The following is a 112,901-nucleotide window of genomic DNA, read 5'->3' as shown; positions in this document are numbered from 1 at the left end:
AGACGGGGCCGTCATAACCGTACGTGTACCGGAGCACGTTACAAAGCACAGCCAAATTCTCGTTTGGGAAAATTTCACTGTAGGACCGCACAAGACAATTAATCTCAAAGAGCCCCCAAAACTTTCTGAAATCTCTTGCAGGACCAAGGGGCCAATCTGATATTAATTCCACAAACGAAATGACGCCACTACCCTTAGCATCAGGTGAACCAGTCCACATGTGAACGGACTGATTCCACGTGTGAATATATGTATTTATTCTGCAAATTGGCTAGTTCCCCTTGCAAATGCGCTCTCCCGCACTTGTTTCCTCACGGACGCATGCATCAGGTGAACCAGTCCACATGTGAACGGACTGATTCCACGTGTGAATATATGTATTTATTCTGCAAATTGGCTATAGTTCCCCTTGCAAATGCGCTCCCGCACTTGTTCCCTCACGGACGCATGCATCAGGTGAACCAGTCCACATGTGAACGGACTGATTTCACGTGTGAATATATGTATTCATCTGCAATTAGCTAGTTTCCCTTGCAAATGCACTCTCCCGCACTTGTTCCCTCACGGACGCATTCATCAGGTGAACCAGTCCACATGTGAACGGACTGATTCCACGTGTGAACATATGTATTTATTCTGCAAATTGGCTAGTTCTCCTTGCAAACACTCTCCCGCACTTGTTCCCTCCTACTAGGGGCAGTGGCATCATTTCGTTTGTGGAATTAATATCAGATTGGCCTCTTGGTCCTGCAGTGAGGTTTCAGAAAGTTTTGGGGGCTCTTTGAGATTAATTGTCTTCTACAGTCCTATAGTGAAATTTTCCCTTCTCGTTTATGTCCCACATCGGCTAAGGAAAAGGACGAGGATACAAAAGAGAGCCTAGACGTTAGTGGAAGCTCGTCTTTGCGCTTGGGCCAAGGACGCACCACTGAGGTTCTGACCGAGGCGCGTCGATTGCTGGTTGAAAACTATTTCCAAACCCCCTCTTGGGCCTGGGTTTGGCCCAGGCCTTTGAGAATTTCTGGAAGGGCTCCCTTTGGGGTAAAGCCCTTCGATTCCTTACTTCAAATTGTCTAATTCGTTCTTTGTCTTTGTTTGGGCCTAGTTAAATGGGCTGTTCGGGCCCATAGAGGGGTGGTAAGTTCTGAATGTCCATTGTACTTAATGAGGCCCATTTATAAATCGGCTTAAAATTTCAGGTAGAATCTAAAGGTACGTTGAAGGGTTGGGAGGAAATCAACCCCGCATGCTATCACTATAAAATATAAATCTATAAAGAAAGGAAATATTTTAGTTACGGCGAATGGGACCAGAAAAATTTACAGGAGGCGAATACCTGTATTCCATGTTAATATTAATAAAAAGTTAAGATTAATTTTACTTGAACAATAATAATAAATAAAAAGAAGAAGTGTACCGTTGACAAATAAGTATAAATAATTTTAATCTTATATCACCAAGAAATAAATATCTTTACCTTGACATACGAACAAGTGTTTATATTAGTTGTTGGCACTGGTTGGACGTTATTTGTGTTTTGTAATAAACACTTGCTTGTTTATTAACTTTAAATTTATAAAGTATGGAATGATTTATCTGAATTAATTGAATGGTATTTTTCACATGCCAACTTGAGCTGGATAAATGTAATTAAAATTCACCTTATGAATGCGTTTAATTTCTCAGAAAACAAGAGGCCATTACAATACCCAAAAGAAGAAAAAGATAAAAGAAACGAAAACAACGTGAAATAAAAACAAAAAGAAAGAATTAAAGAAAAACGTAATATTATTGTTTGATCGGCGTTTCCAAATAAAATATTCGAATGATTAATTTTGACATTCGACAGTTGAGAAGTACGCTAAAGCTTCTTTTTTTCTAAAAAATTTTTTTGGATACAGGTGATCGATGCCATCACTAAACATTTTAATCACATATTGTGATTCTAATTGTGTGCGTGTGAATGAATATAAATGCCTAGCGGTCATGAATCGGAGACGAACCAGCGGAACCTTGGGGGACAGGTGGACTTGTTGGCAACCCACCCAGTTTCCTCATCTTCATACCTGCAAGCACATCACCACACACGTTAAACCTCGTGATTGGAGTAAATTTCCATTATACCTAACTCGGATGCCTAAAATTTATACAAATTTGATACTGCCTTCGATCCTTATATTAAGGCTTAGCTAGCTAATTTTAAAAAAAATTAAAAATAATTAATTATAATATATGTTATACGGTCTCTTTGAAATAATTATGTGTATTATTATATTGTATATCAGTTTACAAGCCAAGCAAATTAGTTTAAAGAAAAACAATAAATATAATATTTTAAATAATTTATTTCATTCTTTTAATCTCTCTAAATTAGTCAAATGAGTTTTATACGGACAACCGGAGATAGCACTGCATGTGTTTTTCCGGTTTCTAAATCCCAAAAACGCCCTTGAGTGTATCCAAATCAAAACAAAGAGTTAGTAACTACCCAGTATATATTCTGTGGTGGGACAAACAAAAGACAAACCTGAGGTAGCCTGGGCGGACTGAATGATAACAAGAATGGAGGCAGTGAACACAATCGATAATAGTATCACACATCGGTAAAGAGAAGACACAGCAGCCATGAATCTCGTCTTTATTAATTGGCAGGACGTTGTAATGCTTCTTGCTTCTTGGTGTTGCCTACCAATTTATAGAGCAATATCCGCCACATGATTGAAAGAGAATCTGGTTGGTTTAGTTGCGTATAATTTTCAACGTAATTAGCTGTGGAGGGACAAAACACGTAAAACGCAACATTAATTCAAAGGAAAATTAATTGATGATGAGGTGTGTTTAACGTCTGACTGCCTCAAAAATATGTATTTTACTTGGTCCAAATAACAACCACGGTCTTTTGCAGCTATCGAATTTGAATGTTACGAGTCAACCTAGAATTAAAATTACATATTTATGAGACGCATGGATATTGCCCAATCCAATTTTAATTTATACGCTCCAACGATGGCATAATGGATTTGGAGGGCATCTATTTGAGAGACTATCGAATATTAAATGTGAGCATCTTTCCTAACGAAGATTTGAATCTGGTGGGTTCGTCACATTGTGAGTAACTAGCTTCTTCTGCTAAACCCAACTCCTATTGGTGTGGTGTGATGATGATACGATAAAGTTTTTTTTTCTTGGACTACAAGAAAAAGGCAAAGCCCAATAAATCAATTAGCATGGCCTACAAATTAAAAATCTATTATTGGACAAATCTTGTTGCATAATATTTCTGCATTTGGTTATAGATTTCAACGTGATTTTTATTCTAGTGTGTGCTATATAAGCATAACGAGCAAGTCATTCAGTATGTTAATTTGTTATAAAAACATATACCCATATATAAGTTATCGCCCAATCTACGTCTTAAATGAGAGCTGAATGATTTCTGTCTTTAACTTTTAATATTTACAAATAGCAGCCTCCGTGAAATCAAAAAACAACCTAATCTCTCTGTAACCCAGCAAGGATCCAAACCTTTTTAGATACATTCCAAACACAGAGAGTGATTTTCCAATAATAAAATCAAAGAAAATGCCATGTTCATATTTGTATTGAGGGAAAATTAAAATATATATATTAAGCACTAGAGGTAGCATATTAAGATCAACGTTTATGAACAACCTGAGCACCTCTTATAATTTACCAGAGGGCAAGTTAGAAGGCTCGAGTCTTGGAAGCCAAAGGGGGGCTAATGACTAGAATGATTTCTTCAAGTATTGAGAATGGTTCAAACTTCAACTTATTTGTTATCAGAACTCATTTGATATGACTATATGAATCGCCTACAAAAGAATGTTGGCAAATAAAAAAAATCACTAGGAAAAATGATAAAAACAATATATGAGTGAGCTCGCACATCACACCAAAAAGAAGGGTGGGATCTGATTGATATTTAATTTCCTGCATTACATTAAATTACTAACAAGTAGAAGTTTATTAGCTATACCGAACCCTAGTTCGTACAAGTTGAAAAATAGTTTATTGCAATGTGGCTGTCTTTTACACATGTTTTCTTGGCGTACATACTATTTGTTCACATAGCTATCGGACCCATCGGAGGAGATCCCGCCGGTGGGGGTGGCGGACTTGGCAAGTCACCCAATTTCCTAATCCTCTTGGCCATCTCTGTGAAATGATCACCAAAACTCCCGTACACAATATTTAACGAGTTTACTTTCGGTGTCGCCTTTTCTGTGTAAAAGTTAAAAGAAGGAAAACAAAGTTATTCAACACAAAGATAGATTCGATCTGAACACAAACCGCCCTTGAGAATTTCTGGAAGGGCTCCCTTTTGGCTAAAAACCTACAATGTTTAGTTACCCTGTACTTGGTATAAGAAAATTGGAAACAAGAAAAGGGAGAAACAAATGCGATGAGTTTGATTTAAAAAATTAGAGAAGTTGGATTATAAAATTTTAATAAAGAGAATATCTAAGATAAAAGAATAAGAAAATCAATTAAAAGCTTTTAACCCCATTTTATCAAATTTTTAAATCAAGTTGGTTAAAATTTTTCCTCTCATCTCCTCCTCTCCATTTCCTTCATACCAAACGGATTAAAGACTACTCCCTCATGTTCTTAATATAGGAGAGCTAACTAGTCCCATTTATAAGTTTTAAATTTAGGGAGAGGTATGGCCTATTTTATAAGCTTCAATTTGAGTTCCAAAAAAAAGTTATAAATTTAAAGAAAAAGTGAATTAAAATCATGTATTTATGACCGAAATAAACTCTCAAACTAAATAGGAGTGGAGGGAGTATATCGTTTTACGTATAATAACATTGAATAAATTAGCACAAACCTGCGGTGACATGAATGGACTGCATGACAAGAAGAAGGGAGGCAATCATGAATACAAGCAGTATCAAAAAACGGTTCAGAGAGGCTACACCCATCGAACCTGCAATAAATAATGCTTTATCTAGTTTATATGCCTAGCCAGTGGCTTTGGATTTATATAGAGTTCGGATTTATTTTTTTAATAATTAATAGTTTTATAAAATAATAATTTTGAATTCGACAAGAATAGAATAATTAAGAGGAAGAAGAGAGGCGAAGAAAACGGGGGGAAATAATTCCAAATTATAGTCTTAGTTCAAACCCAATTGTTCATGCTTTCAAACAATGTTGGTCAAAAGAAAAAAAATTCAAACAAGCCAAGGAGTTTCTATTCATTTGCAGGTGGCGCCCTGAGGGAAACCAAAATATAAATAAATGAATTAGAATATTATAAGAAGAAAACTTGTTGTTGACATTGATTTCACTAGATCAAACCTTTATGCCCTAGGAAATTCTAATCTAAGATTTGAAGACCTAAGATACATATGCACAAGGAAATTATATATATATATATAGATATATATCAATATATGGTAAAATTAATCTAAGCCTTTTATTTTACCAGCTGAACACTTTTTTCTGCTCACCGTTTTTGATTTCGGTAATTTGTTTTAAATGACGGATTAAAGCTTTGAACATATCAAAACTATCTTAATTATACATTTCATATAAATCACCAAAAAAAATTGCATGTATTAATTTTTAAGTTTTTATGCGATTATTACCGTAAAATAAAAGGAACGCCGAAAGGGCATGCCAACTATATATGGAGCTTATTCAGATTAAAGTAAAAACTATATGTGGAACTTTTGCCCGATTTTATTGAAGACTTTAAATTTTTTGGGTCTGTCTTGTAAAATGAAATATTAATATTTGCGGAAACATTAAAGCAATTAACGTCAAGTCTATACATGTAGCGCACGTAACATTTGATCAACTTGACCAAAAAGACTGACTTTAGTTTTGATCCTCTAGATTTGAAAACTTCGTACAGAGGCCACCCTTTACCTCACTAAGTCATACACAACCGCGTTATATGAATTAGGATGTGCTTATACTCCTCCGATCATAAATATAAAATCATTATACTAGTATGTATAAGGGTCTTATATTTAAGACTAGAGTAGTACCACCCTAATTGTGTGTATGATGGTAAGTAGAGAACCCTAGCTAGACCTTCATCTCAACTCTCAAGTCCAGTCCATCCACCTCGATTTGTATTTTAATTCCATCTGTTCGTGTTCGTTTAGTTAACTTCGTTTTCGTCTTTCATCTGTATTGATCTTATTATATGTGTTCGATAAAATCAAGCAATTGAAATTCATCTTACATAAGTCTTTAAAATCTAGGAAGTTAAGGGTGAGTTCTATTAGGAACCCTAAACTGGAGGTAAATTAAAAAGGTGTTTGGATAAAATCAAACTATAATTTGGAGAATAGCTTTTAGAGAATAGATTCTTGGGAGAATAGATTTTGTGAAAAAGTAATTTTGATAAAGTGAGAGTGTTTGGATAATTATTATCAGAAGTGTTTTTTATATATGCTAATTACTAAAAAATACATAAATTAATATGATAATTACATAAAAGATGAATTTTATAATATATTTTAATTTGAAGGAATAAAATTGTTAATAATATATTTTTTACCAACATAATTAATAACATATAAGATAATATAATTAATAAATAATTAATATGTGTGTATATATTTATAAAATATAAGATTAAATATATTTATAAAAAATAATTGAGGAGTGTTAAAGTCATATTATGGTTGAGATCTATTCTAACAAGAACATTCATACTCTCCAATTTGAGCTAGAAGCAGAATGGATTCATTTTTTCTGAAACCATGGTTTTGACTCAAAACCATGGTTTGTTAATCTTGCCCCTTGTTTGGCAACTTTTTTACCCAAACCCCAAACTATGGTTTGGGATGTTACCCAAACAGGCCCTTAACTTAAGAAACTCGAAACTAAAGTCCTATTTGATTCGAAGTATTAAGAATAAGAGGTAAAGATTGGAATTGGGATTGTGATTGAAAAAGACCATTAAAAGAGTATTTAATATTAATAATTAGTTGTTACATAGGATTCAACAAACCCATAAAAATGAGATTGGAGAATATCACATATCTCCTTAGTATTCCGTAATGTCACTTATAAGAGGGAGTATTGCTTTTATGACTTAAAATTCAAATCCTAGTAATTACTTATACAGAAGACATGGGAGTATATATGTTTGAGGGAGTTGGCTTTGGAGATACAGATGAATAAATGTTTGACTTTTCTCTCGGTTGATTTGATGTCACTTATTGTATAACTCAGACTGTAGTATGATTCTACACAACATGTACATACTGAAAAATTTGTAGAATTCTAAGTATGCACTGAAATCCTTTAAACATGAAACACAATAATAAAGGAGAGGAATACAACTTTCTGAAGGTTCTATTGGCTAACACCCAACGCCTAGGAATATATTATTAATGAAGGTGTACGAGAGCAACGTTGATGATATTCCAATTTTTTCGGACAGATTTTGAGACCCTTCTCTCTCACCAATAGAATGTCAAATGCCATTACCCAGCGCCTTAAATCAGAATCCGGTGGACTGTTTAAGGGGTAAATTAGATGCTTTATTAAATAAAAAGAGGTACATCCGTACATGTGAAGACGTGGCCGTCATAACCGTACGTGTACTGGAGCACGTTACAGAGGACAGCCAAGTTCTCGTTTTATGTCCCACATCAGCTAATGACAGGGCGAGGGCTAGAGAATAGGTATAAAAGAGAGCCGAGAAGTACCTGGAAGCCCATCTTTGCGCTTGGGGCAATGACGCAGCTAGTGAGGTTCTAACCGAGGCGCGTCTATTGCTGGTTGAAAACTATTTCCAAACCCCCTCTTGGGCCTGGGTTAAACCCAGGCCTTGGAGAATTTCTGGAAGGGCTCCCTCTGGGGTAAAGTCCTACAATGTTCAGTTAAAGCTCCATGTGCTGTTTTTTCTAGGTGGTTAAATGGGGGCTCCTGTCATTTGGGTTTTTACCGGAATGGGTGTTTTTTTTGGGGGTTAAAGTAGAGGTATTCTTCTATTAGAAGCAATCATATTTGAGATATTATTGGACACTAAGTGTGAGCACCTCTTCCAACGGGGATTCGAATCTTAGTTCATCACGTTGTGGGAGACAAGTTTCTTTCGCTAAATCTAACCTCTATTGGTTATGGAATGAAATTTAATGTTCTTGTTGTCTCCCATTCCTGAGATTCCATGTTCTTTAGCCAAGGTCTTCTTTTGGGCCTCGGCAATTAGGCTGTTCGCCCCCATAGAATTACGTCCTGATGTCTATCTCCCTTCAGTTAATCGGGTCCATTTATGAATGAAATCATGTTCAGGTATTAAGGAAGTAAGATTAAGAAATTTAGATAAATTACTGATTTTCTCTGAACTAATTTGCTCAGGTAATACACATAAATATTTTAGAAAGATTAATACATATAAGTATTTTAGAGAGATTATATAATGTATGCTGTAATTAAGTATTACCTCTGGTTCTTAATTTAAGACTCAACTGACTGATTTTTAAAAAAATTAAGAAAGCTAATAAATTACTTCATTATAATTTATGTTACATGACTTCACTAGAACACCTATGTGCATCATTAGATTATATATCAGTTTATAAGTTAGGCAAATTAATTTTAAAAAAATAAATATAAATACTTTAAAATAATTTATTAACTTTTGTTAATCTTTCCAAATTAGTCAATTAGGTCTTATATTAGGAACCAAATGTAAAAAATTTTAATTTTTTTTAATTTTCTCAAATTAGTCAACTGATTTTTATACTAATAATGGGAATTAGTATGTTTTTTCTTCATTTATGTACTTAAAGTTTGTTTTCTGCTAGCAAAAAAAAAAAAGTTAATTTCCTTTTCCAATCAAATCTTACCATGTGATTTTAATTTTACCAAAATTTTAAAATTTTATTCACCACGTCAATTTTCTATTATTAAAAGAATTCATGTGCTAATATTTGATTGGATAAATTGAGTGAATACAAGCAAATGGATCCAAATTTTGTTTCTTATTTTATAAATATTATATATTCTGCTGGTGACGGTGAGCGCACACAATTATTTGGGTCTTATATGAAATTTTAATTTTTTTTAATTGAGCAGATTTTTCAGCATGTATAATTTCACACATAGAGGAGGAAAATGAAATTCTCTAATAACTGAAGATTTTTCAACATAGAATTGATGTGAGACAAGGTCGTTATTGTCACGGACACAAGATGTAACTTTCTCTTTTTTTATTTTTTGGTAGAATGAATATGATATCTATCTAGTGTGATGTATGGAATATATGACAAAGGTGGAGTGTTAGAGTATTTTTATTGATCGGTCATGTCATATAGGCCCGAGTCGGACATCCAATTGGTTCGATTTGAATTAGGGGAAGAGGGATCCACGGGCAATGAATGGGAAGATCGAAAAGTTGGAAGAAGAAAGAATTTTTTGGTTCGACGCATGGAATTAGCTAAGCATTTTATTCGAACAAATATAGAACCAGAATGGATGGTTTTATGTCTATTACCAGTTCTTCCTCCCGAATTGAGACCAATTATTCAAATAGGTGGGGGTACAGGAGATGTTGAGCACGGGACGCAACTGAAAACTGAGGGGCTTAACATTTGAATGGCCCAATATCCCTCCGTCCATACAATAAGGCTTTTGTGACTCAAATAAGACATGGGTCATGGAAAAGAAATGAGTACAACGGTGATGTCCAGTTTAGGTAACTTTGCCCAATTGGTGAGAGAGAAACTTTTGAGAAAAAGGTGGAAGCAATAAGGAGAAGAATCATCAGAAAACGGTAACGAAACAACACATAACTTCTGAAGGCTCCATTTGCTTTTCTTTACTAATGCATACCACCAGGAGAAGAATGAAGTTACAAGAGTAATTTTGATCATCTCCTAAGAGAACTTCAAATGCTATCAGCACCTCAAATCTGAATTTTATGTAGTAATTTTTAAAATGTAAATTGGATTAGACGCTGTGTTAGTTAAGACCATAATCACTAAGTTCGCGTTTTATGTCCCACATCGTCTAATAAATTGAACGAGAATGACGAGAATGCCTATAAAATGGAGATTCGTGGCAGAGTCATATTTATCTTTGCGCTTGGGGCAATGACGCAGCTAGTGAGGTTCTAACCGAGGCGCGTCTATTGCTGGTTGAAAACTATTTCCAAACCCCCTCTTGGGCCTGGGTTTGGCCCAGGCCTTTGAGAATTTCTGGAAGGGCTCCCTTTGGGGTAAAGCCCTACATTCCTCAGTTCAAGCTGTTTTTGATGCCTCTAAATCGTGATGGGGTCCATATAATGTTGGGCTTCATGTTCAAAAACCCTGGCCCAGTTAGTAGTAAACTATTGTAATTCCCACCCAAGACCTGCTTAGCGCCAGTGGATTAGCTTGCCGCCTGGCTGTCACGTTTAGAATTATGGTGAGCCTGATTTCTTCTTGCCTTCTCTTTTTTAAGAGCTGGAAACTTCGTTAATTCAATATGGAGCCATCGCCAAACTCAACATTTAATTGCATGCCTATTTGAAAATTTATTCATCTCCTCCATAAAATAACAAGATCTTGGCCCCGTTAATTTGGGACACATTTCCCAATAATACAAAGAGATTACTTGCGTGACAATGTAAGAGTAAATTTAATTCAGTTATATGTGTGTATGTGTGATGATAAATGTCTAGCGGCCATGGCGACGACCCGGAGACAAATGATGAGAGCCGATGGGTGCAGGAGGTGAATTTGGCAAATTACCCAGTTTCCTCATCTTCATATCTGCCCCGGGGGGGGGGGGGGAGGAATCACCACACACACAAAGTTAGGTGCCAAATTTGCAGATGGAGAGCATTGAGTGGTGTGGAAAACAGAACACAAACCTGAAGTAGCTTCAATGGACTGAACGATAACAAGAATGGAGGCAACGAACACTATCGATAATAGTATCACACATTGGTAAACAGGAGACATCCCCATTAATCTCCCCTTCTTAATTTCTCTGCTTTCTCAAATCATGGTCGCACATCCAGTTTATGTATATAAAATTTCGTTGATGTTTCTTCTTAATTTAGTGTAGCTGTGCTGAATTTTCAACATAATTTGGCCAAACACAATTGAGAGAGACAAGGTCCTTGTCATGGGCAAAACACGCAAGACCCAGTTGTCCCTTTGTCAACATACAATATGCAAACACTTTTCCATTAATAAAACTACACTTGTTTGTTTACTTTCAAACTAGGCATGGATCTTCTTCAAATAATCCAATTGGTTTTTTAAACGACGATGCTAGTGGACTTGGCAAAGCAGCCAGCACGTTTTCACACATACTGAGAATATAATAAAGCATGCTTCTAAAATATACATGCTAGAATGATGCATTATAAGGAGCTTATGTAACTGCACGTTGGACAAATTTGAAGACTGGGAGCGGACAATTAGGAGACATGATGACCTATAACACAAGAAATTAAACGGCTAGGATTCTCCAATTTCCATCACAATTATTTCATCAAATCAACATTTATAATAATAGTAATTATTATTATTATTATATTGATATGTAAATATTTCATAATAAATATTGTTTTATAAGTATATTAATGTGTGGATCTTGTTAACGAGTGAGTATTGACAGATGATTCACATAATATAATTATTATAATACCCACCGTACTTCTTTTGGTCAGAACCCACTGAATTTAATCACTATAAATATTAGGTACCTAATCCATCCAATCTAAAATTATGCCAAAGTTAAAAAGCCCCACTTCATTTAAAATGTAGGGCAAAAATATGATGCTACCATTATATTTCCAATCTTGCCCTTCATATATATATACACATATATTGCACTAGACAGTTGGTGTGGTATATATTAATTCTAGTTGAATACTTTATTATGGACGATTGGACATTAACTTAAACGAAGGACAAACTTAAATATACGTACATATTTGTACGAGGTTAAGGATACCAGCTAGCATTTCAGCATTTCTTATGAAATGTGAAGTAGTTAAACTTTATTCACAAGCAGGACACAATACTAATTTGCAGGTCCTGAATAATTACTTTTCATAATTAGCTTCTCCATTTTTTCTCATTACCGACCATAACTTGCCCTGTTAAACCCCAAGTCAACCAGCAAGTAATCGGGAAAAAAAAAAAGCCCAAGTCAACCAAATTTAGCAGGAAAATGTTGGCGGGTAGGTGAGTGCCCAAAATTTTGACTAGGTACAAGCCTCGGGTTGAACACTAAACGATATGATTTCATTTTGTTAAAGCCGAGCCAGCTCATAACATCAATGACTTTGTGGCCTCATGCCATAGAAGTTTCTTATTAGTAGAAGAGTTTCTGGGTTTAATCCCACAGTTTCTGGATTCAATCCCACTTAAGCCGTTAGAGTTAATCTTCTAATTCGGGAAAAAAAAGGGAAATTCAGCTCATAAACTCACAATGCTTTTGATTATTACCTTATTTTGGAGTTATAGTAGCTAGCAGCATGTCAATACATGATAATTATGGGTATAAAATGCAATCGTTACGTTAGTTAATTACCTTGACAAAACAAATCAATATAATACCACCTCTAGTCTTCAAATGTATTAATTAGAACTACTATTATTACAAGGACTATCTTAAAAAAATAAATAAATATCAGAGACAAAGTAGATCAAAATTTTATATATATGACCAAAATAAAAATCAAATGAAATTTTATATTAAAGACCAGATATGGTATCATAATTTTCACATTTGACGAAAATCCATCTTCAATGCATCCACTTTTAATTTAGTGAGCATCAGGGAAGAAATTAATGATTAATTGACGCACCTTTAGTATATAATTAATAATGTAGCAATTATTTAAAAAAAAATGTTACATGAATTGCGTATTGTTTCACATATGAGAGCCATCAATTTCCTACCATATGAGGCTCTTAACAATAATGAGAATGATCAGAAGATGAAAACTTAGAATTGGACTCATAATAAGTAACATCAAAATAAAAGAAACAGACATGCAAACATGTGTCACTGCTACAACAAAGGCTTCCAGAACTGACGTAAAAAGTGGCTGATGCGGCCCCAAAAATGGGTAGCTAGAGTGAAGGCGGAGGGGATCTGAAAGATGGAAGCCTATGAATAGAGCCATTGGGTGCAGGTGGTCGTCTTGGCAATGAACCAGCCAGCTTTACTCATGGTCGTCATCCCTGCACTAGCGTTGGGGCACTGCAACAATAAAATGGAGGCAATGATCAAAACAGCCATCACAAAACGGTACAGAGAAGGCACACCCATGTATAGATCTCTATTCTTAGTAGCTAACTAAATATACATAGCTATTTGCTTCTTGGTGTGTGTAAATTTATAGACTTCTCAAAGCATAAATATATACATATTTTCACAGACTTGGATTTAAATATTCAGTGGTGAACTTGTGCATAATTTCAACCATCCATAGGTAACTTGGCAGAAAAAGTTCTTTTAATTTGTCTGCTGCAACACGCTTTATTATATTATATTGATCGCTTGTTGCATTATTTTCCTTCCTTGCCAACACTGCGTGCTGTGTTTATCATAAAAATGAAGTCAGGTCAAACAATGTTGGCAGACAAGTGGGCATGTAGCTAGGCCTAACCTTTAATTAAGTCCCAGAGATTTACATATAACGCTACCTCGCTGAATATAGCATCTAAATAAAAGACTCATTTTGATCCTTCCAAGTATAAAATCTTAACATCTACTTTGCTTTCTAAATTTATAATTGTTTGTCCAGACTATCTCCATTGATTACACAAATTAAGGAGGGTCCTGATCAATAGGTAATTTCAACACACATGGTTAATAATTAATCTAACTATATATATTATCTGTAAATTAGTTGTCTAACTTTTACGTTAAGGATATGAGGTATTATAATACCTCATATCCTATGTAATTTATTTTCTTAAAATTTGAGACGGAATTTGCTACGGAAACAAATTCCGTCGCTAATTTCTGTCGCTAATTCATCAGAAAATCCGTCAATAAATATTTAGCGATGGAATTAGCGATGGAATCTTTTTTCGTCAGAAAATTCCGTTGCTAATCCGTCAAAAAAATTAACGACGGAAATTCTGTTGCAATTCTGTTAGAAATTAGTAACAGAATTTGTTTCTGTCGCAAATTCCGTCTCAAATTTTAAGAAAATAAATTACATAAGATATATATACAAGTAGGAAAATACTGTTTATCATAATCTATTTAAATTATTTAATTTTTTATATAGAATAATTTATTAGATTTTATTATAGTAGTTATTTTTTGAATAACAAGATTTTTTGACTAATTGTAAATGATTTTCTTTAAATATATAAAACACATATACATAATATAATATAATGTAATATAATATATATAATTAAATTGTATATCTTATCAATGTTAATTAAAAATAAATTTAAAAAATATTTATAAAAAATTATTTATGATTTAAAATTCAAAATTAGTGTCGTTAGAAATTAAAATTATATTAAAAATATTTTTTTAAAAATAAAACATTATAAAAATAGTAAAACAAATATTTAAAAATTATTTTTTCATTAAAATAGTTATGATTAAAATTATCATATAGTATATTTTTAGTTTTTAATAATATATGTATATATAATTGTTTGTGTAAAATAATATTATATATATATATATATATTTAATTTTACATAATAAGTCAACAGATTCATTGCAGCTCAACTGGTAAAGCCACACGTGTGCACGGAGGAGGTCCTAGGTTCAAGCCATAGAGAAGTTACTTTGAGGAGGGAATTATGTGGTGGTGACACGTGACAGGCGGAGGCGAGGTGGCAGGCACACGTGGCAATTGGTAGAGGTGCCACGTGGCATTTTATTTTATTTTTTAAAAAATCAAGTTAGCGACGGAATTTGTCCGTCGCTAATTTGCGACGGAAATTTCTATCAAGAATTAGCGACAGATTAGCGACGAAAAAATTCCGTCAGTAATTAGCGACGGAATTTTAATTCCATTGCTAATCAATGAGCGACAAAGGTATTAGTGACAGAACAAATTCTGTCGCTAATTCTGTTGCTAATCCGTTTCCGTCACTAATCCGTCACTAATTTTGTTGCTAAATAAAAAATTCAGTCGCTAAAAGTATGTTTTTTTGTAGTGACTCTCGTACACAATATTTAATGAGTTTACTTTCGGTGTGGCTTTTTCTGTGTAAAAGTTAAAAGAAAGAAAACAAAGTTATTCAACAGAAAGACAGATTCGATCTGAACACAAACTACCCTTGAAAATTTCTGGATGGGCTCCCTTTGGGATAAAAACCGACAATATTTAGTTACCCTGTATTTGGTATGAGAAAATTGGAAACAAGAAAAGGGAGGAAAAATTTTAATGAGTTTGATTTAAAAAGTTAGAGAAGTTGGACTATAAAATTTTAATAAAGAGAATATCTAAGATAAAAAAATACGAAAAATTAATTAAAAGCTTTTAACCCCATTTTATTAATTTTTTAAATCAAGTTCGTTAAAATTTTTTTCTTTCATCTCCTCCTCTCCATTTCCTTCATACCAAACGGATTAAGGACTACTCCCTTATGTTCTTAATATAGGAGAGTTAACTAGTCTTATTTATAAGTTTCAAATTTAGGAAAAGGTATGATCCATTTTATAAGCTTCAATTTGATTTTATCTTAACATTTAATTTAAAGTATTTTTTCTATTTCATCCTTAATTATTTATTCTATCTCTTTTGCCATATTCCGTCCTATCACATTTTCTAATATATCTCTTTCATCATTTTTTTTATTTATTACAAGGACATATTTGAAAACAAAAATATATTTTTAACTTATTTATTACTTTTAACTAATTTTAATTAAGAATTCGTTATATGTGAATTAGGTCTTTAAAATTTATAATAAAAAACCGAAGGAATAGTTAGTAAAAATTAAGAAAATAATTTGGTTAAGTTGATTATTTATAAAATGATGTGTGTAAATTTTTTTTTTTTGTAATACCATATTTCCTCATCGCTTGTATCGAACCATTTTGGAGATCCCCTTATTGTTCGTGTTCAATAGGAATAGTTCCAAAAAAAAAAAAGTTATAAAGTTGAAGAAAAAGTGAATTGAGGTCATAACATGATCGAAATAAACTCTCAAACTAAATAGGAGTGGAGGGAGTATATCGTTTTACGTATAATAACATTGAATAAATTAGCACAAACCTGCTATGACATGAATGGACTGCATGACAATAAGAAGGGAGGCAATGAATACAAGCAGTATCAAAAAACGGTTCGGGGAGGCTACACCCATCCAATCTGCAATAAATAATGCTTTATTATCTAGTTTATATGCCTCGCCAGTGGCTTTGGATTCATATAGAGTTCAGATTTTTTTTTTTAATAATTAATAGTTTTATAAAATAATAATTTTGAATTCGATAAGAAGAGAATAATTAAGAGGAAGAAGAGAAGGGAAGAAAACGGGGGGAAATAATTCCAAATTATAGTCTTAGTTCAAACCCAATTGTTCATGCTTTCAAACAATAATGTTGGTCAAAGAATAAAAAATTCAAACAAGCTAAGGAATTTCTATTCATTTGCAGGTGGCGCACTGGGGGAAACCAAAATACAAAGAAATGAATTAGATTATAAGAAGAAAACTTGTTGTTGACATTGATTTCACTAGATCAACCTCTATGCCCTAGGAAATTCTAATCTAAGATTTGAAGACCTAAGATATAGATATATATGCACAAGGAAATTATATATATATATATATCAATATATGGTAAAATTAATCTAAGATTTTTATTTTACCAGCTGAACACCTTTTTCTGCTTACCCTTTTTGATTTCGGTAATTTGTTTTAAATGATGGATTAAAGCTTTGAACATATCAAAGCTATCTTAATTATACATTTCATATAAATCACCCAAAAAAAATTGCATTTATTAATTTTATAGTTTTTATGCGATTATTATCGTAAAATAAAACGAACGCCGAAAGGGCATGACAACTATATATGGAGCTTATTCAGGTAAAAGAAAAAACTATATGTGGAACCTTTACCCGATTTTATTGAAGACTTTCCATTTTTTGGGTCTGTCTTGTAAAATGAAATATTAAGATTTGCAGAAACATTAAAGAAATTAACTTCAAGTCTATATATGTAGCGTACGTAACATTTGATCAACTTGACCAAAATGACAGGCTTTAGTTTTGATCCTCTAGATTTGAAAACGTCCTATAGAGGCCACCCTTTACCTCACTGAGTCAGACACAAAACCGCGTTATGAATTATGATGTGCTAATATTACCCTAACTGCGTGTATGACGGTAAGTAGAGAACCCTAGCTAGACCTTCATCTCAACTCTCAAGTCCAGTCCATCCACCTCGTTTTGTATATGTTCTGTTTTAATTCCATCTGTTCTGTTCGTTTAGTTGACTTCGTTTTCTTCTTTCATCCGTATTAATCTTATTATATGTGTTCAATAAAATCAAGCAATTGAAATTCATCTTACATAAGTCTTTAAAATCTAGGAAGTTAAGGGTGAGTTCTGATAGGAACCCTATATTTGAGGTAAATTAAGAAACTCAGAGTTAAGGTCCTGTTTGGTTCGAAGCATTGAGAATAAGAGATAAGGATTGAAATTGAGATTGAAAAAGACCATTAAAAGAGTATTTAATATAAATAATTAGTTGTTACATGGGATTCATCAAACCCATAAAGATGGGATTGGAGAATATCACATCTCCCCATAGCATTCCTTAATATCATTTATATGGATTTGTCCAATTCTATGTAATAAGCAATCTTTCATACTAAACACTCTTTTAATAAATTTTTTTAATCCCAATTGCAATCTTTATTCTCTATTTTCAATGTTTTGTATCGAATAAGACCTAAGTTATTGGTGAGATATGACGCTACTAAGAAAATATTTACTTATGGGTGGGGCAAGCTCTTCTATTGTGGTTCATGGTTTCTCTTGGCTATATGGTTCATCCAAGAGAGAGATGAGGTCCATTTCTTCTCTGCGTGAGCATTCCCTAAAAATATTCATTTTTTTGTTAGGCGTATTCCAGATGTATAGAAAGGAACTATAATAAAATAGAGCCACTTTTAGGTTCTGTACGAAATAGGACAGCATGAAAAGAGTAGAGGGAACAAGTGGAAGAATAATGAGAAACTAGTAAAAGACACTACTACCTCTAGTCCTAATTACAAGAGCTAGTTGACTAATTTAAAGAGATTAAGGAAGTAAGTTAAATTAGTTATTTGTCATAAATAGGTGTTGTTTTACCTAAAATATCCTTGTTAATTAAGTGTATTGGTTAGAACTACTATTGTTATAAGGACTACTTTGAAAAATATATATATAAATATGAGAGACAAAGTGGATAGAAGTGTCATATTTAGGACCAAAATAAAAGTCAAACAAGATTTTATATTAAGGGCTGGAGGTAGTATTGGATTATATCTAATTCACGCTTTGTGAATTAGGCTCAAATCCAATATAAATGGGACTACAACATGAATAACAAAATAATGAGTCCAGAGAGGGAGCATTGCCTTTATGACTTAAAATTCAAATCCTAGTAATTACTTATACAGAAGACATGGGAGTATATATGTTTGAGGGAGTTGGTTTTGGAGATACAGGTGAATAAATGTTTAACTTTTTTCTGAGTTGATTTGATGTCACTTATTGTATAACTCAGAGACTGTAGTATGATTCCACACAACATGTACATACTGGAAAATTTGTAGAATTCTAAACATGAAACACAATAATAAAGGAGAGGAATACAACTTCTGAAGGTTTTATTGGCCAACACTCAATACCTAGGAATATATTACTAATGAAGGTGTGCGAGAGCAATGTTGATGATCTTCCAACTTTTTGGGACAGATTTTGAGACCCTTCTCTCTCACAAATAGAATGTCAAATGCCATTACTTAACGCCCTAAATCAGAATCTTGTGGACTGTTTAAGGGGTAGATTAGATGCTTTATTAGGCAAAAACAGGTATACGTGAAGGCGTGGCCGTCATAACCGTACCTGTACTGGAGCACAGCCAAGTTCTCGTTTTACGTCCCACATCGGCTATTGAAAGGGCGAGGGCTACGAGGATGGGTATCAAAGAGAGACAAGAAGCACGTGGAAGCTCATCTTTGCGCTTGGGGCAATGACGCAGCTAGTGAGGTTCTAACCGAGGCGCGTCTATTGCTGGTTGAAAACTATTTCCAAACCCCCTCTTGGGCCTGGGTTTGGCCCAGGCCCTTGAGAATTTCTGGAAGGGCTCCCTTTGGGGTAAAGCCTTGCAATCCTTAGTTCAAGCTATTTTTGGCGCGTCTAAACTCTCAGGTGTCCATGTCATGTTGGGCTTCGTGCTCCAAAACCCCGGCCCAGTTAATAATAAACTCTCGTCGTTACCACCTTGGACCTGCTTCGCACCAGTGGATTAACTTGCCGCCTGACCATCAGGTTTAGAATTAAGGTGAGCGTGATTTCTTTTTAAGAGTTGGAAACTTTGTTAATTGAACATGGACAAGACTTATGGCGCCATCGCCAAACTTAACACTTAATTGCATGCATATGTGAAATTTTATTCAATCCATACCTTTCCTTCCTAAATTAACAAGATCTTGCCCCGTTAATTTGGGACACATTTCTCAATAGTACAAAGAGATTACTTGCGTGATAATGTAAGAGTAAATTTAATTCAGTTTATATGTATGTATGTATGTACGTACGTATGATGATAAATGACTAGCGGTCATGACCCGGACGCGGACTTGCAGAGGCGTGGGGTGCAGGAGGTGACTTTGGCAAAGGACCCAGTTTCCTCATCTTCATATCTGCTAAAAAAAAAATCACCACACACACAAACTTAGGCGCCAAATTTGCAGATTGAAAGCATTGAATGGTGTGGAAAACAGAACACAAACCTGAAGTGGCTCCAGTGGACTGAACGATAACAAGAATGGAGGCAGCGAAAACAATCGATAATACTATCACACATCGGTAAACACGAGACATACCCATTGATCTCCCCTTCTTAGTTTCTCTGCTTTATCAAATCATGGTCGCACCTCCAGTTTATGTATATAATTTCATTGATGCTTCTTCTTAATTTAGTATGGTTGTGTTGAATTTTCAACATAATTTGGCCAAAAACAATTGAGAGAGACAAGGTCATTGTCATGGACAAAAGACGCAAGACTCAATTATCCCTTTGTCAACCCCCAAGTCAACCAAATTTAGCAGGAAAATGTTGGCGGGTAGGTTAGTCCCCAAAATTGACTAAGTGCACAGCTGGGCTTGAACACTAAACACTATGATATCAGTTTGTCAAGGCCAAGCCAGCTCATAATATCAACGAAATTGTGACCTCATGCCATCGAAGTTCCTTGTAAGTAGAAGAGTTTGTGGGTTTAACCCCACTTATAATTTTAAGTCCTTAGTCTCTAATTGGGGAAGGGGAAAAAAAAAGAAAAAGAATCCAACTCATAACTCATGACTATTTTGGTTTGATTATTACCTTATTTTGCTGTTTGACTAGACAGCAGCATGTCAATACATGATAATTATGGGTATAAAATGCAAACGTTACGTTTGTTACCTTGACAAAACAAATCAATATAACATCATAATAACATCATTATTGATGATTAAATATCATTAATAATGTAGCAGTTATAAAAATCTGTCGCAAGAAATTGCTGTGTATTGTTTCACATATGAGAGCCATCAATTTCCGACAATATGAGTCTCTTAATAATAATAAGAATGATCAGGAGATGAAAAATTAGGATTGCACTCATAATAACATCAAAATAAAAGAAAGAGAGATTCAAACTTATGTCATTATTATAACAAGGTTTCCAGAACAGACGTAAAAGGTGGCTGATACGGCCCGAAAAATGGCCAGCAAGAGTCAAGGTGGAGAGGATCGGAAGGTGGAAGCCTATATATGAACGGAGCCATTCGGTGGAGGTGGTGGTGTTGGCAATGAACCAGCCAGCGTCCTCATCGTCGTCTTCCCTGCACCAGCGTCGGGGCACTGCAACAATAAAATGGAAGCAATTATCAAAACAACCAGCCATCACAAAGCGGTACAGAGAAGGCACACCCATGTATAGATCTCTATTCTTAGTAGCTAAATAATTATATATATATGGCTATTTGCTTCTCAATGTGTGCAAATTTATAGAGTTCTCAAAGCAGATATATAAATATATATATAGATATGCACAGACCTGGATTTAAATATTCAGTGGTGAACTTGTGCATATTTTCAACCATCCATATGTAACTTGTCTGCCACAACGCGCTTGCTCATATTCATAAAAATGTGTGCCGAGTTTATCATAAAAATAAAGTCAGATCAAACAATGCTAGCAGACAAGCGGGCATGTAGCTAGGCCTAACCTTTAATTAAGTCCCAGAGATCTATATATAACACTACCTCACTGAATATAGCATCTAAATAAAAGATTCATTTTGATCCTCCTATAAAATCTTAATATGTATTAATATGTATTTTGATTTGTAAATTTATAATTGTTTGTCCAGACTATTTCTATTGATTACAAAAATTAAAGAGGCTCCTGATCAATAAGAAATTCTTCTGTGCACCTAGACCTAGAGTACTACGTCATTTGGGGTCCAGCAAATCAGAACATGACACCTCAAACTATTTTAATCTTATGTGTCAGCTTTTAATGCTCATTTTAATGTTAATTATTTGAAAAATAAATAAGAAATTCCCAGGGTTTGTCCACTGCACCCCCCTCTCCCATCTGCATGGAAATTCCACCCATCACCTCGCACCTTCTTCGACTCTAGCATGCGGAAAAGTTAGAGAAAGATTAAAGTAAGAATGAAAGAGCTACAAGAAGAAATTTAAGAACCAGGATATTTATACAGATTTTGAAATCTGCAACTTCCAGTCTCCAGATCTGCAATTTCCAAAAATCCGACGATATCGCGGACGACGATGGAAACGATGATCTTGAAGACAAAAAGCATGATGACGGCTTGCAATTAAAGTCCACCTTAAAGAAAAGGCGTTGATGTTCTGTGCAAAAACTGAGCCTGAAAAAAGTTGATTTGGAGGAAGGAGGGTTCCATGAAGAACAGAGTGAAAGGGAGGGTCTATAAACAAATTTGTTAGGAAAATCTTAAAACAAATTTGTTATGCTTTTAAAAAAAAAAATTGAAGGAGAAGTGACATGAAAGGAAAAGCATTGTTCTACAGATAAGGAGAAGACAGGCAAATGCAAGAGTGATTAAACTCACACATAAAATGACATGCAATATAGCAATCAACTTGGCTGAAAAATATGCAAGGAACTGAACGTCCCTTCACACTGTTAAGTGTTAACCCTGTGGTTTTTCGAAGAAAGTCAGAGATGAAATTCTTGTCAATGCCAACGACGGTGGTTCTTGATGAATGAAGGAAGAGAGAAGCTAGTGGAGGCAGCGGTTGAGTGCACAAAACCCTAGGAATATTTTATTATTTTAATTTTTTTAAATAATCAAAATGTGAATTAAAACATGATACATAGGATTAAAATTGTTTGAGATGCTAAGTTTTGATTTGCTAGACAACACATGACGTGGTGCTTTAGGAGCATCCAAGAATTTCTCCTAATTTCAATACAGATGATTAATAATTAACTTAATTATATATATTACCTGCAAATTAGTTATCTAATTTTCATATTATAGTATGACTTGTTTCTTAAACTTTGTACAATGCACCAAACCCAGACGCAACTGAAAAGTCAATAAAATAGATTGATTTGTCGAGGTCAAAGGATGCTTAGATCTAAAGAGATGTTTGCGTAAATATAAAATCATAATTTTAAAAATATTTTTATAAGTAAATATGTGGACGAGTTTGTTTCAATTTACAAAAAAATGCTCTTCAAAAACACTTTTATAATTAGGCAAACACTTCTTAACTCTTTAATTCTGGCATTTTGCTTTTCTCCACTGCCTTTCCCATCCGGTGCCCTCGAATACCTTAAAACTACACCGTTTTCATAGTCAAACTCCTTTGCTTCCTCTTGACTTCCGCCTCAAGTAGATTCCTCAAAAACAAATATGAGAAAATGGTTGAGGGTGCTGTTAAAAAGTTCTTACTAGTAAGTGAGAGATTTTTTAAATTCAATTTCTTTTTCCTATCTAATTTTATTTTTTTTTCCTACCAAATCACTTTCCACTCATTTTTGTTTATTATTACTTCATAAATATTTTTTATTTCTTCACTAAAAATAATCATAATAAAATTTGCAGTACCTATGTAATATAATATGAAAAAAGAATAAATAATTACAAAATGTATTCAGAATTTAAAAATAATTATGAAATATAAGCATTAAAAAAAAGAATGGTTTTACAAATTTTTACTTAGAAATATAAAAATAAGGATAAATATTTATTTCATATAAAGAGGTTGAAATTATTTCATATTTACAAAGCCAATTTTTTAAATTCAATTTCCTCTTTCATTTGATTTTATTTTCTCTACAAAATGCCCCCAATTTTTTTTATGCTTAATATTTTATAATCATTTATAAATTCTGAATATTAATTTTATAATATTTTTACAAAAAATTGTGAAATAATAATCATAAAAAAACGGATGGTTTTAGAAATCTAAAAATAAGGAAAAATAGTTACTTAAAAAAAAGTGTTGAAATTTTTATTTATAAATATAAACAAACTTCATATTTCCAAAATCATTTTTCCTTTAATTCTATTTCTTCTTTCGTTTTATTTTATTTTCTCTACCAACTGCCTCTCATTGTTCTATGCTTAAAATTTTATAATTATTTAATAAATTCTGAATATTAACTTTATCATCTTTTAAATACATAATTATACTAAATATTTTGTTATTCTTATTTCTTTTATATTTTATAACATATGCACTGTAAATTTCATTATAATTAATTTTTGGTGGAGAAATAAAAATATTTATGAAAGAATACTAAATACAAATTAGTGGAAATGATTTGGCAGAAAAAATATAATACAATAAGAAAAAGAAATTAAATTTAAAAAGTCCCTCATTTTCTACCAACAACTTTCTGACAACACCCTCAACCATTTTCCCACCTCTCTCTGTGAGGAACCCACTTTAGGTGGAAGTCAAGGGGAAGCAGAGGAGTTTGACTTTAAAAATGGCGAAGTTTCAGGGTATCAGAGGGCAGCAAATGGGAGAGGCAGTGGAGAGAAGCCAAACACTTAATTCTGATAGCAATGACATTTGACGATCCACAAAGGTTTTAAGTCTCCTCCATTTCAAGGATTAAGAAAGATACTACTTCTGGTTCTAATTATAAAATTTTATTTATAATCTATAAATGAGATATTGTAATTACGACTAGAGGTAATACTAAGTAACGATACTTGGCACATTTGAGCTTTGACTATCAAAGGTGTTATTTTGACAAGGCACATGAGAAGTTCATCATCGATATTTAAATATGAATTAATAAAAGTCCTTATAATTTAAAATTTAAGGCGTTGATGAACAAAGGTGTTATTTTGACAAGGCAAATGAGGGCTCATCATCAATATTTAAATATAAATTAATAAAAGTGCTTATAATTTAAAATTTAAGGCGTTGAGTTTATAAACTTCTAATTATATATCTTATGAAACCCAAATCTTTCTAATATTTTTTTTGGGCCAGCCAAATCTTTCTTTTTCTTTTTATAATAAAAATTTTAAGTGGATTGGGTCCTAAAAACTTACCAGGGTCAGGATATGTCTCCAGTCTCAAAAAGCCAGCCAAATCTTTCTAATATGAAACACTATCCTTTTTTTGTTTTTTAAGTAAGACCAATCCACTCATATATGGCATCCCAACAGAAAGCAAGAATTGGACTATCAAATGCGGGGCATGGGCCCATTGTATACGGGTCAAGGAATTTGGGCCAACTAATCCGTGGCCCGTATACAATGGGCCTAAGGACCATTTAATAGGTACCCCTGCTATATTTTATTTTATAATTGCTGCCCAAATTATTAATGGGCCCGGCCCCCTTAAATTGTAAATTATTAAATGCTAAGACAGGTACGCTTGCTATTATTGTGTTAAGGAAAGCCCAAACAAGGATAGGGAACAGAAATGAAGTATCTTTGGCAGGGCAACGTAACGGGGAAACATGGGGAATATTTGAGGGTGATATATTTATTTTGTGGAGTAAGTAAAATCATGAGAAAGGAAAAGAGTAGGGTAATTAATAAGTTATTTTTTTTTCTGTTTTTAAAAACAAAGAATTGTTTTCAAAATAAGAAACCCAACAAGCTCTAAATAACATATGTTTAATACTCTCAGCTGGCAAGAATGGAAAAGCAAAGACATTGAGAAGTATGACGTCATGAGTTGTAAACTTGAACAATTTCAAGGCCTTAGTTTTTTGTTTTCTTCAGCTTTATCGCATGTTACACTGGACGGGGCTTTAAAATTGGCAGGATAACTAGGCCTAAGACTTGGGCTTGAGTCAAAATTAAAAGTACTACTAACAAGTATTAACATCTAGCAGAAATTGATATGTTTGAGAAAGCTAAGTGGGATTAAACCCCAAACAATCATTCTCCACTAAATTTCGCATGTCACTTGGACAAGTATCAAAATAGGAGGAAACGGAGATCCCTTGTATGGCTAGCGCATCAGCAACTTCATTAGCCTGCCTTCCAATAAAACACAGCTTGATCTCCCAGTTGTACTTCAGCAAATTATGAATCTGCATTAACAAAAGACTACAGCAGTAGCTGGGATTATTCTCAGCTAGATAATCAATCAAAGCCTTTGCATCAGATTCAAGTATAACCTTTTTGAATCGAAAATCCAGAGCCAACTTCAAGCCCTTACAAATAGCCGAAGCTTCTGCCTCAAGGACACTGCATGAACCAATTAGAAAAGAGAAACCAATAATCCAATTGCCAAAATGATATGTAATAACCCTCCACAACCAGCTTTCTTGGAGGATTTTGAAACAGCACCGTCAACATTTAATTTGAACCATCCTTCAGGTGGAGGAGACCAAGAAATAGAGCAAACCGTAGACTCCTTCACAGCATGTTTCACAGGTTCAGTCACAGCCGTAAAATTCTGCCAGCTATGGTTGATCACAGCAGTAGCATCCGGAGGCTTTGCAAAATTAGCGTCCAAAGTTGCTTCATTCCTCCAAAGCCAAAGCTTCCCTATTGCAAATCCCCAGACCAAATTCCAATCATCATTCCCATCAAGACCCATGTTTTCCTGAAGATTAAGGGCAATCCACTCTCTCAAAGATGCCCAAAAAAATCTGTTCACATACTTATGATTTACAAGAGAGTTCCACACAGATTTTGCATAGTCACAGGCTCTAAGAACATGTAAAATGCTTTCCACTTCGTTGAGGCAATATGAACACAAGGGAGAAGATTGAGACCAACTGCTTCTCCAAAGATTGGTAGGAAGTCTACCATGAAAGATTCTCCAAATGAAAACCCGAATCCCTTCTGCACCTCTCCAAATAAGTTTATACTGAACATGCCAGCCTTTGAAGCTTTCCACATTAAAACATCCTCCCCAGAAGAATCAAAAGGGGGCATAACACTAGTAAGTCTAGCCAAAACTTTGGCCTGAACCACATGGAGCAACTTCGAAAATCCCATGTACCATCAATAACCCAATCAGCACAACAGTATTTTGTTTCTTCAGCAGATAAATCTCTTAAGCAAAGGTCTTTTATATGTTGACAGAGTTCATTTTGACGACCTTAAATAAATCAAGCATTTGATTAATAAACTTAGGAAAAGTGCCTTGATTTGTTAATTATTTTTCTTGGTTCCTTCAAGCGCGTATCGCTACTTGTGAGAGAGGGTCCTCATCAATTTGTTTGTAGCTTCAAGCTAAGACTATTTCGATCGTCAAATTAATTCATATAATTTGTTGTCTTCTCTTTAAGAGTTGGAAACTTTATTAATTGAAAATGGAGAAGCCTTGAGATGCCATCCGTCGCCAAACCAAACTGAACATGTAATTAATTGCAGGACACACATTTTTTAATGATAAAAAAGAAATTATTACTTGCGTAATAATGTAACAGTAAATACTAATTTAATTCAGTTTTACTGGATGATAACAAGAATGGAGGCAATGAACACAATCAATAACATCACACATCGGCAAACAGAACACGTCCCCATTGATATCCCCTTCTTTCTTTGCTTTACCAATCATGGTCGCACTATATATATATATATTGATTGATATTTTTCTCTTAATTTAATATGGTCGTGTCGAATTTTCAACATAATTTGGCCAAAAACAATTGAGAGAGACAATGTCGTTGTCATGGACAAAACACGCAAGACACAATGTCCTTCTGTCAACGCACTATGCAAATTTCATATTTGAATTCTGGAATAAAGTCACACATTTGTGTTTTATTTTCAAACTTGGCATGGATCTTCTTCCAATAATCCAATTAATTTTTAAAACGAAGATGGTAGTGGAGTTGGCAAAGCACCCCGAGTGTTTTCACACATGAAAGCATGCTTCTAATTAAGGCATGCTAGGTATAATATAGTGCACAATAAGGAGCAGACTCGGCGTTCTAGGAGAAATAAAAACTGATTCTCTCTTTCTTAAACGACTACTTGCTAATTTGGCATCTAATACTATATTTATTACTCCTCCGGTCCTTAATATAAGACCCATTTAACTAATTTGATTAGATTAAGGAAGTTAGGTAAGTTAGTTAATTATAAGAAAAGTGACACATTTTTCCTAAAATACCATAGCCATCTTTCTTAATACCCCTCCTCTCTCTTATACTTAATTATGGTTGAAGGAGTATCCATAGGGGTAATTTAGAGAAAATTGATAAATATGAGAAATGGGTCTTATATTTAGGACCAAAACTAACTCAAGGATTGGGTCCTATATTAAGGACCGGAGGAGTAATATATAAATTTCAGAAGGTGCATGCTCCATATAGTAGTCGTCTAGTTTTGGGTTGCTGTATGTATTTGGTCGTTTTTAGTTGTTTCCTAATTTTACCTTTTTGGTTGGTGTGTTTTATTTTTCTCTTATGTATTTGGTCGTTTTTACTTGTTTCCTGGTTCTGCAAGCTCAGATATTGCAGTATAATAAGGTCCGTTGAAGTTTCTTCCTGGCTTTTTTGTCAGGTTTCAGACTGTGGATGAAGTTTTTCCCAGTTGTCTTTAATTTTCAATGTCCCTTCCTTAAGATGCCCTTTCATTCTGGTTTATGCTCCGCCCTTTTCTTGCTACAAAGGATGGTGTGATTATCTTGTCCTCCCCAAATGTATTTGACATGTGCAACTGGATGTGGACTGGCGAAATTGTTTGGTTCAAATTCCTAATGGGCCAGCCCATTTAAACTTATTCACACCATTTCAAAAGTATTGGGTTAACATTCAAGCGTTCTACTCTTAATTTGGGTTGAACCTTAACCCCTGCTTAAAATTTGTTTACCTAAAAAAAAAATTAGGTTAATGCTTAGTTCTTTTAACACAAAAGGTTTAAGCAGACTGGGCAAAATTGAATGCTGATGGTGCAGTCTCTTCGGCAACTCTCAAAGCCGGATGCGGAGGAATATTAAGGGATCATAATGGTCAGTGGATTGCAGGCTTTACATACCATATCGGAATTTGTGAGGTGGCAGAAGCTGAATTATGGGCGATCTATAAAGGCTTGCAATTAGCCTGGGACTTGGGTCTAAAAAACGTGATGTTAGAAACAGATGCCCAAAATATCATCCCTGTAATTCAAAGACATGATGACTCCACTCTGGATAGTCTCCTGAATTGGCAGATTCAGAATCTTTTGGCTCGGCCTTGGCGTGTAGAGATTCAACACATTCCGAGGAAAAAAAACAAAGTGGCAGATTTGCTGGCTAAAAGAGGATTAGACACCTCGGCTTTCTTGGACTCGTGTCCTTCATGGTTAAGCACTATTGTTGCTTAAAAAAAAAAAGGTTTAAGCAGACTGTACCCACGAAAGGGAAAAAGGTCTAAGAAACGAAGGAGCTTATGTAACTGGACCTGCAGGTTGGAGAAGTTTAATAGCAAATGGAAGTCCTGCTACACACAGTAAACTTGACCTTTCAATCAAGTACTGCGTTTCGTATATCAGATTTTGTGTTATAGTAAGATAGGCCCCCATGCTTGGGTTTTATATGCGCGATTATATTATCAATGAAGGATATGAAAAATTAATTGATCAGACCATATGGCTATATAATAAATAAGTAAGGACTGTATGAACCCTATATTAATTATTTGTGCTGAGAGAGATCAGTTTATGAAATACTACAAGGAACTGAAGGAGGCAATTGCATACATATATGTATGTATTTATGCTTGTACGTGCACGCGTGTGAGCGTGTTAATTGATTTAAGGGATCCATAAAGAAAGAAAAACCTAGGTGCTTAGCCCCAAATGATGGAGGAGACCTGTAAACCCTAAGATTGTATTGGAGGCGCGTTAGGATGCATTTCAGGGGATTTTATCGGTGCAGGTGGCGAACGTGGCATGTCACCCGCCAGTTTCCTCGAGCTTATACCTGCATGCATAAACAATATTTATTATTACATATATACTATTATTTGCGATTATTATCATAATCATTTTTCTTAATATCTTCATTTCATGTTTTACTTGATTATGGTTGAGGGAGTATCTATAGAGATAATTTAGAAAAAATTAATAAATATGATAAATATATCTCATATTTAAAATCAAAATCAATTCAATAATTAGGTCTTATATTAAGGACTGGAGGAGTATTACATATATATTATTTGCGATTATTACCATAAAAGAAAAGCAGATTCTACATATAAATATACATACATACCTGCGCCAGCATGGGGGCACTGCACCAAGAACGTAGAGGTAATAAGCAGAAGAAACATCAGAAAATGGTAAAGAGACGACGCACCCATTGTCTCTGATAATGCTAGCTTCATCGGCTTCGAATTTATAGATGTTTCCCAACAAGAATAATAACATTGGATATACGACCTCTGGTCCTATATATATATAAGCTCTCCATTTTGTTCTCATTACCGACAATAACGTGCCCTGTTAAACCCCCCAAGTCAACGAAATTTAGCGGGAAAATGGCGTCAGGAGGTGAGTCCACAGAATTGACAAAGTACAAAGCTCGGGTTGAACACTAAACAATATGATGTCATTTTGTTAAAGCCAAGCCAGCTCATAATTAATGACGCTGAGTTATTGATAATTAGGGTGATCCTCAATATCGCCTTTAGGTCAAATTAAATTAAATTTAGATTGTAATATAGTGATGCAAACCAAAGTCATTCTTTTATTGGAGCAAAAAACTAACTAGGTCCTAAATTAACTAAAAATCAAAATTGCTATTAAAAAGGTTTTTTTTGTTTTTTTATTTTAAAAACTACTTTCAAAATAAATTAAAAATAATTCTAAATACTTTTTTTTTTGGTTATTTTCTTATTAAAAAAAATGAAAAGATCATTTGAAATTGAAATTGAAATAAAATTAATTAAAAAGGTAGCAAATGATAAAATTTGGATTCGAAGGAGATATGAGATAATGTTTCTTGGAAAATAAAAATTGGGTTATCCTTACTCAAAATGATCTGGGAGTTATTTTATTCACTAATTTAAAATCAAAACCTTAACCACTGATTAATCTTAATTAATGGATATCCTAGAACTCTAGCTACGATCACAAATTAAAAATATCATTGAAAACTGATTAATGTGCAATTACGATTAAATTAATGCAATTCGGGTCTTTATGCAAAGAACACTCAACTTGATATATTCATATCAACAAGTACTATACAATTATAAAATTCATCCAAACTATAAAAGAATAACATAACCACATAAAACTTCAAACTGGATATAATTATATAAATCTCAAACTGCAAAATCCAATCCCAATCATAAAAATTCAATTCTAAACTAAGAATTACAACCAATAACCTCAGAAAATTTAATTAAATAATATCAATTCTAATTCAGAAAATTCATTACTCAATTAAATTAAAAGAATTGAAATAGAAAAACTCCGCTAATTAACTCTAAAGCTCAAACCCAATCCTCCATCTCCAAGAAGCTGAGTTAAATTAGCTGCACATGATTTTGGATACTTCTAACACAAGTTTGCTGTGCAAGTCGGCCATGGAAATGAAGAAGAGTGGTGCTGCGTGCGTGATGAATGGGCTCGTGTGAGGTGCCGCGTTGATGGATATGTGATGGTGGGTGCATATGGTCGCCTCCTCTGGATGTATGCGTAATATCCTAATATTTTATTTTTTTTTAAAAAAAAGGTAAAACAATAATATTTTAATACCAAAAAAAAAAGGAAGAAAGGAGCAACTTTCCACACTTTCGTTGAAAAATTAAACCATAGAAAATTGACTCGTGGAAAGTCGATGCATGGAAAAATTGAGGCGTGAAAAAAATGGCGGTATTTGGATTAGAAAGAAGACTTTAGGGGGAGGAATGAAGATTTTGGGGAAGGAGAATTAGATGCAGGAAGAAAATGTACACTGGGTGGTTGAAAGATGGGAGATAAAAAGGGAGAGGAGACGCAGAAGATGAAGTGTATGCAAAGAAAAAGAGAGAGAACGAGAGAGAGAATTAGGGAAAGAGAAAACGAGAGAGGAGCAGAGAAGTTCTGACATTTTGAAGGGTAATACAAGTTTTGGAGATCATCTAGGTACACAAATATAGTTCTTTTTATCAAACTTTCTTCATGAATATTTCCTATATATTTTAGATTTCCTAATGACAGTATTACTAAAGTGTTTAAAGAAAATTTTGAGACTTATATATGATATAAATATGGAGTTTTGGTGAAAGATACTCATAAAAATTTAGAGGTAAATGAGTTGTTAAGTTTAATCAGTTTAGATTTGTCCATTTGTTGGTTTTAGTGCTTAAATGGATTTTTCTAGTTGAAAAATATGTGATATATGATTTATATCATATTTTACCAATTAAAATTAAGTTGAATAATTTATTTGAGGTGTTTAACATATTATTAAAAATTTTATCAGTTTAGTTTTATTTGTTGGGTGACTGGAGGTTTTAAAATAATTATTGTAGCTAAAAAGTTTATTATTTTTGAAAATATATGTGTATATGGTAGTTATACCATTGAAGTTTTGATTAGATTATTTATTTATAAATATTTGAAGTATTATTGAATTTTTGAGAGTTTGATTTTGAGGTTTAAATTTAAAATGATATTTTAGAATTTAAACAATAGTAATTTTATATTTGGAAATTGTGAAAAATTCTTTTTATTAAGGTAAATAATTTGGAGGTGGTAAATAAATAATTTGGCTTGTTAGAAAATTTTAAGTTATTTCTAAAATACTTAATAATTTTTTGGATTATGAGAGTTGCGGGAATTTAGAATAAAAATTTAGTTAAATTAGAAATTTAAATAATATAGAGAAGTTTAATTAATTAATTAGTTTATATTAATATGTGGTTATATTAATTATGTAGATTAATTATTGGTTGAGCAAAAGATTGACCTTGTGGTAATCCTTAGTATTGTTTTGACGAGAGGTAACCATTTTCCACTTGTTATATATGCTAATATGTTGTTTATGGGTATTTTGCTATTTTTAGAATAATATTTAATATTTGGAACTCGAGTAGATATGTAATATCTTTTGAGCTATGAAAATTGTCTTGTGGGATTTTTGGAATTGTGATTGAAAAGTTTGAAAAAGATATATGATTTATATCTTATGGATTATACTGAGAAAAGATTGAGACATTTTTTGTTATATTGTGAATGATTGGTTGTTATTTGGATTTTGGATTGAGTTTAATCCTACTACGTGGTAAGGCCACCATTGATGCACATTGGTTGGCTTCTTCCTTCATCTCCCATAGTGAGGGATATGCTTTTATGGCTTCTTATTCGTCCCCTAGAGTGAGGGATAGGCCTATATGTCTGATTAATCCCCCATAGTGAGAGATAAACTTATGTGGCTTGTGTGTTAGCTCCCATAATAAGGGTTTGGATGATTGAAATTATATATATATATGTTTTTGAGAATTAATAACTGTCCCACTTGACATCTCACGAGCACGTGTTAGTATGTATGATGAGTTGGAAAGTTGGTTACTGAGGCGTTTGTTTCACCTCGTGGTTTTTACTATCTTCAGGTGATAGTTCAGGTGGTGACCCATCAGGGAAGGCTCCAGAGGCATACTGTGCTGTTATAGCTTGTATAGCCTCCCGACTTTTGTTATATGTGCTGATTTGTTATATATTGTCACATAGGGCCCATATACTCTGATGTTGTAAACTAATACTTTTAATTACTACTATCTGATATGGGGGTCGTTGGAAGGCCAGAGATATTTAAAACTTTACGTATTACACTCTTTTGATAGTGTTGACTTTTAACTAATGGACTCCATGACTTATATTAAAATGATTTATCAGTTCGTATGTTTGAAAGTATAAGTTTGGTTTGGGCTAATAGTTGAATGATATTTCTGGACTTTGAAGTCCAAGGCCTAAGTTAACGATCGATGTTGCTCGTAATATAAGTTTATTTTTTCTAACCATGATAACGATTTTAAAATTTTAAGGTTTCTTCTTTTCTATCATGGTTAATCATTTAAATAAATTGTTGAATTTAATGTAAAATGGTTTTAAAAAAACAGTTGTCACAGTATGCGTGTGGTCATATATATATATATATATAAGGGATGCTAATGAAGACCTTGCCGCCGTCCTGCTTCCGGCTCCCCACTCACGAAGGATGAAGATTCAATTAGATACCCTAGGCTTCTCCCCCAAAACGGTGAACTTCATTCGGTCCTTCTTTTTTTTTTTTTTTCCTTTTTCTTTTTTTCAATCTTGTTGATCCTTTGCCCTTTTATTTTAGCTTTTCTACAATAAAATTTAAGATAATGTAATATCATATTTTTCAAAAAAATCAATCAATCAAAATAAATCATAAAAGTATGATATGTTTGCTCTTTTAGCAGTATTTTCATCAAATTACATTTAATTCAAATTAATCATAATAAATACAATTAAGCTCAATAAATGTGATAAAATCCTCAAATAAGATATGAAAAATCATAATAAAATAAAGACTCATCAGAGGGGTATAAAATGCAAACATTAGTACATTACGTCAGTTACCTTGACAAAACAAATCAAAATAATATCATAATTTTCACATCTGACGAAAATCCACCTTCCGTGCATCCACTTTTAATTTGGTGAGTATGGAGGAAGAAATTAATGATTAAATATCACTAATAATGTAGCACTTATAAAAATCTGTGGCAAGAAATTGCTGCGTATTGTTTCACATATGAGACATCAATCTCCAACTATATGAGGCCCTTAATAATAATAAGAATGATCAGAAGATGAAAACTTAGGATTGGACGCATAATAACTAGCATCAAAATAAAAGAAATAGAGATGCAAACATGTGTCGCTGCTACAACCAGACTTCCAGGACAGACGTAAAAGGTCGCTGATGCGGCCCGAAAAATGGCTAGGAAGTAATACATAAAATATTAAATTATTAAATAGTATGACTTGTTTCTTAAACTTTGTGCAATGCACCGAACCCATATGCGACTGAAAAGTCAATAAAATACATTGATTTGTCGAGGTCAGAGCGTGCTTGGATCTAACCCTTTCTGATGACAGCAATGACATTTGACAATCCACAAGGGTTCTAAGTCTGCTCCATTTCAACGATTGGGAAAGATATGAAGTAACGATGCGCGGTGCATGAGAAGCTCATCATGAGTTGTAAACTCGAACAATTTCAAGGCCTCAGTTTTTGGTTTTATTCAGCCTTATCATATGTTATACTGAACGAGGCTTTAAAATTGGCAAGATAGCTAGAGCTAAGACTTGGGCTTGAGTCAAAATTAAAAGTACTCCTCCAGTCTTATATTTATACTACAAAATGAGTCTTATATTTAGAATTATACTATAAAATAAGTCTTATATTTAGAACCGGAAGAATACTTTTAATAAGTATTAACATGTAGCAGAACTTGATATGTTGACGGAGTCTTTTTTCTTCTTCTGGTACATAAGCAAACGATCTATAGAAAGCTAAGTGGAATTAAACCCCAAACAATCCTTCTCCACTAAATTTCGCATATGACTCGGACAAATATCAAAATAGGAGGAAGCAGAGATCCCTTGTTTGGCTAGTGCATCAGCAACTTCATTAGCCTGCCTTCCAATAAAACACAGCTTGATCTCCCAATTGTACTTACAGCACATTATGAATCTGCATTAACAAAAGCCTACAAGAGTAGCTGGGATTATTCTCGCTAGATAATCAATCAAAGCCTTTGCATCAGATTCAAGTACAACCTTTTTGAATCCAAAATCCCGAGCCAACTTCAAGCCCTTAAAAATAGCCCAAGCTTCTGCCTCAAGGACACTGCATGAACCAATTTGAAGAGAGAAACCAATAATCCAATTGCCAAAATGATCTGTAATAACACCTCCAAAACCAGCTTTCCCGGAGGATTTTGAAACAGCACCGTCAACATTTAATTTGAACCATCCTTAAGACGGAGGAGACCAAGAAATATAGCAAAACGTAGACTCCTTCACAGCATGTATCATAGGTTCAGTCACAACCGTAAAATTTTGCTAGCTGTGATTGATCACAGCAGTAGGATCCGGAGGCTTTACAAAATTAGCGTCCAAAGTTGCTTCATTCCTCCAAAGCCAAAGCTTCCATATTGAAAATCCCCAGACCATATTCCAATCATCATTCCCATCAAGACCCATGTTTTCCTGATTAAGGGCAATCCACTCTCTCATAGATGCCGGAAAAAAATCTGTTCACGTACTTATGATGTACAAGAGAGTTCCGCCCAGATTTTGCATAGTCATAGTCTCTAAGAACGTGTAAAATGCCTTCCACACGTCGAGGCAATAGAACACAAGGGAGAACATTGACACAATCTGCTTCTCCAAAGATTGGTAGGAAGTCTACCATGAAATCTAAATGAAAACCCGAATCCCTTCTGCACCTCTCCATTTCCAAATAAGTTTATAAATCTGACTGTAGAGAGAAATAGGATTCTCCTCAATAAGAAAATAAGCACCCTTTATACTGAAAATGCCAGCCTTTGAAGCTTTCCACATTAAAACATCCTCCCCAGCAGAATCAAAAGGGATCATAACACAAGTGAGTCTGGCCAAAACTTTGGCCTGAACCACATGGAGCAACTTTGAAAAATCCCGTGTACCATCACTAACCCAATCAGCCACAACAGTATTCTGTTCTTCAGCAGATAAATCTCTTAAACAAAGGTCTTTTATATGTTGACGGAGTTCATTGTTAACGACCTTAAATAAATCAAGCATTTGATTAATAAAACTTAGGAAAAGTGCCTTGATTTGTTAATTAATTTTCTTGGTTCCTTCAAGCATGTATCGCTACTTGTGTGAGAGAGTCCTCATCAATTTGTTTGTTGCTTCAAGCTAAGACTATTTCGATCATCAAATTAATTCATGTAATTTCTTGTCTTCTCTTTAAGAGTTGCAAACTTTATTAATTGAAAATGGAGAAGCCTTGAGATGCCATCCATCGCCAAACCAAACTGAACATCTAACTAATTGCAGGCCACACATTTTTTAATGATAAAAAAGAAATTATTACTTGCGTAATAATGTAACAGTAGATACTAATTTAATTCAGTTTTACTGACTTTTACACACACACACACACACATCAATGATCATCAATCACTAGCGTTAATAGCCATTTCCCGGAGGCACACTGTGAGATCCGACGGGTACAGGAGGTGAACTTGGCAAATTACCCAGTTTCCTCATCTTCATATCTGCATAAACAACACACACACACACAAAAACAAAGTTAGGCCCCAAATTTGAGTTGAAGGCATTATTTGAGTTGTGTGAAAAACACAAGACGAACCTGAAGAAGTAGCTTCAGTAAACTGGATGATAACAAGAATGGAGGCGATGAACACAATCAATAACATCACCCATCGGTAAACAGAACACATCCCCATTGATATCCCCTTCTTTCTTTGCTTTACCAATCACGGTCGTACTTTATATATATATATATATATATATATAAATTGATTCATGTTTTCTCTTAATTTGATATGGTTGTGTCGGATTTTCAACATAATTTGGCCAAAAACAATTGAGAGAAACAAGGTCGTTGTCATGTACAAAACACGCAAGACACAATGTCCCTTTTGTCAACGCACTACGCAAATTTCATATTTGAATTCTAGAATAAAGTTACACATTTGTGTTTATTTTCAAACTAGGCATGGATCTTCTTCCAATAATCCAATTAATTTTTAAAACGAAGATGGTAGTGGACTTGGCAAAGCAACCCCGGTGTTTTCACACATGAAACCATGCTTCTAATTAAGGCATCTTAGGTATAATATAATGCACAACAAGGAGCAGACTCGGCGTGCTATGAGAAATAAAAACTGATTCTTTCTTTCTTAAGCGACTACTTGCTAATTTGGTATCTAATACTATATTTATTAATACTAATTATAAGATCTCGTTTGTAGACTACAAACGAAGTCTTATAATTAAGACCAGAGGTAGACCGTACATAAATTTCAGAAGGTGCATGCTCCAAATGTTAGTTATGTAGTTTTGGTTTGCTGTATGTGTTTGGTCGTTTTTACTTGTTTCCTAGTTTTACCTTTTTGGTTGGTGTGTTTTATTTTGTCTCTTCCGCATGTGCAAGCTCAGATATTGCAGTATAATAAGGGCCGTTAGAGTTTCTTCCTGGTTTTTTTGTTAGGTTTCAGACTGTTGATGGAAGTTTTTCCCAGTTGTCTTTAATTTTCAGTGTCCCTTCCTTGAGATACCCTTTCCCTTCTGGTTTACGCTCCGCCCTTTTCTTGGTACAAAGGATGGTGATTATCTTGTCCTCCTCAAATGCATTTGATATCTGAAATTGGATGTGGACTGGTGAAATTGTTTGGTTGAAATCCCTAATGTGCCAGGCCCAGCCCATTTAAACTTATTCAAACCATTTCAAAAGTATCAAGTTAACATTGAAGCGTCCTGTTTTTGGCCTGGGTTGAACTCCGAACCTCTGCCTAAAATTTGTTTACCTCCAAAAGAAAAAAAAAGCACGATGTTGATTCTTAGGTCTTTTAACACAAAAAGTTCAAGAAAATTCTACCCACAAAAGGAAAAAAGGTCTAAGAAAAGAAGGAGCTTATGTAACTGCACCTGCAGGTTGGAGAAGTTTAATTTGGTCAGGAAATAGTGATGACTTAATAACAAAAGGAAGTCCTGCTGCACACAGTAAACTAGATCTTTCAATCAAGTACTGTGTTTCCTAATTACGTCTCGTGGGCCATGCTCATATATTTTTGGCATGCCTTGGGAATATTATCCGTTGGCAATAGACACTAATCTCCACCGATCGAGTATCACCTGTAAATAGGAAGCCATTTTAACTATAGATTTGCCCTGTATATAGAGATTGAAAATCAAACCTGCTTCTCGTCAACGGGAGCTATCGTATATAAGTTGATGACTTTGACTGGAGTTAAGACCAAATTTACAATTAATGTTATGATTGGTAATTAAAGAAAAATATTATCCATTAGCTGTTGCTACTTATTTCAGATATTAGATTTTGTGTTATAATAAGATAGGTCCCCATGCTTGGGCTTTATATGCACGATTATATTATTAATTAAGGATATGAAAAATTATTGATCATACCATATGGCTATATGATAAATAATTAAGGACTGTATGACCCTTATATTAATTATCTGTGCTGAGAGAGATCAGCTTATGAAATATTACAAAGAAAGAAAAACCCAAACGCTTAGCCCCAAATGATGGAGGAGACCTGTAAACCCTAAAATGGACGCCAGATAGATCCTCCTTATCTAGGAATAGGAGGACGTGGACGTATTGGAGGGGATCCTTTCGGTGAAGGTGGTGAATGTGGCATATCACCCGCCAGTTTCCTCATGGTTATACCTGCATGCATAAACACTATTTATTATTACGTATATTTTGCGATTATTACCATAAAAGAAAGCAGATTTTACATATAAATATGCATACATATATACCTGCGCCAGCATGGGGGCACTGCACCAAGAACGTAGAGGTAATAAGCAGAAGAAACATCAGAAAATGGTAAAGAGACGACGTACCCATCATCTCTAATAATGCTAGCCCTAAATAGCTTCATCGGCTTTGAATTTATAGATCTTTTCGAACAAGAATACTCCTCCGGTCTTTAATATGGGACCCAATTCTTGAGTTGGTTTTGGTCCTAAATATAAAACCCATTTATCATATTTATCAATTTTCTTTAAATTACCTCCGTAGATACTTCCTCAACCATAATGAAGTAGAAGAGGGAGATGTGGTATTAAGAAAGATGATTATGGTGTTTTAGGAAAAATGTGTCACTTTTCTTATAATTAACTAACTTACCTAACTTCCTTAATCTAATCAAATTAGTTAAATGAGTCCTATATTAATGACCAGAGGAGTAATAAAATTGGATATATATTTGAATAATCAGTCAATGCATATATATATATATATATATTCAAACATGATTTTGGTAATACGAACGTATAACTTCGCAGAAACCCGCTAACAATAATAATACGGACTTGCGTGAAAATAATAGTTACGTTGGACTTTGCTACCCAATATAGTACATACAATAATACTCCTTCAAGGTCCAATCCAATCGGAGTAGTATGATATATTTGCTGTCAGTGCTCAACTTTGAAATCAGCGCAAAACTGCATAACTATATTATGTTTTGGCTCCTTCAAACGCATAATGCAATTAGAAAGGGTACTCTGGTCAAAAAATTTTAGAAAGTGTATTAATTAAGTTGTTGACCCTTGAGAGCATTAAGAATGGCTCAATCTCCAATTCAAGGTGACTAGTATAACGCACTTAGTTATGTAATAGTTGGAGTTTGAAGAATAAAATATACTCTATTACGTCATTATTATAAGTTTCAAATAATTAATTCATAGATGATAAATAATTAGCTAAAAACAACATGTAGGTTCGAAATATATTTTTATTTTCAAATATGACTTTATAATAAATATAAAAAAAAAAGATGAAAGAGAATATGTAGGAAAATGTGATAAAATAGATTATGACAAAGAGAGAAAATAAATAATTGATGACAAAATTAAAAAAAAATATTAAATATTAAGACAAACACGAAATTGAAGTTTATAAAATAGAACATACTCCTCTCCAAATTTACAACTTATAAATAAGAGTTGAAGGAGTACTATTATAAATAATGTGATTTATCATATATATATTTATTAATGGTGATATATTGATTTGTGGTAAATTTACACAAAATTATTTGTTCCAATGTTTTATTTTATTCTGATTTCTTCTCTTGTCTCATATTTAGTTTTCATTTATTTCCCTCAAAATTATACGAAGTCCAATAAATCCCTCAATATGTTTGTGTCTGAACGCAAGCCTGCACGGCTGCACGTGGCGTGCTCCTTAATGGCGGGAGTGTCGAGTTAAACTCGTTTAAAAAAAAAATCATCGTTAATTACGACAAAGCATGATACGCTGACAAAATATGCTCACATTTAATAATTGACATCGACCTGGCAACTTTGGTTCAAAAATTAAAACAGAATGAAAGAGACATATATGGTCGAGGTCAGCGTATAAGGATTCAAATGTTAACACATCGTATTTTTTACCTGGAGTTGGTGATGAGCTTGAGTAAATTCTTACTTTATGTGGAAACTACTACCTCCGGTCTTAATTATAAAACCCAGTTGACTAATTTGAAGAGGTTAAGGAAATAAGTTAGGTTAGTTATTTGTAATAAATAAGTGTTGTCATTCCTAAAATATCATTGCTAATTAAGTGTATTGGCTAAAACTATTATTATTAGAAGGATTATCTTGAAAAAAAAATGCATAAATATAAGAGACAAAATATATTGGGGTCTTATAATTATGACCAAACTAAAAGTCAAACGGGGTCTTATATTAAGGACCGGAGGTAGTATATACGAATATTGCTGAAGGCCACAAATTTTCAGAAAAATTATAACTGATGCATTATATTTTTGTAATACGCTGAAAAAATATGTTGATAATACCTGTCGTGATAGTTATTAATCGTTACATTTTAAGTTGTTAATAATCGCATGCCAAAAAAAGTAAAAAGAACAATTTGATAACTAAACAAATAGAATTTTTTGCAATGATATCCTTTGAGACTTCAGATTAATTTGATAATTTTAAGGGGTTTTTTTATATTTAATTCTTTAGGGCGGGATCTTGTAATTTTTTCAAAATTTTCTGGCACCAATTTTCATTATTCACGATTTAATGGGTTTGCTATATCGTAACCACCACTAATTAAAGTACATATAGGTTCTCATGCCTGTGTCTATTCAATTATCAGAAAATTAATTAATTCATAAATTCTTACATAGTTTACTTTAATTTTCAATTAGGTATCTGTAATTTACTTTGTTTAATTTGACTCTTTATTATTTGATTCAAAAATTTTAATCTATAGATTTTATGAAATTTTATTTATAGAAATACACGAGTGTTAAAATAAAATTAAATGAAATGAAAGAATTTTCATAAAATTCATGAAATTTTGTAAATTAAAATCAACAAGTTTTATACTCAAGGATGAATCATAACGGATCAACTAAAAAGGATCCATTTCAAACAAAATAAATTACGAAAACTTATTGAGTTAAAAAACTAAAAATTATAGTCCCTACCTAAATGTTAATTTTATCTTCAATTATTATTAGGGCATTAAAACCTAATTTGGATTAGCCAGTCAAACCAATGAATCAGTAAAACGGTTTCGTAATCAGTTCAATCGAGATTTTTGGACGGAGAGTCAACCGAGTTGAATTTAAAATTTTTCCCTTTGCCGAGTCTAAAGTCTAAACTGACATCATTTTGCGTTATAAAAATAGCACCATATCAGTTTTTTTTATTAACTGTTATTTTATTGGATTAGGCGTGATTATATACAAATATTCCATTTACTTATGAATATTAATGTCTTTCTATTTAAATATTACTCTTTTTTCAGGAATATATATGAACATGTTTGTATATATTAATTAAATTATATTATTTGAATCATGATTGGCTTGGCTCTTGTTCCACCACCATTATACTACTGATCTTCAAGCCACTGTCTTCACTAATTAATTCAATGATTTTCAGTACCTTAATCATTATGAATCATATTTTTATTTGTTACAACAGAAAATTTTTATATCATAAATCTCTAAACACATTTCACCTTATTCTTATTGCTTGAGTTAGCCTCGAGTGTGTTCGTCGGGCATAAATTTATAAAAGGACAACACATACAATCACACATTTTGCACGGATACAGGCCATCCTAATGCAGTTTTATTCTTTTCATTCTGAAATAACTTCTACTGCAGTGGCGGTGGTGGTGAAGCCGCCAGGGGATGGCTTGACGGATTTGGAAGTGGTTTGATCCATTTAGATGGCAACGGCGGCGGCGGCGAACTTGGCAGCTGGCCTGCTAGTTTTCTCATGGTCATACCTGCATATATAATTTGTGCGTGATTATTAAAATTTACAGTCTTTTATATAAAATCTATAACAAGTGAAGAATATAATATGACTTATTTTCATGTTAAGATTCAAGGCAACGTAAAGAAAGACATATGTGTGTTTTTAAATACTGAAATCAAAGAGAGCCATGCATAGAAATTCAAAATTTCATGGATATAATAATTTTAACTTTTTTACCAAGTTGAAATGAGTATTATTTAGCTACAAGTTTGCAAGGACATAGAGGCATACCTGCACTCGCATTGTGAGACAGCATGGAAAGACTGGAAGCAACAAGAAGAAGAAGAAGCATCAGAAATTGGGAAAAAGAAGACACAGCCATGGGTATATGTATATATATTGTTGTTGGTCTGGATTTATATATGCTAAGGCTACATATAATTATGAGCTCCGCGGCGTCTAAATTTATACTTGTTTCAAGGCAATTATTATATTGTCTTGCATTTGAGTTATCTATTGCGCATTTTCCTCAAACTTTCGCAGAAACCCAGTTGAAGTGGACTTATACGACAGAAACATGTATCACTTAGAAAGACAAAGGAAATGTGCATTTGTTTATTATCATTTGGTTCCTTCAAGGATATTGCTACTTAGAAATAATAACGCTTCTTCATTTGTTTATAGCATTATGACTGGTTCAATCTTCAAATAAAACTACTTATACCAATGTGTTATTTTAATTTAATTTCTTCGCTCAGACCTTTTCATTATTTATTTTCCTTTGGAGCAAGTGAGGATGTCAAGGACATATAGTAGTAGAAGATAGGTTAAAAAAAAATATCGCATTGGCCTGGTTACAGTTGCCACATACTAATAATTGAATCCATCAATACTTAGCTTGAATGAAACCTTTCTTTTCCAACAAATGTGTGTGACTGTCTCTCTCCAACATACTACCTTCAGTCCTTAATATAAGAGTTAGTTGAGTAATTTGAGTAAATTATGAAAACTAATTAAGTTAGTTATTTGTAATAAATAAGTGTTATCTTTCCTAAAATATCATCGCTAATTAAGTGTATTGGCTAGAACTATCATTATTACAAGGACTATCTTCAAAAAAACTAAATGAGAGACAAAGTGGATTGAGTCTTATATTTAAAACTAAAATAAAAGTTAAATGAACTCTTATATTAAGGATCGGATATAGTACATATTTAAGGAATCAGTTTGACATTATAGTCGTCACTTTTTGTTGTTTACAGCATTTGGTGCCTTGAAAGGCAATAAATTAAGGAGGTTCAAGTCAACAGCTTGAATTCTTCAAAAGAAAGCGATCCCTTTGTCGCTTATATATGCAGTACAATAAAATATATTTTTTTGAGTTGAAAAACGCAGTAAATTATCTATTTTATCAATCAAGTTTAATTTATTTTCTTACGTTTATCTAGTCACGCGTATATTAAACCAAGTATAACAAATATCGATTGTTTCTACGAATTTATTTGAAGATGGTCAAGGCTTGATTTTGGAATAACAAATAATAAACTTTATCTTCCACTACTTACGTGTGTTTTTCTAATTAGTAAAGTGTAATTACTTACCGTAATTTCGCTGATATTGACTAATTAAGGCCAGTTATAATAATTCATGTTATGATCCGTAAAGATGAATACTACTTCCGATTCTTAGTATAAGAACAAGTTGATTAATTTGGATAAAATAAAAAATTTTGTTAAATTAGTTACTTGTAACAAACAGGTGTGTTGTCTTCTTTAAAATGCTCTTACCAATTATATGTATTAGTTAGAACTATCATTTGATGAAACACTTAACATGTACAACTACTACAAGGGCTAGCTTGAAAAAAATAAATAAATATGAAAGATAAAGTGGATCATGGTTTTATATTTATAAAATCAAATTAAAAGTCAAACTAGTTTTTATATTAAGAACATAAGGTAATATTATCCATTAACAGTCACTAATTATAATCAGTTCAGATATTAATTAGATTCTAAGAAATCAAAATGCTCTCGCTCGTCCCATGCTTGCTTGTACTTGTACCCGATTATTATGGATGCGAAGCTGATTAAATTAGTTAATGATTATATAGCCAGCTTATTTGCAGCCGGCATATGCAGAAATCATGATCTGATAATCTTTCTTTATTTACAATTGTATAATTCTTAATTCTTAAATCAAAGTTGATTCATATAGTTCATCAAATTCTTTGCACTGGAAAAAAAAAAAAAATCACATAGTGAAACATTACAGTTGCGTATAGAATCCATCACAACATTCTCCAACCATGCATCAACTGAACTGGAGGAGCAAAGGAATTTAAAAGAAAAGATCCAAAAAAGAAAAAAACACGTACGCCATGTAACTAATAATTTTGGTAGTAGTAGTTACGAAATTAAGACATATATAACAAAAGACACAAGATGATTTATGAGTACATTTATGATCGATCTCTCATGTCTTGAGATTCCTGCTTTAACTAAAAATAAACTTTTAAAATCCGACACACCTAAACTTATACATGATTAAAAAAAGGCATATATAAACTCATGCATATATGAATAATTATGCATATGTTATGGATGTGGTGGGCGAAATGCTGGGCGGGCTACTGGCGGACGCACAGGTGGACGTGGAGGACGTGGCAAATCACCGTTGACTGTCCTTCTGGTTATAGCTGCATATATAAAAATAAAAATTTTATTGTGAATATATAGTTGGAACCTGCACTGCTTTTCGTCTTTCATCAAAATCTTCATAGTTGGAAGAAATTACCACTATTGATCATCAATCAATATTAAGTATTAATCAATATAAATATGAAATTTATGATAAATTATATTGGTTACAAGTTATAAATATTATGATTTTTTTTTTTACAATTTCGTGTAAAATGCTCAAACAAGTAGCTAGTTATGTCAAAAACATGATAACTTCAATCAAGATATACAACAAATGAAAAGGGAGTGACCAAATTTACTTGTTCTTCATTTAACTACACACGTGATTCGGTGATTGCATGCATGCATGCATGCGCGCAGATGTGTTAAACTAAAATGACTTGAAATCTTAAGGCTTAGCACAATTATCATTTAGCCGGATTTCTTAAGTATCCAGTATTCATGGTGCGGATGGAGAGAGTTTCATAGCCTACCGTACAAGGAAATTAGCCACTACTACTAGCGGTAGATACAATGGGTTTAAACAAAAATAAAAAAATAAAATCAACCAACCAATAAAAAAGTTAGTCTACCCTAAACCCTAAACCTCAGTCCCGGAAGAGACATTTTTGTAGGGATGGGAAGCCATGAATTTTGAATCAGATCAATCAGTTGCTCAGATAACTGATAATATGATCCAGAAAAAGCACTGGATATACCAAATGATGATGATGATGATAAGGGACTTCAAGAAAAGGGAGAAAAGAGATTGACCCAAAAAAAAAAAAAGTAAAATACTAGTCCTATTTTTTATGGGACCGACTTTTGTGTCTATTTCACTATTTTCTCTTGAAAGTGTATTTATAGAAATATATAAATTTTAAGATACATATACATACATACCTACACGGGCATGGGCGGGCTGCGTGAAAAGAGCAGCGGTAATAAGAAGAAGCAGCATAAGAAAACGGTATAGAGAAGGCAGGGCAGCCATGGGTCTCTATTCTTCTTGGATATGCCAATGCTCAAGTATAGCTATTAGCTTCGTCATCAGGCCAGGTTCTAATTTATAGATCTTAGTATATAGTAATATATAGTGCACAATAATATAATACTCATAATAATCAAACAATGCCCTTATTTTCAAACATATCATTTCGCAGACACCCACCAGCTAGCAATAAGTAACATATTTAGAGCCCAATAATATTTGACCTGCTTCTCTTTTGACCCAATCAATATAATTACTTCTTGCCCTAAGAAAGTCTAGAAATCGACAAAGACAATTTCAGTAACTAAAAAAGTCCAATAATAAGGGACCATTCAGAAAGATCTCAAGATCTTACGGTAATGAGGAGTAGAAGTAAGTGTTATATGTCACCAACTTCAAAACCATGGCTTTTGGTCAAATAATTGAGTTGAATTCAGCATGAAACCGCGTATATGATGACAACAATTGATACAATCTAAACATAAGAAAGACTTTAGCTCTTATGCATTCAAAAATTAAAAAAGAAGAAAGAAACGTATTATATATATTTGATAGAGAACTGACGAGGAAAAAAGAATCTGATTTGTTATAACCCGGGAATAATATGATTTGTTACATATTTTATTATATATATTGATAAATTGAAAATGATTATATCACGATATACATATCATATTGATTTTGCGTACACAATCATCTGATTACAATAGGAAATGACTGAATTACTTGTTTTAATAATTTCTTTCACTTTGATAGTTTCATCACTTCTCCGGTTCTTTCATTATTTAATGTCCCTATCTTCAATCAAGTGAAAAATAATCTTTTCCATTATCACATGTTATTTATGTGCTGAAAGTTTGTTTGATCAGGTTAACTTCATGAGCTTGATTCTACATGTGGCAGAGTGTTCGGGTTAATAAAATGTGTTTTCTTAATTACGTCTCACTAGCCACGTACGCATGTAATACTAACTAGTGATATATACAGACGAAATTTAATTCTTAATTAGGATCCATATCGGTATAGTTAATACTTTCTAGTCCTAAATATAAGACATATTTTGTAGTGTTATTATATATGCAGTAGCCCTTTGGTATATAAATAATTAAGAGTTAAGGTGCGCTCAACATCGTGAATTACTTTCTCAAGTGTATATAGTGTCCTGAAGTTATTTGTAGTACAATTATACTCCTCAAGTATTTAAAATGGTGCAATTTCATCCATCTCCAACAAAATGTTTAATTTGACCATTACGTTGCTGATTCAGCATAAATTTGACCAAAAAATCCTAATTGGCACATGACAGTAGATGATGTGGCCTTTTGTGATTGGATTTTTTTTAAAAATTTTTTGTTGACAAGCACTTTTTTTTTTTTTACTATCCTTAAATGGTTTTTTATTCATCTTCCACAATGATTTTTGTTAGAGAGAGGATAATTGAGTCATTTGCTAAGTGAGATAGGCCTATATAAAGGGTCTAGTGTGATGTGTTTAGAGGGTGAGATAATGTGATCTTCACCATGAAAGGGGGAGGTTAACTTGGGTCTCCCACCTCAAGAATCCTCATAGGTTATGGGGTTTGTTTATCATCCTTGTATAAGGGATGATTAGTGTTAACCCAAATGGGTTAGAATGATTGTATGAGCATGTGCTCTATCATGAATAATACATCTGATTTTCATCTTTCTTCTTTTTATTTCTCTCACATATCCAAAGTTAACAATTTTCCATCGATGAAAAAATCACATCCACGGGTCAGGCACTCTTTGTTTGAATCTCCAAAGCGAAGACAATGAATGGATATCAGATTTTTAAGTCTTCAAGTCCTTTTCTTCCACCAAGGCTTTCGATTTAGAGGGAGCTAGTCACTTACTTGGATTCATTGCTCAATCTTGAAGAGAAAGAGGAGCGTGAATGGATTCCAGGTTCAAAGACAAAATTGGAGTATTTTGATTTTCCAAGCCTGTGTTGTAATAGCGTGAACCTCTCCTTTGGGCATTCCAAGAGGAATTTAACTGGGATTTTGTGAAGTCCTGGAGTTCATTCTTGCAGAGCTTCAGGAATGGCGAGTGAAGCCAAGACTGCAAAATAATTGTGTGCAGGGATAAATCATAGAGCATATATCTGTGTCGGTAGTCGGTTATGCCTCGTTCATGTTAAAACTCATAGTCAAGCTCGTGGATAAGCCTGCAGGCAAAGACCAGCGAATTTCATCGGCCGACTACTCCTCTTCGCAGACCATGTCCAAGATGAACGAACCCTAAGTTTCTTCTTCCCCCATCTGGGGATGTGAGTTTTGGTCAAATTTGTTCTTAGTCAGCAACTTAATGGTCAAATTAAACATTTTGTTAGAGATGGATAAAATCGCACCATTTTAAATACTTGCAAAGTGAAATTATACTGCAAATAACTTCAGGACACTAATTGTACCTGAAAAAATGGTTCAGGATATTAGGCGAAACTTAACCTGATAATTAATTGCAGAGGGATTCCTCAACGTCAACGCTACGCGGGGACTCAAATATTAATACCACATTTTCACTTGGAGCTGAGCTTGAACATATATATATATACATATATATGTGTGTGAGTATTATTTCCCCACCTTTTGATGAAGTGAATGCAAAAAATTAACGAACTGATTCGTGGGGTCCGTTATTCTTGTGATGAAGAAAATTCAAAATTGCAACAGAACGATGACATGTCATTGTACACATATGAGATCCTTATATAACATTGTGGGACTTACAAGAGCAGTAAGCTTGAGAAGCAACATACACATATATACCCAAAAACCCCTACATTAAACAAACAAGAACTACATATATTTTCATCCCAGCTGCTCCCAGAGAGGACAAATAAACTCATATATATATGATGATCTCTATATGTTGTGTTGACTCAGCTGGAAAATTTCTAATGCCTTGGTGGTAGATCAGATGCCTTTGGTGAAGGCGGTGCTCGGGGCAATGCACCCGCCCGTTTTCTTATGGTCGTCATATCTGCATGATTATTTAATTTAAATTATCACTATAACTGTTTTAATTTAATTTAATTTTTCTCCCAATTTGTGTGTGTGAGTGTGGGATATAAAGATATATATACCTGCAGTAGCATGGGAGGACAGTAGGAAAAGGAAGATGGTAATAAGAAGAAGAAATAGCAGAAAACGGTAAAGAGCAGAGACACCCATTAATCGCTATTCCTATTTGGGGTGGATGTGCCGATGCCAGTTAATTAGTCGGCTATTGGCTTTATATATGATGAGGTTCAAATTAATTAATGATTTTTTTTAATGAAAAGCAATCTTGTATTTGAATAATCAATTAATTCAATCCACACTTATTCATCTTCAAAAAAATAATTTCATAGAAACCACCATGGCAATAATTAAGTGATTGAAATTGACATAAACCTAAAATCAAATAACAATTACGTGTTAGAGAGCCACCTGAGAATTGACCAAAAACAACTTTAATAATTAATTACTCATAAGCTTTAATAAACCCAAAGCCATGGTTTTTTTATTTATACCAGTACGCCTTTAAGTTCATACAAGCGCGGTGTTGTTGACACCAAGTTTTAAAACAATCGTCAATATCATAATAGATAGGCTTTTAATTTATTTACGTTGAAGTTAGACTTTGATTTCCAGCATGATCAACTCCTTAATTAACATATCATCACAAGACAAGATAACATAAGATAAGAAAATATTTAATGTCAATCCTCAACTCTGAAGTCAGTGCGAAACGAAATTAATTATATGTTGATTAGATTGACCTTGAAAAGAATGTGGATTTGTTTATTATCTTGACTCCTTCAAGCAAAATGCAACTAGTAAGGAACGGTATTTGCCGATAGCATTAACAATATCTGTAGTTCTATCTTTAAATTAAATTAACTCACGTCGTATGAACGCTCTAGGCAAATACATTTTCAAAAATTCATCTGATACTAATAAAAAAATTCTGATGAGATGCATCCAGCTGTTTGGAAAAATATAATGAACACATTATTAAAAGAAATAATACGGCATTCATAGTTTATAAATGGTGCAACTTCTTATAAATATTATTTGTTCGTATTTATAAGTCATTTGCACTATGAGTTTGCAAATCAAAAAATAAATTGATCATTTTTTTTGCACCTTTTGCCCTTACTAAAGAAATGGTATTAAAAAAAATGTGTTCTATATTTTCTCCCACGTATTTAAGTCAACAAGGGTAAAATTAAAAAAAAAAACTCATTAATTATCCTATGAGTATATTTATATTTAGAAACAAACTTTTTTCCTACAAATTAAATTATAAACAAGAACAGCGTCAACATAGAAATTCACTTGATTCTAATCCAGATTTATTAAACTATTATTGACCGTTTTTCCTATAAATTAGTTACTGCATCACATGGAATAGGCATGCCAAAGGAAGATCTCAATTGATGAAAATAGACAATTGAGATGAACTTAGAGGCCTAAGGGCTTGAAAGAGATTATATGCATGTGTGAATAATTAACGTTATTGTGTGTGTATGAGAACATATAATCGAATACGTTAAAGAAACTTGTGAATTTGCTGGCTAGTCCGTGGCTTTGTGGTTTACTATTATGTTTTAAACTTCAAGGCAAGGGTTCGTTAGCAGCCAATCAGGGAAAAAAAAACAAAACAAGAAAAAAAAAATTAAGTTTGATACGTATATATAGACAATACGTAAGCAGAAGAGAAGAGACACCCACCATCTCTATTCTTCTTCAATTTGATAATGTCAACTATAATTATTAGCTTCATGTGGTTCAGATTTATAAATCTTACTTGGTAAGAATATTACAACAGAAAAAGGACATCCTTGTGCATAAGGGCATAAGGGATCCACCATTTTAATCTGTAACTTACAAGAAACTGAGAAGCAAGGAAGAATTTGAGGGGAAAAACAAGGATCAACTCACGCGCACACACATGAGGAGAGAAAAAACCTTAAATTAAACAAACAACAAATGCTTATTTCCATCTCAGCTAGTCCATGCAGACGAGGAAAAAACTCACACACGTATCAATTCCCCTGATTGCGTGGTGGTTGGTGGAGATGAGTCAGGGAAGCCGTGGACGGGGATATGGATACTTCCTCGGTGGTGGAGATGGCGTTGGGCCAGCCAATTTTCGCATGGTCGTCATATCTGCATCATACATACATACATACATACATACATACATACATACATATATATATGTATGTCCAGATTAAACAAGTACTCCACATATATATTAGTGATTATTTAAATTATCACTTTTCTAATTTTTTCCACTTTTTCTCTTCCAATTTGGTGTGTTGTTTGTGGTGAGTAAAGACACGTATACGTGCACTTGCATTGGGAGGACAGGATGAAAAGAGAGATGGTAAGAAGAAGAAACAGAAGAAAATGGTGAAGAGAAGAGGCACCCATTGATCTCTGTTCCTCCTATTTGTGTTGGATATATATATATATGCTAATGCTATTTGTCTATATATGTATTGGCTTTATACATGTGTGTGTGTTTGTGCGTGTGCATGGGGTTCTAATTATTGATTTGTTTTTAAGTAGAGAAAATTAATCTTAGATTTGAATAACCATCAGTTAATCCTCACATATGCGTAATCTAACAAATTACAATGTCAACTTCTGGCGCGATCAAAATTTGTCTTTATAAGGCCTGAAAATTGACCAAATAAAACAACTTCAACAATTAATTACTTCATAAACTTCAGCAAATTCAAAACCGCGTGGTTTTAATTTATGCTACTACACCTTTAAATTGCTAACGAAACCGCGCACATGATGTTATCATTACCTTTTTTTTTGTTGGGGGGGGGCCTCCCCGGGGGGAGGGGGATCTTGTCATCACCTAATTTCAAAGTATTGCCGATATAATCCTAAAATTTAAAATTTAGATGAAGCCACATTATGTATGATTTTATTTGTTCTTGCCATTTTTTTCTATTAGTTGTGACTTGACTTGGTACTTAAGTAGGGGGAAAAAAAAAAGAAGCAAATATATTTTTAAAATTTTTGAGAAACTGATCAGAGAGTAATGTAATATACTTAATGTCAATGCTTACATTTGAAGTCAGTGCAGAACGACATTAATTATGTAGATTCAAGCAAAATGCAACTTAGAAACGGTATTTGTTGAGAGATTTAAGAATGCTTTTATCATCATCAAATTAAAACACTGCATGCGCAAATGCAATTTGGCAAATTCATCTAATTCCAACAGAAAATTCTCATGCATTACTCTAACAAATGAATAAAATATATTTATGATTTGTGAATAGTGTTAATCTATTATATTGATTAGTATATTAACGTATGTATTGATTATCAAAAGAAAATTATATGTATTGATTCTATGCATACAAATCATTTGATTCAATAATAAAAAATTGATCGATTAATTAGTTACGTGTAACTAGCATATTAGAAGCACATGACCTCAATTGATGAAATTAAAATAGATTTCACTTGTACATATAACTGTGAGTCTTCGGATGCTTTATTTAAATTTTTCCTGGTTGCAAGTGTTGCAGACATAATTTACGTGAACTTATAAGCTTACAGCCTAAAAGAGATTATCTTTGTGAATAGATTAATATTATTTGCAGGAAAAAAATTGTAATACAAATTAATTATTTTAATTATACAAACACTTTTTCATTTTCACAATTTTACTACATCTATTCATTCCAATATTTTATCTTAATTTAAGTTTTTGTTGACATTATTTTACTTTAATTTCTTAACTGTTATGTTTGCATTTATTTCAATCAAATGATAATAATCACGTTTTGTTATTTACCGCATTTGGCTCCTAAATAAATATATGTGCAGTACAATATTTGGGTTAATTAATTAATTGTGTTTCCTTACGTTTGCCTACTCGTGTTAATATTGAACTAATTAACCCCCAAAAAAAAAGGACTTCAATAATCCTTTCTTTAAAATTAAAAATAAAAAGTAACTATATTACGGCAAAACTTGATATGACGGATTATGCTCGCTCCTAATCGAATTGCGATAACAGCGCTGGATTCAGTATTAAGTTATTGCAAAGTTAATTATTACCTAATCTAAATCAAGCACTTCAGGAAGGGGGCAGTTTTGTAAACTACCTTGGTTCCTTCAACCATATCTTGCTACTGATGATTAAACGGTCTTTTTCTTAATTTTTCAGAGCACTAGGACAATAAAATTTTGTTCACTCTTCAAATTTCTTAATTTGTCGTAGCAGACAACCTTTGCGCTTATCATGTACACTTGGTTGCACACAAGTTGGTAATTAACTTGTTTTTGTGAAATGCATATATAGATGCAGAAAGAAAGAAACTAATGATTATATTTATTTACAATTGCATAATTCTTACATCTAAGAACAAAATATATGAATAATCTCAATTTTTGTTATACTCCTCCGGTCCTAAATATAAAGGTCTTATATTTAGGACTGGAGGAGTAACTAATTAATAAAGACTTTGTATTCTTAATTTGTGCTGGAAAAATCAGCCAGCGAAATGCTACAATAAAGCAATATAATATATAATCACATATATCCTTCTATATATCGAATACATCACATTCACCAACCGTACAAGCTCGAACAGCAAGGGAAGGGGGGGGGGGAACAAAACAAAACAAAGGATATCAACCAAATTAAAGATGAGGAGACATAAATTGATACATAATACATCTTATTTCGTATGAGCTAAATTAAGACATATGACAAAACACGTACTTATGTTTATGGATTTGCCGGTGAATCTTGCTTTGGCTTCGACTTTACTGATGGTGTCTAGGGACAATGTCCTTCGGGCGAGGGTGGTGGTCTTGGCCACGGACCTTGGCCGTGTCGACCTGCTTCTTCATGTGTACATTTGTTACTACCTCCGGTCTTAAATATAAAATCTCAATATATTTTATCTCTCATATTTATATATATTTTCAAAGTAGTCATTCTAATAATAGTAATTTTAGTTAATATACTTGATTAGTAAGGATATTTAGAAAAGACAATAACTATTTATTACAAATAACTAACTTAACTTATTTTCTTAATCTCTTTAAAAATTAATCAACTAGCTCTTATAATTAGGACCAGAGATAGTATTTTGTGAATATGATTAGAATTTTTACTTCTTCTCTCAAATTTTGATATTCTAAAAGAAACTACAATATATTTCAGTCAACATTAATTGTCCTTTAATTTCATATCAAATAAAGTTGTCGATTATGAGAGAAATAGATACATTTTTATGTTTAATTTTTTAACTTTTGCCTCTAATTAATTGTTCAACTACAAACTTTGGTCTCTTCTGGACATGAAGAGTATCCAACTAAATTATTACATACACAAGAATTTTCTTTATTTTCTATTTTTTTAATTTTTATATATGTATTCTTATTCTTTGTTTTTCCATCATTTTTTCAAAAATTCTTTTCTATCTTTGTTCTTTGGAAAAAGTGCTCAAAAATCCATCTTTACCAAACCCATTGCTCAAAGGCATCTAGAACCTATTTGTATACAATATATCTTTAATTATATGTAATATATCTTTAAGTCTGAGAACGAGGTTGTACCTGAATTTTTGAACAAATTTCAGGTTCTTTTAGGTGATAAAATTTCGTAATTGGGAATTTTTCATCAATTTTCCTTTTTTTTCTCTCGCTAAAATGATCCAAAACTCAACTCTATATGTAATATATATTCTTTTATCCAAAACATATATAATAAGTATAATGCTCTTTAACCCTTGATATATTAAAAAAAAAGTTAAAATAATTAAGAAAACAAATATAAAAGCTCATATATAATTTTTTGATACATATGGACACATACCTACGACACGTGCATCGATGCAGAGCATGAAAAGAGTAGATGTAATAAGTAGAAGCAGCATCAGAAAATGGTATAAAGAGAAGACAAACTCATCGATCTCTATTCTTCTTCGATGATCTAAGAACTTGGATTTAACTATAAAGCCTTTAGCCTCGTTGGCTTCAAATTTATAGATGATAGTGTCTAGTTACAGAATAATAAATTTGGTTTTGATTGATTGCACTTATTTTCAAACAAATCTTTTATTTTATAATACTTATTTTCGAACATATAATTATTACCGATAAATAAGTAAGAAAATATTAGACTTTTTAGAACTACAACTGACGTATAGGATCAACCGAAAAATAAAAATATATACAATGTCAACACTTGACCAAAGTCACTTCTGACTCAATCAAATTTCCGGTAACAAAATGTACTCGTTTTGAGAAAGCTTAAAAAAATTTATAATTTATTATTTAATTCGTAAATAAATATTTTTTAGTTATATTAAGACTACAAACAACTTCTTAATCGAAAGTTTAAAGTAAAAAAAGAAAAGAAAAAGGACCAGTTATATTATTATCAGTAATAATAATTATTATAAAAATTCAATGATTATTAGGGTTTCAGCTACATTATTAAGAGGGCAATAACAAGAAAACACCCATAAGAGCACTAAGACCAATTCAAACTTTTAGCTTATAATGGTTCAATTTTTCTTTCCAGGGCTAGAATGGTTCAAACTTCAAATTAATTATCGTCAGCAAATGATTAAAAAAAATTACATCAGACAAAAGGATTGGCGTCATGAATATCCAATATATTAAAAAAAGATATTGTATATAAAGTTGACATTTTCTTTCCTTCTTTCTTTGTTTTACCCCCTCAAAGTTGACGTATTTGTAGTGTTATGCTTACAAGAAAAGGGTATCTTTTACAAATTTATTATGGGAGTACGGTGAGTGCTAGTTCGGTACTTTAGAAATGCAAAAATTATTGCATAGCCTCATGCCATAATTTTATTTAAACTATGTGCAAAAAAATAATAAAAATAGAATAAATTAATAATAATTTTGCAGCGTGCTCTGTGTGTGTTCTCTTAGGTGAAAAGCTTTCATTTTTACCTTATCTCTTTATATTTAGCTTGATTTTATTGAGAGGGTGGAGTGAACTTTTTTTTTTCACTAAAACATAAGTATCTTTTTATTAGATACGTTGTCAGATACTAAATATAGACATCTCTCCTAATGAGAATTTAAACCTTAATTCATTATGTTGTGAGAGATTAACTCTTTTCATTAGACCCAACCCATTAGTGATAGAGTGAACATTAATACTGCACATTTATGCTTCTCTATGACAGGTATTAATTTGGGCATGGGCCTAAAATTAAAAAGTCAATCCATTTAATAATTGTTTTACATATTTGTCAAAATTATGAATTTCATCATATCCGCCAATTTTGTGAATTAGATTAACAGAACCCTAGGGCCATATGTTTCTCTTCAAATTCTCATTCTTCTTGCTCTATTTATGCTCTCCGACAAGAGGTACCCATCTACTAATTTAGTGAATTACTTTATTCGACGCCAATTTTCGTTTTATTCTTATCTTTATTTCATTAACATTTCCCCCCACTTCGATCCGTTTTTTTTTTTTTGGGGGGGGGGGCCTCAATCACGTAAGGCCTTGATTTTGAATTCCCAAATCAAATGCCAACTTTTCCTTTTGGTGACAAAATGCCACTTATTTATAAGATATTTTACAATGATCGTTTCATTGATGTGAATTTTAATAATAAGACCTAAAAGAAAAATGAAATATCCTAAAGAAACAATACTATTTTTTTTTTTGCCTGAAAAACACTAATATATTAATTCGATCACAATAAGTGCATTTGGGGTAAATTTTTTTTAATATTTAACATTCCAATTGAATATTAAGTTATACGTATTTAATTATGCGCTTTTAAATATGCAAAATAAATAAATCAATTAAAAAATTGCTTATAGCTATTAAAGGTCAAGAGAGGCCTCCGTACCAATGTGAGCTTCATTCAAATAATCCAATGGATAGGTTCAGTGTAAAAGGACCAGCATAATGAGCACATGGATTTCATGATTACGTCTGGGGTGCCAGGATAGGACACTTACAAACACGAGCATGTGGTAGGGGAGGCTGATCTGTAGTAGAAGTAGGGAGTGGGCTTGAAAGTCAACCCATTTTCCCTTTTTCAAATCTGCAAAATTGGGCCCATAATGTGACAACTTCAAACACTAAGCATGCCCTAAAAATATATGCATATAATGAAACTCATCATCCACCACTTCGAAGTCGTGCAAGTTAGTACACTTTTTGGTAGAATATTTTCAGGAGAAGTAAAAAAGCATATAGAAATTTTACTTCAGCAATTCTTAGAATGTTCAAAGAAAGATGCTCCTTCCGTTGCTCATCATATTTCTATGATGAAACTGAACAAAAATGTATAGCAACAGGCCAACCTGCATCAACTTTTATGAATTGTGTATAGGTAGATGCTCAATGCAAACTGATGCTTCCCTTAATCCTTCCTGCTTTTGTTCTATGGTTGCTAAGACTATGCTCAACATATAAGAATATGATGGGTATCTAATTGGGATTAGGAATCCAACCTAGACGCTTACTATTGAGGTAGGAGAACCATCTCACTTGAGCAGTTCACACTACTTGATGTGGGACTCAGTATTCTATCCTAGCAGAGTATTAGTCATGAAAATAATCTAGAACTAACATGCGTTTCTCTACTGTTAATAAATATTAATGCATCATTTGTAATATATATTAGGTGTAGCGGATTTGAATGAGCAGAGCACCAACACATTTTCTTCCTCATTCGCTATTTTTCTCGGTTCGGAAAAATCTATTCGCATTTACAAGCAGAGCAGATAAGTCAAAGCTGGGGGAAATGCGACTACGCAAGACAAGGAAGCAAAATAAGTTTTGGACGGAGATCCACGAAATTCACTATACTCAATATGTTTCATATTGAGACGTCAAAGATACACTGTGTTCTCAAGTTTGAGGCCCTTGGCAACGTTAGACCTTGACAAAACATATCTTTTACAATCAATGGCCAACGCCATGACAAGGTCCACCGAATATGTTTTCCAAATTCAGATGTCAACAAGTACCTTCTTACATGTACGTAAGGCACCGCAACTAATTACACATGCTTACACCTATGACAATATTTAATATACAACAAGCATAGAGGAGCACCGTATTTCATTTGGTTTAAGGTAAAGGTCAGCATTCAGTACGTTCTTCCAGGTTCCAGTAACTCAATGTGCACATTCAAATCTTGTGAGCCACTTGCATTTGCAGATTTAAATTGTGGTTGCAGAATAGGAAGACAATCCTCCGTCAAATTACCTTCTGTTCTACCCAACATTTCAAAATAGGCATGAGGCGCCCAACCTGCACATTTGGAAATAAGCAGAAGTCCTGTGAGAGTTCAAGAACCATAATATTTACTTTGGGATTTAACCCGTTTAAGCAGCCTACAAGAGGAAACACAAACTACTGACAAAACTATAACCCCAATATAATATGGGAAGATGAATTGTTTTCTCAGCTGATTAATTTGTTGACTCTGAGAGGCTGATGGTTAATTAATCTTCTTAAAACATCTCCAAAGTTTTAAAAAAAAGAAGGCATGAATGCAACACGCATACAGACTACCGTGTACAATACGTGAAAGGCTCAAGAGACCACAACAAAAATAAATTATCACTCAGAGACTAACACCTTGATGATTCAAACTGTAAATAATCTTGATGGGCCCCAACCCACCACTGCCACCAAAGCTTAGAGCAGGAGACAAAAAGGAGAAACAGAGGACAGAAAAGGGAGAACTACAGGTTTAGAAAAAGTCCAAAGGTTAAGAACCAAATAAGACAGAAAAGCAGAGAAGCAAAAGAAGTAAGGTAGGAGACAGCAGTTAAAACAGTAACTGGGGCAACTCAGAAACAAGCGTGGAGAGGAACTTCAGTCACGTTTTGGTGCAAAGAGCCAACCTTACAAAAGATGGAAAATCTTCACTGTTCTTTAAGGTTCTAGTTTTGTATTTTCTTGTGCTTGCCGCATTTCTGTCAAGCAGGACACCTGAGTTCTTTCTGTTACAAGAGATTCCAGGGCAGATACTTACTTACAGTGGATGTGTCGTAAGCTCTATTGCCAAGCATATTTCCACATTAATATAAGCACTCAACTGTTTCAACTTCCTGTGTTGTATGCGTTGTGTTGATAGAAGGTTCCCATCAGCTCCTTTATGCAACACTTTTTATTTCATTTTTAGCATAAAAGCCCGCCCATCACTATTCCCAGTTTTAAAATGGAACATTAGCGAATTCCAGTGGCACAAGCAGAGTAGAACTATTGTGAAAGATGCTAGAGGATGAACTTTATAAGCGAGCTCACCAAGCCAAATATTATAACTTCCAACATCAAAAAAATGAACCTTCTATAGCAAATAGAGCCTAGCAGGCAACAATTCTTACAATGATGAAAATAATTCACATTTGTGTTAAGAAACTACAAAGTAGTTAGGGAAAAAAAAATGCACACCTGACTGATGAGGAAAAGGAAAGAGTAGTAAGTAGCAGGTTGAAGAGACAATAATCCCTGCCGTAAAAAGGGGCAAAAAAAGAAGATAGAGTCGAAGTCAAAGCCCCTGCCATTTAAATTGCTTAGGTCTCTATTTGACAGTAATAATTCCCAAATAGCCACTGGATTTTGATCCATTGCAACTACCAACCTAGTAGGCCTCCAGCGAACACGTCCTGCCAATGATGCCTGTAGTCATCAACCCGGGAAACTCCCACAAAAGCAGCAAGAAGTAAAGGAAGCAATAAAAGACATAATTTGCCTATATGACCCCTGCGATCAAGCACTCGAACTTTTCCTGATAAATACCATGCAAAAAATCCTAAACCTGCAAAGGCCCCTGCAATTTGGAGGAATGTGTACACATACACATAATTAAATTTGAAGGGCTAAGTTTCATAAAAGGTTAAAAGCACACTACTTCATCACAATAAAACACTCCATCTCCATCTGTTAAATCATATGATAAACCAGATGCTAAGTTTTTTTTTTTTTTTTTTTATACCAGCACAAAGCACACGCTGGACTGAATCTGAAATTGGCGGTATATTCATTAAATGGAGAAACGTTTATTCTAGCTACAGATTTGAAAACGAGATTAAAAAAATGATATTTTGCATAGGGAGATGCGTGTAATAATTAGCCTCAAATAGTAAGGTACAGGAAATATGTGTGTCTAAAAGAAGTTTGCTCAGAATGCTAGTATTTTAAGAAGATTTCTGCAGCTAAAGAATAATACCTTCTTGACCCGGCATTGTATAAGCAATAGCAGATTTTATTTCCAGCAAAATTTTCCTCTTTTTCTCTCCAGTGAACATTAATTACTTAAAGTACAATCTTTGGAAACAATTAACAAATGGTTGGTCCCTTTGGTTGCATTGCATTGCAAACGACAGCCCATTCACTATGTTCTTTGTTTAGTCATGATAGAAGCAGCTTCATTCCTCAACAAAATACAGTTGGATACATTTTGTCACTAAGAACATCTTTGAAATAATGTGTGTAAGAAAAACCAATTCAACAAGACAATAGTGAGTCACAACAAGAGGACGATGCCTATGCCAAATGTATGTTTTTATATGAAGCCATGCCCATCTAATGGTAGAGGTGCTTCATGAATTCATGAATACACAAACAACAGGAAATAGATAATCTACTTACATGAAGTATGCCCACTTGGAAAACTTTTGTATCCTTCCTTTATAATCTTCTCATCCCCATGACAAACAACATCATTTGTGATGGCATCAAATACCTGCATATCAACGAATGTCACCCACTCCCTCAGGTAGTACCATTAAAACAACTACCATTACTAAACAAGAGCAACAAGGGAGATAGAAAAGATTTTCCAAACTCACTTCCCCCTTCCTCCTCATATCATGCCCCTTTTAGGGGGGGAAGAGAGAGAGAGAGAGAGAGAATAGTTTGGAGGAGGAAGAAAAGATTTTGAAAAAGAATGAGAACACACCGCTTTACCATCAGGGAAACATCGCCAAAAGAAGCTCGGTCTTGGTCGACCAACTGCAACTTTAACTAAATCTGTGATGACCCCAGTTATAAGTGCAGAGAAAAGAATACCTGACGTTCCCAAGAGTGCATTCAAGTAAGATACCATGAGCCATGAGCATGGGAATAACAGTAAACCAGTTACAAAGTCAAAGCAATGGAAAATACCTAGTATTGAATGGTGCAAGTCATAAACATTCCTTTTACAAATGTAGAACATAAAAAAGACAGCAATAGGAAATAATATGGTAACAATCTGTTTCAGAAAAGATGAAAAAAGTTAAGGTTGTTCGTTCACAATATCAACATAGCTATATAGTTAATTAAAAGCCGAATGTGTATTCTTGGTGCAACACATAAACGTACTTGAACGACCCTAAAGGGTATAGTTTCATCTTTGTATGGGTATTTCAAATCCGTCATCATGCCCTCTCCCACAAAGCGGTGGAAAGGTTCTAATGAATCCAAGAATAGGTCAATAACCACTAGAAGCAGAAGTACTAGCCAGTCAAGTTTATGTGTCCTTGCCACCCTCCCTCCATGTGACTTTATAGTGTAGCATCCCATCATATAATCTGGAAACGTTACAAAAGGAAAGGCTCTGTCACTTGTTTTATAACAGATGATTGGAAAAGGAAAAATAGAACTTGGAAGTTTAGAGGTGCTTGAGAAGCAAAACAACCAAACGAATATAACCAATGCCATGACCATTATCCCTATAGGCATAAAGTAGCAAATTCATGAGTAACATGTGTGGATGATTGGTGCACTATTTTCTGGGAAAACAGATTCAAATAAATAATCTAATCCCGACTGCTAAGTATCTCCTTTTTCTTTTTTCTTTTTGTGGGAAAAAAGAACGGATTCCATGTTCTCTGTATGTATGAGAACTATGCTATAGATTCATACAGGCCAACATTTATAAGTAAAAGAGGGAAAAAGGTTCAGGCTGTGTTAATAGGGGATGAGCATTCCAAATAACAAGCACGTGCACAAGGCCAGATAAAATTTCCAACTTAATCAATTTCTTTTGTTTCCAGACAGATATTTGACCCAGCATTGCAATGATCCAGGTTTTCTCACATCCTCCATGAAAAATTTCAGTAGCATCCCATTGCTGAGATGACTATTGATAAGCTGTGAGGCAATAAATAGTAAAATTTCATCTTGCAATTAAGTTTTTAACCAACTAATACCCTATTTACAGTATAAAAATCTAGCATGGTTGAGGAACAGAAGCAGGGAAACATCAAGCGGTGGATGGCTCTCCCCGTCAGTGTAGTCATCCTTCCCAATATGGACTAGAGACATCAAATGCGAAACTGGTATTCATTAAGAAGCATAACAGAATGTGCCCGAAACACAGAGTAAAGAGAAGAAATCCAGTCCATCCATGATGTACGGAATATTAGTCCAATCATTCCAAACGCATAAACACGTGGCGTAAAATTTCTACAGGAGAACATTCAAAACTCATGAAGGAATGGCACAAATGATGTCAAGGGAAACAACCTTGATCAATTAAGCGAGACGTTTGAGAAATAGCAATACAACTGAAGATGAGGAAACGGGGAAAGCTGATAACCCAGCCAGAAGAGATGAATGAATAACAAAACTAAATTCTGAGAAAGAGAATGTCAAAAGGAACCTCTTTTCAGTGTTTTTATTCACAAATCGTTCGACAAGATAACCGCAAGGATTAAAGAAGTTCCACTGCCAGCAAAGGAAACAGAACGACGGGGTGCGTGATTCGCAATGTAGCGCGCGCCCAAGAGGAATGTGACTGTAGCTTACATTGCATAAGACAAGCTAACCTGTGACAGAATCTTTGGGGAAATTGGGAAACCAAAAGAAGGAAAAAGGAAAAGCAAAAATTTCAATTTTCCTAGACGAGATGAATTGATAAAAAATGATGGCCAGATCTAAGATTACTTTAAAAAAAAAAAAAAAATCTTTTCATGCCAGATTGCTCTGGCATTATGCTTGCCTTTTTCAGTCTCCATATCACTGAGACGAGATAAATATCGGTCAATTACCCATCTACAGCACCAATCTTAGTTGTATAATTCTTCTTCATTTTATATAATTCATCTTTTTATCAAAAACAAAATCTATCAATTACAGTGTTACCGAAAAAACAAACTGCTTTGACAAACAAACAAAAAAAACACAAAAGAAAAAACAAACTGACGCATAAATCTTTTGTATGTGAATGTAAATAAACCATCCACACTAGTAATTTTTTATTTGATTTTGGTGGGGAAAAAACATCTAAAAATTATGAATATTTTTGGCAAAAAAAAAACTGGTACAAATGACATTTTATATAAGATAATAATAGGTTGAATCTGATTGAAATCAAATCTTACTATTGTTTTAAAATGAACATAAAAGTAAATAAGTTAATTTTTTGACTGGAAAGTAAATAAGTTAATTTAAAGTGCCCAAATTTAGATTAATTTCATTCTTTTTCGTTACATTAATTTAAAAGGTCAACAATTAAAAAAATAATTTTCCCTTACATCAAGAAAATTCTTTAAATTTGATATAGGTGTTCATGAGACGGAACAGGATAAGACCGACGACCCCGTCCCAATCTCGTCTCGATAACTAAAATGGGACGGTTTTTCCGTCTTGTGTCGCATCTCATTTCAATTAAGACAGGACAAAGATGTTCCATTTCTTTTTTTTGAATTTTTTTATTTTTTTAATTTAAAAACTAACTATACAAGAACTGTAATAACTTATAATAAAAGCTATGTGAGGAAAATAGATAGAAATGAGGAAACCATGACAAAGAAAAAAATATTTTTTTGCAATCATGAGACACAAAAAATAAACAAATCTAAAATATTCACTATAAAAAATATTATGTAACCCATACAAAAACAACTTATAAACAAATAAATAATAATAATTGATAAATATTATTACCAAAATACTATTATAGTAACAATTAAAATAAATATATAATAACTTAAAATAAAGATAATATATTGGGATATGACTGAGATGGGACAACCGCATCCTGCGTCCCACGTCTTATCCCATCTCAAAACAATTTTATCTTGTTCCGTTTTTGTCCTATTCCAAAATCTTTTAAAACAGGATTGTCCCATCCTAAAATAATTGGAACAAAAACGAGATGCTACCATGAGACATAGTGGAATAATATTCACCAATACTTACAACTTGCCTTCGTTTTTCAATACTAAATTGCTAATAATAATATTCACACCTCATTCTATTACATTTAACATGTCATAAATTTTGCTGCGAAGAAAATATCATAAACTTATTTTAAAAAAAAAAAAAAGAACATTCTAACTGCGACTGTAACCGTGGGTCCGATTATGCATGCTACAACTTATAATCTTGAAAAATTCTATGAAAATTATTCTTCTGGTTGTTATTAAAAACACTACATAATTAATTTGAATAAATTAAAAAAATTAAGAAAAATTACTGAATTTTAAAAAATGTGACATAATCTCTTTATTATAATATTATATTATATTCAATTTACAAATTAGATAAATTAGTTTGAGGAAAAAATAATAAACTTAATAGATAAAATAAAGTAATGTCTTAGTTTTAGGGGGAAAAAAATTAAAGTGTTACTTGATCAAAATTCAAAACCAACTTCTTCATTAGCTTAGACATGTATAACAGGACGAGTAGTACCATTCATGAGGGGGCAAACAATATAATTTGTCGCAAACTTTCATATAAAAGTTATGAATTTACAATCTAATTTTTCTCGTTTTAAAAATGATCCCATTTATATTCATACATTTAGGATAATTGACTATTATACCTTCTCAGAGTTTTGATTCCATGTCGGATGATAACTTTCTCCTATACAATTTATGGTTCTTAACAAGGAATGGACCAACAAGTCAAGTAAACTTATATTGCAGAAAGTGAGAAAACTCCCAATTCATAAATTCTAAGGTTTTGTTTACAAAACTGGTGAAAATAAATTATGTGATTCTAAAAATTAAAAAAAAAAGGCTAAAGCAATACTCAGCACTCCGATTTTAATTTTTGGGGTGAACTTAATGTCTTAATCTTTCTAGTAGTGTAATTTTATTTATAAGCTTTTAAATTTGATGCAATATCACCCCTTTTATTTATTTAAAATTACCATTTTCATCTTATTCATCTTAAATTTTTAATAGTTAAAATTAACAATTTTGATTCTTTTTATTAAACTATTAACAATTTTTGTATAAAGTAAGCAATTTTAGCTAGTCAGCATCAAAGTTCAAGTTCAGGTGGCCATAAGTAACTGGAGCTCTAATGTAATGCCAACGACCAATTGCTAGAAACTATTTTTGAGATTTTTTCAACTTTCATAATATGATTAACAACTTCTGGTAATGATATTCATAATTTCATTAACACTATTAACCACATGTTTTTTCAGGTTTTAAGCTGAAATTTTTTTCAACATTCACAATGTAATTAACAACTCTTACAACAATGTTTACAAAGCTATTAAATACATGTTTTTCAGGCTTTTAAATTAGGATTTTTCAACTTTCATAATGTAAAAAACATGTGGTTAATAGTGTTAATGAAGTTGTAAATATCATTATAAGAGTTGTTAATCCTAAAAAAACATATGGTTAATAGCGTTAATGAAATTGTAAATATCGTTATAAGAATTGTTAATCGCATTATGAATGTTGAAAAAATTTCAGTTTAAAAACCTAAAAAAACATGTTGTTAATAGCGTTGATGAAGTTATGGATATCGTTATAAGACTTGTTAATCACATTATAAAAGTTAAGAAATCTCAAAAATAGTTGCTGAGTGTTGACACTCTGGCAACCGATTATCGGCTATCCATTAGAGCTCGGTGACCAGTGGCCACTTGAATTCTGATGCCTGCAGCCTGCAGGTAAGTAAGGGTGGCTTGAGGTTTTAAAAAAAAAATTAAAAGTTAATGTTGCAAACTCATTAACATTTTAAAATTTCAATTTAGTCATTATGACTAATTTGCAATTTTATAAGCTTAAATGACCATTTAGAGTTTTGCAAATTCAAATGTCATTTTATTCAAATTTTCTTAAAAGAAATTAGGATATTGAATGTCCTTGAAAAACAAGATTAAAATGTTGGGTGCATCTTCAAATCTTGGGAAAATTAAAATCCGAAGAACCCTATACAAGTATCCTTATTGATGAGTATTTTTTGCGGAATGGATCCAACGAAGATATTTTGAATAATAAGCACTTGAATGATATATTTAGGAGTTTATGTCAAGGTACTTGTGCCATAAAGAACAAGATTTTGAAGAAAACATTTAAGTGCAGCATGTGCCGGTGTCACATTTAGCTGGTAATGGCCTAATTGTTTACAATGGAAATCACAAGACGTCAGAATCAACATATTAAATTATTCTCAAAATTTGGTCAAAATAGAAAATTCTCAATATTTATAACAAACACTTTGTTACTATACTCATAAAGAAAATGACTACATTCAAAGAGCAAATGACAACCCTTTTTTGTAGTAATTCTTGATTTGGTATTTTGAAATTCAGTAGTCACTTTTTTAGAATTTTTCCTATAAGTAATGTGACACAGATGGAAACAAATACCAAATTCCACAGTCATATAAATTCCTCGTGACAGTTTTGTACGGTGTATGACTCTCTAAACCAAATTCCTATAAGCAGTAACGCTCTACTAGTATTTATTACCAAAAAGGCAATAACTTCAAAATTATACGCTTCTTCTTGTCATAAATGTAAGAGGCAAATAATTAATTTATAAATATTAAAAAAATGAGTTAAATTAGTTATTTGTGAAATACTGTATACTGATTTTTCTAGCATATTTGCATTGGAAATTATTTCATTAATGATTAATATATGTAATCAATAAAAAAATTAAGAGAAAAATTATAAATTTAAGTGACAAAATGCATTGAAATGTTACACTTCAGAATGATAAAAGACAAATCCTTTTATTAACTTTAAGATAGGAAAGAGCATGAGGAAAATTAGATCAAAAATTATAGCTCCCATTGATAAAAGAAGATATGAAAAATTGCATCCAATGATGCTGGTAACATGATGCAATTTGGGGATGCAGAATGTGAATTGTAAACTTCGAAACATAGGAGTCATCAAACTGTATCTAGCAAGAAACACAAAGTTAAGAGAGAATGTACTTCTTGGCTTATTTAACTTGTTCATTGAATTGAACCAGACTCTTCATCTGTGTGCATAATAACAGCTTAGGAGCACATCCACAAAGAACACAATGTTAATCTCAAGAACGCATGTGGCCATCAGAATACCAGAAACTGGCACATCAACATAAACATATTATTTATTAAGTACTAGAAAAGAAGTAATTATCATAATCATAAATATATTTCTCAATTCTGTTGCCCATGTTAGTCCTCCTATAGTTGCTCCCTTGGGTTTTGTTTTACTCAACCATTGCACCCTGAGCCTCCTCCTCGTGGCTGAAGGGAGACCAACCTATCAAACACAAAATATTATATATATATATATATATATATTTTTTTTTTTTAAAAAAAAAGGTACAGTTTTTATAGTTATTAAACTTTTTGTAATAATGCCAACTGTGGTTGAAGTGCAAAACCCAGAAATCCCTGAGACAAGTCATGGATGCAACACTAGTGAATAAGAAAATTTATCCCCATTTAGACTTAACCGTGGTCAATCTCATTCAATAAACAGTACTAGATGCCAAATAATTTTATTTTAAAAATTTAATAAAGTTGGATGAGTCAATAGCGTATTTATGGGGGTGTTTGGATAGAAACCAAACCATAGTTTCAGAAGTGCTTTTACGGATTACGAAGTAAATATGTAGAGGAGGTTACCTCGTTTTGCGGAAAAGTGATTCTGAAACCGTGGTTTTGGTTTTACCAAACACCCCCTATATATATCCATTAATGGAGTAAGGCATAAAGAAGCGGCTTGAAGCTGAGACTTGAATCATCCTATTCCTTGTGGATTTCAAAAGAGTTTAGACTTGAGTCCATTATGCAAGTACTCCTAGCATCTTTTACTTTCATAAGACTCATCAAAATTGGAAAACAGTAGGTCCCAGGAATATTATATATATATATATATATTTTAAGATTGACCAAAAAGATCCAAGAAGTTTAGTGTAGAATAAAGAAGAGGGGGACAAAACTTCATAACAGCCTGAGTTGCGTTTATAAACAGCCACTCAATTCAAGCTGTAACTTAACAAGCCATGCACAAGTACCAATACATCATCACCCACGTGCATCTGTTTTCCCTCCCTTGCCTTCACAAACTTTGACTGTCTCTTACCTATCCACTTTCAAGTATTTGCGAAACTCAAGCAACACTACAAGATATGGTATGATCTTCTGTTCTTTCATGGAGTTTAGAAGCAAACGCGTATGAAAAAGATAAAATATAGCTGTAAATATGTCTTCTTCTAGACAAAACAAAGAACATGAATTTCCAAGTTATGATAGTATGCAAGCAAACTTGGGTCAAAATGGAACCTATAATGTTACTCTTTCTCTCTGTTACGTAATCTGTTCATGACTTGCAGAACAATGTGAATGTGATAAAATGTGAGAGGTCACGTTTTGAGCACTACTGTTAGAGTTGACTTCCACCTGAATTTATATGATAACTGATAAGGTGCTGGCAAGGGCCATTTAAGAAACTCAGCAGAAAGATATATCAGATAGAAACCTAAAAGTTATCTGATACCTTCGTTGCGATTATGTTTGGTAGATTAGTGAAGTGAGTTTCTCTTAAGCATAAGCCAAAGGTCGAACTTGAAGTGATTCTTGCCACTTCAATGGTGTGTAATCTATGGTGGGTTTTTGTTTTTTTTTGTTTTTTAAGATAAATCAGTGGTGGTATTCTAAAACTACAAGTTTTGCTCTTTGAAACTTGTCATTGAATACTTTGGGAAAAGCCATCGGTTAAATTAAAAAATTAGTAAGAGAATAACAAGCTGTGGCCGACTCAGCGTCCCATTGGGAGCATCCATTTGTGGTTGCTTTTCAATTATAAAGTCAAAGAATGGAATTACCTATAAGAGTATCATCTTCCACTTGTTCTCTCTGTTTCTATTGCTTTCATTGAATTCCGGCCCTCGGAGATAAGTCGTAGAGGCAGATTCTCTGATGGATCCACCCCCGCCGGCACCACCTTCAACGGCACCCGTCCAAGCAGCTCCGATCACAACAAACGCCACAAGTGCTCAGTTGAACTGCCCCGAGTCGGTGGAGAGCTCTCCTCGGTCCCGCATTGTTGAAAACTGGGTTGATGAGCCGCTCCCTGCTGTTCCTGGAGCTAAGCTTCGCTTGATGTGCAGTTATGGCGGCCACATCATGCCGCGTCCACATGACAAAACGCTTTGTTACATCGGCGGCGACACTCGGATCGTCGTCGTCGATCGACATTCCTCCCTCAAGGAGCTCTGTGGCCGGCTCTCTCGTACTCTGCTGAATGGCCGACCCTTCACGCTCAAGTACCAACTCCCCCATGAAGATCTCGACAATCTCATATCAGTCTCCACAGACGAAGACTTAGAGAACATGATCGAAGAACACGAGCGTTTAACGGCTGCTTCTCCTCCTAGGCCCACAAGGTTAAGGCTTTTTCTCTTTTTCTCTAAGCCGGAGTCTACAGTGTCAATGGGCTCACTTCTTGATGATGCCAAGTCGGAGACATGGTTCGTGGATGCTCTCAACAATTCTGGGATTCTCACTCGGGGAGTGTCAGATTCTGCCGCTGTTGAAGGCGTGGTGAACCTTGACAAGGTTCCAGCCAGTAATTCCAGCAGTAATTTGGAAGCTCAAGCTACAGAGCTTCAGACTGATAGCAACAGACAGGTCAAGAATTTGCCTGAGGTTCATTCCTTGCCAGACTCCCCTCTGGTGGATAACAGTTCTTCATATGGGTCTTCTTCTTCATCCCCTTCAATGGCTAACCTGCCTCCAATTCGGGTTCGTATTGATGAAATTGGTAACAGCAGGCTGCAACAAGAACAGAGGCCAGGGATTGAGGAACAGTTAGCGCAAATGACCTTTGTTGCTAGTGGGATTAAGCAAGATGAAGGGTATGCTATGACTATGCTGTCTGCTCCTATGCCTACAATCCCTGCGCCTATGACCATGTCTTCACCAGCTTTGGTGACCAGTGATAATATGAATCGGGTCATCTCTGATGATGAAAGATCAGATCAAGGAGCACCTGCTGCGCTTCGAAAGCCTCCATTGCCTTTGCAGCTTGCACAACCAAGGACTAGTGGTGGTTTAAACTTGCCTTCTCCAGATTCAGTGGCAAGGTACTCTCATTTTGCATCTTTCTTTTATCAAACTTCAGTACATATATATACATGCCTCTTTTTGTGAAAGAAGAAACTACATTTTTTTTCTCATGATTTTTTTTTTTTTTTGGTGTTCAGTGATAGCAGCATTGCATCTGCAGCCTCTTTCTCAAGGTCTGTTTACTATCAGGATCAAGTCCAAGCTGCATATGCAGATCAGAAAGCACCAGCACTATCACATTCTAAGAATGACATGTCAGATCCCAATGCTGGATACCAAAGAGAACGAGTTCAGGATTCTAATTACACAGTACCCCCACCGTTGGATCAAAGTCAGCAAATCCAGCAGCAGCAACATCAACAGCAACAACAACAACAATTTGTTCATGCCAGTACCCACTATATCCCCCACACAGCAGCCACAGGTCAAGTTCCAATGTCTTCCTACTACCCAGTTTATGCCACACCTTCACAGCAGCAGATTCCTCATCCAATTAATCAGCAGTACCCAGTTTATGTAATGCCTGTAGGACATGCTCAGCCTTACAATATGACTATGCAAGCTGACCCAAATGTGATGGCCTCAAGCAGGCCATTAATATCCCAAAGTGTTGCTGGTACTCCACCTGTTTACCCCACAAAGCCAGCCACTCCTTCCATGCCTGAGGTGGCTGCTCAGACTGTTTATAAAGCACCTGTGCCCCCCACTCCAGCATTTGTTCAAATGCCTTCCGGGCAATATCAGCAGCAACAGTATGTGGGAGTACCTCAAATCCATCACCAACCACAGTCCATAACAGTTGCTTCCTCTGCTGCTTCTGCTCCGGTTCCTGCTACCACAAGTAATTATGGTTATGATTATGGTGGACCTGCGCAAGAACAAGCATATTACATACAACAGCAGCAAACTGCTCCTTTGCCTTCTCAATACCAGTCCATGACCCCCGCGGCAGCGGCGGCATTTTCAGATGCATCAAAGCAATTTCCTGGAGAGAGCATTCAGCAGCCAAACAGAGCCACACAGCCATTGTGATGTGAGGAGGGAGATATTTGGGGTTGGAACATGGCTTTCATTCTTTGATGATGGAGATACTTTAGTTGCTCACAGAATCTTAATAAGGACTAGGTTGTGTTTAGTTTCATTTTTTCCTTTGACCATTATTATCTTTACATGAAAAATGAATGCAGTGTGAGATCAGACAAAGCAAATCTAGTTTTTCTCATGTTTTTTATTTATGGATCATAGAAATTCATTTCAATAAGGCAAGCTACTGCCGCTAGATCTGTTTTCCGGTGAAAATCCCTCATTAGCATTGTTACTAGTATCGCGTCTGTGGAGTTGAAAGTCACTCTAGCCTTTTGTGTTCATCTAACAAAAACGTCAGATTTCAGAACAAGTTCAATTTTTTTCTCAGTTTTGTCCTGTCTTGAGCAGAATCTGAGTTTCCTAAAAAAGAATAATTTAAAATAAGCATCTCATGTGACGTAGATATTAAAATAGTTTAGCAAAACAATGAACTGAAATCTCAAGGTTAGATTGGAGAATTGAAGCTTTTTTCCCTTCCAATGCGGTAAGACCATTTTCTAAACATTTCATTCAGTCTTACACATGAAAGCAAAAAAAAAAAAAATGTTTCATAAGATTTGAAAAGGTTTAATTATTTCTTTCAATTATGTCTGAAACTGTTTTTTCCACACCAAATGGAAGGGTTTCTGGACTTGAAAAAGGGACGGTGGTTCATCCATCACAATCAAATTTTTTCTTCCGGGAAACCAAAAGGCAGAGTTGGATCTCATGAATTAGAGATTTGCGAATTGCGCAATTTTTGCAAATATATCATTCAATGACTCCCTCAAGTAACAGCCTTTTTCTCATTTTTATCTGTCATTTTCATGCCAAAAAAAAAACCCAAATTCATTCCCCATTTATATTTTGGTTGGTGCTGAATTTATTATGGGATCTGATGCATTACTTTTAATTACTAATTTTGTTTTTCACCGAAAATATAGGCATGGCCTGTACATCCAGCTTGTCATATCTCAAGTATCTTCAAGGAAAATTAAAAGAATTAAATTTACAAATGAGTTATTAGAAATGTCTTCAAATTATGAGTATTTAATATTATTCCCATAATACAAATTTACAACTAAAAGGCCATTTAACATTATTTACCACCCAATCAATACAAATTTATAAATTACTCAATGAATTTGTATTATTAGTAGTCCTTAAAAATGAAAAAAAAATTATCTCTCTCTTCTTCTTTTTTACTAGGCGTCTATTATAATCATAGAAAATTAAAATAAATTAATTTATATTTTAAAACAAATTATTAAACTGGAATTATGAAATTCAATCAAGAGATTCATAACAGTAGTTATCTCTCCTATTTTACACATAAAAACGGAAGATACATCCACCACAAAACTCATTTTGAGATCCTACAAACTCATCTAAAAAGGATAGGAGTTGCTATTTGTACCAAAAGTTCTTACTGAGTATTTAAATGATCTTCTCAAAACATTTCTACACAAGTTAAGATAAAGTTTTCGTAAAATTATTTTTAAAAAGATAATCCCAACATTATTAATTCTATAACTATATTATTTGTCAAAGGGGAACAACTTTCTTTAATAATGCATTTGTTGTGCACCTTTTTTGCCATTATTGTTAATGAGAGGGTATGAGATTGTGAAAAATGTGCTCAAGTGTTTAACAACGACAAGAAGAAAGAGATTAAAAAAAACAGAAAAACAAAAAAAAAAGCCCACCACAACCGACCCCAGATCCAATTCCGGATGTCATCTTCTCTTTGGAAACGAAAGTTCTTCCATCACGCCACGCAATTTAACATATGCGCTGTAAATATTATCTTTGTTTTAATTTGACCGTGAATATAAAATTTTAATTTATTTTATTTTTATATCTATTTTTTAAAAGTAATTGTTATAGTATTTATATATATTAAATGTTTTATCAAATAATAATTTGAGCTAATACATATGATTAGTAAAAACATTTTTAAAAAAATTTATTTATTACACATAACTAACTTAATTACTTCACACAAAAAAAACTAAGTTAACTAATTTTTTATTTATTCAAATTAGTTAACTACTCCCTCCGGTCCTAATTATAAGAGCCAGTTGACTAATTTGAGGAGATTAAGGAAGTAAGTTGAGTTAGTTATTTGTCCTAAATAGGTGTTGTCTTTCCTAAAATATCCTTGTTAATCAAGTGTATTGACTATAATTATAATTATTAGAAGGACTATCTTGGAAAAAATTGAGTAAATATGAGAGACAAAGTGAATTGGAATCTTATATTTAGGACCAAAATAAAAGTCAAATAGGGTCTTATATTAAGGACCGGAGGTAGTAGTTTTTATACTACCTCCGGTTCTAATTATAAGAGCTAGTTGACTAATTTGAGAATATTAAGAAAGTAAGTTGAGTTAGTTATTTGTCCTAAATAGGTGTTATCTTTTCTAAAATATCCTTGCCAATCAATTATATTGGTTAGAATTATCATTGTTAGAAAAACTACTTTAGAAAAAAATATAAATATAAGAGACAAATGGATTAGAATCTTATATTTAAAATCAAAATAAAAATTAAATAAAATCTTATATTAAAGACGAGAAGTAGTATTAGTTTTTATACCAACGAGTATTTTTTTTTCCTTAATTTTTTTAATCTCATGATTATGAACATCAATGCCCGCGCCTTGGCGCCTCGCACAAGACTAATCTCTTCTTTTGATTCCGAAATCATGGCGTTGAATAATCAACTGAAATTAGCCATTGTCCTTTTGATCCTGGAAACGCGGGTAAGAATTAAGATTTTTGACGTTTCTCATGAGAGGACTCTTCCCTATCCCATCACATTTTCGAATTACTTCCCACAAAGGCGAACCTGCCATCCCTATCATCTACGTAATCCATAAATTTGTTATATTGCATCCAGAAATAATCCTGACTTAGGGTGTTCTTAACTTCTCATTCTTGGTGTTTCTCTTTCTTTGAATCAACGAGTTTCGGCCTCATTGGCTCACTGCCCCAAATATCTCTTTATCATTCTCTCAAAGTATCACTTGTTTACATAACCCAATCCCGAATTATGCTTCTTAACAGGATTAGCCCTGGATTCTGGGTCACTGACCCCAAACCGAAGGCTGTGAGTTTTGTCAGCCGGAGGGTATCGGTGCCTTCACCGGTGAGGCCTGTGGCATTTCTTGGTTGGCTTCAACAGAGGAAAAACGATAAGCGCCGGTCATTATGCACCGCCGATGAGCTTCATTATGTCTCTGTTTCCGACTCCGATTGGAAGCTCGCTCTCTGGCGCTACCTGCCCTCTCCCAAGGTTCTCTGTAGCATCTTCTCCTTTTTGTAATTTCAATTTCTGCACTTGGATGATTCAACTTTGCATGTTCCTGGGGATCTTAGCATCCATTATTTGTTTGTAAATGGCTTCGTTTAGCTATATTTAGTTAATCTATCAGAGAAAGCCACAATTCGTCGATAATTGAAAGTAATGCAAAAAGAAAACATTCATTCCCAGGCACCTACCAGGAACCACCCACTTTTACTATTGTCAGGCGTTGCAACCAATGCTATTGGCTATGATCTCTCTCCTGAGGTAGCTCTGTTCCTGTGAAATGCCATAACCTCACAATCTTATTCTCTATTATGAATTCTCTGTTGTTCTTTTGTATAACCAAATATGTTTGCTTTCAGTCTTCATTTGCTCGGTATATGGCTGCACTAGGATTTGATACCTGGACCCTTGAAGTTCGAGGTTCTGGGTTAAGCACTCACGGAGTCTACTCAAAGGAAATTTTCAAAGACCTTGGAGCTTCGTTTGACTCAGAAACTCCTTACATGAAAATCAGAGGGTTAGAATCTGAGATAGTGACTAAATATGACAAGCTACGACCAACAGCGAAGCTAATGGATGTCTTTCCAAGATTATCCAATGAAGTTTTAGACTTTATCAGTGGGGGTCTGTGTCATGACCTGGAGAGCTTCTACTTCTTACCATCTACTATTTTATGATTAAAACTGGACAATATGAAAATATATTTTTTTCCAGATTTGCGGGGAATGAGGGAAAGTTCTACTGTTGCTAGTCAAATAAGGGATTTGATCCGTAGGCTTCAGGCTATTGCTGCAGGGGATCGGCCATTATTCCCAGCTCACGTTTTGGCGATGCAAGAGCGTTTTATAACCAGCATTCAAGAATTTCAGGAACAACTTGAGCTGGTTGCGAAGAATGATTGGGACTTCGACCATTACCTGGAAGAGGATGTACCTGCTGCGGTGAGGTGACATTCTTTCGTGATAATTTCATAGACATTCCAAAAAGCTGAAGTAAATTTATAGTGGTATCGTTTCATAAGTTTATCACTGATTTCATACTTCTGATTCGCCTTAGATGGAGTACATAAGGACTCATTGCCAACCAAAGGATGGAAAACTGCATGCTATTGGTCACTCAATGGGGGGTATCCTGTTATATGCTACTCTCTCACGTTGTTGTAAGTTTTGCTGAATTGCATTTTTTATTTCCTTTCACGCTTCCTTGAAAGAACCATCAAAATTTAATTTTCCCTGCTTTTGGTTCAAGCTTGTTACAATATATAATTCATGATCTAACTCGAACTTCAACTGCACCTGGCACCCATTAGTAGTGGCAAACCCAACCATAAGCTGTCATGCTTCATGTTGGGCCCTAGATGCTTAGAAGTGCTGGGAAAATTGTTTTCCATTTGGACTTGGAAGAAACAATACTCTGAACTAGACAAGTATGGAGCTAGAATTGAAATCTTAAAAACATGAGGTTTGTGAGTCAATTCACTTGGATAACTCTAATCTGATCCATTTATTTCCCAGGTGAAATTCTGTGTTCATCTCAAAATCAACAGCGTAATACCTGTGATTAGAATGACTTATGTGTTGAGGGGTTTTGGTTATTTTTGAGTTGCAAAATCTTATTCCCAAAGAATGTAAACGTTTTGGTGAAGTTCTTGATGCTTGCAATTTCAGGTTTTCATGGAAAGGATTCTGGGCTGGCATCAGTTGTTACATTGGCATCGTCACTTGACTATTCACCTTCAAGATCATCTCTCAAGTTGCTTTTACCACTGGCAAGTGATGAATGAAACTGTGATGGCCCCCTTTTTCCTTCAATGATATGTCTCTAAGTTGAACATTATAATTAAGTAAATGAGTTCTTCATTTGCAGGCTGATCCTGTTCAGGCATTAAAGATTCCTGTTATTCCAGTGGGGCCAATACTTGTTGCTGTTTATCCTCTCGTGAACTATCCTCCCTATGTTTTATCATGGCTAAATTCTCAGATTTCAGCTGAAGAAATGGATGAAAAGCTATACCAAAAACTTGTTCTCAACAACTTCTGTAAGTGACAAATCTAGAAGTGTTACCTTTGGCTTTAGTTTTGCATTTTATGCAACTTCTTAAATACTCTAGCCGGCACGTACTTCTACAAAACATTTATCCCAACTTTCAGAGACTGAATCATAAAAATGGAAGGTACAATACCTTCTAAGCTTCTCTTGCAGTTAAAATCAGTTTTCGAGAAGGGTGGTTTATGTGATAGGAGTGGATCTTTCTTCTACAAAGAACATCTCGCCAAGAGCAAGGTGCCTATCTTAGCAGTTGCTGGTGACCAAGATCTAATCTGCCCTTCTGAAGCTGTGTACGGTATGTGGAGTTGAAAAGGCTGTTTACATATATATATTTTTATCGAAGAGTCTATCAAACATGGAAACTGACAAAAAGTTTTATGATGGATGTGATCACATATATGAAACAGAAACGGCTAAGCTTATTCCTGAAGAATTACTTACCTATAAGGTTTTCGGTGAGCCCGGAGGTCCACACTATGCCCACTATGACTTGGTGGGGGGTCGTCAGGTGAGATTATTTTGACTGTTGTTTTTTTATGACTTATGAGACAGAGATTGCATATAATCTGACCAATTGAGTTTTTCATTTGAAGTAATTTCTATTGTTGTCACTTTTTTCCTGTTTGAATGCAGGTTGCAGATCATGTGTATCCATGTTTAACAGAGTTTCTCATTCATCACGACATGGATTAGTTCATTTCTCTCTTTAGATGACAAGCACATCTTTCCTGTTTCCTCTACTTCAAAAGGATCACAAGATCAATTCTTTGCAGAGAAGATACTCCTTCATAGATAGGTAGGTAGGTAGGTGGATAGATAGATGATGCAAGACAAAGCAAGGCTTTCTGTTGTATGTATTACTAGCCCGACGCTGAAAGTCCATATTTGTAAAGAATAACAACGAATATAAAGGACACACACGCATATCTGTTGCTACATAACTAATTTAACGAGATTTAAAAAATTAGTCTTAATTATTTGAGGAAAAAAATGTGTTGGCAGCCCTTACTAAAATTCTCTTTAACATAAATTCTCCTTAACATGTATAAAAATAGTTTGAAGGAAAAAATTCTAAGTCTAGACAACAGAAGGGATAGAGGTTATGTATCTGGGATCAAAGCAAATTCTCTATATTTAAACCTATTGGTCCCGTTTGGTATGAGGTACTGAATTTTGGGGCACTGGGCATGGGATTGGAAATGGCATTGGGCATGGGATTGGGAATGAGATTTATTTTTAAAATCGTGTTTGGTGTGACGTGGGATTAAAAAAAACCCAACAAGGCCGATATCTAACAAAAATTAGCTAAAAGACAAAATTGCCCACATATTCCATTGTTGCTGCGACTGCGGCCTTGATCGAACATGAAGATGGAAAATCGAATACCAAGAATGAAACACATATTAAATATCACATTGAAATCCATCTTTAATCCAAAGAAGCAATCAAGATTAAGAAGAAATATCCAGATTCAAGCACAAAGGAAATAAGGAAATCAAATTGAACTTGAATTCATGCTTTTTCAAACAGATCAACGATCTTGCAGGAGGAGAGTGTCGCTTGCAGATTTGGACATCTTCATGCTCGCCAAATCTAGTTTTAACATCGGGAATAGAGATGACGGAATCGCAAGGAAGGGAGGGAGATGACGGAGAGACGACTTGCCGAGGAAGAAGGTTGCTGACAAAATGTGGCAGAGGACGGAGTTAATGGAATCGCGATGAAGGGTGGTGATGACAGGGGAGGATGTTGCTGGAGAACAAGGTTGCTGATGGAATCTCACAGGAGGATAAAAATGATAAGGAGAGGACGTCGCCGAACTTTAATGGTTGCTGAGGGAGAAGAAGGGCATCGGGACTAAGTAGTTGATGGGGTGTAATTAAGCAAATTTTAGGAGGCTATTTTAGTAAGTAAACTTTCAATCCCAGGATTAAAATTGCAATACCAAGAGGGAGGGTGGTATTGGTCAATCCCATGAGCGTGGCATTGTGCAATCCTAAGTATTGACAAGTACTTTGTACCAAACATATCAAATTGAGTTATTCCCTGTCCCAATCCCAATCCCAGCCTCTCATTCCCACGTACCAAACAGGGCCATTATGTCATGTCTAAAGAATATGCTTGTATTTCTTAAAGATATCTGCCCTGCCTTCCTGTGATTTTTTCCCCAAGTTTTTGTTGATGATGCATGGAAAAGTTTGGTGATCTTTCATTCTGCTTTGCATATTGGAAAATGTTTGGTCCCCACCATGTCGTCTGTCTCTTTTCGTGGTGTAGCTTTCAAGTGCGTGACTTCCATGACATTATTGATCTTCAAAGGGGAAGTATGAAATAACGTTGTAACATTTAGAACGGTGAGGAGTTACTTTTTTTTCCCTCTTCTCTTTTTCACATAACAGATGGCAGTTTTTGCCATCTATTTAATCAATAATAATGGAATCACGAGTGTTTCCTTCGGAAGCAGCTTCTTTTACCTTTTGTTTGTCATCGAGGCTTCTATACGTACATACATACACACATATATATATAGAGAGAGAGAGGCTTAAATTAGTAATTAATTTCATTATATAAGTATAGCCTGCAATGACCATCTCCGTTTCCAGAATACAATCCCATAAACAAGTATTGCCAAGTCAAATGCAAGCCGTATAATTTTGGTTAAGTCTCGTCATCATTGACAAATATAACATATTGCCAACTCACAAAGCAGACCAAAAGACTAAAAGATTCAACGAACAGAAGATTGAAAGCAAAGAATGGAATCTCGCTTGTATTAGATATGAAAAGCTATACACCAACTTCAGGGTGAATATAAGCAGGCCTTTTTTTTAAAAAAAAAGAAAAAAGGAAAAAAAAAATATCAGGGTCAAGTCTCCTAGTGACGAACCACAACTTCTTGCTTACAGACTGGGCAGAAATTTTTCTGTGCAAGCCATTGTCTGATGCACTCAAAGTGATAGCTGTGTTCACACTTTAGCTTCCCCACCTCATCATCTCCTTCATATTCTTCCTGTTCATCACAATCCAGATTAGACAGATCACATTATATATCATTTCACAACGTGATATCCGGACAAACCCATCAGGTTGTAGAGATTTGCAAACTCACCTGACAAATGCTGCACTTTTTGTTAATATGGTGCTTCAATGCTTCACTCAAAAATGGATATTGAATCTTCCTTATGTGGCATCCTATCTCGTCTTCTTTGAGACCAGTGTTGACAAAACCAATCTTCTCTTCAAGCTCAAGAAGTTGCTGCAGGCCGCAGAAACCAGAGACATAAGACGAAGATATTCAGGCAGTCCAACGATGTATTAAAAGCAAGAAGAAATGTTGTCGTGAAAGAAAAATTGAGAGAAAGAACCTACCTCATATGACATGTTATCAACATCAAGTCTCCAGTCCCTAAACTGGTCATGTGAATCTAACATTCCTCCCATTAGCAGACCTCCTTGAAGCATCATTATCTACAGGGATCCAGCAATAATTACAGAAATGCAAATAAATGGTCAGATATATTGATAAAGACTAACATGGCTGGAAGAAAATCTAACTAAAAAAAATCAGAAACGGTTAGAAAATAACATAACAAGTAATCAACCTAACCTAAGACTTATCCATGGTCATGGAAGCATTAAGCATGTAACAGATATTGCCCTCCATGCGACATTCATAAACAAATATTCAGGTTCTGTTCAGCTGACCAAAATCTGCACCTCAAATTAATGGGTTGTGCATTACCTAGAGTTTGTATGCTCAATCAATCTGGTGAAACTGACCCGTCCATAATTATCCAAAAATGGTTATCATAGTAACTATATTTGGGGGGGAAAAAAAAAAAGGAGCATCCTGTTTATTGTTTCTTGTTAATCTTTTAGAGCACGGTTATTCCTACCAAATACATGGGCTCGAATTTGTTTTTGTTTCAACAAATTGCAATTATCCAACTCTGCCACATCCAAATGCAAAATTGGTTCATTCTAGTTCGGGATTGAATAGTCTGAGGTAGAACCATAGAGGTTGTACGCATAAGAATTTTAGTCTTGCAAATTACACAGCAATCAAGTCTAGAAACAGTCTTCACAATACCATAGGACGAATTAACAGGTCCATTTTACTCCATTAATCTGGAGGCCAGATACTCCTAGAAAAATCTGCAACCAGATCACCACATACGTGCACACAAACACATCATACTTGGCCAACGGTACCAAACAAATTCCACACACTTCAACTTTAAGTCCATCAGCATCTTCACACTATATTGGAGGCCTATTCTGACCTGAGTGTTACCATTACTGAATGAATGCTAACATAATGGTTGAGGACCTAATCTTTGAGCCTCTCAATGACAAGAAATAAACCGTTTAATCACTAGGTCACATAACTCCAGAACTACTGCTTAATCTCTCTTCTATCTATATCATCCCATTAACCTGTGTGCATGAGCTGCTGACAATGGGGTAATTGGCATGGCTCCGGAATACTTAGTCCTCCAATGGATCATTGCCTTATAAAAGCCCAAGTCCATAAAGTCAATCCTATTACTTAGAAACCAGATCTCAGTGCCATCTGCTACCTAATGTAGGGTGATCAGCACTTTTCAGCATTCACCAGCCTTGTATTGTCCATTTCATTTCAGGAAAAGAAAATGTAGACCAGCACATTCATGCCATCCTTTCTAGCTGGGCAACACAAATACATGCAAAACTTACACACTTTCACATATTCATCCTTCTTTACAAAGGAAATAACAAGGCATGATGAAGTATATTTCGGACAAAAGTCATATAGGAATATTCGAGGTGGTCAGACAAATTATGAAAGGCATATTCCAATGATCAACTCCAAATTCAGAATTTTCAACTGTTATTTCCCCAAAGAAAAGAAAATCCTGATAATCAAACAAAGAAACGGGATCATTATAAAATAAAGAATATAAAAGCCAGAACCAACCTCAGCAAAACCTTCGGATGAAGGATGTCGAAGATGACGATAGTATCTTGAAGATGCATATGAATCAGGAGCAGGAGGACGCGTTGGGAAGATATCAGGATCATTATCCAGAAACGAGATGGTTTCTGGGTTAACTGTTCGTCTTCCAAGATAGGATACACGCTGGCAACATTTATGAACCATCATCAGGCCTTGAAGAAATCTCCCAATCCAAAACAGGATATACAATACCACACATGAGATCAAAATATCAGCTAATCCTTTAAACATCTATCAACAGCTCAATATCTGTCTTCTTCATTCACACAATAATCCTATGATGATGATAATTCTATTTACCGGGCGGTTTCCAAGTCATTAAACTTTCGTCTGGCGTCCGTAACTATAAAAGCATATGCGTGTACGCGGCTGGACCTGGATCGGCCGGTTGGTACTCCTAATACGTCAGTAGACTAGGAATATTATAACCAGCGGCCATAGTTGACCAAGTCTTTACTATAGGGAGGGAATCAAAATTGGCCGCTTTTTTTTTTTTTTTAAATGAAAGTATCGACTTTTATTATATTGAAAATCTAAAAATATATAAAAAATAATCATTTGACCAAAAAATTTAAGCTTGGTAAATAAAAGATGGTAATGCTAGATACTGTTTTTTTTCCCCTTAAAAAAAAAAAAAACGAATCACACGAAAATTCACGGAAAGAAAACCCATTCCCCGTTATCCTGTAGTAATGAAGAAAGAGAGAAATAAAGAAGGATGGGACAGGAAAAGAATGGCTGTCTCCTTTACTATATTTGAAATTTTAACATGTAAGTTGAAAAAATTTTATGCTGTGTGAATGAGGGATGCTAATGCTGACTACTGTAAAAAAGATATCGAAAATCAAAAAATGAATTTGAAAGGAAGAAAACCGATCCCTCATCATCCCGATGAATGATGAAGAAAGAAAGAAAGACAAGACAATAAAGAAGTACTTACTAGTCATCAAGGTCTAATGATGACAAGAATACCAAATTTCCCATTGCGAATTTAGAAAGTAAAGATCACACAATCACCAAAAATAAATGGGAAATTTATTTAGCAGAATATGAGATTTGGTTAAAGAAGGAAAAAGGGTAAACTGGAAACGATTGTGTTTTTAGCACTCGTTGGATAGAAGAGTGAAGAAGAAACAGAGGAAGGATGAATCAAGATGGAGAGAAACAATAATACCTCCCTGTGAGTCATCCTCTCTACATCAATCTTCCCTCTCGAAGAAACATTCTTCCTCGCCACGACGCAATCAACAGACGCAGCAGCATCGGCCGAAAACCCAATTCCAGGACCACACCAGACGTCTTGAAAATCAACGCAATTAGCAGAACCAGAACCATCAACAGCCCCAGGACAGGTCTTGGTGCCATTTCTTTTATGCTTCTTCTTTCTAGCCTTCTTTCCTTGCCAGTCCGCCGACGACCGAATCACCGCCGGAACCGAAACCTGCTGCGACGCACCGGCGGTGCATCCGAGTCCTCTGAAGGTTGCAGCCGCGGAGAAATTGTTCTTCTTCTTGCTACGGCCGCTGCCACTGCCGCCGATGTTGACTCCGTTACCCTGTACACTCTCATTCGACGCGTTGTTGGAGAAAGTAGAGAGAAGAAGAGACGAAATGGTTGATTTGCAGCGAGTGAACTCGATTATCGAAGGGATTGGCGGGTTCGGATCTGCTTCTTGAATGAGATGACCCAAATGGCTTCTTGGCCTTCTGCATTTTATGCGTTCTGCAGTTGCTGAAGCATCTGAAACAACAGGCATGATTCACAGAGACAGAGAGAGAAAGAGGAGATGAAATGAAACAAAGAGGGAATGGAGGGATTTAACCCTCTTGCAGAGAGGTGGAAGCAGTGGGAGCACAAAAGATTAGAGCTTTGAGAAGAAAGAATAGAAATTTTTTAATTGTGGGGTTGGCTTTTTTTTGAGTGGTTAGGTGGTCTATGATTTGTCTTGTTGCTGGAATTGTGGGCATAGTAGTCTGAGAGGCTCTGGAATCTGTGACTGTTTTTTGCTTCTTTTTGTGCCTCTTAAGCTATCAATCCGACGCTGCTTATCACAGGAAAAGTCGAAAGTCCCTTCCTTTAACCCTCCATTCACACCCTCCTAGCGCACAGTGCCTGAGGATTGAATTGGAAAAGGACCTAGATGATGGCGCCATGAATCAATATTATGTACATTAAAAAACCACTGTAGAAACAGAGCCACGCAAAAAGGTCAGATTTCAGGGGTGAGAGTGGACGCCATTTTAAAGGGTCCCACAAGGAGAAATCACGATTCACAAGGTCATAAACCACATGAGTGCATTGGGATTATAATAGCCATCATTTAATTTCCACCCCCTGAATTCCGCTCATTGAGGAATGTCTTCCTGGTCAAGTATCCTTTTCCCCTTTTATCATCATAGCTGTAGCATTAAGGTTCACTGCATTCCATTGTTTATTCCCACCAATGAACATTAAAATAAATCTCAAGTTCGTTTTTTTTTGCCAAAAGATTCATTTTTTTCCAATTGGGTATTGGTTATTCGACCGTCATGGGACTTGCACCAACCAAGAAAATCGGCAGACTCGCAAAATGAAAGCGAATGACTAGAGCCCTTTTTTATTAGATCTCCTTTCTTTGGTGTAAATGAAAATTAATGACATCTGATCTATCTTACCTGTTGTATTGATGACCCTTGAACCATATGAGGCGCGTTTTCCAACAAAAATGTTTTCACCAAAATACACGGCTTCCTTGATTCAAGTTTCAAGCTTACGAATCTTTGAAATGCGATGGAATAAATATGACTAACCTTGGAATTGAAGCTGTGCAAAAAGTGGTAAAGAACAAAGGCAAAAGAACAAAACGAGACAGTACAGTAAATTCATGGACTTTAGACTGGGGTCGTCTGCTTCTTCCTGTTCTCTTTCCCACTGGAGTCACAGTGAGACGCATTGGTTCATAATGAAGATTGGACCACATGTTGGCGTTATTGGGGACAAAAGAACAATTGAAAAAATTGAGATGAAATGAAGCAGCTCTTAACTGTAAATTTTATTACACTGTACTATGCTATATATTAATGTTTCGGATCATGCTCAAATTGATGCATCTCAAAGTGGTTGTTGACTGACTTGATGAAGCAATTAAAGCACTTGTTATAAAGTTAACCATCAATGGCGTGATTGCCTGCAAATCCAGAATTTGAACGCCAAGTATATTCTCCTTTTTCCTCTTCTTTCTTTGGTATAATCCAGATGGTTAAGAAATGGATTAGAACATTAGATTACGCACCTTCTTTGCGCAATGGTTTCTACAATCAGATAATAAGGGAGACTCAGATTTTTAACAGAGGAATTCAACATATAGATAGAGATATAGGATTCACATGATGATTCAATCCAGTTAATGCTGAGCTGTACTAGTGTACTACTACTAATAGTTCTTAATAGCTTCATTAATTTACGAAAGCTGTGATTAAACAGTCCTCGTCAACACTTGATTTGTCATCTGGACAATAATTAAGCCATTAGGTGAGTGCAATTTCTGTTTCTTGTACCTCAAAGGTTCTTAGATAATCAGTTTTTTTAAGTTAGTTAATTTAAGTGGCCTCTGTGATACTCCTCCGATCCTAATTATAAGACCCAATTGACTTATTTGAGGAGATTAAGGAAGTAAGTTAAGTTGGTTATTTATAATAAATAAGTGTTGTCATTCCTGAAATATCCTTGCTAATTAAGTATATTGGCTAAAACTATCATTATTAGAAGGATTATCTTGGAAAAAAATGCATAAATATAAGAGACAAAATGGATTGGGTCTTATAATTAGGACCAAATAAAAAGTCAAATTGGGTCTTATAATAAGGACCGGAGGAGTATCAAATTAGTTTGAAATCAGTGGCTCAAAGGTTGCAATCATACTGATCATAGAAAAGGACGAATTTCTTTCTCTTTGGCTATGCAGAAAGGAACCAGTCTTGTTTTTCTTTTTAATGCTTTTCAATTAATTAATTAATTAGGCAACACGGTGGGCTTCTCTAACTTTGGAAAAGCTACGGTATGATGCTTAATTAAGCACATAAACATGTTTATGATTATATTTAGAAGGTCCAATAAGATTAAGGCCTGGCATTGAGCCGAAAGCTGTGTGACAGAAAATTCAATGCAGCCACCTCATCATAGTCATAATTTCAATTAAAGTAGCATCATCAGATCAAAAAAAAAAATTAAAGTAGCATCATATTACAGCAATATTCCAGAATTGAGTCAGCTCATAATCTGCTTTCTCACAACATTATAGAGCTGTGCTACGTTAATGGATGACAATTGATGAGTGTCAAATGTAAGCTCTTCGGCGCATACTTTGTATTATTAAATGTGTGTCTGTCTAGTAAACTACGGTTGTTTCTGTGTCACATGCACTAGCCGGCTAATAAATAAATCATCTACTCTTTTCTTTTAACCTGTAACATTTAAATTTGATGCATTATTAAAGAGATAGAGTCTTTTTCACTGGATCTAAGGACAGTAATTAATAGTTATCTACTACCTTCGCTCCTTAATATAAAAGTTAATTAACTAATTTGAGTAGATTAAGAAAAATAGTTAAGTTAGTTATTTATAATAAATATGTGTTATCTTTTCTAAAATATCCTTACTAATCAAATGTATTGGTTAGAAATATCATTATTACAAGAACTATTTTGATTAAAAAATATATAAATATGAGATCTAAAATGTATTGGAGTTATATATTTAAAACCGAAATAAAAATTAAATGAGCTCTTATATTAAGGACCGGAGATAGTATTATTTTATAATGATATGATTTGTTTTACTTCATACTCTTTTTCATTTCACTTTTATTTTTACATTTTCTTCTTTCATCGAATTTGTTTTACTTAATTGGAGATTTTATCTTTTGTTTTAATATATTGGCTTATATTTTACTTCTTGATTCTTGATGTTGTTTACAATATATACTACCTCATATCCTAATTATAAAATCTCGTTTATAGTTTACAAATAAGGTCTTATAATTAGAATTAAAGGTAGTATAAATCTGTGAATTGTAAATTATGTATTTTCTCATCATTATGCAAAAATATGTTTACTCTTTCAGTCCTTAATGTGTGACTTAATTTGATAATTGATGATAGTCCTATATATAAGACATATTTTACATGTTTATCAATTTTTGTCCAAATTAACTACTCCTCCGGTCCTTAATATAAGACCCATTTAACTAATTTGATTAGATTAAGGAAGCTAGGTAAATTAGTTAATTATAAGAAATGTGACACGTTTTTCCTAAAATACCATAATCATCTTTCTTAATACCCTATTTTCCTCTTTTACTTGATTATGGTTGAGGGAATATCTATAGGGATAATTTAGAGAAAATTGATAAATATAAGAAATGGGTCTTATATTTAGGACCAAAACCAACTCAATTGGATCCTATATTAAGGACAAGAGGAGTATATTGATATTTTTCCAATAATAATTAAGTAGGAGAGAGGGGGAAGGGAATTAAGAAAAATGATTAGGATGTTTTAGAAAAAAAAATCATATTAACTAATTTAGCTAATATCCTTAATCTTCTCAAATTAATTAATCAGATCTTACTGTAGTGAGCTGAAGAGTATTATATTACCATTAGCCTCTGGCTTTGTCATTTTTATTGAAATGAAAACTAGATTGACCCATGCATGTAAAAACAATTTCAACATGAGCCCCACTTATACCTAAATTCATTGACATTGTTCAAGGTCTAGAGCAGAAACAAAATTGTGTAGGTAGACTCTACCATCTCTCTCTCTCTCTCTTTTTTCAGCGAGAATGGTTTTAAATTTAAAGAAAATTAATGATAGTTAGGCTGCGGTGGATAATCGTGAAAAATGAGTTGTATACAGCAATTCAAACAACTGTAAATAGAAATCCCAGTGATAATTACATTTGAAACTACTCAAAATGCCTTATTTATAATTAAGCAACTGTAATTATTTAAATAAAGATTTACAAAAAAATTTTAAAAAATGTTTAGGCCTGACTATCATTAATTCAATCATCTGAGACTTTTTAGTCTCCCATGTTTTAGCCCCTGGGATTATGTTCTTAGAAAAATACGTATAATTAATGCTTTCTTTTGTAAAATTCTGTCTTGCACCTTCATCTTTCAACATGATTCCTTAGTAAAGTTTTGTAACTTGTTCTTCAATATAGATTCCTAAGAGGGAAAAAGGGCAAATATGAGAAATATAAATACTCCTCTAGTCCTAAATATAAGACCCTTATACACACTTGTATAAGGGTTTTATATTTAGGATCAGAAGAGTATATGAAACTTGTACAAAGTAGAATTAATCCTGTGAGAATTCATGTTGAAGTTGCGATTGCTGCTAGATCCTCTCTTCATTTTGTTAGATTGATAAGTCATTATTTTAAAGTAAGAAGCAAGATAGTTCTTGTCTTGAAGTCAGTCACATGTTAGTTTTTGGTTGATGAAAGATAATGACCTCCACAACACTACTTTAAGATACCACTTCTCTCCAATTAAAGGTATTGTTGAAAATAACCAAGCAAATAAGGAAAAATACTATTTATTTTTCTACAAATTAAAATCACTCATTATGAGTTATTTTTAATCGATAATAATCTCAACTATATACATACATACATACATACATATTATTAAATAAATAGATCCTCATTCCTTTTTGGCACATCTGAAGATGCTTATTATCATAAAGAACTTTCTTTTTCATAGTTTTCTTTGCTTTTACTCATCCCCACCTAGATCTCAATATCAATATTTTTTATTATTTTTAATGTCTTTTGTTATTCCATGATGAATGATTATGTAGTTTTCATAACATGTCCTGCCCATCACAAACCTAATGAAACGTCCAATTAATTATTATCATCATCATCATCAAAGCCTGTGAACTTTTGAAGTTTGGTATTATTAAATAATTTAAATAATGAACAGAAAAACTTTGGTTGTGAAGCCAGGAGAAGCAGCTCCAACGCCCTCATTCAGAAAGCCCAGAATAGTGGAAGAGAAAAATATTGTTTTACATTTTCAAAGTACTCCCTTGGTTGGAATTTCGAAGCACAGCCTTGTTTCCTACTCATACTTTTTTAAGCACTAATTTTTTTTAATAAATTATGAATATTTTAGTCAAATATAATTAAAATTATCTTACAATTTGAACTAGAGAACACGGATTAATCTATCATATTTGTGGCCTGAGGAAAAAGTCAAGTTTTTTTTTCCTCTAAGCACATTTCATGATATTGTGTGATACTAAATATGAGTACCTCTTATATTAAGAATTCAAGTTTTAATTCATCACGTTTTAAAGAATTAATTATTTTTCTTAGACATAGTCGGAAAAAGTCAAGTTTATCAAGACTCAAGAGTTATGAGAGCTTTATGTGGGCTTGGCTCCTTTTTTGGTGAAAATATGGGCTTATCACCATGGGTTATAAGCTTGGAGAGCCCATTTTTATATTTCCACAAATTTCACCCAACAAATTAGAGGTGTCTACATTTAGCGTTTGATAACATCTCTAATAAGAGGATACCTATACATAGAAAAAAAAGAAAAAATAAAGGTTATGACCAAGATTTTTTATTTATCTTCTCCAACCAAGCTTGATATGTACATTTTAATTCCCAAATGGCACTTTGCGAGAAGGAGGGAATTTGGAATGTGAGATGTTTTGCTTTCACATTTTCCTGTGTTATCTCTGTTAATATAAAACTAGTAAAAAATATTCAATTTAAAAATTACTTCATTCCTTTGCACTTCACTTTATAAGATATACGATTTCAACTTGCTCGAAATTTTGAAATTGAGGGAAAGAGGAAACTGAAGAAGGAAAGCTAATAATACAAAGATAGGAAAGAATCGAGTAAGCTATAAGATCAAAGGTAGACTTATATAACTTGATTTGAGTAACTTTTCTTTTTCTAATCCTGAAAAATGCTAAGAAAAATTAATTATCTAGTTTTATAAATTTTGACTTGATTACTACCAAGGTTTTGAAATTTAATTTGATGCAACTCAGTCTCTCAAGTTTTGGTTATTTAATCTGTTAATTACTGCATTTTATCACTCAATTACAACACAATTCTAACAGATTGGTTGTTTTTTAAATAAAATAAAGATCAATGAATTAGATGGTTAAAACTTGAAAAATTTGAGTCAACGAATTAAATTTTAAAATTTCAGTCATGACTGAATAAAAATTATAAAAGATGAAAATTCAGTGCGAATATGTTTGAAATAAAAAGATTGTAGACAGTTTTTTCTATTAAAATTGCATTTAAGAATATAAATTTTAAAAATCATATTGAAAGAAATTAATTACCATAACTTTTTTGACCTTGTATTAATTGTTATAACTTTGAATCCTCTGATAATATTTTTTTAAACTTTGCATACAATTTATTAAATTAACTAATAATTTTTGTTCATGAATGTGAATATTATTGTTTACACCTTCCAGTTAATATGTTAATTAAGATATGAAATTAATATTTATTAATTTTTTAAAATTATTGTTGAATCACATCTAGTAGAAATTGCCCAATTCAGTGATGTTCATGCCCCCCCGGGTTTTTTGGAAGCACTTTGACCTCCGCTTCTTTAAATATTGCTTGTAGCATTTTGATTCCCTCTAATACTTCACTGCACACTTATTTTCGCCCTGAAACCAGTCTCTAGTTGTGAATTGCATTGTAGTTCGTACCCTTGAAATTGGTCCTACTTGAAAAAACATTTTTTAATTTGATGCATTCTCATGTAGCATGAGTTATTCTAACCACTGCTTAAATATACCAAGGCACTGGTCATTTATTGGATTAGTGGAGATAAAAAGCATTGTGCCCTACATGTCTTTTTTGTAATTTTTTTTTTTACCAAATGTATTTTTTGTAATTTAATTGTTGTATTTTGCAGAATAAATTAACGACAAAAATGAACAGGTGATGGTTCAATAGAGAAGAATAGAAGGCATAAATCCTCATATACCGTATTTTGACGTATATAGGATATCTGCGCTTCAAGTAAATCACGTAATAAGTAAAAATAAAAGTCTCAACAAAAGTCCCATATCGATCAAATAAGTAAGGCAATAGGAGATTCAGGGTTATAAAAGAAAAGGAATGACATGGGATACAAACCACACAACCATACTTAAATGGTTCATCCAAATTGCTTGAACTAGTTGAATATGGAGACTAATTTTGGTCAATCAACTAAATACCAAATATGATTAGAGACTTTTATCTTCCTTATAATATTTGGTATTGAGTTGACTTGATTAAAATTTTATGTTTCCAATTAAAAAAAAACAACAAATACATGAGGAAGAGGCCTTTGTATGCTATGCTTTTAATTTATGCGTTTCCATACAACATGACTTGTTCTAACCACTGTTTAAATATGGCAAGGTATAGGTCATTTATTGGATTATTAGTAGTGATTAACAAGCATTGTGCCTTATATGTCCTTTTTGGCAATCTAATTTTTGTTTTGCAAAATAAATTAGTGACCGAAGTGAACAGGTGAGGGGTGGATAGAGAGAAATAGAAGGCATAAATCCTAACATACTATATTTTGACATATATAGGATATATGCTCTTTACGTAAATCACATAATAAGTAAAAACAAAAGTCCCATATCAATCAAATAAGTATGGCAAAAGGAGAGTCGAGGTTCTAAAAGAGAAGAGATGACATGGGATAGAAACCACACAACCATACTTAAATGGTTCATCCAAATTGCTTGAACTAGTTGAATATGGAGACTAATTTTGGTCAATCAACTGAATACCAAGTATTATTAGAGGCTTTTGTCTTCCTCATAATATTTGGTATTAAGTTGATTTGATTAAAATTTTGTTTCCAATAATTAAAAAAAAAACGACAAATACATGAGGAAGAGGCCTCTGTGGACTATGCTTTTAATTTATGCGTTTCCATATAACATGACTTGTTCTAACCACTGCTTAAATATGCCAAGGTATAGGTTATTTATTGAATTATTAGTAGTGATTAACAAGCACTGTGCCTTATATGTCCTTTTTGGTAATTTAATTTTTGTTTTGCAAAATAACTTAGCAACCGAGGTGAACAAGTGAGGGATGGATAGAGAGGAATATGAGGCATAAATCGTCACATACCATATTTTGGGATATCTACTCTATAGGTACATCACATAATAAATAAAAACAAAAGTCCCATATCGATCAAATAAGTATGACAAAAGGAGAGTCGATATTATAAAAGAGAAGGGATGGCATGGGATACAAACCACACAACCATACTTAAATGGTTTATCCAAATTGGTTGAACTAGTTGAATATGGAGACTAATTTTGGTCAATCAACTGAATACCAAATATTATTAGAGGCTTTTGTCTTCCTCATAATATTTGGTATTAAGTTGATTTGATTAAAATTTTATGTTTCCAATAAAAAAAACAACAAATACATGAGGAAGAGGCCTTTGTAGGCTATGCTTTTAATTTATGCATTTCCATATAACATGACTTGTTCTAACCACTGCTTAAATATGCCAAGATATAGGTTATTTATTGAATTATTAGTAGTGATTAACAAGCACTTTGCCTTATATGTCCTTTTTGGTAATTTAATTTTTGTTTTGCAAAATAACTTAGCGACTGAGGTGAACAAGTGAGGGATGGATAGAGAGGAATAGAAGGCATAAATCGTAACATACCATATTTTGGGATATATGCTCTTTAGGTAAATCACATAATAAGTAAAAACAAAAATCCCATATGGATCAAATAAGTATGACAAAAGGAGAGTCAATGTTATAAAAGAGAAGGGATGGCGTGGGATACAAACCACGCAACCATACTTAAATGGTTCATCCAAATTGCTTGAACTAGTTGAATATGGAGACTAATTTTGGTCAATCAACTAAATACCAAATATTATTAGAGAGTTTATCTTCCTCATAATATTTGGTATTGAGTTGACTTGATTAAAATTTTATGTTTCCAATAAAAAAAACAACAAATACATGAGGAAGAGGCCTTTGTAGGCTATGCTTTTAATTTATGCATTTCCATATAACATGACTTGTTCTAACCACTGCTTAAATATGCCATGGTATAGGTTATTTATTGAATTATTAGTAGTGATTAACAAGCACTTTGCCTTATATGTCCTTTTTGGTAATTTAATTTTTGTTTTGCAAAATAAATTAGCAACCAAGGTGAATAGGTGAGGGGTGGATAGAGAGGAATAGAAGGCATAAATCGTAACATACCATATTTTGAGATATATGCTCTTTAGGTAAATCACATAATAAGTAAAAACAAAAGCCCCATATCGATCAAATAAGTATGACAAAAAGAGAGTTAAGGTTATAAAAGAAAAGGGATGGCATGAGATACAAACCACAGCCATACTTAAATGGTTCATCTAGATTGGTTGAACTAGTTGAATATAGAGACTAATTTTGGTCAATCAACTTAATACCAAATATTATTAGAGGCTTTTGTCTTCCCTATAATATTTGGTAGTGAGTTGATCTGATTAAAATTTTATGTTTACAATAAAAAAAACCAATAAATATATGAGGAAGAGGCCTTTGTAGGCTATGCTTTTAATTTATGCATTTGCATGTAGCATGACTTGTTCTAAGTTCTAACTACTGCTTAAATATGCCAAGGCAAAGGTCATTTGTTGGATTATTAGTGGTGATTAACAAGTATTGTGCCTTATATGTCCTTTTTTGTAATTTGATTGTTGTTTTGCAAAATAAACTAGTGTCGGAGGTGGAGAGGTAGGGGGGATAAAAAGGAATATAAGGTATAAATTCTAATATATCATATTGTGACATAAGATACCTGCGCTTCAAGCAAATCACATGATAAGTAAAAACAAAAATCCCATATCAATCAAATAAGTATGACAAAATGAGAGTTGAGGAAGGGATGGCATGGGATACAAATCTCACAACCATTCTTAAATGGTTCACCCAAATTAGTTGAACTAGTTGAATATGGAGACTAATTTTGATCAATCAACTGGATATCAAATATTATTAGAGGCTTTTGTCTTCCTTATAATATTTGGTATCAAGTTGGTTTGATTAAAATTTTATGTTTCCAATAAAAAAAACAACAAATACATGAGGAAAAAGCTTGTGTAGGCTATACTTTTAATTAGTTAATAGAAATAAATCTAGAGATGTTTAGAGTGAATATTTTTATCATGTTATAATATACATTTTAATTTTAATGTTTGAACAGTAAATACATTATTTAGTTTATAACTAAATGGAATTAATATTTTAGGATACGAAATTAATATTTATTTTTTAAAAAATTTCATCATTGCTCAAATAAAAAGGCAAAGCTAATAAAAATTGTCAATGTGAGTGGTAGCTGTTGCATGTTGCATCCGTCACGCCATGTGAACTGACGTTAGTGCCACCAATTGCCTTTTTTTTTTTTTTTAACTACTTTGACCTCCGTTATTCTGATGTCTTCAAATCTAGTACTTTCATCCTTACGCAAGCCTCTAGTTGTGAATTGCATTGCACTTAGTTCTTAATTATCATTGAATTGCTGCTAATTGATTGCTTAAATATGCCAACGGATATGTCATCTACTTGATCAGTGAATTAACAAGAAATGTGCTATGTATGGCGTCTTATGCAATTTATTTGTTGTGTCTTGTGAAAATAAATTGGCAGCAAGGATGCTAGCCTATAGAGAGGGACAGAAGACGTAAATCATAATATAACATACTTTGATATAAGAGATTTGCACTGTACAAGTAAATCGTATGATGAGTAAAAGAAAAAGTCTCGTATTGATCAAATAAAAAGGAGAAGGGGAGAGTCGAGGTTAAAAAGATGAAATAAATTAAGAAAACTAGTTAAATTAATTATTTGTAATAAATAGATATTATTTTTCTTAAAATATCTTTATTCATCAAATGTATTGGTTAGAACTATCATTATTGTAAAGACTATCTTAGAAATAAATAAATAAATATGAGAGATAAAGTGGATTATGGTCTTATATTTAGGATCAAAATAAAAGTCAAATAAAGCTTTATATTAAAGAACGGAGGTAGTATTATTAGATGCATTTGTCTTCTCTATGATATTGGGTATGAGGTTGATTTGATTAAAATTCTCGTCTCCAACAAAGAAAACAACAAACAAAACAAAGAAAACAATAAATATAAGAGGAAGAGGGATTTTCAGATTATGCTAAATGATTATTTTTACCATGTCATGCTTATTGTCGATTTATTTTATTTTCATTTTAATGTTTGAACCACATATTAATCATTCGTTATTTAGTCTATAATAAATATTTTTTATTTACAGAGTTTATCAAATCTCATATACAAGATATTTGTTAGTAGCCACAGGGTCTATATATTACATAATGATACTCTATATTTGTGAAAAAAAATTATGATATTTTTAAAAAACATAAGATTGTGAGTTGAAATTTTATATAATATATGTGGGAGTTTTATATTTAAAAAATATATGTGCGAGTTAAAAAAATATTGACATTAAAAATTTCCAAAACCCATATCTCTTGGCTCACAATTTTCTAATTTTCTAATTTATATTTAATAGAGAGATTAGACGGTGACCAAACTGTAACCTTGCTTTCCACGATGTTACGAACTGGCTTCAGAAATCTTTCTTTCCGGGCGCGCGATCTCCTATTGCATAACCATGTGCTTCCTTTCTTCTCTTCCTCTGCTTACTCTGCTCACTCCGTCGTACCCAGATTTTTCTCTTCCAGAAGCAACTTGTCAAATGAAGTTGCGTCCCCCCAAGCCCACAACAGAGATGATCACTCTCAAGCTGAGGATGTTATCAGCAACGAAGGTAACGAGTCAAATTCAATCTCTAAACTTTAAAACTTGTCTTTGTTTTACTCTCATTCATTTTGAGCAACTCCTCAATTTTAGGCTTCTAATTCGTCCGGTGTGTCCCTGTTTGGGTGCGCTTAAGATGTTTGATGAAATGCGTCTGCTAATGTTTATTGATTTCTGTAATAATCTGAATGTTTCATTATAGATATTTTGGTTTTCATACAATTTGTTTTCTTCCCTTCTTACGGTTTCAGAGTTGAAGAAGCGCATATCGAAGCTCGGGGAGGGTGATGACGGAGCTATACCAGAGATCTTTGAGGGGATATTGTCGAGAATATTAGCAGGGAAGCCTGAAGAAGCTCACGATGATTTGAGAAAAGAACTTTTGGGGGAGAGAACAGAGTCAGATGGAGAGGAAACAGAGTCAGCTGATGACAGTGAAGATTTAGAGTTTGATCTTGATGAGGAGGACATGAGTGAGTCCGATAAAGAATAGGCTCACAGCAGTTTGTAACCACGTGAACTAGATCATGAATTTAATAGAGAGGGCATATGAATGTATTTGGTGCTAAGTTCACAGGCCTTACCATTTTATTATACACTCTTTAAGCACTTATGTGATCATTGGTCAATAGCTATGAAGAAATTACATATTCGAACATGATTTTTATGCATCAATTGTTAGTTAATACTAAGAATTTTCTTCCTTCAATTCTATCTCTTGTGGCAGAGGCCGTTGTATGTGTAGGATGGACGGAATGATCTACTTATGAGCTAATTGGAGATGGGTCAGCATGAACTTGCGATCAGCAAAAGAAAATGAGAGCAAGTATACGGGCGAAAGGCATGAATTTGCCAACGGGAAATTTCTGAAAATGTGTCATTCGGGTATCAATGCCTGAGTATGACCCTGCATTCCAAAGAAAATATGGTCATATATATCATCTTAAAGCCATTTCTTTCATACAAGGTTGATCATGTGATAAATTTTATATTATTGCAAACTTAATGAAATTAACTTAGAATTATGGTGTAGTTATGCGTAATTGAGCTACATAATTGTTTGACTTGTTTTCATAATGGAGGGTGAAGGATCGATCAATGGGAAAATTGGCGAAAAATCTTTCATCGCAAAATTTATTAAGGCATGTAGAATTCATTTGAGGATCCAGGTGCAACATATATTTAGTGGTTATAGTTCTTTTTCAGTTATATGCAATCTATCATAAATCATGTGCAAAACAGAAGACATTTATATATAGTTGAAGATATGTGATAGGGTTGAGAAGAGTTGCTTTCCACTTATTGTGAATTGCATCCTAGTTCTTATCTTCAAATTTACCACTAATTAAACAAACATTTTATCCTGATGTGTTCCTATGTAGCATGAATTGTGTTAAAAGTTGTGTTTTGCTATGGAAGTGAGGGTGAATGGAGAGAAATTAAAAGCATAGATTCTAATATTATACTCTGATATAGAATATTTGTTCTTTTAACAAATCAGAGAAATCACACCATAAGTAAAATCTGAAGTCCCATATCGATCAAATAAGTATAAAAAGAGAAAAATGGATGTTATAAAAGAGCAAGGATGACGTGAGATACAAATCACACAACTATGTTTAATGATTCACCCAAATTGGTTGAACTAGCTATGGAGACTGATTTTGGTCAGTTAATGGAATTCCAAGTATGATTGGAGGCTTTGTCTTCCTAATAATATTTGGTATTCCATTGTTCTGATTAAAATTTTGTTTCCACTTAAGAAAAATAATAAATATATGAGAAATAGAGGGCGTGAGTGTTTTGAATGTTACATTTTGAAATTTGAGGAACATGGAAGGGGAAAGTGTGTGAGGAGTCAATATTTAAGAAAATGGGCTTGAATGATCTTGATCTTAGATTAATATTGATTTGGTTATTAATTAAATATAATAATTTGCAAAATAGGGAACATATTAGAAAATATATTCTAACTTTTCCTTATAATTGCAATAAAAATCTTTTAAAAAGGAATGTTATATCTCTTAAAATTGGGTTTTATATTTAAAACTAGAAAGTATTATAATATTTGAATATTATTCTAGTAAGAAGATTTTATTATCTTAAGTTATGCATAGGATATGCTTTAAATTGGATGATGATCCTAAATCATAACCATGACTTTTTATGGTCATTAAATTCATAACAAAAATTATTTTTGAGAAATTTTTCAGCACGTAAAAATGTAAAATACAATCTAACAGTTTTAAAATAATTGCACCATCTTTTTATATAGTTTGAAAGATAACAAAATAGGAAAAAAGACAGGAAAAAAGTCTAAAAATTATTAAAATTTAAATAAGATTTGTTTCTTACACCTTAGTAGATTTTGATTAGATTTGACTTGAAAATAATAACATATTTTTGCAGAAATTCTTCATTAAGGATTATACAATTCTCAGGTTCTCGTCATTATTCCAAGAAAATATATTCATTTTTATTTAAAAATGGCATAAAATTTATAAAACTATTTAAAAATTTTAGGTACTGCATCTAAATATTTTTTAGGGAAAAAAAAAAGAACAGCATGACCATCTAAACATTTGTGTCTTTTTTGGCATAAACATTTGTATCTTAGATGCCCGATAAATGTAGAAATTTTCACAAATAAATATGATGATACTTCCAATTTTAAATTAAAATTGCTTAAGATACTATGAATGAATAATTACGCTGGTATGAAATTCTATTATAGTATTGTTTTGGAGAAACAGTGGTGGCTTACTTGTCACTGCGAAGTAGAAAGAAGCGAGAAACCCCATGGCTGCAAGATCGGGACGCTGAATTCTGAGTCGGATCAAAGCTTAAACCCTAGAGAGCCATGAAGCGGACTCTGCTCAGCAATGTCTCTCTCTACACTCGCAGTCTTCTCCAGTCTCCTTCCTCACACTCCCCATACCCTAATTCCTCAATCGCCTCGCTCGCCACTTCCACTCGCTCCCGCCTCCGGTTCTTCTCCTCCGGCGGCGACGACTCCAATGAAAACCCCAACCCTTCTACTGAAACGAGCGTGGCGCCTCCCGTGAAAAAGGATGTCCTTGCCGGCGTCCAGGATGTGGCTAACAAAGGTAACTACAAAGATGTCTGTTGGCTGTTGTGAATGTAGTTTATCTCGCTTTTACGAGTTTGCTCTAAACGAATCTGAAGCAGGCTGAAATTGATTGGAGTTGCACTGGAAATGCTTTATGTTTTAATTATCACTCCTTTTCCTTTTTGCAACTAACGAGTTTTTCAATATACGCCATTTAAGATAAATGGTATAATAGATAGAAAATATGTTGACGCGGTTTACCCACTTGATTTGATTTATATTAGTGTAGCTGAATTTGTTGATGAGCTTTGTGCCTGTGGACTTGCGTTATATGTGCGTTCCAATGTTTAATCTTGGACTTCATACATTTGACGTGTTGTGATTTCATTTTATGCCCCGCAAAATATTTAAGGATACTTTGGTTTTTAGATCTTAAAACACAGATAGAGAAGTACTTTGGGGGCGATGAAGAAGCACTTCCAACGATTTTTGAATCAATTTTGCGGAGAAAATTAGTGGAGAAGCATGAGGAGACAGATGACGAGTTGCTGGATGAATTCCAGAGGCAGCCAATTGATGATGTTAATGACCAGGAGTTTGAAGAAGATTTTGAGGAGATTCACGAGACCGATGATGAGATTGATGATTTATATAATGCAAGGGACGTTGTTATGAAGAGGATGGCAAAAGACGAATACTTCAACATGGACGAGAAGAAGTGGGCTGAGCTTGTTGAGGATGGGGTTAAACACGGAGCGCTTATGGACACAAAAGAGTGCGAGCAGATTCTGGAAGATATGCTTAGCTGGGACAAACTCCTTCCAGGTAAAACGTTGTTCTTTAACTGGGCCCTTTGCTTTTGTTTATGGTTTCTTTTAGTATAAAATTCTTGGTTCATCCCCCCCCCCCCTCCATTAGTAATATTGGATGGCGCCAAACGTGATGCTTGAATGGGGATTCTGAGATTCTCTTTAGAAGATTTCTTTATCTATGTCTAAGACTTGAAGCACTTCAAAAAATTGCAATTGACTGATTGATTGTGCGTCTAGACATATCACCTCACTTCCAAGAGGCTAGCCTTGAGCAAAACCTTGAGAGTTTAGGCATAACTTTGTTTCAGTGTCATCTATGCAATTTCATGTCTACGCCCTAGCAAGCGCAAATATATATATTTATATTGTTTTATCATATCGTAGTTCATGATTATGAAAATGATGAGTGATGATCAGGAAAGTTACTATCTTGACCTGGCTTCCAGTTTTAATCATCTGGTAAACTATATAATATTTGAAAACTTGGCATGTTTCTTTCTATTTGATATTCTTTGGCTTGTATTGTCCGCATTGGTAATGATAAAAGTTGTTTGTGAGTCTGAGGGAGTGTTTGGTGTAACAAGTATCTTCCTGAACGGGATTTGTTTTCACTCCATTAATTGGTTGGTGCTTGGTATTTTTGGCTATACAGATCATATTACAGTGGAGCAGGGGGTTAAGAGTTTGATCTTGATTGAATTTAATCTATGTGCACGCCTTAAATTTTAGCATGGCATGCTTCTGACATTCTCTGCATGTTTTGATAAGCAATTAGCGAGCAATTTCAACTTTGTTTATTTGAGCTACATCTGATAATCTACTGATTTTTGTATTGGGTGAAATGTCTTTTCTAGATGAAATAAAAAAGAAGGTGGAAGAAAAATTCAATGCACTAGGGGATATGTGTGAAAGAGGGGAGCTTGAACCTGAGGAAGCTTATGAACAATTTAAGCAGTTTGAGGACGAAATGGTCGCAGAATACATGAAGATGATGGAAGCGGAGGAGCTTCCACAGTTTGACAAAACTGATTTACTTGACAAGAAAAAGGACTTAGATGACCCACCTGGTGAAGGTCCAATTCTCCGATGGCAAACTCGGGTAGTCTTTGCACCTGGCGGTGATGCTTGGCATCCAAAAAACAGAAAAGTCAAATTGTCTGTTACAGTAAAGGAGCTTGGGCTTTCAAAATACCAATTTCGTCGACTGAGGGAATTAGTTGGAAAACGTTACCATCCCGGGAAAGACGAACTTACCATAACTAGTGAGAGGTGATGTTCTATCTGTGTAATAATTTATTGATTTGCTATCCACTTCTGTAACCCTTTGGTTCTTGGCCCATTGCTGATAACATGAAAGCAACTACAATTATGTCTAAAATCTTGCTTCCCCCTATTTTGAAGGTTCGAACATCGGGAAGAAAACAGGAAAGACTGCTTAAGGACACTTCTTTCCCTTATTGAGGAGGCTGGGAAAGCTAACAAATTGGCAGATGACGCTCGGGCTTCATATGTGAAGCAGAGACTCAGGGCTAATCCGGGATTTATGGAGAGGCTGCATGCCAAGACCATGAGATTGCGAGAATCTAACCAAATTCCTGCTTGAAACATTCAGGCTTGGCATTTGAATTTGTGGACGTTCACCTGTATCAATCTGATGATATTGGTGCCGGATTCAAGTTTGGTTCTGTTTTTGGTAGTGGGATTCCTCCTTTTTTTCACAAGGTGGGGCTTCCTCAAATCAATATTAATTTTTCACAGACATTGTAGGAGAATTGACTCTTACAGATTAGATATCCTTTAAAGTGTATTTTAAAATTTCTCCAATAATATCGTTTGATGTACATAATTGACGATTGATGGGTGCGGGCTGGCTATTGAACGCTTCTGATGAAGTTGCAATCTTGAATCCATTGCTGAGTTGAGTTTCCCACTCCCGTTAGTTAAAACGGACTTTAGATACCATTCCTTAAGGAAAAGGGATTTTTAGGATGCTTTCTAAGTATGCTGTTTTTCCTTTTGAATTACGGTGCGTTTGGTAATTCTAATTTTTTTTTTTTATTCCCAATCTTTTGTTCACTAAAGCTGTTTTTAGAGGATTTGTTGCTCCTTCTTCCAAGTACATCTTAATCTCTCTTTGGTGTTTGTAAACAAAGAGAGGTTGAGCATGAGCTCCTGTTGTAGAGAGCGACGTCTTGTGGCACATGTGTATTTATATTTCTGGTTAATATTCTGGTTATCAACCCCAGCATTTACGGAATTTTCCCGTGAAATTGATAATGGAAAGTTTGTTTTTGGAAACAAGGCAAATTGATATATGAGAAAAGAAGTGTTTACATGTTAAAATAAGATAACCAGCAGATAAACTGCTTTAAATAACTAGGAAAAGGGAGGAAAAAGTAGACTTGTGTATTTGATATGCGGGTAATTAATGATGCATCGTCTAATCATAGGATTAAAGAGAGATTGAGGTATACTCTTTTCGGCAACATTTCTTGTGGCGTCTTTAACTACTTGTGGAGAACCGGGACCAGGCGACTGATGATGAAAGGGAGATGCTTGCAAAAGAGAAAGGGTGAAAGGAAGAAGAGTTCGCAGAAGAGAGATGTGCGGCTGTGAGGGGGAAGAGAGAGAAGGGCAAATCTGGCAGGTGGTAATTTGAATGGATATTAAATACTCTTTGTAATGGTGAATGAGCTTATTAAACACTCACAAGCAATGATTAAAGAACCGGACCAGACCGGACGGTCGGACCGGTTAAACCGTCACCCGAACTCGTTAACGGCTCGGTTTGGACCAAAAAAACCGTTCACATAGTTGAGCCGGATTGGACCGGAGTTGAGCCGTTATTAAGCCAGAAACCGGAGTTGGACCGGGAACCGGAACGGTTTTCAGAAAACCGGACGGTTTTTTAGCCCGACTAAAAAATACTAAAAAATTTAAAAAAATAGAAGAAAAATAAAAAAATTGATCCCCTTAATATCCTAATATATTTTTAGACTATTTATAACCATATAGTATTATTTCATTGAAAATTTCATATATTGTGGTGTTAAAATCGTGAGTCGCTAGTCTTTTTGTTTTGATATTTGGTCTTTTTTTAAAAAAATATTTTGATTTAAATGAATTGATAATTTGTAATATCATTAAATATTTTAAACATACATAAATTTAAATATATAAGGTTTTAGTCCTTTTTCAATGATTTCATTATAATTTTAGATTATTTAAATGCATTTCTAAATTATTTAATAATTTGATATTTTTTATATATACTAATTATATGTGTATAATATTATTTTAAATTAATTATTATGTCACCGGTTCGATTAAACGGCCCAACCGATCCGACCGATTGAACCATGACCCGTTGATCTTTCCGGTTCGACTTTCGGTCCGGCTTTTAAAACATTGCTCACAAGTGGCTTTTATCGTTGTTGAGAAACACTCAACTTTTGCTTCAGACGTTAGTCGGGTAAAAGTCCATTGAAAGTCTTAAACAACTCATAATACAATTTCAGTTTACATACTCTAAGGTAATTTTGTAACTTCGAATGGCAATCCAAACGTGGCTTTAGGTGTTAAAAATTGCATGCTCTTAGGAATCGGTTAAGATATTTGAATTTTTTGTGTGTGTGTGTGTGTATGGAGTAATAACGCAGCAAACATCGCCAAGTCACCAAAAAAAAAAAAAAAGCCAATTAGCAATGGTGGAGGAATAATACTGCCTCCTTTTTTTTTTTTTTTGGTGACGGTGCTACCTTGTATTTTTAATATAAAAGCTATTTAGAGATTAATTTTGATCTTTAATATAAGATCTTAATTTTTTTTTAAATTTATACTCCTTACAATTTTTAATATGAGAGCTTGTTGATGGGAAGATTTTATTCTAAATATAATATCTTAATTCATTTTGTTTCTTTTTTTTAAAAAAAATATGTCCATTGATTGTAAGGGGTTTTTTCTAAGGGATAATTTAATCATATAATGCACATGATTGAAAAGAATAATTTAGGAAGATTTACACACGTTTGTCACAAATAAACAACTTAATAATTTTTTAAAAATATTTTTAAATTAGTTATTCAACTCTTATATTAAGAAGAAGAAGTAATAATTTTTTTTCAAAATATTTCTGTTGATTATGCATATGAAAAGGTTCTCCTTAAGAAATAGTCTCAATACACATAATTAAAAATAATAGTTTAGAAAAGTATATATTTGTTAGGAACAATCAACTTAACTAATTTTTTTAATATATTTCTAAGTTAGTTATTTAGTTTTTATATTAACTACCAGTCTTAGTATACTTTGAAAACTGAATGGGAAAATTACACCGCAAATACAAGTCCAGGATATCATAACTTCATGACCCATATAAGAAGCTAAACACAGTAATGGAACAACCTCACGCGATTAGTTGAACCAACTACCCCAGATTCTACCATTTAATTGCCTTTTGTAAATTGTCTTGCCATAGAAAGCAAAAAAAAAAAAACAAACAAACTTTCAGAGTCTCTCCTGAGACTAATGAGCCTTCAGGACTCCAAGAGCCAACTCGCCCAAATTTTTTTATTATAAAAAGAAAGAATGAAAGAAAGAAAGCAAAAGGGGTTAACTAAAGCTGCAATATTGCGAATGGAAGTCCCCAATATCAGCACGAACATCAGAAGAAGAACAATATCAGCACCAACACCAGTATGATGATTAGATCTGCTTTATTCTTCAAGTCTTCCTCTAGACGAGCAAAATTGTACTAGGGGTTAACATCAAAATTTTCGAAGATATGACTAACAGGTGAAGTTATAGATTGAGGGATGGAAAATGATAAATATAAAGAAGGAAAAATAAGAAAAATCATACGATGCTTAGATCTTGATCGATCACGAGCGGAGTGTGCACAAATTCCCTAGTGAGATGCAAGTTGTGCATTTCTCAAATTTCAATTTCTTTTGTTCATTCATCTATAAGCCAGATTACTTCGTATGGCAATAGTTTGCTTTCGTTTGGTGATTAATTCATTATTTTTGCCAATTTGTTTGATTTGATTTGTTCGTACTTGTTGAAACCTTTTGAGTTGGAATTCTAGCGCCAATGTGAAGTTTAGGTGAATTTTAGAGTACAAACGGTGTATGTCTTCACTTCAGTCTTCACGGAGATGCAGAGGACTTTGTTGTAACTAGAATAAAGCATGGTGAACCCCCCCAAAAAAAAAAAAAAGCAAGAAGAATAACAAAAGAAACAATAAGACCCACATCAACTATATTCTTCCAGTACTTTGATATGACTATTAATTCTGCACATGGTGATCTTGAAAATCTATTCTGAGATTTCAGTGTAAATACTCACAAATACAAAATTGAAGACATGAAAGCACACATATACATAACTAACAGAAATTAGCTTATATGCGTTTGAGTTCTTGCTCACTCTTTTCAGACCAATCCTTTTAATAATAAAACTACTTTCTCATCATAAATCAAATGGTTTTCACTCGATTGTTTTGTGTGAACAGGTGAAACACGTTAAACAAAAGATTTATGTGACATGAACATCTTCTAGTATTAGGAGTGAATGGTGTTTGAATTGCGGAGGAAAATAAACAAAGGAAGAAATGAAAGGCTATGGCCAAGGACATTCGATACATAATGAACCTTCAGTTTTCGCTGAATAACTATGCAATCCCAAAACAATCAAAATTTTGCAACTTAAGCATTTTCTGCAAAACCTTGTGGTTACAGAATCTGAGACTTTCTGGCAGCTTGCTGCTGCTCATAGAGGCATTAAAACTAACAGTAGAACTGTGACTAAACCCTCAAGTCTGTGAATTGTGTGAGAATTAGTTGGAAGAAAGAAGAAGAGAGTCATGCACCACAAGCAGCGCCACATGCAGCGCCACATGGTGCTCCATAAGGCTCTGATTCTGCAGCTCCAGAAGTTTTCTCTTTGGATACACCTTCTGCACAAGAAAATATTATTGCAGACATTATGCAGAACATAACCAAAGCTACCCACAAGATCTCCCAAGCATTTCCAATCATTCCAAGCCTTGTTTCTAAACTGGTCAGCTCTCTCCATTCTCTTGCCATCTGTTTCTTCCTCTTCGTTTTGCTCCTCTCGGCAGCTGGTTTGTTCTTGCTATTTCAGCAGTGAGCGAGCAAACCCACTTGTGCACAGGCTTTTTATATGAGTTTTAAAGTTAGTGTTGTGGAATAAAATTATTCGTTGTCTGGATTGATATATAGATTGATGTTTTTATTTAGTCCTACACTAAAATATCATGACTTCTTTAGTTTAGGCTCTTCATTATGAACATTTTTCCTGTGTTTTCCTGTGCATAAATAGTTGGTGAACCTCTGTTATTAAATTTATATCCTCTATATTACAGAAATCTGTAGAAGACCTTTATTATTCCAATTGGCTTGGGAATGGTAGACACAAGGGAGATTTTAGGACCAAAAACCCTGGAGACGATATGTGCCTCTAGCAATCAACTCTGCACGTGATTTAGTGTACAATTTGTGGCCTTTCTGTCTTTTCATTTACCCATTTTAGTTACTCTTTCTATTTTTTTATTCTTTAATGTTTCTATTCCCCCAACTACATCCCTTCACATGTCTCAAGCAAAATTCTCCAGCCTTTAATATACTCAGGACTTTTAGTACTATCTCTTGTTCTTAATATAAGAGTTAATTGACTTATTTGAGTAGATTAATGAAATTAGTTAAATTAGTTGTTTATAATAAATAGATGTTATGTTTTCTAAAATATGTTTACTAATCAAGTATATTGATTAGAACTACTATTATTACAATGACTAATTTGGAAAAAATAAACAAATATGAAAGACAAAATAGATTTGCATCTTATATTTAGAACTAAAATAAAAATCAAATAAACTTTTATATTAAGAATTGGAGATAGTAGTATATAAATTTTTCCGTGCATCACATGGGTAGGTACTCTATTTTAGGTGAATATGGGATGAAAAGGGTAAAGTTAGAAGCATTATGGAAGGCCAAGTCCACAATCTTCTAATGTGGGAGGAGCCAAAATGAGATTTTTCTCCATGGAACTCTCTCTCTCTACTGTAAGGAACGTGGTGAAAAAGTTGTGGAAAAAGTTGAATATGTGATAATTGGATCTGCAATAATTGAGGCACTGTGGTTGTAATGAATTCAATTGTGGAGGCTAACGTGACAAGAAGTTTGTCAATTGTTGGAGACAGAAGAATGGTGGGATTGTGATGGGCAAGGTTTTTATGAGGTTTCAGAGGCCACTTCCAACAAAGTAAAGGAATTGGCCTTCATGTTTCAAATCATAAACAGATCATACAGATTCAACTTTTTTCCCCCTCCCAGTGGTGCACTTGGGGAGGTTTCAACTAAGCCAGGATCAACCATATAATATATAAAAAAACGCAATTATTTCACTTAGTGGTTGATAATTCTTTAATCAATCAGTTTTTAACACAGCAAAAAAGACTCGCAACAGTATATAAAACTAAGGTTATTAGGATCTCCACTAAGTGGAATTTGGATGCCAATGAGAATATATTGTTGTCTGTGAAGAGGGTTAGCGGGATAGGGTATCCTAGTTAATCTGTTGGTCTGCTCCATTTATATATGTCCTTTTCTTTTTGCTCTGTTTCGAATTCAGCGTCACAAGGCACCACTACAGGCTGTAATTTGAATCGAATTTTCTAAGTTATGAGGGGTTTCTAAATACAGAAGATTTAGCAGCTTTAGTATAACTCAAGTACAAGAATTAGTTTTGTGAACGAGGGACAAAATTAAGGTTAACAAAAGGACAGAGACTTCTAGGCATAAGGAGGATGTAAATTGTGATTTGGGAAGCGTTAGAGAAATTGGTACTAATCCAGCACAGAGATCAAATGAAGAACACAAACTCAGCCACACACACAATAAATGTTTATTTTTTTAGGTGGAACAGAATCCCAAATCACATTAGATTTGAGACTAATTCCTTTCGAGCCGGAAGCAGTTAAAGAATAACTCTCCCAGCAAGTACGTTTCTGGATATTTAAATTTGTGTTCTTCTCCTTACAAAGTAAGATCATTGTCACTTCAATCAATAGCTTATTGATGCAGTAAAGGTTTATTTAAACATGTGACTAGTATGTTTGAAGTCACATGTTTGAATACGATGTTTAAGTGTGAATTTCTGCATTTTGTTCAATTTTGTTTGCTTTGAATAAAAAAGAAAGTTCTCATATAGTTATAGGACAAAAAATATACTAAACAAAATTTAAGGCGTGGATTTTCATTTTCAAAAAAATTCATTCTTGGTTTTATGAAGTTAACGTTATTTTTACAAGCCAAAGCCCGTTGACTCAAATGGAAATTATGAACAATGTTATTCTTATAGGAAAGAATTATGATAAGGTGCTCATAATACAAGATTTAAATGAGCTGAATCCTAAATATTTAGCTCATTCTTATCAACTGAACTAAGATAACAACATAATTCCACTAAAAACCTTAGAACAATAAAGCTAATTAAATAAACTCAAAAGGCAATATATATACTAACTAGTATTATCTTTGTGGCCTCTCACTTAGTGGAGGATATAGATGCTTCATGATCTCTCGTAGTTGTAATTAATCACTCTAAAGTCTAAACTAAAATAACACAAAACAATCAAGAGTTAATCCAGTTGGTAAAAAATCGGCTTATAACCCAAAAGGTCGTAAGTTCGAATTCTGCTACCGATGCGAGGACCTTGTTGGTGGGTGATAGGCATTAGGCATGTCCTGGTCCTGATGAGCTCTCGAGACCCAACTCACCTAAACATTTTTTTATTAAAAAAAAAAAGACAACAAACAAAAAGGCTTTTAATGCAGATACAAGCTGACGACGTCAAAGACTTTATATGCAAAGTCCAATTAATCCCGTCTCTAAGGGCGCTGTCCTTTCAGCAATTTGAAGAGCCACATTGAAATTATTAGTTTCATTTCACGCTCTTCTTCTAAACATTTTTATTATAAATATTTTTAAATTTAATCACATAGATTTTGAATTATATACTACAATCTTAAAGAGCACTTTTTTTTTTCATTATGATGCTCCATAAGAAGATTAAATAAACATATTTATGATAAAATAAGACAAAATGATATAGGTATACATGGAATGTAGACAAAGCAATATGTTGTTTTTAGTTTTTCTTTCATGTGTTATAATATGACCTTGACTTCGCATTATGTCCTTCCAAACAGAAATATAGTGATTCATTTTTATATATTTAGTAAATAAATTTTATCCTATCTAGTAACTTCATTTTTTAAAGAGTTGAATGGTGCAAGACAATAGTTATTACTACTAATTTTAGAATAAGATCAAAATGACTTAGAGTTAAACCATATAAAATCTAAATACTACTACCTCCCGTCCTTCATACTCTCTCAGTCCTAAATGTAGAACCCATTTTATAATACAATTTGCATTATAAAATGGGTCTTACATTTAAGATTGAAAAGAAAATGAGATATAGAATAGGATTGGAGGTAATATGAATATACTTAATCATAGTTTTTCATACACCGCGTGAAAAGAGCCCAGTAGGTCCAAACACAATTTTACATAAACTAACATAGTTATAAACACCTATTAATAATTTTTACAATAATTAAAAAAACTAGTTATTTTTATAAAATGTCAAAATTACCCTCAATAAAAGCCATAAATAACCTACACACTCAGCACACAAACTACCATATTTAGAGTAGAGCTGGGAATCAGGGCCGGCCCTTCAGGGCTGGCGGGCTTAAAAGGGCTGGCCCTCCAGGGCTGAAATTTTAAAAATACCTTAATTTGCTAGGCCCAACCCTTAACCTGCAGGGCCGGGGCCGGCCTGCGAGCTTTTGGCCCGTTTAAGAAAAAATACTATTTTTTTATATTTATCATATTTTTTTATAAAAATATAAAAATAAATCAATGAAATTATTAATAAAATACATAAATATGAATAAAATTAAGTTACAAATATAAAATATCATCATATATAAATATTCATCAACATCTAAGAACATCTAAAACATTCATTAACAAGATAACATCTAAAAGTTTTATTTATAATGCAATTGTGTAATAAATAAACACTATCATTGATCTTTTGAAACTTCATCATCACTATAATTAATTACTTTTCTTTATAAGTATGCTTTTCTTTCGTAACAAAAATATCAAGTTTTTCTTCTTTATAAGAATTTTATTTTTAAATTTTACAATCTAACTATTATTTTACTTTAATGTGAGAAACATTGTTGTTGAAACTCATGAATTTCTAATTCAAATTATAGAATCACAAGTTATATAAGTATAAAAATATTCTATTATCAAATATATATATAGTTTAAAAATATTAACGCATATAATATAAATCAAATTATTATTAAAGTCCAAATTAACCCATTTTTTAAAAATTTAATTGGATAAATTATTGTCTAAAACTAAATTTAATTTTAAAATGATAAAAATAACTAAATATTTAAAATATTATTAACAATGTAAAAAATTAATAACATTAATATTATATAAAAAATTTTAAAAAATAAAAAAATTATAAAATGGCTTAAAAGGGCCGGCCCTTTTAAGCCCTCGGCCTTCCAGGACCAGCCCTCTAGGGTTTATTTCTCATTTTAAGAGAAAAATATCAAACCCGGCCCTCATAATTTCAGGACCTAAATGGGCCGGCCTGACGGGCTCGGCCCGTTTTCCCGGCTCTAATTCAGAGTACAGAACCAGCAGCCTCTTTTTTTTTTGGTACAAGTGAAGGCTAAAAGCCCAAGTTAAATACCGTTAGGATTGATTCCTGCACAATCATGATCCACTAGAGTTCGCAAACTCTCAGGGCAATTATCCCAAAAAGAGGAGTGAGAGATGCCCATCTTCGCAAGTCCGTCTGCCACCTTGTTCCCTTCTCTTGTTATATGCTTCAGCACAATTGTCCAGCTGAAATTCAGTAGCTCACAGATTCTAAAGAAAACAAGATTTCCATTTTGAATCTCAGCCTCTTTTATGAGAGTAAGGGTGAGATGCCATTTGAACAGTAAGCTCTTGGCATTGGATTAATATAATCTTTGGGCTTTTGAATTTGTTCTTATTTTCATATTAGTCTTTCAAATTTCAAACCATAAGTTTTGATCCTTTAAGAGACAAAAGGATCCAAATTTTTATTGGGTTATAGAGGCTAATGTTTTAAATGCAAAGAAACTTGAGATACCAAATCCTATGACTTGAAATTTAAAGAACCAAAACTAAAATGAGAACAAATTTAAGAGACTAAAATTTGAATTAATCCCTTGACTTTTCAGTATTATTTGTAAAAAAAAAATGATAATTAACATTTTTGACCTTGGCAATTGATACAAATTATATAAATTTATTAATTGGATTATCATCATTGCGTTGTGCATTTTGATTATTTTATGATTGCCGGTGACAAGGGCCAGGAATTTAATGCGAGACTTTCCGGAAAAGAATCATCGTACAATAATTCACCCAATGAAACGTTATTATATGGCAGCAGCAGCCAGTGCGGACAAATATGGTGCCGGTCCTAAATAATGCATTTGTCCATGGCATACTATTTAAATCGCTTCCCATTTTTCTTGTCCTTTGGCCAGTGGATCCCATGTCATATCAGGTTCCAAATAAATTACGATGTTATTCACAATTCATATTAAATTTACAAATTTATGCTGACAAGGTCTCTCTTTTTTAAAAAAAAAAAAATTTGTCCCTCTAAAATATAGATAATTTAATAAATATAAAATTAGGTTAAAAATCTCATATAAGACGAAATATTATTTTAGGAATTTAAATTATATGATTTATATTTCTACTTTATTTTCTAAATTATAGATATCTAAGACTAAATTTTTTTTTATTTCATTATATTTTAAATAAATTTACATAATATACAAATATATTATGCTCTACATCACTTTGTTCGATTTTATGTTTTAAAAAACTCACAATTTAACCATATGTTCCCGAATATCCATGTAATATTCTTATTACTCCCAGCAACAGAGGATCTGGCTTGTGGGTGTGGCAGCAGATAGGGGGAGATCAAGTTTGTTTTGCGGAGTACAAAGGCAAGCACTTGAAGGTTTACAAAACAAACATCAGATCACAAAACGGAATCTGGAGGAGATCAAGTTGAAACAACGTACTTCGCCGGAAAGAGACGAATGACGATGCTCCCAGGCCGCCTTTCATCTTTGGAATTAAAAATTTCCCAACCAACTCTTTCTTGGACGGATACTTTGTCACAAAGTAGAAGGAATTAACAATGTCGCTTGACAAAATATTTCTCATAAATCCTTTCCTCCGGTGTTCCATTTCAATTCGATTACTCGAAATCTAACATGCAGGACGCTATCACTATGAAGTCACTATCCCACAGTCTCCTCTGTTTTCCTCCTCTGCTAACGAAGAGACCCCAAAAATATCAATCCATCTCCACCAGCCCTGCCGGAAAGTTCTGTGTTTTTCGGGCGGAGATGCCAGCTATGACGTCTGTAGCAACACCCACGAGCTTTGGGTTCGTGAATTTGATGGAGACATTCACTGTGGATGTGCAGAGAGCGGAGAACAGGCCATTGAACGTGCCTTTGGTCGCCCCTTTTACGATCGCTTCTTCGAGATTAGACAAGGTGGAGAACGTGGCAATTAGAGTTGAATTGAGGAATGGTTCTGTCGGGTGGGGAGAGGCACCAATCTTGCCTTTTGTCACTGCAGAGGATCAACCTACTGCCATGGCCAATGCCGCTGAGGCATGTGACTTCTTGCGGCAAGCTCCTGCGCTGACATTGGGCTCCTTGTTGAAGGAGATTGGGGCTATTCTTCCAGGCCACGAGTTCGCTTCGGTGGGTGACATTGAACTCTGGTTTCGTTCTATTTATTGATTGTATTGCTTGCTATTATGGCAATTTGATTGTTTGTAGTTCTGGCCTGATGCTATATTCATTTACTTTTGAAAATGACGTGTCTATGTGCAATGCTTTGAATGCCCAACTGAATGCCATTTCAAATTGGAGCAGAAAACTACTATGCATCTGTTACCTTTTAAAAAGCCCTCCTTT

At 33.7% G+C, this 112,901-nt stretch overlaps 9 protein-coding genes, 2 long non-coding RNA genes and 4 other non-coding genes across 15 annotated transcripts; 9 read left to right on the top strand and 6 right to left on the bottom strand.

Moving 5' to 3' along the window:
* Positions 1 to 899: 899 nt before the first annotated feature.
* On the top strand, positions 900 to 1,049 carry LOC114744419 (U4 spliceosomal RNA). Its single transcript, XR_003740099.1, has one exon. It is a non-coding gene; the product is annotated as a U4 spliceosomal RNA (small nuclear RNA).
* Positions 1,050 to 7,707: 6,658 nt separating this feature from the next.
* Positions 7,708 to 7,858, top strand: LOC114744418 (U4 spliceosomal RNA). The gene has a single exon (XR_003740098.1). It is a non-coding gene; the product is annotated as a U4 spliceosomal RNA (small nuclear RNA).
* Positions 7,859 to 10,067: 2,209 nt separating this feature from the next.
* LOC114744417 (U4 spliceosomal RNA) lies at positions 10,068 to 10,218 on the top strand. The gene has a single exon (XR_003740097.1). It is a non-coding gene; the product is annotated as a U4 spliceosomal RNA (small nuclear RNA).
* Positions 10,076 to 10,493, bottom strand: LOC114744414 (uncharacterized). Its single transcript, XM_028932586.1, has 2 exons — positions 10,482 to 10,493; positions 10,076 to 10,252 (listed from the first exon to the last, which is right to left on the bottom strand). The coding sequence occupies exons 1-2, from the start codon at positions 10,491 to 10,493 to the stop codon at positions 10,121 to 10,123; spliced, it is 144 nt and encodes a 47-aa protein (XP_028788419.1). The 3' UTR covers positions 10,076 to 10,120.
* Positions 10,494 to 19,148: 8,655 nt separating this feature from the next.
* Positions 19,149 to 19,299, top strand: LOC114744416 (U4 spliceosomal RNA). The gene has a single exon (XR_003740096.1). It is a non-coding gene; the product is annotated as a U4 spliceosomal RNA (small nuclear RNA).
* A 1,649-nt stretch (positions 19,300 to 20,948) lies between these two features.
* Positions 20,949 to 26,258, bottom strand: LOC114744413 (uncharacterized). The gene is made up of 3 exons (XM_028932585.1): positions 25,966 to 26,258; positions 25,648 to 25,903; positions 20,949 to 21,044 (listed from the first exon to the last, which is right to left on the bottom strand). Exons 1-3 carry the CDS (start codon positions 26,256 to 26,258, stop codon positions 20,949 to 20,951), a joined length of 645 nt encoding a protein of 214 aa, XP_028788418.1.
* A 10,417-nt stretch (positions 26,259 to 36,675) lies between these two features.
* On the bottom strand, positions 36,676 to 37,094 carry LOC114744415 (uncharacterized). Its single transcript, XR_003740095.1, has 2 exons — positions 36,984 to 37,094; positions 36,676 to 36,888 (listed from the first exon to the last, which is right to left on the bottom strand). It is a non-coding gene; the product is annotated as an uncharacterized LOC114744415 (long non-coding RNA).
* A 5,288-nt stretch (positions 37,095 to 42,382) lies between these two features.
* On the bottom strand, positions 42,383 to 43,040 carry LOC114744404 (zinc finger protein 462-like). Its single transcript, XM_028932577.1, has 2 exons — positions 42,913 to 43,040; positions 42,383 to 42,649 (listed from the first exon to the last, which is right to left on the bottom strand). Exons 1-2 carry the CDS (start codon positions 43,001 to 43,003, stop codon positions 42,516 to 42,518), a joined length of 225 nt encoding a protein of 74 aa, XP_028788410.1. The 5' UTR covers positions 43,004 to 43,040; the 3' UTR covers positions 42,383 to 42,515.
* Positions 43,041 to 57,037: 13,997 nt separating this feature from the next.
* LOC114744409 (lipid phosphate phosphatase 2-like) lies at positions 57,038 to 62,821 on the bottom strand. The gene is made up of 8 exons (XM_028932581.1): positions 62,811 to 62,821; positions 61,665 to 61,873; positions 61,261 to 61,554; positions 60,951 to 61,044; positions 59,941 to 60,129; positions 59,751 to 59,807; positions 58,445 to 58,601; positions 57,038 to 57,384 (listed from the first exon to the last, which is right to left on the bottom strand). The coding sequence occupies exons 2-8, from the start codon at positions 61,866 to 61,868 to the stop codon at positions 57,360 to 57,362; spliced, it is 1,020 nt and encodes a 339-aa protein (XP_028788414.1). The 5' UTR covers positions 61,869 to 61,873; positions 62,811 to 62,821; the 3' UTR covers positions 57,038 to 57,359.
* A 6,633-nt stretch (positions 62,822 to 69,454) lies between these two features.
* LOC114744405 (flocculation protein FLO11-like) lies at positions 69,455 to 71,896 on the top strand. The gene is made up of 2 exons (XM_028932578.1): positions 69,455 to 70,627; positions 70,748 to 71,896. The coding sequence occupies exons 1-2, from the start codon at positions 69,462 to 69,464 to the stop codon at positions 71,640 to 71,642; spliced, it is 2,061 nt and encodes a 686-aa protein (XP_028788411.1). The 5' UTR covers positions 69,455 to 69,461; the 3' UTR covers positions 71,643 to 71,896.
* A 2,616-nt stretch (positions 71,897 to 74,512) lies between these two features.
* LOC114744410 (uncharacterized) lies at positions 74,513 to 77,999 on the top strand. Its single transcript, XM_028932582.1, has 10 exons — positions 74,513 to 74,971; positions 75,170 to 75,247; positions 75,346 to 75,610; positions 75,701 to 75,927; positions 76,043 to 76,145; positions 76,654 to 76,754; positions 76,853 to 77,024; positions 77,160 to 77,330; positions 77,443 to 77,543; positions 77,669 to 77,999. The coding sequence occupies exons 1-10, from the start codon at positions 74,729 to 74,731 to the stop codon at positions 77,726 to 77,728; spliced, it is 1,521 nt and encodes a 506-aa protein (XP_028788415.1). The 5' UTR covers positions 74,513 to 74,728; the 3' UTR covers positions 77,729 to 77,999.
* Positions 78,000 to 79,577: 1,578 nt separating this feature from the next.
* Positions 79,578 to 83,848, bottom strand: LOC114744407 (uncharacterized). Its single transcript, XM_028932580.1, has 5 exons — positions 83,206 to 83,848; positions 81,993 to 82,154; positions 80,405 to 80,503; positions 80,145 to 80,291; positions 79,578 to 80,045 (listed from the first exon to the last, which is right to left on the bottom strand). The coding sequence occupies exons 1-5, from the start codon at positions 83,785 to 83,787 to the stop codon at positions 79,911 to 79,913; spliced, it is 1,125 nt and encodes a 374-aa protein (XP_028788413.1). The 5' UTR covers positions 83,788 to 83,848; the 3' UTR covers positions 79,578 to 79,910.
* Positions 83,849 to 95,717: 11,869 nt separating this feature from the next.
* Positions 95,718 to 96,619, top strand: LOC114744411 (uncharacterized). The gene is made up of 2 exons (XR_003740094.1): positions 95,718 to 95,920; positions 96,162 to 96,619. It is a non-coding gene; the product is annotated as an uncharacterized LOC114744411 (long non-coding RNA).
* Positions 96,620 to 98,770: 2,151 nt separating this feature from the next.
* On the top strand, positions 98,771 to 101,702 carry LOC114744406 (uncharacterized). The gene is made up of 4 exons (XM_028932579.1): positions 98,771 to 99,017; positions 99,410 to 99,805; positions 100,647 to 101,061; positions 101,194 to 101,702. The coding sequence occupies exons 1-4, from the start codon at positions 98,771 to 98,773 to the stop codon at positions 101,393 to 101,395; spliced, it is 1,260 nt and encodes a 419-aa protein (XP_028788412.1). The 3' UTR covers positions 101,396 to 101,702.
* Positions 101,703 to 112,184: 10,482 nt separating this feature from the next.
* LOC114744412 (L-Ala-D/L-amino acid epimerase-like) lies at positions 112,185 to 112,724 on the top strand. Its single transcript, XM_028932584.1, has one exon. It carries the CDS (start codon positions 112,185 to 112,187, stop codon positions 112,722 to 112,724), a length of 540 nt encoding a protein of 179 aa, XP_028788417.1.
* The last annotated feature ends 177 nt before the right edge of the window (positions 112,725 to 112,901 follow it).

The sequence above is a fragment of the Neltuma alba genome, unplaced genomic scaffold (assembly GCF_004799145.2).
Source record: "Neltuma alba isolate B1F8T4 unplaced genomic scaffold, ASM479914v2 tig00004362_pilon, whole genome shotgun sequence".
NCBI lineage: Eukaryota > Viridiplantae > Streptophyta > Magnoliopsida > Fabales > Fabaceae > Neltuma > Neltuma alba.
Note: the sequence above shows the minus strand (reverse complement) of the source record. Positions and strands in the feature narration are given on the sequence as shown.

Coding starts and splice junctions, on each gene's coding strand:
- LOC114744413 (XM_028932585.1), bottom strand. CDS start 26,258: ATGGGTCTTGATGGGAATGATGATTGGAATTTGGTCTGGGGATTTGCA. Junction 25,904..25,965: donor AAGAAAGCTGGTTGTGGAGG/GTTATTACATAT, acceptor TGGTTCATGCAG/TGTCCTTGAGGCAGAAGCTT. Junction 21,045..25,647: donor TAGCCATACAAGGGATCTCC/GTTTCCTCCTAT, acceptor TTATTGTTGCAG/TGCCCCGACGCTGGTGCAGG.
- LOC114744404 (XM_028932577.1), bottom strand. CDS start 43,003: ATGGCTGTGTCTTCTTTTTCCCAATTTCTGATGCTTCTTCTTCTTCTT. Junction 42,650..42,912: donor GTCTCACAATGCGAGTGCAG/GTATGCCTCTAT, acceptor TTATATATGCAG/GTATGACCATGAGAAAACTA.
- LOC114744409 (XM_028932581.1), bottom strand. CDS start 61,868: ATGATGGGATGCTACACTATAAAGTCACATGGAGGGAGGGTGGCAAGG. Junction 61,555..61,664: donor TACCCTTTAGGGTCGTTCAA/GTACGTTTATGT, acceptor TTTCTGAAACAG/ATTGTTACCATATTATTTCC. Junction 58,602..59,750: donor TCCTTTTCCTCATCAGTCAG/GTGTGCATTTTT, acceptor CCAAATGTGCAG/GTTGGGCGCCTCATGCCTAT.
- LOC114744405 (XM_028932578.1), top strand. CDS start 69,462: ATGGATCCACCCCCGCCGGCACCACCTTCAACGGCACCCGTCCAAGCA. Junction 70,628..70,747: donor TCTCCAGATTCAGTGGCAAG/GTACTCTCATTT, acceptor TTTGGTGTTCAG/TGATAGCAGCATTGCATCTG.
- LOC114744410 (XM_028932582.1), top strand. CDS start 74,729: ATGCTTCTTAACAGGATTAGCCCTGGATTCTGGGTCACTGACCCCAAA. Junction 75,248..75,345: donor GCTATGATCTCTCTCCTGAG/GTAGCTCTGTTC, acceptor GTTTGCTTTCAG/TCTTCATTTGCTCGGTATAT. Junction 75,928..76,042: donor AAGAGGATGTACCTGCTGCG/GTGAGGTGACAT, acceptor GATTCGCCTTAG/ATGGAGTACATAAGGACTCA.
- LOC114744407 (XM_028932580.1), bottom strand. CDS start 83,787: ATGCCTGTTGTTTCAGATGCTTCAGCAACTGCAGAACGCATAAAATGC. Junction 80,292..80,404: donor TTGATAACATGTCATATGAG/GTAGGTTCTTTC, acceptor TGCGGCCTGCAG/CAACTTCTTGAGCTTGAAGA. Junction 80,046..80,144: donor AAAAGTGCAGCATTTGTCAG/GTGAGTTTGCAA, acceptor TGTGATGAACAG/GAAGAATATGAAGGAGATGA.
- LOC114744406 (XM_028932579.1), top strand. CDS start 98,771: ATGAAGCGGACTCTGCTCAGCAATGTCTCTCTCTACACTCGCAGTCTT. Junction 99,018..99,409: donor CCAGGATGTGGCTAACAAAG/GTAACTACAAAG, acceptor TTTGGTTTTTAG/ATCTTAAAACACAGATAGAG. Junction 101,062..101,193: donor CTTACCATAACTAGTGAGAG/GTGATGTTCTAT, acceptor CCTATTTTGAAG/GTTCGAACATCGGGAAGAAA.
- LOC114744412 (XM_028932584.1), top strand. CDS start 112,185: ATGCAGGACGCTATCACTATGAAGTCACTATCCCACAGTCTCCTCTGT.